We start from the raw sequence: 101,287 nt of genomic DNA on the forward strand, positions 1-101,287 counted from the left end.
CCCTCGATTCTCTTCTTTTCCGCTCATTGTTCCGCTCCGATACTCAAAGATATCGAGGACGACGCCTCCTTACCGTTCGTTTCGCGACTTACTCGTCACGGCGCGCCTCCGTTTTCTCATTTTTGCATTTCCCCGGAATAACGACCTCCCAGTGGCAGGAAAATAAATTGGCTATCGGGAGGCCTACGCTCGGGACGATCGATTAACTTTTGTCCCATTTCTCTCGCTCTGCCCTTCAGGAGGTATCCACCGTCTTAACCCCGCGATCGACGTACACTTTTCGAGGTGAAACGAGTTCACGGCGCCACTCACCCTCCTCCGTTCTGTCGGCTATTTCTCGCGGCTGTTCATTTCGTTCGTTTCTTCAATGGAATCAGAATTGTGCGTAGCGAGTAACATTCTAAAAAATGAAAATTACAATTTCGATCGACCTCTTCACACATCAAGTTCATAACGATACAGAAATTGTTAGACGACTTTACGCGAGTCGTTCACTCTAATCGTTTAACCCGAAAAACAGTTTACCAAACGCTTCTTGTCCCACGCTCTACATCGTTAGGAAGTTCGATGAATCGCTAGTTATCTTTATCTTCGTGCACAGTGTCGGATTAGCGAAGTTGAGACCTCTCGAAACCGAAGCACCCTCGCAAGCAACAGCCAAGTTTCCCTCGGCCCGCTTCAGCTGGAAACTTCACGGAAGACAGGGCACGTCTGGCCTCGCGCGATACGCTTCTGTTGAAATTTCAGCTTCGCGTCGACTCTCGCCGTGCTGCCAGCTCGAAATGACCGTAGCCTGATCGCGAATGCCTGGACACTTCGCGTCCCCGCGTTAATCCGCGCTCTCCACGAATTTCTGCACGAAAAGCACGGCTTATTTACGTATTCCTGGACACGCGGAGGGAACGGACGAGCGGCATTCGTGGAAAATCCTCTGCCCCGGAAACGACAACCCTTGCGCATGGAATATTCAAATGTTTTCAAGCCGGGGGAATTTCAATTATTAAAACTTATGTCTCACTGTTTGGATTGGCATGCTACTACCGCGCGTCTATTATTTAAAAAATCATTTTTCATTTACCAGGAATTCGTAACTAAAATATGCTATTGTAAAATGAATGAAGATAACAAAATCAACTTTGCGCTAGTTTTAAGATATGAATAAATCTTCACACTTATTTCATTATAAAAAAGATCTAACCCAAACAAGCTGGCTACAAATATTTTATCAATTGTTCAACGCTGTAACTGCATCGCGATAAAACATTCTTACACTGTTGAAGTAGTTTCGCCTGACCATCGCCAATACAGCCACTACGAATCGTTCTTTTTTACCTCGTCATCGAGATTTGCGGTATCAACAATCTCGAACAGAACCGCGAGTTTCCCAGATTCCCCTCACTGTTGGCAAGCGTCCACACGCACACAGCCGTGAACCACCTGGTAATATGCAAATGATCCCTAAAAGGTTGGAACGGAAGGGATGGAACTTTTTTTTCCACGACCAGCACTCGTGCACCCTCGTCGTCTCGATAACTGCGAGTGCTAGACAGCGTTCTTAACCTGGCTGTGGTCAGCAGTGAATATTTCAGGAATTGAAATTTCGCGAACTAAATAACAAACATAATTTCGTTTTATTAGATCTATAAAAAGTTGCCAAGTTCTTTGCCGTATCGCTGCTTTCAATTTCGTAGGCACAATTCTGATTTCCATGTATATGAAATTTTGTGAACAGCTTTCGATATTTCGTTGAAATTCGTGGTGAGTATAAAAAAGTTTCCACGAGGGATGAAAGTTCGCCGGGAAAAATGGTACTTCAAGTTAGATCGTCCACGATTCTCTAACAGCCTCTTACAACCTAATAAAAAATAAATCTTACGATTATATTCAATCGACTCCTCGATCGTTCATCTTTCGTCCGACTACCCGGGCAGTTATGCATTTTAACTATCGCCATTTTACGTTATCTGACCTAACGTCTAACTTAATAGTTTCAGGACAATTTTCTCCTGTCAATTTTATTTTACTTGTATTCCTTACAAGGAAACGATCCGTCGATTGTTCTGATACGCATTTTTCCATGGCCCACATCTGTTACGAAAAATTACGAGTTTTCTCTCGAAACGATCATCGTTACCGTCGACAACGGGAAATTAAATTAAAGTCATTGTCGTCGCGTTCATTCAATAAATAATCCAATAATCGTACATCATATGTGCCGTCAGATTTCATCTGGTGATTAACGAAGCATTTCATTTCGTACCATTTAGCCTATGAAATAATCACGACCTGATTATTGCTTAACGATCAGTAAACTAATAACAAATTAACACGATTAACAATAATCACGTTATTCTTTTTAACGCGAGCAAATATTTACAAAAATTTAATGATATTAGATTCTAGTATTCAGCAAAGAAATTAACTCTCATTTTCTTCTTTAAAAGAAAAGAAAAGGACCAAGGTACGTCTATTAATAAAAAAAAATTGACTATAGGAAACCAGATCGAACTTGGTCTTAACTTTCGAAGAAGATGCGTTTCGCCAACCGATACAATTCGTCGTGAATAAAAAAAAAAAAAAAACAGCTACTCAAATCGAGCTACGGAACGACGTACCTCGACGAAGTTCAGCCGTTACCATTGTCGTTTACATTTTCCTCGCGAAATACCCTGGCCTCGTAATGTCGCGAAAGAACGGCACTCAATTACCGCGGGACATCCGCGGTCCATTTTGAGACATCAAACGTAATTGCTGCCTGGATCGTTTCGTCCCAGCATTGATCCGTGCAGCAACAACGCGTCCACGGCGTCTCCGCGACAAAGGCCACGCATCGGGGCGGTTGTAAAATGCCACTCGAGACTACTCGTCCGTGAGAAACTTCCGATATTTATGGAAAATTTGCTCCCGTTCCGGGCAACGATATATTTTGAAACTTTTCCATAAGAGGTGGTGGTCAGCGGGTGGGTACAGTGACGTGCAGAAATTTCTGTGCGTTTCTTTATTGTCTTTTTAGCTCTACTTTCAAAGAGGAAGGACGAGGGAAACGCTCGGATATTTGAGGTATCGGAAAGTTTCGGAACGACAGTAGTACAACTGCGGATAAACACTTTCAGAGAGAAACTTTCTCAAAAATTCTTTCAACAGTTACACTTGTAATCGAATAATGAAACATTACGTTGGAAATGAGGCAATCGTTAGGATATATTCGGTCACAGGGATTATCGTGATTGCGTCGTTGCGAGTGTTATGCACCTGTATCACTGTCCATTCGAGGCAGCGAGAGAAAATTATGTAAAAAGGGGGAAACAGCGTGGGATTTATAGGATGAAGGGATTATGCTCGAACCATGGAATTTCCAATTGAATTGAATTTAAATCTACCTGAATTTTACAACACGTGACATAATCCTTCCATCCACTCCGCATTTGTTCATTAAATGGTACTTTATGAAAGGACATCTCATACCAACTTCGTTAATTATAACAATTTTATCGAAGAGAAGTATACTGATTAAATACTTTTGTCACTTGATGAAAGTCGATATGGATTTTTGATGTTTCGTCTGTAAAGTAGAGCTGAGATAGTGAAACGAAAAACTTCTGCAGATCGGTTTACGAAAATATTACGAGGTATAATTCTAATCGTCCTCTCGCTCAAACTCAAATTGCAAAGTACTTCCATCATCGCCTTAATCGTAGGATAATCTAGAGGATTAGAAATGTGTAGTAAAAATATGAGTTGGAGTGGAGTAATCTGTACAAACTCGAATGGGAAGCTGTACAACTATTAAATTAATTTCAGTGGTATCGAAAAATTCAGATCTATATAATCCTCTTTCGCTCTGCTTGAACTTTCCATGATCCCCCCCCCCCCCCCCCATGAGTTCAAATCTAAAGGAAAGGAGGAACACTCCCCGACGGTAAAAGTTACGTAAGACACTTTAGGGCTAGTTTAGAGTTACCTGTTTATTGTTCCTGAGATGCAACCGATGAACTCTATCCTGCCACTCTATCTTAACCACCCCTCAACAAAATTGCTCTTATTCGCGCTATGAATTTTCTATTAATCTACATCTTAAAACCTCCCCTCGAAACTACGAGTAAAATCCTCTCATTACTCACAAAAGTATACCAACAAAGAGTGTCGTGCGACAATACGAACGAAAAAAACAATTCCGTTTTTAATCGAGGGCACGTTTTTGTCAGCGCGTCTTCCCTAAACCTAGCTCGTATCCAATTTCCGCGAGAGCCACGCGGTTGACAGTGTCTTTCGTTCGACAGGGAAACGGTACGGGGGTGAGATCGTAAAAGAAATGCTTTCGTCGCTCGAAGGATCGTTTCCTTTCTCTATACCTGTCGAGTTCCTCCGCTCCTTGCACGGTGCTGCACGTGTCGGTTTGTACATGTGCGTTATTACGTGTGTAGGTGGTGTGTGCACGTGAGCCAGTTTAGTGCCAGGCGGAAGAGAACGGTCTGGTGTGCGAACGTACAAGGTGCGATGAGTTGGATGGATGAGAAGAGGAGTTTGGTAGGGGTTGGTTAAAACGGCCGAGGACGGGGCGCGTAGGGGTGAGTGGACGCTAGGCCTAAAAGTCGGACTGCGACGTGGCCAGGGCACTCTCGGCCGTTTCCTCGCGTCGTCATAAGGGCCTGGTCACTTCGCCGCACTCGCAGTGCGTCGGGTGACCTCGTCGATCCACGCGATTGCTTATCGAGTGATCACTGAAACAGAGAAAAAGTGCCTTGGATTAATTCTGACGATCCGGTGAAGGCAAATTGAGAAATTGTGTAACATATCGATCATTCTCTAGTGGATCCGCGTATCGCTCGAAATTCCCTACGGCGGAAATTTTACAAATTCCCGATGCGATACCGCGTACTCGACCCCCTCCACGCGAAACTTTATTAATTTATAAAGTTATTTTCGGCTGGTAACTAGGTTATTCTGTTGGTAACGGAATGCTGATAATTTGAAGCAACGCGTAATGGACGATGCGGGAAATTAATATTGTTCGCATCGCGACTCTGGTAGAGACTGCAGTGAGCTAAGATTTTTTCTTATCGACGAGGAGAAATATTTTAAAGTAAAAGTGCAGGCTGCGTCCAAGGAACAGACACGACTTTCCGACATCCACGTTCCGATTTGGAGAACGTTAATATCCCAGAACAATGCTCGTACGAAACGCGAACAATCCTCGACACCGCGGACAGACGTGTCTCATAAAAGACCCGGACGAACAATACGTTAGACTCTCGGCACATACTTCAAAGGGATCAATCCCTGCGAACAATGGGTCCACGGGACGCGAATAATTTTCTGCGCCCCGATCTCGCCGATGATCCAACCGACTTACAATGCCAACGAAGACGAGGCTCGTGGACGGAATTAACTCCCGTCTATTTCCTCAAGTCGCCAGCCCATTCAGCGGCATCGTCGATTCTCAATTCGTGAGCTGAAAAATCCGCCAGCCCGAATTTTGCGGGTCGGTTCAGCCGCTTCCGCGCCGAGCGAAAAATAGGGTTGAGTAGGCTGTTGCGACGAGGACCCCTTCGAATCGATGTTCTAGGATATAGTCGTGTGCCGCATAACGACGTTTCGAACGACTTTTAGTTGGCTATGGAATATAGCGAGACATTTTCAAATCGATCGAGTATCGACCAAAGAATCGTTGGATCAAAGTTTTTCATTTCGCCAGATCTTCATTCCAAAGGGTTTACTGTAATACACGAACAGTAATATGGATGCAAGTACGTGTCAATTAAAAAATATTTAAAAAGAGAAAAGAATTGTTTGAAAACCAAGAAGAGACCAAGAGAAAGATGATGAGACTGAGACAAAAGAATGTGACGGAGATCAGAAACCAGTGAAATACGGAATGACAAAAAGGGGTAGCGTAGGAAGCATTGAAACAGCCGAAGACACGATCCAAAGGTCAAAGTAGGAAGAGTAACAAACGGAGGAGAACAAAAGGTAAAAATAGAGAGTGCGGGAGCAAAGAAAAATAAATGTAAAAGTGATACCGAGGAGTGAATGGAGTATAGCGTATAACAGAATGCCAAGAAATGGAAATATGATATACAGGATAAAGGAAAACGACGAAAATGTGAAATAAAAGAGAAATAAGAATAGAGATAGAGATGAAGAGGAAATTTCGAATACAGGAACGTGCCAGGGAAGAGGATATGGTATAAAAGAATCAGAATGAATGTAGAAAGGACAGAGGAACGTAATAGGAGGGCTGGAAAAAACTAAGGAGTAAAAGATGAAGAAATAGAATGTTTCGAGAGGCAGAAAGGGTGTGCGCGGGAAGGAAAGCTGCGATAAGACTGGAAGCCTGGTAGCAATTCACTGATGGCGCTGTAAAAAAAATCCTGAATATGATGTTACCATGACCTACATCGATGCGGCTGTGAAAAGAACAGCGAATGCAGGCCGGGCCATTGTCAACGGCAGCGGACCGATCGTATCAGACGAAGCAACGAAGCTCGCGCAGTAGTTACGGCCTGATAATGGTCAGACAACGCTGCGAGTTGCGTGCCAGTCCTCGTTGCAGTCTACGTAGGAATTTTTAAGTTATTTATTCGTCGCTGTTCCTACGGTTCAGAGTGCCTTCATTGAATTTGTCGATTTATCTAGCGACAACTGCTGTGTCAATTCAATTTAACGAGTACTTAGTAACTTTGGGACAATAAGAGATAGCGAATCATTGTAAATTATGAATTGCTACGAATATTGTGACTGGACGCTGCAATTAATTATTATTATATTGTACAAACGTTGGATCGTTTTAATCGTGAATTTTCTATTTTTTAAAAATGGGAACACCAAGCGTTGTCTACTGCTGTGTACTACTATGTACAAAGCTGCATGTTTAAATGCAGCTGGCGCAGCAATCGTGTAATCGAGATATAATGTACCAGCCATGCTGGTAACATTTATGTGGTCCGATAATTTAGAAGAAATCGCTTGAAACAAGTAGTATTAGGTCACTCGTGGATGACCAGTAGTCACGGCACTTTATGATCAGACTGTGCTTACAGCATTGAATCGATAAGCAGGACCATAATTTCGTCGATTCCCTCGACATTTTTTATTAAATCATGCAAATACTCGTTAGCAAGGACTTCCCTGCGATTTTCATAAATTTCAATGCTACAGAGGAACACGAATCCTTCCGATTTCAGTCAATGTTTCGCGATACGCGCGTAAATGGTTTTTCCAACCACCGTGCAATTAATTTGTCCGTGTTATTAAAATTATTAAGCGGGAAGGGTACAATGACGAGCGAAGACACAAGAAGATGAACATTCCGCTACTCGATTGCACCTCTGGTAATTCAGCACGACCTATTAATGGTTAATAATCGATCCGGTTGAGCAGAAATTCCATTAGCGACGGAGTGCGGAAGCAATTTCGGCGAGGCATTGAAACAGTCGTCCTGTTAATTTCAATTTTTTTCCGAAATATTAAATTAAATGAAACGTGTCGGAATCCAAATTATAATTTCAACGCGAGCCTCTGCTGTGGATTCTAAAAATCATAGTAACGCTCAACACTGAGTATTATATGTACCATAGAAATACAAAGTTCTCGAGAAATTTATGCTACTGATTATCAAGGTACTTAAAAGAATATAAATGAGTATATTAAGAATAATTTGTTCATACACTTCTGTATAGAATAAGATTGAACCAAAAATACCTTTTCCCTCAAGGTAAGGCCATTTCACCCCCAACCCCATAACAAGATCAGCTAAATACTCGCGGTTGGAATAACATACTCGAATTAACGATAACGTTGGGAACAATGTTATAGATATTAAACGCGATTAGATCGCGATTACGACTGATTCGCTTCAATTTGCAGCAGCGCCTATTAAATATCGATTTCTGCGCCGGCAGAGAATTTCCATTTGCCGCGGAATATGGAGACGGTCGGCGGTTGGTGCTTTATCGCGGCTACCAGCTATCGATTGCTTCTGCCACTTGCTACTTTTTTCCTTCCTCTCGCTATTCTTTTTTTTTCCTTCCTGCCTCCTCTCCCTTTTTTTTTCGACAATATCGTGCGATGAAAACGTTGCTGCGCATGCAACAAGACACCAGCGAGAGTAATTAAAGCGGCGGTTTCGATTTGCCCACCGCGGCCGGAACGAATCGTTCCCGTGGCCCGCAGTGATCGATCGCGAAAACGTTCCCGCGCGCTTCTGTTCACGTTCCGGTTATGTGTCAACATTATTCCATCGACAAGCCTGACGGTGGTGTCACCGCGATATTGATCCAAAGTAATGCACACTGACCGACTGCTTACGATAGTTCTCGAAAGGAACTCCATTCTAGAAACACTCCGCGCCGAGTAATGGCTAATGAGAGGGTGTTCCTCGATTCTGGGACGCCACGAACGTCGCTTCTCAATTATTGCGACAATTTCAAATTAGCCAGCCCCTGGTGTCTTACGTACAGAAGTGTACACGTTAGCTGATTGTTTCTACATTGATTTCTACGAAGACGAAATATTATCGTTCTTATCCAACGCGTTCGTCTAGTCGCGAGAAATATCCGAATCCTTGAATCTCGCCCTCGGCTCGTCCGCTGGAGGCCTTATTAAATGCGTGCTTCGTCGCAGATCCAATGTGTGCCACGAGAATCGACTTTAAAATTTATATCCTTTGGCAGCTAGGCGCTCGTAATCATAACTTCAATCCCATCGAGGATACAAGGCGCGACGCGAGGCGAAAGAGGATCGTGCATTTGTCCTCTCCGACTCATTCTCCCTCTGTTCCTCACCACGACCACCCTTCGTCCTGTTAACTGTCTAGAACCCTCGCCGCTATCCTGAAAAGGTCGCAGTAGCGTTTAACGGCCACGCCTGAACGCCAGGATTCATCCGCGAAATGAAACCCTCGTCGAGTCAACGAACTTCTGTTCGTCGAAGGATCGAACGCTTTCGTTTCGACAAATAGCCGTGATCGGTTAATTAGAAATCAAGATAAAATGAGATATTTTTGTACCACTTGTGAAAGCGGGATTACGTTGGAATTAGAAGCGAATTTAATTGAACGAATCGGTCACTCGATTGAAGTTAAGCTCGACAGTGATATCGAAGTGTGTTTAGATTCGATTTTACGCTCCAGTCGTTAGGGACGTGTAACGTGGGTCCTACAGGAGACGATTGAGACCGAGGATCACTAAAGATCATGGTCGAGAGGTTAACAGCCCTCGAGACATGAGGCTAGGGTATCTCGGGATTGCCACACCCGTACCGCGACCTTAAACAAGGTCGCAGCCCCTGAGAAAGATGCCCAGCCACCTTGAATGCTTAGTGAAAACCTATGAATTTTCAAGTGCAACGAATAACGATAATGCACGGGGATAGAGCTATAAATTCTCCGTTCAATTTCACACGAAAACCATGAAACAAGCGAGTGGCCTGGTACATTAGCCCCAGGCTCTCGCCTTCCATCTATCCGGCTTATCTTAATCTATTGGATTTTCAACGGAACTCCAAGAACTACGGTCGCTTAATTTAATAGAATCTCGTGAGAATACATACATGTGTATAGTATTCATAAAAGGACGCATGCATCAGAAACACTGGTATTATTGGAATTTTTTTGAAGAATGAAAGAATATCAATTAACTATGATAACACCTCCGCTTGTGCCAACAGATTTGTCAGAGCTGTTGATAAATAATTAACAGGATAATTAAACGATTATGAACATCACACGATATCGTGGTTTTCCCTTCATTAGCGCCCTCATAGTGCTTCTTGTATAGAAGCGATGTAACAACGCCCACCCTACGTTCGATACTGAACTGTGTTTGATAACAACATAGTTTCCTCCGCGTCCTACATTCTCTGTTGATGAACCCATGAAAACGCCTGTGAATTTAGAAAAAAAAAGCGAGCGACAGCAACCGACACGTATCATCCGAAACAGCGAACCGTACTAAAACCGAGTGGCCCTCGGTCGTAATCCCAAAAACCCTCTCCAGTACGATATCCAACCCCCCCAAAAAAAGGGAAACACAAAGCCTCCATCCCTACGGGCTCTCGCTAATAGGTTCCCAAACGGCATGGGGTTCAGCGGACACGTACTCAGAAACGACGGAAACTCGATCCAAGTGGCTGAAGGTGATTGTCCTTGCCCTTGGTCGTGCTCGCACGCACGGCCATCGAGGGCATGAAAGCTCGCGTGACGGGGGCGAATTTAAGAAAAGCTCGCCACGGTGTGCCCCTGCAACCCAGATCCACATCGCTGTGCGATTTCAGGCATTTCAGGCTATGCAGAAGAGAGGCGCTTGCGTTCACGCATTTATTCCTTACTATTTATAAACATCGTGGACGTGTTCTGCAAGTAAAACAACAGTAAAAAGTAAAGTTAAGCAACAGGAAGCTGCCCCGTGAAACTATTATCGGTACGATAACTGCTTGCTTAGAATTTGCTCGTACGTGCTTGTTAGCGTTGACGCTTTCGCTTGGTCGAGCAATGCCCACGGTTAACGTGATCGCAATAAATTTAGCCGACTAAAAGCTTCGCGTTGGACGCGCGACGCTTGGCCCAGGCGTTATTAATTTCGCCAGTGCTCCCCTCCACGCTTCTGGGATTTAATGCGATGCCGAATATTCGGCAAATTATCTACCCCGGGTGCTGTTAGCTCCCGTACGGATTATTATGCCCGCGTTTGCCCACCTTGGGAGCTGCGAACGAAAACGGGGGCGTCCTCCCCATTACCAGGACCATTTCCCGCGCCCGTTCGAAACGATACCAATGGCGGATTAAAGTTTCGAGAGCGGCCTGGGTATCGATTCGTGTTTCAACGGCGAGAAGTTTTACGCGGCGAGTATTGATCTCCGTTTCGGAATGGAAATGTTTAACTTGGAGGTTGCTCTAGAGCGAGCACGCAGAAGGGATTCTTGCATGCGGAGAGCGTTAATGGATATTTGGGGATCCTCGATTTCGAGTTGGTTTATGGGCAAACAAGATCGTTTACGTAGCGGATGGGGATGATCAAGATCTCGCAATACAGGATTTACATTTCATGAATAAAGTGTACCGTGTATAAAATATTTCGACCGACTCTTAATGGTTGTAACGCCAGGGGAATGGATAAAGCCTGATTTTTTTAATTAGCGTCAATTGTTCCCGGAACCGGTGTGTTAGCAGGATACAAGTTGATTTGCAATCCGACGTGGAGAGGTGCATTAAAGCAAATTGTACCCTAATTACTGTTAATTGTAATGACCACGCAGGCACCGCGAACGACGATACTCCCCGTCGAATTGAAACTTCCTTACCGCTACCTAAAACCCTGCTACCCTCGTTACGACAGAATCAATTAGCCGGGGCATTCGCTCCAATTCAATTTATCATATATATATATATATATGCGGGAACCTAATTAACCCGTTCTGTTCGTAACGCGTTAGAAAATGCATACGAACGACGACGGGCCATCGATTTCCATCGTAGCCGAATACACGAGCGAAATATATATCCGCGTGGCAATAGAAGCATCGTTCAATCCGCGAACGATCGTAATCGCTCGGCTAAAGGGATTAAAACGCGCGTAATATGCTCTCGCAGATCGATCGCGAGTGCCTCGGTATCTGCTTTAACAAAATCCAAACAGACGGATCTCGAGCGACGAATCTCTCTCTCTCTCTCTCTCTCTCTCTCTCTCTCTCTCTCTCTCTTCGAAACATCTCTCGCGAATAAGTAATTCAGTTCCTCGTTTTTCCTGCTCGCCCCGGATGATACTCCGCGAAGCAAAGACCCTTTCCGCCCTCTAACGCCATTTTCCGTTCCCACTCGAGCGACTTTCAATATTTAATCGCGTATCGGTGAAAGTGCGGATCGGCAATTTCGTCGAAAACGCCCGTGGCGTTCGCTAAAAATAAACTTAGCTGCGCGTCCCGTTTTAATTCCACGTTCCCGTATTCCGTGTCTCTCACTTCCGCTACCGGCGGGAATTACCGGGGCAGGTACCGACGCGTCGAGACTCGGATCGAGACGTTGCCGCCTGTTTTATTCAACCCGCGTACGAATCGCTTCCGAAAGGAATCGCGGGTCGTACTCAGAATAGAGAAAAACGTGGGTGGTGTGAAATATTGTTTTCCAGTCCCCGAAAGATATTAAGGATGGGACTCTGTGACCTTTTAATTTTGCGAAAAGCAAGCGGAGGAATCAACTCGTACAAGTTTGAACGACGCTCTTCGAGCGGAGTGTCAGTGGTCGAATCGAATTAGGACAACCACGACTTATCAGTTGTTGGAGGCGAAGCCAGGTGACACAGATGTGTCCCCGGGTGTTCTCGAAGGAAATTCAGAATATAGGATATAATAGAGGATATATGTATATGGAAATCACGGTGATACAGTTGGACGACTAGGAGATAAGATGTTCCGCTAGGATTGACTTGTTTCAAAGGGAAAACGGTTAAGCATAAAAGTTAAGAATTTTTGTAATAAAATAAAATAATGTAAAATACGCGTATCAAAAGAATACATATATAATTTGTAAGTCGAGGGATGTTAACGGAGGGATAAAAGGATAAGAGGGTGGTAAGAGAACATGGAAATTAGGGATAATAGAAGCTTCAGGGACCGTAATTTGTTTTTGATCATATTACATTGCCGTTGGGTAATCTTGGGAAAAATTGGATGGCTGTTGGAATCTGTTTCATAATTATTCTCACTCTCTATTATAGTGAGTGATATTGAAGTAACTTGGGCTGTCCTTTCGAAGCATCGAGCGTGATTGATGAGGACGATAGTCTGTGTGAAAGTTCGTATACTCTGTCCTGAGCTTATTGATGAATTGGATGACGTGTCAAAGGTGGCGCTATCTAGAAAGAAAAAAATTATCCGAGTAGCAGTGGCGATATAGAAATTTCTGAAAATTATATGCAGTAGTCCTTCATACGTAAGGTAATTATTTATTAGAAAAATTACTCTAAAAAATCCTTCATTTCCGTTCGAATTAATCCACAACCGAATACGCATACACATCTATGATTGTTACTACGACTTATACGTGGACGTGAGTGAGTGCATTTACTTTCAGGAAAACGACCTTTACTCCCAGCGACTTATTTTTCGTGCAATATCCCGTTGAATATGTTAAATCGGTTGAGCGCAATTATTATACGCGTAATGGGCTGGCAGGTATTAAATCGATATCGATAAGGGCGTAAATGGCCCCGCCTCTTCCCGTTTCCGGGAGACAATAAGGGGCAATTCGCGGGACAAAAGGTTCGCGAAATCTCGCGGACAAAAGACGGAACAATGGACGTCTCCCTTTTCTGTCATATCAGCTCGGGCAGAACGCGTACACACCCCTATCGGTGTGGAAACAGCCGATTTTTACTTCCAACTCGAAGAATCGACGGCAACGTCCGTCCTCGATCGATATACCCGGTGGACGCATTAGAAAATTACCACATCGAATATCTTCGCTACGATAAAAATGAAAAAGGAAAGTTCGTCGAATAAAAGTCGTTAGATTTTATTTAATAATTCATGCAACTTAGTAATAATAACACCATTGACTATTCTTTAGCATTTGCATGCTGATTAATCAAAATCGAATACTGTGGCTACAAATAATATTAGCACGTCGTTGTATTTGTTTCTGCGGAGACTAACGAAGCCCAAATATATTAAATTTGCTGTGATAAAAATGAAATATAATACCCAGACAGAAACGCCTCATTGGGAAATGTGGGCTACGTACGAATACCCTTTGTAGCCTCTGCACGTTGCAGTCGGATTCACGAATACTCTAGTTTTCAAAATAAAACACCAGAGAGAAGAGATAGAAAAGTTTCCTTGAAACTTTGAACGAGTGCAGTAGAAAGAGTAAACAGCTGTACAAAGTAGTGCAGTTATAGTAATATCCATAAGTGTCGTCGAGATTACAGCGAACTTGTTCAACTCCTGTAATCGTAAATAATACACACATACGTATGCAATAATTAAAAGTTTTACCTACCCTTACCTAACAGATACTTACTACACCTCTGGACGCCTATACAATCTCTGCCATTTAAAGTAACATTAAACGATTAACCCCCAATCAAAGAATACTTTGGCGAAATCACCCTTAAAAATAATTTACTCCTCGTAGCCAATGCGAAAGAATCAATTCGTCACCTTGCAACATTATTCGATACTAGACGCTGGACCACAGGAAAATAAATAAAATCGAGCCAACTACGTGGCAACAAAGTAAACAACAGATTGATCGGTACAAACTGACGGTCACACACGTGTGTCTCTGTACAATTCCTTTATTACATGCATTGATACATCAGAGTTACATACAGCCATTCGAGTATAATTCACGCCGCTCGTTGGTACGAGCCCGTTTCGGCGCAGCTCCGTACAATTCCTACCCCTCCGTGAAAAACGGCGTTCCGCTCCAGCGCGGGTACCAGGAATTTGCACGGCGAACATCCGCGAGAACTTTCAGCGGAGCTCGAACGTTCGCGTGACCGCGTGCACTCGAGCTGCAGCCGTGCATCGCGGCCGTGCCATCCGCGACACGCGTTCGCCAACGCGTTCACGTTCTACGTGGCGACGACCACCGCTGACGGAAGTCGCGATCGACGATCGTTCGTCCACGATCGCGGCGCAGGCGTCGTGTTCCTAGCGTCGATCGCCTCTCCTACCTCGACAGCGCGATCTGAGGAAAAATACGGAGATTGCAGACCTCTTGGCCGATCCTTCCGACCACCGACACGAAACTGGTATCATTTGGCTCAGCTGTTTTTGCGCGTGCAGCGATGCAAAGCACAGCAGCGATCACACAAGCACCGAAAATCGGAAGGTCGACGACGATCGGGATGAATTCTTATTGTACAACGATTAGAGGTGCGATTGGAATCGAGATCGATCTTTGAGTTCGTTCGTATCGGTTTAATTGAACGTTTGATTTATCGCTATTAATATATTTCTTTTTTTTTCGCTTTTTCTTTTGATACAAAAATGGAAATGGATGTGCCTTTTAATAGCTTCGATTGTTAAACGGTTACAATTATCGAAAAGCTTTTTGTATATATATATGTGTGTATATATATGCATATGTATGTATATATGTGTATACGCTGTAAATTGTCGAAAAATGAAAAGTAGCATCGAAATAGGTCGCGCTTAGAGAGTATGAGAGTTGTTAGCGTTAACGTCTACTTTTTGGCCCCGCGTTAATGAACGAACTCTACGTTTCCTGCGAAACTGTTGCGCGTGTATTGCGGACAATGCTTGAAACTTGTGTCGAGCTATTTTCTTTCCTTCGGGTGGTACGGTAAAAATTTCATTTTTTTTAAATCGTGACCTTTAATAAGAGTTTCGTCAGCAAATTTCTTATGTCTCAGCGAAGTGTACGATATCGAATTATTTTTTATCTTTTACACATTAAAAAAAATTTCGAGCTTGATGCTTCGTCCTCGTATGCTCGCGTGCGATACTTAGAGGCGAGAAATTTACAAAAAAACGCTCGAAAGTCTAATAAACGCATTGTAATTGGAAAAAAAAAGGAAAGTTTCAGCGCGTACACGCGTTTCAACGACTCCACTCGAACGAAACAAGCAACGTGGAACTGAAACACTCGATTGCTTACCGACAACACGTGGTCGCAAGCGGAGCGATTTTTTGGCAATGTCGATGGAAGTAGCTGAAAAAGAAATCGCATCAGTAACTCGAAAAGCTCTTGGCACGTTACACGCATACTTAAAACAAACGGCTTGTCCATTCGCTTGGTGCTTTAAAACGGAAAACGTACAGACGAGCTTTGCACGAGTTTCGGATCGAATCGATCGTAGTTTAGCCTGTTAAGCTCTCGTCTTCCTCGATCGATTTAAATGGACGATACCTTCGATGTGCATAATACAACGTACTCTGTTATCATACGTGTACTTTTAGATTCAAGTTCTCTTACAAAGACGCACACACGTGAGAAACATTCTTGCGAGTTGAGTGACAGTAATGAGCAATGAACACATAGATTAGAAGCAGTAGATATCAGATCGTTAAAGAAAAGGTGCTAAAGAAATTTGTGAGCTCTAAATGTTCGCCAAATTTGAGAGAAAAATTCATTATCCATAATAATTCGAACAATAGTTTGTTCCTGAGTAATCGATAAATAGTCGATTAAATAAAAATGTTTAAAGTCGCGTAAAAGCTGGTGGTTGTTTTCGAAAACGGTCTACGAGCGGTAGAAACAAATCGATTTCACTTACGATTAGCTCACTGAACGCTCGAAGCTTGCAAATTTCTGAATCACCCCTTTTTTCAGCGGCCCGCAGAATATCCCGGACGTGGAAATTTGTCGAGTGCCCAGCGAACGTTTCGCGCGTCCTCGCCGCTGGAAACGTTCCATCGACGATATTTAAAGTCTTTCCGGGGGCATTAATATCCGCATGAATAAAACGGCGGGACTCTGTGGACGAGAACGGTGTATTTTCGCGTTACGTCGACGTGCATTTCCGTAGCCGATATCTCGACAATCAGCGGCACAGCGCACAAGCACCCGTAAACGATAAGCAACAATTTCTGTGAAGCGTTTCCGCGGGAATCCCGTGTGCATGTTCCGCGATTGATTCGGATGAAAATGTTTCCAGATGGAACGTAACGATAGACGGAAGAGCTTGTTGACAGAATAAGCGAGAGACGACGACGAGGAAATAGAAAAGCGAGACGTTTTACGTATCTTATCGTTACTCTCCCGACTAAGTTATTTTTGGTGACAGTGCACAGGGAATTCGGATGTATCAAAAAAGGTATTCTCTGTTAAATTATATTATAATACTGGTTATTCAAAAAATTCTTTCGTGCCACGATAAGGATAACTTAACGTTAAACAATACGTGTGTAATGTACATAAGCTCTTACGTAGTTCCTTTCAAACGTGTATAGATAGATATAAAATAGGCACTTTCTTTGTAGATATCGATATTAGTTTGTAAAGCTGTACAAAAGCAGATTCGAGAAGGAGGTAATCAGAGGATAGCACCTAGTGTTGTTGAATACTTCAGTTCGATACTCTCGGATAGTACGATAAAATCTATTTACAATACTCAATTTCTGTCCTTAACACGTTCAGCCTCGGTTCTACTTTGCAACGTGTGTGATGCGATTCAACTTTTACGATTCAAGAACGCAAACGGTTAATAACAAACCGAGAACGATGTGAAACACTAAACGTGTTAAGAACACGTACAGAATGTCTTTAGGATAATCGATCGAGTTCGGAAAACGCATTCTACTTGTTTCGAGAATGAAACGCGTTCTACTTCGTTTCTGCACGAGAAATGGCCAATGGGAACCACCGCTACCGCGTTAAGATCCAAGACAGCATTACTTCCGCGCACGTGACTGTAAAAAGTGGTCACTGTAGAAATGAAATGAGAAACTTGATCAAAGACCGTTTTATCGGAGAGATGCTCGCGTGTCGGTACACTTTTCTGCAGCCCTTGTGTGCCATCGAACGTAATCTAAAGGCCCTTTCCATTGATTCCCGCGGACTGAGAGAAGGAAAGGAAAAGAAAGTTCCAACCCCGGATCGATTCGCTCTCGCAACGAGTAGAATGCAACCGAGATAACGAACGACAGTGTTGAGAAGCACCCTGTTGAAGCCTCGGAAGATCGTCAGCTTGAACATCGATCGTGAAAAGCGTTCTCGAAGCGCAAGAACTTGTCATACGCACGTGGTCGTCGTTACATACATACGCACGTATTCACTTGTGTGTGCGAGACAAGAAGAAGAAGAAGAAGAGAAAGAGAGAGAGAGAGAGAGAGAGAGAGAGAAAGAGAGAGAAAGAGAAAAAGAAACAAAATAAAATGAAATCACAAAACGGTGATACTCACACCAAGCTGGTGTATACTCACACCGAGTATATTAACAGTGACGTTTTAACGGCCGATATGTATGTTGCAGAATTTACATAACTCGATTCTGAAAAGAAACATTAGCAACATGTAATTGTGGTTCCGACACATGTATACATTTTGCCGCGAGAGGCGAGATTTATAGAAGAGGCGAAGAATTGTGACAGAGACATAGAGAGATACGGACGAGAAACGTGACACAGATAGAGAGAAGACAGTGGTGTTAAGAGTGATACTGGCGGACAGATACAAAGGGCAAGTGAGAGAGTGGAGGATAAAAAAGGGCGAGAAAGGGGGTTGGAATAGTTCTTGGGAAAAGGGTGGAGGACGGCTCGAGACGCAACCCCCGTGGAATGGAATTTCGTGAATTTATTTACATAATTTCGTACGGCTCTGTGAATTTATGCCGGGACGTAACCGAATCGGGGTGTCGCGTTATGCAAATCAATTCACGTGCCCGGTAACGATTTTTAATCGCGTGTTAAACCGACGACAGGGAAGACCATCCATCGATGCATGCGCCAGGCCGGATCTAATCGATCGGAAAGCCGGCCAAATAATGGGCGACGCTTTTTTTTCGGCAGACTGCTCGCGAGTTCGCTTCCGATTCAACGATGAATGAAAGAGAGTATTATTGGAATGCGATATAGGGGGATGATTCTATTCTATTTCGACTTCTTGCGTTTTAATAATGAACGGTAGGTGAAAACGGTATTGGTGCACGACTGTACTTCATTTGATGTTCGTACATTATTATATATTTAATTAGAGTCGCGTGTATTAAAGTTTATATTATCTAGCACTGGATATACCATTCTGTATATTATATGATACTATGCTTCTCAGTTAGATTGATATTTATTTAACCGTGTCGTACTTTTGATATCTCTACAAAATGTAGCATTATTCCATTGAAGCACAGAGCCCGATGAAAAAGCGCCTCCTCAGAAAATGTAGGCGTACGTCGATACTTTTCGTTGCCATTGATGTTAACACAATTACTCTTTCGTTTGTTGATTTAATGAATAAAGAGTAAGCGAATCGAGATGGAATACCTTGTGCGAGAGTCATGCGAGAATAAAGTAATACTGTGAAACTGCATGGAAATCGTGAGAGAAGTTCAATGGAAAATACGTAGCATAAATCAGAGACAGAGAAATGGTTCAGTGGCGATTTCGAAATTTTATTTAGAGTAATATAATTATCGACTAAAGTTTTCTTAATACTAATCGATACGCGATGATTACGTTACGCGATCTATACGATCGCAGTGACAGATACGCAGGCAACAATAATATGAGAACGCATATGGTTTCCTCGTGCATGGTTTCTCACGTTTTAGTGAAATCGTAAATGTCGCCTGCCAACCGTACAACTTACAAGCTGTAACTTAGTGCCGCTGGTTTCTTATTATCCCAGACGTGTTTCAGTAATAAACACGATGGAATTCACGGAATGAACCCCTCGAATTGCGGAGCACGCGACGATTACGCTGAATTCTTTCACGCAGAAACGATGCTGTGTGTCTTGAGAAACGCGAAGGCCGGCGTTATGTAAATTAATTCACTTATCGATAAATATAACCTTCGCCATTCTTCGACGATAGAAATAGAAGGACCGTTGAATCGATACGCGAGAGGGGCGAGAACGGTGGCGAACGCTTTCCGCGTATCAAAAAATGCAAGGACACGGGAAACTTCCGATTCAGTCAAGAGAGAAGGATTCAAATTTAATCAGGCTTCTCCGCGCTATTTTTCACACGCCAATTTATTTTTACTTCACTGTTTCACTTTAATCTGCCATCTTAGATTTAACACGTGGCTTGCGCCAGTATAATGATATACTAATAAAGTAAAAAACTAAGATACGATAGCGTATAATAAAGATAGAGTCAAAGGTGCAACAAGAAAGTACAATAAAATACAACAATGTTTCAAGGGTATAGATATGTATGCGGATAAGTGACTTCCGAGTCACATAGTATCAAAGAAGGGATAAATATTCTCGAAACGAAGTGCCTCTAAAATTGAATTGTAAATATATAACTATTACTGGTACTGCACAAACGATGGAATATTTGAGAGAATATACGATCACCATTGTTCATTAAAACAATTTTAAAATAACAGCCATGTTCATTGAAGTGATTGTAAAATAACAATCGAATAACCTACCAAAAATGAGGCTGTCAGAAACAAAAGAAAACACGGAATTGAAAATTCTATAAAACCGAAAACGTGTAGTGGCGGTGGATAAAAGATTCCCCGGTTAGTACTTCATCGTCCTGTGTCTTACTTTCTACTACACTCGTCACATCCTAAAACAGTTCAATCCGTCTTCTGGTTCGAATGCGACGCGAAACTTCGCGACTCATAATCCGTCCCGTTTCAAAGAGTGGATTCGCGACTCAGCCGGGAAATAAGCTGCTCGTTTATAGCAGGATTTCCATGGTCGACAAAAGACCAGCGACTTGGTAGAAATTTAGGTTAACTTCCGATATAGAACAACCATCTCGAAACCTTCGCATGGAGGATCCGGACGAATCCCTGACCCATATCCCTTAAAACATCATATCGCCATTAGGTGGGCCTCGCGCGCGGAAAAGTGCACGTGTGAACGTGTACACGGGCCGTTTCATAAAATTTCAACGCTAAACAATGCGTCAGATGACGCTTCTTTGCAAGTTATTGTCGTTTCTTTAACTTTTCCCAGCTGTCGACATTATCGTTCGCGATTCATAGCCGATTCTTGAATAAATCGATCGATCATAGAGCTGTCAGTCGACTAACAACCTCGAACAGTCAACAGATCCTCGCATCAGCTATGAAATTTTACCGCAAACAAATTATTTCAAAGTTTCAACTACTGTAAGTGTTAACTAACACTTTGTACACGTCTACGGACACGCGTATACGATTTCTCCGGCGATAAGATCGTCGAAATCGTGGCGCATACCGCGCCCCGTAAAGAAGTCTCGTTTCCTTTGCGGATAAGGGAACTTCCGCCACGGAAGACCGGCCATGGCACCCGGTGAAATTCGATAAAAGTCCAGCTGGAAAATTTCGTGGCTGGCATGCGACAAAAGCGTGGGATGAGTCCACTTTGATCTAGCGGTCTCCGGGAAATCCGATTTCCAGTTTCGAAGACATTTTTTGCCCACCCCTTTGACGCGACGTCCGCCATCCGCTAACGAGTTTAAGTATTGAAAGAGATTCTTTCGATCGGTCGTTTCTGCCCTTTGAACCGGCTCCTCCAAAATCATTACGGACAGCGAATATATCATTCGCCTGTTTGGTCGTTCTCAGAACCTCGAACGTGCGATTGGACCTTGCTCGACGTTTCAAAAGAACTTTGCAGGGAACTTTGAAACTTTTTAATGGTAAAATGGAGAATGATAAGTTGAAAGTTACACGGCGTTACAGAGAAGTAAGTGGTAACATTATGCCCCGCTTCGAAAATGTATTCAGCCCCAACTTTGACTTAAATCAAAAGCGCTCCGAACGATCCACAGCTGTGCAAATGTTAACACTCCTCCCTCGCATTCCGACGTTCCTTATCTCTTTCGCTGGCGCCGTAAAACGTAAAGCTGAGAGTGGATCCCAGCTAGATTCGCGTTCACACGGGAACACCCTCGTCCGCGGTCCGATGAGAGGAATCAGAATCATCCAGGGGGAGACGTATCGTACGTACGTGCTCCTTTCTCTTTCCTCGCTGTTGCCGGTCACGAACAGTTCGTTGAACGCCGCTCTTAAGGAGCTCCAGTTTAAGTCGCGTTCCACTCGCGGAACCTTAATCCTCGCTTAACAACGGCAATTTGCCGCACTTATGATCGTTCCCGATGCTCCCACGACGATGCTAACTGGAGAGTTCACGTTTAATTTCACCCTCGCGTTACTATGCTACACGGAACGCGATAAATGGGATCCCTTTGGCTCCTCCTGAGCATTCGCGAACATTTCGTCGATCCGACCCAATTCGAAGATTCCATTCAACGAAAAAATTCGCTGAGTGTGTTTTCATTTCTATTGTATAATATAAATTGTTTTTATTTAAAATCCTCGTCTTACTCCTAAAATTTGACTATGAACTCCTGCATAAACCTACAGCAAACAAATCAGCAACTGTACTAGAACTAGAGAGTAAGGAAAAGAGGATACTAAGAACGGACTAAAGGATAAGATGAAAATATGAAAACACGAGATAACGCGAACGCGGAAGACATTTTTCAAGGTAATGAGCCGGCTCTTCCTGTCCTCTCGCGAGAGGGCAGGGTAAAAGGTATCCCGGTAAATATATCGGTCTTGTTAAATTCTTCCACGCAATATCACTCCGTCGACAATTCCGGTTCCCTCGGATTTTCCGTAATAATGCGATGCACGTAGAGGCCGGCGTGTTGAATGGAAGAGGAGAGGAGAGGGGTGGTCGGCTCGGAGGGAAGTTGAGATAATTACGTGTTGAGAAGTGGCTCGCGTCCCGATGGCGGGCCGCGAATGAAACAAGAAGTCGGGGCCAGCAAACGAAGCTGATCCCGAGTTGGAAGTTGTCCAGGAACGTTCGGCTAATAACAACTACCGGCGAGACGTTTGCTCGCCCGTCGCAGCTTATCCCATCGGTGAAAGTAATTTTCTTTTGGCGGCAGTTTAAGATCGACTCAATTTTTCCCTTCTTTTTTTTTTTTGTCCTCCAGCTCGTTCATCGAGATCGTTAATGGAATTTCATTTGCAGAGATTGCTTCGAATGATTGCAGGGGTCAAGGAAGTGTCCCGTTTTCCAGAGAGTAAAAGAAAATCCAGCTGCTCGCGTGTAGATGTTTCGTTGCCTCGCGATTGATAATACCAAGCAGAAATTGCCTCTGTCACGAGGAATTTTCGAGTCAACGTGGAACCACGAAAAACACTCTGTGAGGAATGCAGAAACTTGGAACGAGCTAGTCCGACGTTACATAAATGTCCCGATGAGACTTACGACGCTGGGGACCTGGACGCCCAGAGGAAATTAACGGCGCCGTAATGCGAAACAAACGACGAGAATCGGGAAGTATTGTCGCGCGTACCGTTGTTCGCACTATCGAAAACGTATTTCGACGGCTGTAAATCTCGCTGGCCCCCACCAGATCGATCAACGCGAAACACACCCCGTATCTGATTATCGCTGACCCATTATCGCGTCGAATTATTGAATTATACGGAACATTTCATTATCGTTCGATATTACTCGGCAATTGGGAGTTTAATACATTTTACACGGCAGAAGAAAGAGCGAAAGGACATTCGGGGATATTTAATCGACGTATCGATGGCATCGGATGTAAATTTGTAATTAAAACGGCCAAAGTGGATCAAGACGAAGATTCCAAATCGAATTCCGACTAAACTGAGATATTCGCGTGTACGGTAACATAACAATCTCCGATCTCCAGACACAAGGGACGCATAATCAGGGATTCAGAGTTGAACCGCGAGAAATTTAATTAATTCGAGTGGCATGAAACGTTGGCAGTGGCGGCAAACAGATACCTTCCCCCTGTCCTAAACTCGCCCAGGGAACTTAATATCGTCCCGAACAGCGGTTTGGTAAATAAGCGATTCGTAATCGAATGATTCGAGTTGTACTTTCCGCGTACAGGACCAGCCGAGCGTTCTCTTCATTTCGACTGATGTTCACGCTCGAAACAAAACAGATGGGACGATTAATCCGGCTGACAAACCGCAGAATTTCATTTAGCGACTGAGTTTCGCGCGGAGCAGCCACGTTCCGGTTCGCAACCGAGTTCCAGATATTTCTGCCGTTCGTCTGGTATTGTGTACCGCCGTGAAACTTTCAGAGTTAAACCAGAACCATTCACGGCGGCCGATGGGGAATTAATCATCTCGTTGGATCGCAAACAGAGTGATTACGGAGCGAACGGTAGCGGCAATTGTTATATTACAGATTAGAAGCTCCATTTCGAATGGTTTCCAATGTTCGCCACGCGTTAACGCAACCAACCGTTTGCTATGAAAGTCACCGCCACTCGAATGTTCCTCGTTTCGTCGAGACGGTAAATAATACGCGTTTTAATCCGCGCGGAAATATTGATGATCGTTTACATTGGCGCCACGTGTTTTGCTGCGACAATACGAAATGTCGCGGATACTATCGAGCCATGGGTAGTTGTAAAGTAGCTCTGCAGATATGTTTAGAATCGCATAGCGTAATAGTTCGATTACAAAGTTCAGCAACTCCTTGAATAAATGAGGAGCGCAAGCAAAACGGAATATGCGTGCAAGCATGTAGTAATCGGCCACACGTTGTTCCCGGAAGACCGCCACAGCGGTGAATCATTCTTAATCGAAGGTTAAGAGAAGCTATACACCCTTTAACCCTGTGTTATTACCACTATACAGAACAATCGTTCTTTTCCTCTTCCTTGTTTACTCGCAAACGTGTCTCCCTTCTATTAAAGAAATATTCCATGATATTACACAGACTCCAAATTTAAGGAGAAAAAAATATCACTCCCTCTGGCTGCAATAAGAAAATAGCGTCAGTAATAGCGAATCGATGGCAACTTCTGTTCCTCCGTCGTCCACAATCCCAACCAAGGGAATCAACAAACAGCGCGAGCGGGCAATTAAAATCCTTGGATCGATCCGCGTTACTCCACAAACACAGCCGGTCGCGTGTAACACGAAGATCATTAAAATTCGTGTCGACCCGCGGGGTAACTCGACTCGGCAGCGTCGCTCAGAGGAACCACCGGATCCCTAACAAACAACCGATGTATCATCCCCTGAAGCGTTGCGTGAGACACTTGATCGAACCGTCCGTCGTCCGAAAGGACGCGACGCGGAACCGGACCTTCCGCGGCGAGTTTGTCATTCCAGCGCGGGAAATTTGGCGGACGCGTCCGGATGATCGAGCGATCGACGCGGTATGCGCACGATTCAGCAACTTCGGCTGTCCCGACGATAGGCCACGTTGTTTGGCGACGCGGCTCGTAGATCGAGCCCCCGTCAGTGACGAATCCGCTTATTGGCGACTAACAGTCGGTGAAATTGGGACATCGGGTGGAGATTATGTCGTGGCGATGCAGCGCACGGGTGGTTCGCGATGATGCAAACAGGGGTGTCGAGTTGTGAATTCGGGGGCGGGGGTGAAACGGGAGGAACAATCCGTGTTACGATTATTGCGCAGCGATCTTCCCGAGTGACGTGTACGAATGAGTTATGGAATGAAAATGGAGGTCATTGTCAGGAAGAACCGCTTGTGCATCGGATGGATTTCCATTCGAGTACGACTGGCAAGGTTGAACCGGAGGAACTATTTTTTTATTAAATTCTCTGATCTGTTTTGGCTGAAATATTCATCGGTGAAGCTGCGTCCACGTGTTCAGGAATGTGTTACGTGTGCATGTAGGTCTGAGGAATCAAAGAAGTCAATAATTTCGATGTTGCTAACTCTGGTCTGTCGTTTAATTCTTTATTCGCCTCGGGTGTATTCACACCGGTGCTGGTATCAATATTTCCTCCCGACTTCCGTCTGATAACCAGTCGAACACGAGCACGGTGAAAGAAACAACGGTTTCAACAAGTTTTCCGTGAATAATGAATGGCCGCTCGGTCGATTGCGTCTAGCCGATCTTTGCAACGTCATTAACGTCTCGCTTGTTCTGGCAAAACTAGCGGTAATCAGGATAAATCGTTTAAGCCGCGAGCTTTCATCGACGAGATGGATCAAATATTCCGCGTTCGTTCGAGAGTATGAAAAATGCAATTCCTATTTACGATATTGCATTGAACAGAAAATATCTTTCGACTGAAAAATAATTTCAAAATGAATCCAAGGGATTGGAAGATTCAATGATCCGTTGAAAATAAATAATACAGAGAGGTACGTTTAACGAGCGGAAGCTTCAATGGCCTTTATTTGATCCACGAACGAATGAAAATCAGAAAGCAACGTTAGATGCAGCAGGAACGTGCGTCGCTGGAGGCAAAATGAAAAATTCACGTAGGAGCTGAACTCTCAGTATCGTCGAAATCATTGATGCCCCACAAGAGGCCAAGTTCTGAATTTCCTTGGGGTGATCTTTAATATTACAGTCTAATGGACCACGCTGTCTTTGTGTCTGTCGATCCGACTCCACGTCTGTTCCTTCGAATTTTAATGGTCTCGAACCGAGCTTTCCGATCATTCCTATGCATTTTACAACAATTAGAGATCGCGATACCCCTTTGAGCGTTGGCAGAAAAATATTCTCCCTCGATTTCTATCTCAGCCGCGATACAGACGTCGTCGTTCCATCAATCGTATCGACGAGACGAAAATAGAGCGTACCAACTATGCAAATTGGCGAGTGGCGCAGCAAATATTGCCAGGAGATGCATATCCGTAGCCGTTCAACAATTTGACGAACGCGCAACAAGCCGTCTGTTCGACTCGAATTCTCGACCGCGCGAAATCACGGCGCGGCCGACAGAAACGATTTTCAATCTGTCGTGGGCGGGCACTGAATGCGACAGTTTCGGGCGTCGTTACGCGGCTGCATGCAGGCTGCATGAATGATATCGCGATTTCATCGAGCAAGAACAATCTAGGACATCCCGGGGCCGTCGCGAAGATTTAATGAAGCCTAAGGCGGACGCGCTGCAGCCATTCCATAAGGACGTCGTCGATAAATCGCGATCGATCTCTTCCCATTTTTTTTTCCTGTCTCCTCGAGCTTTCTTTCTCTTCCGGCAAGGCGCAGTCGTTTCGCGGAAAATTTGTTTCTCCTCGACGTGTCCGTGTCTATACATTATTCATCGAGGCGAAAAAGTTGATCCGTCGAAACGCTTCTTCTGTTTTTCGACGAATAAAAATTTCCACTGTGGATGCGTTGGTAGAGCATCGAAAGGAACAGGTGAAACCTTGGTGGATCACCAAGGAGTATATCAGAGTGTATCTTATTTTACGATGATCATTGAAATCACACTGAAAAATGAATGCCAGTACGCTTTTTTCTGTTTTTAAAATAGAGTGAAATTGAAACATGTTTTTCTTTGGCTTACCTGAAAATTGCATTGCTACAAATTAAACGCGGAATAATATTGATTCGTGCTAAGTATTCGAGTTGTTGATGGTTACAAGCACGTTTGTGCACTTGTTCCACGAGACGCATGGACCCCTCACGTCGTAGCAATTTACGAGAGGTACCATTACAGAGCTTTCAATTTAGCTTATGCGCCTCTTTTCGACTGATTACATAATATCGCCCCTCTATCCGAGCTAATAGATTACGTATACCGGGAAGAAGGAGACTTCTGGGATGGAAGGAGAGCTTTTGAAAATGAACACAATGCCGGGCACTGAATAACGGTAGCCCGTATGCAAGCTCGATATGGATTTTAGGTCATACTTGAGGAAATTTCGTGAACAATTATTGACATTCTTTTCAGTTCTATTGCATGGGACTTGGCCACGGTGAATGGTACATTCTGCCTTTAGAAACGGCCGTGTTTCACAACTTTAGCAGCCTCCTTTAGAACTCTGACATAACTCAGTAAATTGAAAAGGATAGATCTTTACATTCACAAAAATATTCGGGATTATGCTTTTGATAAAATCGAACTTTACGTGAAAACTACGGGATAAGTCACCCTTAATTTCCGATGATCTGAACTCTGCATAAGGTGAATTCTACATCACCGCTCTGGATAGCTATGAAGTCGTAACTGTGCGGACCTTTAAGTAAGATCCTTCCGGTGCATAAGTCCTAGCAGAATGAAATTTCTAGCTTTCTTTTTACGGGTGGTGTAACAGAGATATTCCAGCAAGGGACATCCACGGAGATAAGACAGGGTTTATCGTATACTAAAATAATTCCACTCCAATTGGGAAGGTAACGTCTGCTACCGTCCAGATTTGGGAGTCATAAAACTTAATTAAAATCATTTCATTCCACGGAACTCTTCAGTGAATAAAATCAAACAAAAAATAATTAAACGTACACACTCGTGATACTACAGCAGTAGCTGTTAAACAAGAGTAACATGAATTTGTACAATTAAACTCTATCACGCGAGCAACGTTGGAAAATGAAACATAAATTTCCTAGAAGAGCCAGGAACGTGCGAGTTCCTCGAATTTTTAATATCACAAAATTACCGCATAAAATCATCCAGCAAATTCTGCCTTGAATTAAGACCTTGAATTTATGTCTGGTCTACTCTGAATTTAGATCTTTGAATTCTCCTTGATCCTCCCTTGAATTCTAATATATGTTACTCAATTATGTATTCGCGACCTAACTTCATCCGAATGATATTTATCAGAAAGCAACCGCATCCAGCTCCGTTCTTGCTATCTTCTAATGAACCTTTAGCTCGTATCTGAACGGGATAGTGGAATTCCTTGGGAGGGATTGCTTGAAATTCTTTTCACGTCGTCCTGATTCCCGCACGAAAACATATTCCACGTAGAACAATGGCCAGAATGCCTCCGAACGTTTCGTGAATGGGAAGGGAGTAACCCGGTTTAAATGCAGTAATGGAACCGTGGAAAATATGAATATTCGCGGGAAGAACGTAAGGGATCCAGAAAATGTGGGCTCGCGGAAAAAGTACGGAGAGACAATGCCGCATAAATTCGTGGGCAGATAGAAAGGAATCGGAGAAATAGCAGCTTTGTTTCATTCTGAAAATGCAACAAATAAAGTCCGATAAATGGACGATCGAAAATACTTGACGCGCGTAGGAAGGAGGAAATAAAAAAAAAAAACTAGAAATAACAGAGTTTCTAATAACAGGATATTTGAGAGACAGACGAAGGACGGTGAGAATTTTGTAACATTTCATTTCCTGCTCTCGTTGAAAATATCACAGATCGATTAAACCGATTGACTAAACTCAAACGCTCGCCTGACTGCTAATAATCGTCGCAATGCCTCGAGCACCAGATTGCGCAAGCAACGCCTCGTCGGCAGACTGTTGTTGCTGGTATCGAGCAACCCCCGAACGTGTCCAGGAGCTTTATTGCGCTGGTATCAAATCTCAAACACCTACAGTGAAACACAATAGATCTGACGCGACGACTTTGCGATATATTAAATATCACGAAGCTCTATTTATTGCAGAGTTAATTACGACGATGAAGCTGCCCGTGACAAACGCGTATTTACGTAAATAAATTTTATTAAAATAGATATTATCATATAGAAGTTAGTTTCCTAGAAAATTGATATTTTCCACTCTAGAGAGAAGAACGAGAAAAAATCTGGAAAAATAAGAAGTTGCATGCACGGCGAACGCAGCAGTAAAAGGGGATGAAAAACAGTCTGGATGTTCAGATGCGAGCAGATTTCTTACAAAATGCTAAGTGAAGGAGCAACGGTGAATGAGGCAAGATGCAAATGTATGTAAAGCGCTGTTCCACGATTCCAGCGTTGATCAGAATAAATGCGTTCGCGTGTATTTAATGGACGCGCGTCCAAGAAGGGACTAAAGGGCGTACGGTTTTCATACATTTCTCAGGAGGAAGATCCCTCGCCACTTCCATTCCGTGCACGTTTAAATACCAAACGGAGAAGAATGGCCAAAGAAATCGTCGCGAACGAAGGAAGACACGATTTCCACGTCGACTCGCGAACTTCGTCAAAGGGTTGCTCTTTAAAGTGCACCCGTGGAAGGTAATTTTTATCGACTGCGACAAAAGGGTGGGCCGGTTCAAAGAGCAAGGGTGCAAGGAAGTGCTCCTTTTCGCGTCAAAGAGTTGAAATGTTAAATGGGTGCAGCTTTTGAATATCGACGGAAAGTTTCCAGCCACCTTTGTCTTGCGAGACTGGGGCCGTATCGATCCCCGAAAAGTTGCCACGGAAAAGTTTCGCGGGCACGGAGAAACGCCGGCCAATTAAAAATACGGCGACCCCGCTCCACAGTTCGCCCCCATCGGCGCCAGATTAATAAGTTTCGTTCGAAAACACTCGCTGACGAGATTAAACGATACTCGAACCCTTTCGCGTTTATCCCGCGGAATTGCACAGTAACGAAAATTTCTAGGCCGCGCTCGCAATTTACTCGTTCCCTTTGTGCGTTCGTTAAAACGGTTATTGCATGCGGGCCGAGCGGTCGAACCGTGACCGAACTTTAATCGTGCGTTATCGTTTCATTCGATGGAAAATTGGATGAGAAAGTGGAACGCTGAAACTGACGGGATGCTAAAAATCGTGGGGTTTATTCCTTTTATTAATGTCCGCGAGTGCTTGTTGCGTTTCATTTCATCCCCTAAATTATGATTGATCTTGAACAAATAATTTTACGCGTCGCTCTGTCCTCATTTGAATTGGTTACGAATTTATTTACTTAATTATACAGCACTCCGCTTCGTTCGTTCTTTACAAGAGGAAAGGAACAGGTTTTAATATTTCTCTGTGAGACGTCAACAAAGGCGAGCTTCTTGCATTTTGCTATGACATAATACTGCTCTTTGCTCCCATTCGACTTTCCTTCTGCGTCTCTCCGTTTCTTCCAGCCAGTCCTTTTTCCTCCACTCTCCTTACGTAGCCCTATTTTTCAGTCTGACAGTCCAAGTCTCTTTTGGCTTCTTTTGTATGACACTACGTACTCTTACATAGCTATTTCTTTTTTTTTTTTTACTAAATCTCAAGATTCCCTCTCGACTTCTTCATAAAAATTACTTATTATTTTCAGTAGAAACATTACAATGGATCTCCTTTAAGTTACAATCGTAAAACACAAGATGTCCCAATTTTCCAATACACTCAAATTCGACTTACGCTGAATGAACGATGCGACCCAGAAAACCATTACACGTCCTATTTCCACGATACGATTCGATTTGATATTTCTATCGAAACGAAGTTTATGCGCGGGCATTTCCCTCTTTCTTTCACAGAAGAAGTTCCTTCGAACATCGCGACCCCATTAGAAATTCTTGAGTCACATCAGACGTTGCGAAACTGTCGTTTTCCAACGATAAAGAATTCTAAGCTGGATTAACCTATGTACGGTTAGCATAAGAATTTGATAAAATGAGAAGAAGAAAGTATTTCTATACGTTTTTTCATGGCCAGCATCCAGCAGGACTTTCGAAGGAGAGTATAAGTGACTTGGACGTTGCAGAGGCGCATTCGTTGCCGAGGACGCAACAGATTTCCTTCGAACTTGTTGAGAGAGGACGCAAGGGGGATGAACGAGTTTCCGAGGGCGTTTCGACTCGCTCGCGAAGAACGCTCGTGACCCCGGTCTGGCCGTGGTCGAATTAAAACCCGGACATCTTTTCCTCGGCCCTTGGTAGCTTTCAATGAGCTGGGCAAGATGATGTGAACAAGTAGAACGTAAATGAGGGAAACAACATTGGCAGGAACAAGGACGAACGACATACGCGTCCACGATAATATGATTTCTTATGTGAATTTTTATTCCTGCACCATCAGAAATATATTGTTTCCTAGAAGAAGAATGGAATTAATCCATCGCCAATTTACGAAATAGTTTAATAGAATTACGTAGAACTTCGTGAGCCAGCTAAAACTATTCGAAGAATTAAAACCGGAGGAACTTGGCAGCCCAAGATCTTTCCACGCGGTTTCAACGAAATTCCTCCACTTTGAAAGGGGAAATTTTCAAAGGGAGAATCCCTTTAGGGGATACCACTTTAAAAATTACGAGATCTTCGAGCAACTTCGTTACCATTTCTACAGCCAGGAAAAGATTGAAATTACAGAAAGCGGTTAGCGAAGTTTTTATTTTTTTGTACGAACGAAATGAGAGAAATAAATTGTGGCCACGGAAAATTGGGAAAGAAGTCGCGACGGGGGTAAAAACATCGATGCAGCTTGTTTTACAGCCTCTTAGTTCGATTAGAGTGGATCCTACGGTACTCCAGTTCCGTCTCCGCTTTCCATGAAATTAAAATGGAGGCGAATGCAATTATAGGCGAATAAAAATGTAAGCCGCCGGCGTATGGATCCGCGTCCGATGGAAATTGCACTGGCCAGGACGATCAGGTTTGCAGGGAACGGAGAAGATTTGCATTAGAGACCGCGTACAAAGAGGCGAAACTAATTAATTAGCGAGGCACCGGCTCCCGAAGTCTGCCTCGTCGAGATTATTTCACACTCTCATCGCGACAATGGAAAAAAAAGATCCTTTATGAGCCGTTTGGTATACTTGCTTTTGATTGTCTCGCGGATTAATCTTTATTTCATTTCTGTCCTCCTTTCAACTATTTTAGTACACCTCTCGGTTATTATTCAAGATCAAATTTACGACGTTACACGATGGACTGAAGTGCAACTTAACACCTTCAAGAATATAATTAGAATTAAAGAATATTGAAAGCAACGTACAAAATGTAGCTAACTCGTAATATGAATTGTAAACTCATTTTCCATATTGCTGAACGTTATATGAGAAGAGGTTCCAGGATTGCATTGTATCCTTTGTGCCAGGAATTCCTACATCCAACTTCCGGATTGCTATAATAATTCCAAGCGGTTTCTATCTAACGAGAGGAACAAAAGGAACGATTTCTTTAACGACCTTTTGATAGTCGACATCAACGAGGAATCCTCTCTTCTTCTCGGTACTAAATTAGCCGACGAAGAAAAATGAATATGCATGTGGTGATGAGTATCTCCAATTATTGAATAAAACAGGAGGTGACTTCTGTGGGAGAGTGGACAAAAAATTGTATTTGTACTAACATAGTAACAGTATACTTTTAACGCTTCTTATTTTACAGCCGCATTATTCACTTTACTTCTCTTTACTTCCGTTATTAATATTCGATAACGGTTAATTAATTCATGCGCGAAAGAAAGTGCTGTTACGAACTCGATTACACGCTTCATTAGTGTTTTGAAATTCAATGAAATATTTAACATTTCATTAAGCTGTAATATCGTTGTTTAAAATTGAACGTAAGTACATGATTGTATAACGTTCGCCAATTGCCTGGCAATTAGTTTGTCGACGAGAGTTAGTCGTTCCGGTTGCTTTGAGAAATGCGATACAAAAATTTCGCACGGAAAATGTTTTAGCCACGGCGAGATAAAGGAAAATAGATTCGTACAAGCGTAAATGAAAAAAGACCCGACGATCTCGAACACGATTTTCCTTTTGGCTGGTAAAAGTAAAGAAGTAACCGTTCTCCCGACGACTTTCTGATAGCCGAGTTAGAACGGATGCTCTCGACCTCAGCGCTTTTTTTTCTGCTTCGTGCCAAAGTACCCGAAGAATAAAAACGAAGTGTACACGGTGGTGGATGTTTAAGTGTGCTGAAACACCGAGTGGCTAGTGCAAAGCGCATTTCTAACGCCCACAGCACGATGTTCAAACGACTCAGATGAATCGTTCTGTCAGTGGGGGTGAAAGTTTTGGCAATCAGGCAAGATCGATCGCTGTCCACATTACTCGGTTCGTAATTCCGCGACTATTAGCGATAAATAAGAAATTTTCATAATCTATTATTACAACTAGAATATAATTGCCAAAAGATATTTCATTTTATTTGCATTTTATTTGCTGACATTTCTAATCATTTCTTCTATTTTCTATCGTATCGTATATAACCAGGTAAAAAGGAAATAAACCAACAGACTTAAGAACCGTCTTCCACATCCGATTCCTCTTCGTTTCTTGCGCCACGTTTCGACTTTATCTTCCTCCTTCTTACTACTACCTCGCCCCTACCTCAGTTCCCTTTCTTACCACTTTCAACCTACCTTACCCAGCATCCAACGCGATCGATATCATTTTCCTAAGTGATCTCGTGATACGCCAAGATTATTCAACTGTGAATCGCATTTCTGGCTTTCCTTTGAAACGGCGTTGCTCGCTTTTTAGAAGCCCCCTTCGCTCGAACGTCTCTAAGTGTTCCCATACATTTTTAACCCTCCGCGTATCTAAGCGGAAGAACGAAATTTATACGCCCTTTCAACATTTAATACGCGATGCAGTTCGCGTTATTTTTCTATATACAGTTTCCTAGGCGAACATCCTTGCAACGATTTCACCTCCCTCAAGTTCGACGAGGATCATTCGTATATTCTTCTCTCATCGCGCGGATCACGCGGCTCGCTGTTCACGGACGCCTGGTAAGACGACAAGCGGGACGATCGATGAGTCCCGTTTCGCCATCTGTTCTCTTGAACTACTTCGAAACTCGATTCACCGTTCTGTGCTCCCCGCATAACTTACCCGGCCGCGAACTGCATTAGGGGGGCGTTTTTGCACCAGGCCGCCTACGCGAGATTTACGGGGGCGCGATGCAAAGAACGGGGCTCGACTTGTTAACTCGCGAACCGATACCACCCTCTGATTCGATGGTACCGTGGTAGAACGCGAAATTCGAGACGTTTGTTCGACAGTCGTTCAATTGTCGTCCCTGCTGGCAAAGAAATTATAAATTTCGACGCTTATCGATGCTGCGTCGCGCGTCGAAGTGCTCGACACTCGCGTGGCTGAGATACGGGGATGATTTATGTTCAGTGGAATCGGGAGATGTCGATGAAGGCTGCCGAAAAACACGGAGACAGCGCGGAAGCTCGATTCGAATCAATCTCCGCGAAGGAATTGTTTTTCCTCGCATCTGAACCAGATGCGAAAGTCTTAATAAAATCTCGAAGGATATGTTTTCCCGTCGACGCGATCGAAGGAAATCGAGCGATAAGTCAAGCCGTGAGAAGAAATTTCATTTATCCGATTACGCCGCGCCTCGCTGATCGATGGCGCGGAATATCATTATGCTAAAACATCGCTGGAGACGACATGAATGCATCACTGTCGAATAATTAGCGAAGTTTAATGGATCATCTTCGTTTAGATGCAAAGTGAGGACAATCTAACAGTCTAACTTGTCTTTAGAGAGTAAATTATTAATTTTGCAATCACTGTTGAAAGCTCTTGAGTTATCGACGAAAAATTCTTCCAAGCTTCTTCCTTGTCTACGGTTCTGATTAATCGAAAAAATTCGGAAGCTTGATAACAAAGACGAAACGGGGGTCTTCAGGCATCGACGAACTAATGGGAAGACGTTAATTAGTCCGTACATCGCTGCATCGGTGGACTGATATATTAGGCGAAGATTAATAGCTTCAAACTGATACGCTGTTCCGAAACCTGTTTGTCTGATATCTTAGTGTATTATACTAATGACAGCGCTTTCGTTGGTCCTTTGGATTACGTCCAACACACTTCACCAGCACACTTTTGCAGCTGTTGGACTCCATAACGAAGAATGATAGAAGTCCCAGATTCCCCTTGGGCGAATAACAACGACGGCGGTTGCGAAACGTTTATTAGCAAATTAAATCGAATTGCGAAGAGGAGATGGCGGCCAGTGATGCTGTTGAAACTTGAAAATGCCAGATTAAATTGATTTCTATGTTGATTCGGTTTTCATTTCGTTGATTGTAAACATTTCATATAAAACGAATAATGGAAAAATGAAAAAATTGTCTCGAAGAACGTACAATTTGGAGAGAAACTGAGACCGTACCACGCGTCAATGACTGCGCAAAAATGAAGCACGTGCCACGAGGTATGATTAAAGGCGGCCGATATGTTACAGTTTGTAATTATTAAAAGCGCTTGACTGTTTAACCAAAGCAAAGATGAATCCACTTTATGTCGTCCACTTGAAGTTTGACCTTATTTCTACAGAGATTAAAGTTTCATTTATCGAATGAAAGCACTAGCTTCTCGCGACCTTGTATGCAGTGGCTCGAGTGTAAGCAAAGCTGCATTTTCATCTCTTCCCCGAGCCGCCCGCTGAACGAATGTCTCATACTTTTATTCGAATTATTTACACCTGTAAGCGCAGCTTAATGACGATAACTAATTAACCATTTACTCTCCGGGAACACTATTCCCACATTCAATCTTACAACTTGTTACGTCGAAATACTAATTAACTCCATTAACTCCGCTAGCATAAAATAACAAGTGGTACAATAAATTCTCCAGAAGGATCTCGCGATTACCCAATCACATTGGTACAAGTCGCAAGTCGCGGCCACCGATTAATCTTCAAGAGAGAACCCCGATTCCGGTAAATCCACGAGAAACTTATCTGCTCGCGAGGAAGAAAAAAAAGGGAAGCACGGAATTCTCATCTTTGCTCGCGCCCCGCTCCCCAACCGAGGGCAATAAATTCATCCCCCCATAGATTTCGCCGGGAGTTCCAAGCTCGAACGGGTTGGAAACAATCGCGCGACGTAACCAAGCGCGAAACACAGCCTTGCCAGGCGAGAGGCGGTGGTAATTTCAAAGCGCGAAGAAACGAACACCGCCGAGAAGAAACCGCGCTCTCAAGAAGGACGGAGCCGTGACCCGCATTTCGAGCCTCGCATTGTTTCCACCGGCAACAGCCCTACTTCGTTACAGGCCGATCGACAACGTGCATACTCGCGGTCCTCGCGTCGCAATATCGCGGAAACGTTCGCCACGGTGGCGAGAAGAAGAGGGCTGGTATCGAGCGACCGGAACAAAGACGGTGTCGCGGTAATTTCAATGGGGACTCGTTAACCCATATAATTCATCCCCTTGCACAAGGCGATGTCGGCGTCCCCGCTATTTAACGGAAACGTCCAATTCTTGCCGTTTGTTAAAACGCGCGAGAAATGAAGGCGTGGCTTTTCATCTGTTCCTGGTATCGTTTTTACGTTTTATTGCACAGCAATAATTATATACGAGAAAGCAATACGTGATTATAAAATCCGCGCCATGTTGCGCGATAATATCGTAAGATAAATTTAGCAGCGGTGCGAATACCAATCGAACTCACCGTATTTCAACATCGCACAGGCACTGTTTAGCGCTGATTTACACAGTGAACCTCGCAAATTCGTTAGGAATAAAGCTCTTTAAACCGCAACAGCGCAATCGAACAAATCTCCGGCCTTCGCGTTCGCAGTAGCCGAACTATCAATCGAGTCAATCGATTAGAGTTATCTCTGAAAAGCTGTTACAGGTGAAGCCCCTGTAATAGCCTCGACTACCATCCAATTCCCTGATGTTCCACCGCGAAAAATAAGATCAACGCGCTCCGGCGTACCGGCTGGTAGCCGCTCGAGATTCGAATAAATCTGCTGGCTCCCGTCAGAAGTAATTAAACTACAATCATACCTAACGGGCGGCCTAGATAACTACTTCCATAACGTTTCGTACCACCAGCCGAGCCGTCTGCAACTGCGTCCCGACTTCGTGTGCGTCGCCTCGTACAAGCGGCGGACGCGTGTGTACGTCTGACTACGGACGAACGGGTATCCTGTGCAACCGCGTTCGCCAAGTGTGCACGCGCGCGTGCAAATGTGCGCGCGGCCTCGAAGCTAAGTCGTCGTACTGATTCAGTTTGATCGAAACCGTAATTTCGCGGGCTGGGCACAAGCTGGGATGTATATAAGGGAATATCGAGTGGCTGGTATTGTAAAGTGTAATATGGATACGGGTTGAAGAAATGGAACGGTCGGATCAGGGGTGGCGAACGCATTCCTTCGAAGAGGATCCGCGCTTTCTTTACGAGAGATTTCTGCCAAAGGATAGAGCTTCAACCGCGTCCTCCAGGCCCGCCCCACCTTTTTCTTTGGGAAAAGGGATGTTCCATGCGACGAGTTCCGATGCTTGAACCTTCAAATTCGTCGAGGCTGCCAAGGAATCTCAAATATTTGGAATGTAATAGATATGTAGAGAAACATTGGAGAGAGTTTATCTCTGTTAAGTGTAAGACGACTTTAATGGGTTTTAAAATGGTGGATACTACGGTTAGTTGCATTTTTCATGGCGTGCCAACTTTCGAGCAAACTGTTTATTGCCTGGATAATGGTAATCAAAAAACAAAGACCACCGAGGAGTGGACCGCGGAAAGAGTGGATCCAGTTACAAAGTTAAACTTGTAACAACTTTTCAACTGTCTGCCAGCCAGCATTCCCTTTGTATTTCAGAGTTATTACATCTTTATTGCAAGCGTTTCGGAGTTTGGGAACAGTGGAGCTCCATAGCCCAGAGGAGGAGGCAAGTTTGTTTTAAAACAATTGAGTATGCAAGTCTCCCTTCGTTTTACTCTAATCCTCAATTAACCACGTTGTAATGCCATTATAACGAATATACAAATTGTAACTTGTAGTTACTGTAGACCGTGGTAACTGGAGGAAGTGCTCGTAACACCAGCGAATTCTTGATCACTGTTGCAAATGGCTTTCTGGAGGTAACCAGGTCACGTTGTTAAAACCTGTTTGCGCTAGATAACTTCTAACAAACTATCTCTACTTCTTCGATGTTTAATATATTTCGTATAATTATCGAACAAACTAAAAAATCTCGACAGTAGATTACCTCATCGTTTAAACACACAACTACTAATAAAACAAGTACGAAAAGATTGCGACACCACGAGCGAAACTCCAAAATGACCCGACTGAACATCGAGACACGCTGTCCTCGCGTTCTCGAGGAAATCCGACACACTTTGAATTTCCCCGTTCAACCGCGGCCGCAATTTTGCGGATGACAAAGTCAAACGTACAATGTTCCGGCGGTCGAAATGAATTCCTCAGCACTTTTCCCCCGCAGGTGTCGAGGGAACGTTTCGCGACCCTTTCGGAACGGCATTCCAATTAAAAGTTCAAGAGCGTTTCACGCCCCCTCCGACGTCGGACCCCGCGTTCTCAAACGTTCGCGAGCGGTCGTGCGAAAGCGACTCGCAAGACCTTGATTACTTGACCAGCGAAATATCGCACGCTAGCAGAGAGCAGCCCCTGTTCCGAGCTAATAAAAGTTCCCTCCCTGCTACTTATTTCGCGTTCGACCGCCACGACCATCCGTGGTTAGCGATCGAGAGTGTATCAGAATTGCTTCTCTTTAGCATTCAAGTATATCGTACGAGATAAAATAATAGTTGCAGCGAAAATTGTGGTACAATTGTAATGAAATTTTAAATCCGTTGGCTATTAGGAAAACTACTTAGCAGCGTGAATGTCCTGAAGGAATTCGTTCGTGAAACATTGTACAAAAGCAGTAAAGTGGTAGAGTCGTAAGTTCATGAGCCAAAGGATCTGGCGTACACGAAAAGGGGAGACACTGAAGAGCTGGGTGAACGGCGATGGTCTGCTCGATTAATCCAGCCCTGATATATCGTGGTCCAGGTTAGCAGTGCTCGTCGTGGCCATCCTTGCCGTGAGAGCCATCCAGCCTGTTCCTCTTAATGCCAGGGCGCGATACAGTGCCAACGGGGGCTATAAAGATGACAAACGTGCCGCGACGGAAAAATAACAAGCCGCCAGGCAGTGATGAGCCCGTGGTGCGCCCGACGAAATGATCAGGACGTTTAAAATGGACACGTCTCGACTTTCGGCCGGGAAATCACCAGTTTTTTCACCGCAACGATACATACACCCTGGCATCATGGCTGAATCATGTAACTCCGGGTGGCTCTTTTACGAGCACCACTATTCGCTTCTATGCTTGTCTGCTTCTCTTTGTATTCGACTAGTCTAGCGTAAATCAAAAAGTGTGCCAGACTCTTTTCCCGTTATTTTGTTTTTCCTTTTCCCCGCGGATCTATTTTTTTGCAGTTTCAGAGGGTGGCAATTGGGAAAGAGTCGTGCTGTGTAGAAAATGGCAAAGTTGCAAGTCATTTTGTTCGAGAATCGTTTGCTTGCCACGTTTTTCTGAGTTTCCTGAGACAAAGGTGTAGTTGCTATCATCTATCTTAATGCCTGCGGTAAAGATGAGTGTCGTGTTAGCTGAATAATTTCGTACATGACTGATATCCATCAAAAAGCACGTAAAAAGTCAAAAGATAGCAGAAAGTGGCATGTCGCTGACGCACTGGCCTGTAATGGAATATGCTCGAGCTTTAAAGCGAGTACTTTTTTCCCGTCGTACTGAATAATAACGCGAGCAGTAAAATGAAAAATGGACTGGTATCTCTGTTGTTAAATATATAATTAAGCTCGAACGAAAAGTACGTACCAAAAATTGAGTAAAGTTGATTTCTGACATTCATATGCTGTTTGATGAAGCAGTTGCTTTCTCAAATTCTCTCTTTTTTTTTATATCTCTTCGTAAAAATGACTGATAATAATAAAATAAATGTTCAATCGACTTCAATTTATAAAGATGCATCGAAAAATTCGCGGCGTAAGCGCATACTTTCACGGCTTGCCTGTTCTTTCCGCTCAGCTTAATCTACTGATACTTCTATCACACATTGCACTGCGAAAATTACAAGCAACCAGCGATAATCCTTCACACTTAGACCGCCAGCTCTTCGATCCATCCTCGTAAATACCAATCGACATCCCTTTTCATTTATCGACAAAGGAAAATTGCTCTGAAAATCCCTTGATCAATCTTCTTCTAATGATCGTCAGTGCGATCACGAGTTCTCATTGCGGCGAAGCCAGTAGGCCGGCGAAATTCCAGATCGAGTATTCAATCAGAAACGGCGATTCGATCGGCGCACTCCAAAAGGGAATTCTTTTTTTTTCTAGGCTTAACCGATCGGAACAGTTCGACGGTTACGCGTCCAGCATTTACCGATTCAGGGATTAAATAAAACGCATTCCTGTCACGTTTTTTGTAGCTGTTAGAAATTGGACGGTCGCACGAAACGGAGGGCAGACACGAAACGAATACATCAGAGCAGTTTGTATTTGTTATTTCGTGATAACAGAATATTACACGATATTCAATTGTATCAAGGAGTTCGCCTTGTAAATAATTTAAAACTGCTTTAACTCAAAGTTCTATCTATATTCTCCCACAATTCTCGAGCGACTTCTATCTCTCTCATAAATATCACAACTACCCTAATCGTCGTATCCTACATTTACCTCTAACTTCCTTTCAATCGCAAAAATATCGCTCAACAATCTCCGAAGATCCTCTCGTGGAAGCACAACACATCACTCAACCGGAAAGATCCCCGTAAATTCACTGATAGAAACTTCCTCGAAGAGCGATCCAATGAATAATAAAACACTCGCCAGTCACGACATTTCAGTCGTTCCCATGTCTCCAAACTTGCTTAAACCTTTAATCACAGGTAGATACTAAGAGTTCCGAATCTCAAGTCAGAGTTTCGCAGTTGCCTAACTTCTTTTTAGTTTATATTAAAATGTACAAAAATTCCCATTTCCATTACTAATTCCACTACTGAAGTAGCCTCTAAAAGGGCTACCTCAACCCTTGGCATGGACAAACCTAACCTGTGCTCTGGCGAATTTCTCTAATTCGCGTAGAGGTCTCAGGGCGGAGCAATCTGTGAGGAACAAACAGGAGAGATTCCCGTGAAAGTAGCAAGTACCTTATAGAAATCTGAACGTAATGGATCCGCAAATAGAAACGATTTGACTTGCTCCGCATAAAACCCGTACTCTAGCGAGCAGATATAGTAGGGAGCTTTGCGCTGATATCTGAGATACCCAGGTACACCTGGGTGCCCGTGAGATAACCGGATAAAGAAAAATCTCGCGAGATAATCGAGAATCTCATAAGATCTTGTGAGAATCTCATAGAAACAGGAAGACCGTCTAGAAACCTGCTGCAATAGGATTCCATACATAAATTCTGTACATGCATAGCGAATACTTGGTCCCACGAATATCTTAAATTAGCCAGGCACGGTGTACGGTGTCACTGTAGAGCGTTCTCACCAACTTTGCTCGTACGACCAGCAATCGCACAAAATCTGATTCCAACGATGAAACTTGGTCTCACGGCTAGCTTAAGCTATCAAAGCAGGGAATATGGGCTCGCGACACGTGATACCACGCGTTTCCACCGTCGTTGGAAACTCTGCCTGTGCACAGCCGAGGATCGTCCATGCCTTCCAGTGAAGCTCTAGTTAGACGGTAGATTTGGCATTTGCCAGCAACGTGTTGTCAACCGGATGCTCGTCCGGGACACGCGACAAGATAAATGCTAGCAGGGACCTTGCTCTAGTTTATAGAGGGAAGTCTGAATGCACGTTACCTGAGATCGTTGCCCCTGCCCCGTCTGATGCCTCGCGAGGAATGCCGTGGCGGTGGGCTGCATCTGCAGTCACAGTACATCACACACAGAGCGACGCTGGTCGCGAGTGTCACTACGAAAGGCGCCGCGAAGTAGTGTAAGATGGTGGTGACCTGCGCCTCGCGGTTATAGTTCGCCATCACTATGCTGCCGTTCACGCGGCTGTAATGGCAGGGGAACGTCGCGCCTTTGTAGCCTAGGTCGCGGATGAAGTTCTTGCAGTCGACGTCCGGCGGATAGCCGCACCCTTTGATGTTCACCAGGAGGACCGCTTCCACGTCGCCCGGCGTTGGCACTGGCGTGAAACAAAAGTTTCGATTATGTTAGAAAGAGTTCATCCCCTGCTTTTAGCGTCGATAATTATTATTTGACAAGCGCCAGTTACTGTTTAGAACGTGTTGAAATAAAGGTTAAGAAGAAATAGTACATCTTTAATTGTTAAGAAAGAAGTATGATGTTCTGGCGATGGAAATTTCAACAAATCAATCTACATTGTAGTACCTTACGATAAGTCTACGAAATAGTGACGGAGAGCCGCTGGTTTACCGTATAAAATATTGAACGCTTGAACTTTGACTACCATTATGCCTCGACACAAGTCAATGAATTATAATGCGGTAGAATTGAAGAAAAACGGTCGACCTCTTGGACAATTTTCAGCGAATAATAGCACGTTTTTTGTTAACTCGATGAAAGAGTATCGATAATATTGATTTTATAACATAGGTAAGTTAAAGAGGTGCAAACTGCAAGATGGACGATAAGCACGAGCTCCAAACCGAGGACAATGGATTTTCATGATGCAAATTTCATGAATGACGTATAAGCTGCAATTTTTTCTCTTATGTCCTCGAACTGACAATTCTACCGAGTGATAAATAACAGTAAATTTCAGCAGCGTCTACGAAAATAGCTACCCAAACGATAAGAAGAAACTAGAACGCTTAGTTAATTAGATTCATTTAAATGCTAAGTATTTTTAATCTTTAAATTACAGCGTCTGTATAAACTTCACGAGATGCAAGCTGCCCTGTTTAGCATGGAAATTTGCTCTGAGAAAAAACCAATCATTTCACGAACTTTGCAGAATTTTTATTTATCCTAACATATCTCGTCAACCGTAGGAACAGATATAAGAAAAGTTTTTACACGAGGGTAGCAACGTTCCGAGATATTTGCTCGAACACGAGAAGGAAAATTTAATAAGATATAAAAGCCACAAGGACAAGAAGAGAGGGATACGCCGACAGATAGAAATAAACTTTCGTATTTCGAGGGACACTCTATATTCCATCAACTTCATCAAAATCAAGTTTCTAATTCGCTCATATATAAAATTAGAAACACGTAGGAAAAGTGGTTATTTTGTCGTTATTTTCCTATTGCAATATAGCCAAATTAGTATTAAATAATGAGGAGAGAAGAAGTTTTTTACGTGACGACGCAGTCACAAAATACGTTAATCTACCGAAACTCTTACAATATAAGATATAATAACACGTAGATTTCACCTGCGCCAAGCTTTCTATTTCAACTTTCGCCATTTCCCAACGAGTGATAAACCTTCTCCACTTATTTCAACAATATCTGAACTTCGCTCGTGATACACACTACGCGCCACGGAATAACAAAAATCTCCTATCGCACACCACATGTCTCGCACATTACACGATAATCCACGAACGAAGACCCCTCGTTCGAAATCAGAAGAATTAAAACTACACGAATTCACTAAATAATTGGAAATGTAAAAAAAACATTCAAATTTTCAATCGTAGGACTAAAAACAAGTAGAACTAGTAAACTAAAATCTCTATTAAAATTCCCCCGAAACTTGATGGAACGTTCCACGTAGCATCCAAAAATCTCGCAAGATAAAACGAATATGTCCACCTGTGAAACGCGACGAAAAGCCGTAGCCCTCGAGAACCCGCAAACGCGACAACCCAAGGCGAAGAGTAAACCCTAGTAGTAGAGATCAAGGAAGAACGACTCTCACCGGGAGTGGTAGAGATGTGAGCGTGGCCGGCGGTGTTGCTCGTGTTCTCTCTACCTCCTGTGTCGTTCATGCTCGCGTTGCTCCATGGCGTGTAGGTGACGTATATATGCGTGCACCTGTAAACGTCGCTGGTGCAGCCCTCCCGGCAGGAGCTCCAAGTGCAGTTGAACAATCCGGCCACTTCCTCGCGCCTGGACGTGGTGCAGATGACGGGGTCCGGCGAGAAGTCAGCCGCCAGGGTGCTGATGGCCGGATCGACGTAGAGCGGCACCAGGAATAGGAGGGCCGCGCCGCCGGTCGTCGCGACGATCCCTAACGCCCAGGTGGCGTAGAAGTTGAACCGCTGACGGCAGGTACGCCGTGGCGGTCGGCGCCGCGAAGCGCCGAACCCGAACTCCAACAGCTTGCGACGACGTAGCTCTCGCTCCTTGAAGTCGTGCTTCTCGTTCAGCTGACGCTGCTGCTGGTAGTAGTGCTCGCTAGGGTGCTGGCCTGGTTGATGATCGCTCTGACACTGGACGCAGCTCGCCTCCAACAGGAGCTCGGAGCTGCTCCCGCGCATCACCCGACCGCTCTCAGATAGGTGCCAACCGGAGCTTCTTCAGGCGTTCCAGGCAAACGGATCGAGGATGCTCGAGGATCCTTATCTCCACTAGGATTCATCGAGTGCCGGCCGGGCCGCTTTTGTCCGCTGGTTACGACGGGGTCAGGGGCTGGCGAGCTCGCGAGGTCGTCCGTCGAGCCTTCTTCTCGAGCATAGGTAGCAACCGGAGGCTCCCTGGATCGTACGATCGATCTTACGCCTCGTTGATCTCATTTAGCGAGCCGCGTCATTTGGTGAACACTGCTAATTCGAGATTGTCGCACTGACTTCCGTTAATTACTCCGATTCACTCAAGCTTTTAGGCCGCGCACCATTGAGGCCTTGCGTGGACACGAGCTGTACGCTTTGCTCTATGGTTTCGTTAATTCGATTAGTCCGATACGTTGACCCCTGCTTCCAGAGGGTATTAGAAGATCCGGCGTACGTAGTGATCTACGAGGAACCTGGACCGCGACAGAGAGCGATCCTCCGTTATCGTCGCTTCGCCAAGAGCGACGGTGCCTGTGAAGTCTCATGGAAATTTTGCGAGAACCTAAGCGAGATCCTGCGCTCAGCGTGGCGCATTTCGCGAATGCCAGTACGTTCCTGATGATTCGAGTATCCTTGACACGGCATTCTGTGGATCAACGGATATATGCGATTGTGGTCTCATATCATGAGATGCTCTTTTTGCTGAGACTTTACCCTGTTCTTGAACCGAGACAGTAGAGTAGGTTCAGCTAGGGCTCTCTTCGAACGTAAAAGCCAGCCCAGTCGGTTCCAGCAGTGGAACGAACCGATCGACTCGTCTGCACTTTACAGCGTCCCCGTTTTATCGCTATGCATAATGACCTTGCACGTTTAAAGTTCTTTTAGGCCATCGAAGTAAGTCGATCGATCACGACCTTTTAGCTGTAGTCACGCTGTAGTTAGTCGTAGAGCATCTCGCTAGCACGTTCGACTCGGTCTTCCGATCCGCGTGGAAAAGTTTCAAGGCCGTTATCTTTTGCGCTAAGCACACCTACGAACCGTTTCCCCAGATAACCATCACTTGAACTCTATCGCGTAATCGACGGCACTCGAGGAATCATTATTAACCGAATACCCGATAAATTAGGCCTGACGTTATTCCTTTGCTCACTGTTGAAAAATACACTTTCTTGCAACGAACGGACATCGATAGGAATTTTTCAAATACACGCTCGTGATTCGATCAATTAATTACGATCCCTTTAGTAATCCAATTGGCTCGAGTTTTCTCGCTAACGATTTCCCTCGCTCCTTCTCCGTTTCGTCCCTCTCTTCCCCGTCGAATGGTTCAACAAATCGAGCGGACAACCATAATCGTCCGCGAAGGATCTGCTTAGCTAACGAGGTCGATGATCGATCGACCGCCGTTGCTATTAGAGCTTCTAATCAACAGGAGGAGCGTCCTGGACGAAAGGCGTAAGGATAACACAGCTCGTGACGCTTGTCCAAGATTGATTCACAATTTTTCTTCCTTTTCTCCTTCCTTGAAAAAGACAGCCTTCCCTTGCGTCGATACTGTAACCGTAATCAAGGAAATCCGATCGCGAGCGACGCGACCTTAACGAACGACAGACCGTCCTCTCTCCTATACAGTTTGCTCGTCTACTTTTCCACCGACTCCTTTCAAATAAATCCTCCCACTCAGGCTCTCGAACTATTAGTCTGGTTAGATTATCGTAAACCGATCCTCTCTTTCCTCCTCCAATGTCAACGAACAAAAGACACCGTGCCGTGTCCCGCTGGCTTCCGTTACAGGAACGATTAACACCCGCAACTGGTTGCCACCGACCACTGCGTGTTGACCTAGAAATCTCGCTCGATCGGTGCCACCGGTGTTTACCTTAAGCATTCGAACACCTGGAGACCCGTATCCAAGGCGGCGTTATCCCTCTTCCCGGTCGATCGATCGGATCCTCGATCCTCCGACACTTTCCGCCTCTAACCAACGCGTTCAAACACCATCTATCACCGTATCCTCTCGTTTTCCCTATCCTCCCGCTACTTCGATCCACAAGTGTCGTTCGAAGCTACGAGCGCTACTTCGAGCACCGTCGTCGCGTATCGACCGCGAGATACCCAGGATCCTGCCCGCATCGAACACCCAACCAACACCTAAGACACCTGACACCTGAACACCTACACCTGACTCCCGGCCACCGCCGAGACTTGCCACGTCTGTCGCGCGCAGCGTCACGCGAAACGGACCTCTCCGTCCGTGCACTGGGCGCAGGAGCTAGGGATCGACCAGGCCTCTAACGCTTTTTGTTACATCTGGCACCACCTGCACCTGCGGCTCGCGTTCCGGGTAGCATCCGCCTCGCGGATCGCGAGTTAAAGCGTGACTACTCGTCGAAACTCGAGCGAGAGTCCTCGACGGGACAAGCTTTCGTCCGACAGCGACAGGGCGGGGTTCCAGGCGCGCATGAGCGTGTGTTGGCCACCCCGTGCACCCCCGCGACAACCACCCCCACGTTCAGCTCCCCCTTGTTTACGCTCCTGCCTTGCTCCCTTTTTGCTCGTCTTCGCGCTCGTGCTCGACCTACCACCCCCTCCGCTCACCCCGTCTTACCCCCCCGCTACGAACGTTATCATCCTTTAATTGCGACCCATAATTAAGCCAATTTTTTGGGTCTCGTCTTTTCACCGTGAGTCCTCGCTCTTTGACGAAATTCAGGGGGATTAAGCGCGCGAAGGGTGGAAAAGGGTAGTTTTCGACGAGCTCGTCGCGATCTTTGCTCGGAAAAGGGTACGTGCTTTTGTGGAAATCTTCCTTTGAGCGAAGGGGGTACTTTCTGTCGACTCTACTGCAGGTCATCGATCATTCTTTGCCCAACATGGAACGTGTTAATTGTGATACAGCATGAGGAGCTAAAGGAACAGCTACTTTTTGGTTGAATAAACTATTCTTCTTTCGATGGAGGCGTCTGTTTCTTTGATAGTCGAGAGAAATTTACTGTGAAATGAGAGAAGATACCGATTGTTTTACTGGAGACAATTTTTAGTCTCTCGTGGACGGAACAAACACAGTTGGGACTTGTATAAATTGACTTAGCGAAGGGGGGGAACCTAAGTTTTTCTCATCTGCTGTTTTTTGGACACGGAGAACTCGAAAGTCGACGGGCAAATCGGATTAAGGGATTTCGACGAGACTGTTGCAGTCCTTAATTCAATGATCGTTGGCAAAAATTCCAGGAAACTGAATACCATTTCCTCTTTTTACTGAGAAGCCTTTTTCGTTACTTAAAAGTAAAAATATACGGTTCAAAAACATTATATTAACGTAGATAGTAAAAAGGAAACATCATCTCAGGTTGGAACTTCTTTCAATGCAATCGATAATGTTGCTTCACACCATTTCAAATAACAATGACGATGCTTCTAAAAAACATCTTGAGAGTGAATTTCTTCGCACAGTATATCACTTCCCAAACCCTCAAAAACGACGTTCCAACGACATCATTTATTTCACGCATAAATCAACCCCCAGCAGGGACCTTTCGCTTCAACCCCCATCTTTTTGCCACGAATCAAACGATTCGAATTCGCGAGCCCCGGTTTGAACGCAAAACCGTGGCCGCGGCGCAACAAAAGCAACAGTTTGCTCGTAAATCCCGTGGTCGTTAAGTCGCCGCAAAAAGGAGTGCGCCGCATTGCTCATGTTCCCGCTAAAATATTAATTACAAGCATTGTGACTGTCCCGAGGGGCAATACGAATCGCGAGGAGGTGTTGTCACAACGATCGTAATTTCTTTCATGCGACAACGATCCCTTAGCTGCCACTTCGTTCATAGAATCCACGTTAACGAGTCTTTCCAAACTCATCTCATAAATTTTTGTATTAATACATTAAAAAGTAAGGTAATCGAGATTCTGTTGTTTTATCATCACATCATCTGTTGTTTTACATAATCTCCAACCGTTGGAAGCTACTTCACCATCATCAAGGTTTCATTGGGGTATATAGAAGGTAGCAAAAAATATACCGCCTCGAATGTACATCATGATTAATATTACATCGTCAAACGTCAGACTAGATGCACTCGATGCATCTCATTTCCATTCTAATTTTCCTGGCATACGAGGGAATTTCAACAAATTACTATGCCAAAAAAGTGGGCACAAAGGCTTTATATCGTACACCGTGCGAAGGACGAAGTAGCAATCGAATCTTTGTAGCTGAAAATCTCCCAAATATTAATCTCCGTGCTCCTTTCAGCGGCTGCCTCGCGTCCTTTTGTACAAATGTACCGTCGTGTATGCATTCGAGAAAGTCGGCACAATGCCGGTCGTCTTATCGAGATTCAAGTGCCTCGTCCTCTTAAAATATCACTTAACCGATACGCAGGGCTCTCCCTCGGCCAGACCGATGTTTCATCGGCTTTGAAAAGCTTATCAAGCTCTAGATGGATGCTAGAACGCGACGACGTATAATTTACTCACGATACATGGAGGCAATTTGCGCGCAGCGATGTGTTCGAGACAAGTGCTGACGTGCCTGATTGCTAATTGCCGAAGAGAAATTAGAAACGTTCTTGAAATTGATACGGTTCTCCGCGTTTTCTTTTGTCTAAAGATTTTAGACGATGGAATAGGATCTTCCTATATTTCCCCTCTTTGATCCTTCCAAGTTCTACTCGAGTAACGATTTTAATTCGATGAGTGACATATTCAGATTAGATATTCTACAATTTAAATATGCATCGTACACTTAGATTTATGTTGTAAAAATGATTAATTACTTTTGCGATATGTATTATAATGAATTTGTGATTAGACGTATCTCTGAGAAGACTCGAATGCTTGTCTTATAAAACTATTATACAAAGGTTTTCATGAAACTGTCGAATAGATAAAACGAACACTAAAATATTACGAACTTCATATTACTCACTGGTTGCATTGCCCCTGCTGCATATAACGGAAATCATAGCCATCGCGAATAACCCGTCTAATCGTAAACCGCGTGAGCACCCTCGACGCGTTACCCCGACTTATCGTCCGGCCACTGAAATTTCCCCTGAACCGTGGAAAACGTAAAATGAAACATTGCCTCGTTTCCTTTGTGTATACTTATCGCATAATTCCTCGTTTTGTCAAGGGCCGACGGTGAGATCTGGGCGTGCAATCGCTGCGATAAGAGGGCAATAATGTTCGCCAACGACCCCGTCGACGAGAACTTTCGCCGTGGCTGAATCAAAGTCCTGGATGGGGTTCGCTGGTTCGATCTAGATCTTCAAGGAAAGTCGAAGGGGTGCGCGTTAATAAACTCCCCGGCGGGCGCCTTTCTATCGCGCGTTCACATCGTGACTTAAATGGCGAATTAAGACCAACGCGAACGGTGATCTAGGACGATCGCCGATGCCCGTGCTCGTTAAAATCGGATTAAATCGCAGGGAAATTGCATACGCGACTTCTCTGCCACACACGTGCCGTTTAGAATCGTTCTTCGAAGAATCTGTCCTGATTTCGAGAAGCAAGAAGTTATTTTAAGGGAAGAATAGCGTTGATGTAACATTTTATTTAAAAGCATAGCCTTTTCTCTGCAAAAGTAATATTTCTTCAGTTATAGACAAAATTAGTTTTATTTTTTCCAAATGTAGAAGTTTAAAGAATTAAAAAATTCGCGTCCTGTATGCTTTTACGATCAAACAGCCATATTTATGAATTAAAATTGATAATGATTAATTATCGCATAAGTTTAAGTTTCTCTGTTCATACCTTGTGAATAGCAACGATATCCAACTGTGGTCTGACAAAGTCTGTCATTATTTCACTTAGCTCACAGTCGATAAAGTAGCTACAGACGGCTAAGGGTGCACAGCTGCAGTAGATAAGGAATGATACTACACAGACACGATGGAGTAAAGTCAGAAATGATAACGTATAGGATAGATAATTCATCCAATGCATTTTTGTGAACTAGAAATCGGAGAGTTACGAAACGAACTTACATTTTACAATTCACTTGAAAGTTTCAAAGTCCTGAAAAGGACTTGGAAAGTTTCGACTGAATTGCAAATGACTTAAATCTAGGCACGTAGTCCTTAGCTTGATACCGTTTTCGAGAGACCGGTCTCTCGAAAACGTTACCAAGGGCCCAGGTCCACCCCGTGGAGGTGACTACGCAGGGACCCATCCCTAATTTCCCTAATCCCATCCACCCTCCATTACATCTGTGTGTTCTCGGTACAAAAGGTACCGAGGACTGACTCTACTTTAATAATTCAAACGCGGAATCCATAATACATTTTCGAAAATCTACAAATGATTTTCAGAAATTGCAGTATGGAGTTTGAAAGACGGACAACAAGAAATGCCACTATCTTATCAGAAGTGAAATTTTTAAAGTGATTCTACTAACACTTTAGAAAAATTCAAGTGTTCTGTAAAAGGGAACACGATACGATATTCTATATTCTATTATAAGAATCTTAATGAACATGGAAACAAAGTTAAGTCAAACTAAAATTAAGAAGAGAATCTAAGTTGAACCAAAGATAGATAAAATTCGCGACGCGACCAAAACGAACAAGTACCAATAAACCTGCGTTAGATTCTCGCGAGAGGATTCTAACCCGATGGTTCAATACTAGTCACTAGATGAACCATACCCGACGCGAATCGCGAGCAAATTATATTTATTCCACGTCTTACAACGAAACAGCTGATACCACGCTCTCCCCAATGGTGAATGCGGCTACCATCAAGAATTCAGCGAGACTTAGCAGTAGGACGCATTGCCCAACGACAAGAACGAACTTCGCAGACCGCCCCAAGTCGTCTTACAGCAGGTCCGAAGACCCCAGCGACACGGGGTAGGAGCTACTCGGAACGAACCTGCGTGAGCGCGTCCAATGTACTAAGCCTATACCCAAGTCGAGTACCCAACGGGCGTACCAATCGACAAGGGCTGCGAAATCTCAATGGGCTCCGAAAACCACATCAGTTTGATTGAGTATCGACTATTTCGCTGCGTGGAAATGGAAGACTAAATCTCGAACAAATAAAAAAGAAAAGAAAAGAAAAGGAAAGCTACGTGAAGCGATTTCACGCAGTAGAAATCTAGAATACTCAAGGGAGAATGTAACGCATGTTTATCGGTACTGACTACACGCGATTGTAAAATGGATATTTCTCACTTCGGATAAGAAAATGGATTACTTTACAATTATAATACAATTCAGTTACAATTAAATTACTTAAATCTAAGTGCTTATAACTAACGACGCAGGCATCCCACGGCGATCCAGCCGTGATCCAGTGTCGAACGTAGATATTGAAATGAAAAAAGAATGAAATGGATTTTCAACCATCATAGAAAGAATTTTTGGAAAGAATTTCATTGGAAAGAATCTTGGAAAAGGTGGAATGCTAATGCTGTATTCACAGCAAATACCATATTCTCATTTCCAAATGTAAAGGGAATAATGATACTGCTTTACGATTACAAAATACAAAATCATTAATCAACGCCCCGATGATTGCAAGCGAGTTCTTGCCCATGTAGAAACTTAGAAACGCAGAAATTAGAATAAAGTAAAGACTAACTCGATTTCGAATCATCAAACTATCCTCCGTCAAGAACAAACACCACAGAGAGATAGAAATTAATACAGACTATGCAGGATTGTTTTAAATGTCCCTAGTTCCGATCAATGGTATTTATGAGAAAAGAATAAGAATAATACCCAATGAAGTGATTAACGTCAACCATAATTATGCTCGATTGAGATAAATTAGGGAAGTCAGGATAGAAGGGATTCAGGTTACACAGTTATAAAATTATATTATATAAATGTACAGATATGTTCACTAAAATTAACTTAAACTATTTGCAATCCAACTCAAACTTTCAAAGTCCTGAAAAGGACTTGAGAGATTTAAATTGTACTGCAAAAGACTCGATACTAAAGGTACCAATTATTAAATTATTCTAATCTATTGCAAAATTAATGAAATAATAGTTGGATAATGAAATAAACAAATGAAATAATGAAAGTAATTATATGAAATCTTTATAGAAGACAGAAGTTATAAATCGTAATCTTTTAACTGATTCAGGTACTTTTAGTATCGAGTTTACAACTATACTTATATCTACGTGCGTAGTCCTTAGCTTGGTACCATTTTCGAGAGACCGGTCTCTGGAAAATGGTACCAAGGGGCCAGGTCCACCAACGAGGAGGTGACTACGCAGGGACCCATCCCTAATTTCCCTAATCCCATCCACCCTCCATTACATCTGTGTGTTCTCGGTACAAAAGGTACCGAGGACTGACTCTACTTGTCCATTTAAACGCGGAATCCATAATACATTCTCTAAAATCTAACATAGATTTTAAAGATTGCAGTATGGACTTAACGAAAGGGATGATAAGAAATGTCATTCTCTTACCCAAAGTGAAATTTCTAAGATGACTCTACTCACACTTTAGAAAAATTAAAGTGTTCTACGGTACGATATTTGAGGTGATGACACTTAGTAAAAATGGAACAAAACTAAGTTAAATTAAAGTTAAGAAAAGAAACTAATTTCAACTAAGAATTGAGATAAAATTCGCGACGCGATCAAAACGAACAAGTACCGATAGACCTGCGTTAGATTCTCGCGAGAGCATTCTAACCCGATGGTTCAATACTAGTCACTAGATGAACCATACCCGACGCGAATCGCGAGCAAATTATATTTATTCCACGTCTTACAACGAAACAGCTGATACCACGCTCTCCCCAATGGTGAATGCGGCTACCATCAAGAATTCAGCGAGACTTAGCAGTAGGACGCATTGCCCAACGACAAGAACGAACTCCGTAGACCGCCCCAAGTCGTCTTACAGCAGGTCCGAAGACCCCAGCGACACGGGGTAGGAGCTACTCGGAACGAACCTGCGTGAGCGCGTCCAATGTACTAAGCCTATACCCAAGTCGAGTACCCAACGGGCGTACCAATCGACAAGGGCTGCGAAATCTCAATGGGCTCCGAAAACCACATCAGTTTGATTGAGTATCGACTATTTCGCTGCGTGGAAATGAAAAACTAAATCTCGAACGACTAAAAAAGAAAGGAAAAGAAAAATACGTGAAGCGATTTCACGTAACAGAAACTTAGAATACTCAAGGGAGAATGTAACGCATGTTTATCGGTACTGACTACACGCGATTATAGAAATGGCTATTTCTCACTTCGGATGAGAGAATGAATTTCTTTACAATTTTGTTACAATTGAGTTACAATCAAATTACTTAAATCTAAGTGCTTATAAGTAAAGACGCACGCATCCCACGGCGATCCAACGGTGATCCAGCTTTGATCCAGTGTAGAACGTAGAAATTGAAATGAGGAAGGAACGGAATGGATATCAATCACCAATGACGAGAAAAACATAACATTCACGTGAAACAGTTGGAAAGAATCTTGGAAAGGATGGAACTCCAACGCTGTATTCACCGGAAATATCATTTTCTCATTTCCAAATGAAAAAAAGAATAGTGAAACTGTTTTACAGAACAACCCTCTGTCGAGAACAAACACCACAGAAAGAAAAATAATGAAAATGATACCCAATGAACTGATTAACGACGACCATAATTATACTCGATTGAGATAAATTAGGAAAGACAGGATAGGAAGGATTCAGGTTACACAGTTATAATATTATATTATGTGAATGTACAAATATGTTCGTTAAAATTAACTTATACTATTTGCAATCCAACTTAAAGTTTCAAAGTCCTGAAAAGGACTTGAAAGATTTAAGTTGTACTGCAAAAGACTCGATACTAAAAGTACCAGTGATTAAATTATTCTAATCTACTGCAAAATTAATGAAATAATAGTTGGATAATAAAATAAATCACTGAAATAATGAGAATAAATCTATGAACTCTTTACACAAAACAGAAGTTAGAAATCGTAATCTTTTAACTGATTCTGGTACTTTTAGTATCGAGTTTACAATTATACTTATGTCTACGTGCGTAGTCCTTAGCTTGGTACCGTTTTCGAGAGACCGGTCTCTGGAAAACGGTACCAAGGGGCCAGGTCCACCAACGAGGAGGTGACTACGCAGGGACCCATCCCTAGAACCCTAATCCCATCCACCCTCCATTACATTTATGTGTTCTCGGCACAGAAGGTACCGAGGACTGACTCTACTTTAATAATTTAAACGCGGAATCCATAATACATTTTCTAAAATCTACAAATGATTTTCAGAAATTGCAGTATGGATTTTGAAAGACGGATAACAAGAAATGCCATTATCTTACCAGAAGTGAAATTTTTAAAGTGAATCTACTGACACTTTAACAAAATTAAAGTGTTCTACGGTACGATATTTAAGGCAATGATACTTAGTTAAAATGGAAACAAAATTAAGTTAAGTTAAAGTTAAAAATCGAAACTAATTTCAACTAAGAATTGAGATAATGTTCGCGACGCGAACAAAACGAACAAGTACCAAATAAACCTGCGTTAGATTCTCGCGAGAGCATTCTAACCCGATGGTTCAATACTAGTCACTAGATGAACCATACCCGACGCGAATCGCGAGCAAATTATATTTATGCCACGTCTTACAACGAAACAGCTGATACCACGCTCTCCCCAATGGTGAATGCGGCTACCATCAAGAATTCAGCGAGACTTAGCAGTAGGACGCATTGCCCAACGACAAGAACGAACTTCGCAGACCGCCCCAAGTCGTCTTACAGCAGGTCCGAAGACCCCAGCGACACGGGGTAGGAGCTACTCGGAACGAACCTGCGTGAGCGCGTCCAATGTACTAAGCCTATACCCAAGTCGAGTACCCAACGGGCGTACCAATCGACAAGGGCTGCGAAATCTCAATGGGCTCCGAAAACCACATCAGTTTGATTGAGTATCGACTATTTCGCTGCGTGGAAATGAAAAACTAAATCTCGAACGACTAAAAAAGAAAGGAAAAGAAAAATACGTGAAGCGATTTCACGTAACAGAAACTTAGAATACTCAAGGGAGAATGTAACGCATGTTTATCGGTACTGACTACACGCGATTGTAGAATGGCTATTTCTCACTTCGGATAAGAAAATGGATTACTTTACAATTTTAATACAATTCAGTTACAATTAAATTACTTAAATCTAAGTGCTTATAACTAAGGGCGCACGCATCCCACGGCGATCCAACGATGATCCAGCGTCGAACGTAGAAATTAAAGTGAAGAAGGAACAAAATGAATTTTCAACCATCAAATAACAAGAACAACATAAATTTTAAGATTCCCTTAATAGCTATCCTTGATTACAATTCGAGACAATCTGTTCACGTAAAATAATTGGAAAGAATTTTGGAAAAGGTGGAACTTCAACGCTGTATTCACCAGAAATACCATTTTATCATTTCCAAATACAAAGAGAATAGTGAAACTACTTTACGATGACAGAATTGATGAATATAAAATCATTGATCAAGCCCCACGAATAATACCCAATGAACTGATTAACACCGACCATAATTATACTCGATTGAGAGAAATTAGGGAAGTTAGGACAGAAGGGATTCAGGTTACGCAGTTATAAAATTATATTATATAAATGTACAGATATGTTCACTAAAATTAACTTAAACTATTTGCAATCCAACTCAAACTTTCAAAGTCCTGAAAAGGACTTGAGAAATTTAAATTGTACTGCAAAAGACTCGATACTAAAAGTACCAGTTATTGAATTATTCTAATCTACTGATGAAAAGTTAATGAAATAATAATGTAAATTAATGAAATAATAGTTGGATAATGAAATGAATAAATGAAATAATGGAATTAAATCCATGAAATCAATATGCAAGACAGAAGTTATAAATCGTAATCTTTTAACTGATTCTGGTACTTTTGGTATCGAGTTCACAACTATACTTATATCTACGTGCGTAGTCCTTAGCTTGATACCGTTTTCGAAAGACCGGTCTTTCGAAAACGTTACCAAGGGCCCAGGCCCACCCCGTGGAGGTGACTACGCAGGGACCCAATATTAAACTACAATTCCAGTACAGTTTATCACTGAATTAATTTTGTAAAATTGAATAAACTATTTTAATGTAACTATTTAGAACTTGATTTACTTGAAATTAATAATGTCAAAGTTCTAAGTGTTGAAATTGGAATATTTAAAATTTAAAATAATTAAAATTTATTTCATGTATGTATGTATAATAGCGCCTACGTCATACATCCCTTGGAATTGTAGTTACACCCACCACAAATTAGTTAAATCTTAAAATTGGTCACTCACCAGCCACTAGTCGTACTATCCCAGGCGCCTCCACCTCTGGTTCGTCCATCAGAAACGCCTTCACCCTTGACTTGTCCACCAGAAGCGCTTCCACCCTTGACTTGTCAACCAGAAGCGCCTCCACCCTTGGCTGGTCCACCAGAAGCGCCTCCACCCTTGGCTTGTCCACCAGAAGTGCCTCCACCCTTGGCTTGTCCATCAGAAGCGCCTCCACTCTTGGCTTGTCCATCAGAAGCGCCTCCACCCTTGGCTTGTCCACCAGAAGTGCCTCCACCCTTGGCTTGTCCATCAGAAGCGCCTCCACCCTTGACTTGTCAACCAGAAGCGCCTCCACCCTTGGCTGGTCCACCAGAAGTGCGTCCACCCTTGACTTGTCAACCAGTAGCGCCTCCACACCCTTGACTTGTCAACCAGAAGCGCCTCCACCCTTGACTTGTCAACCAGAAGCGCCTCCACCCTTGACTTGTCCACCAGAAGCGCCTTTACCCTTGGCTTGTTCACCAGAAGCGCCTCCACCCTTGACTTGTCAACCAGAAGCGCCTCCACCCTTGGCTGGTCCACCAGAAGCGCCTCCACCCTTGGCTTGTCCACCAGAAACGCCTCCACCCTTGACTTGTCCACCAGATGCACCTCCACCCTTGACTTGTCCACCAGATGCGCCTCCACCCTTGGCTTGTCCACCAGAAGCGCCTCCACCCTTGACTTGTCCACCAAAAGCGCCTCCACCCTTGGCTTGTCCACCAGATGCGCCTCCACCATTGACTTGTCAATCAGAAGCGCCTCCACCCTTGGCTTGTCCACCAGAAGCGCCTCCACCCTTGACTTGTCAACCAGAAGCGCCTCCACCCTTGGCTTGTCCACCAGAAGCATCTCCACCAGAAGCAACTCCACCATTAACTCCTTTATGTCTAGACCCACCCCACTCAACCATAGACCCTTCCGCCTCGACGTTCAGGCACACAAAAAGCTTCTTCGGCGGCCTACCCGACCTTTTATACCCTCTCGCAGTCTGTACTCCCCACCCCTCATCCCGTTAACGCGGTTACATTATTATACTATAATAGTTCACAACCGATTAATTTTCATATATTTTTTTTAAGTTTATGCTCTTAGCAATTTACTGTAATAGTATATGTATTATATACTACTACTCATATATTTTACATATATTGCAGTTACATATATACTAGCCTAGATAATATTCTAATTAAGACACATCTCTAGTGTGTTAACCTCATCCACCTTTTATTACATCTATGTATTCTCTATGTGTTCTCATAAGCTATCGTTAAGATACTTTGAATGGTCCTCCACCATCAGTAGAGGTCCTCCACCAACCGGATGATCAGCAATCGCAAAATGGAAGATCATTAATTACAATATGGTCTTGTTCCTTGTAAATTAAATGTACCTATATACTTTTATAACATCATAATTCGTCGCAAATGATCGAATTAATAGTAATTATCGAGTTTTTTTAAACGAAAAATTGCTGCTCGACTTAATTATTGTACAAAATTAGGTAAATATCTTTTATAAATTGTATTAAATTGTGTTTCAAATGTCGTAAATGTTAATATGGGAAAGAATACTGTAATATTCGCAATTAACATCATATAAATACTACTTCTTTCTTCCGATAGTTGAATTTCGCTTTGAAAGTGATTTATTGCAATAATTTCGTTCTTACGAAAAGAATTCGAGTATCTCAGTGCATAATGTATTGCAATATTCGTAATTAATATCTTATAAATAATACTCCTTCCTCCCGATAGTTGAATTTTGCTTCGAAAAAGATTTATTGCAATAATTTCATTCTTACGACAAGAATTCGAGTATTTAAGTACACAATGTAGCGCAATATTCACAATTAACATTGAATAAATAATAAAGTAATATGTAGGATGAAATATTATATATGTTGTACGTATTCTACACGTAGATATATACTTATTGGACAGCACAAATTTTTCTGTGCAAATTATCTAGAGCAATGTATACCATAACACAGCAGTGCGTACTTTCCTCAGAAAAATACGCACGAGAATTTTCCTGGAACTCGTATTTCCGAGACGTGTCTTCTGTAGTAGATTTTCAATTAGCTGATTTGTTTACAGTTGAAGCAGATAGCGAAATACCAAGACCACAGAATGAAACGCAGAAACGTAGTTGAGAAACGACATTCGAGCGCCTTCGACCTCGTTCGAACGTCTTCGCGCTCGTTCGGTCGCTTCCGGTGCACGCGGCGAACGACACCGGCAGTCAGTTCGCGTCGTCCTCTACTGGCGGTAAGACGTATGTCGTTCGCTGCTGTCGTTATAACTTTTCGACTTGCTACCTTTCCCGCTTTAGAGGTGAAGAGAGAGTGAAGAGAGAGAAAGATATATAAGAAAGCTATCAGAAAGAGTGAGACAGATGTTACCTACCCTCTTCAAGAACCCCTGGCGTCATCTCTATAAAAAGTGCTCAAACTGGTCGAACACAATTATCAACAGCGAAGTAAACTACTGAAGAACTAGCGTCATCGCTCGAAGAAACGCTGAAACTAGTCAGGAATTAGTTTCAGTAGTTTCCGTGAAGATGGCAATAGTAGTCTTCACTAGTTTACTTCGCTGTCGATAATTGTGTGCGACCAGTTTCAGCGCTTTTTACAGAGATGGCACCAGGGGTTCTTGAAGAGGGTAGGTAACATCTGTCTCACTCTTTCTTAGAGCTTTCTTATATATCTTTCTCTCTCTTACCTCTACAGCGGGAAATACAGAAGAAATTGCAATGAAACTACTGAGATATACAAGAAAATACAATAGAATTACTCAAATATATAACAAATTATAATAAAACTGCTGAAATGTACAAGAAATGGAGTGAAACCAATTTTTTTTACTTATCAACGAAAATAATCGTATTTCTACCGTGGAACACAAATTAAGCTAGGGAAAGCTCGAAATTTCCTGACTTTACATCGTCACGAGTTTCCGTGTTGTGGCATAGTAATTCGGGCGTAAGAATTCATCGTTTCGAGTAAGCCGCGAAGCGTTTCGAAATGACCAACATCTGGAAGCAATTTTCATGCCGTAAAATTTTACTGCCTACCTGCTGACCGTGCACAATTCTCCGTGCATCATTAAAAACACCAGCGTGGCGAGAATCTTCGAGCCAGCCAACTTCGTTCCCGATGCAGCCAAAATTGACTGCCGTAACAAACGACAAAAAAAAGAAGAATAATTGGAAGATCGACGGATCTCTCTGTCTCCCGATAAGATTTCCAGACGCGCCATCGATGGCATTCCTCTCGAGGTCGTTTAAAAAATATTTGGCCAAGAACAATAGAGGGAAACCGGAAGAATTCACGGTGGCGAACAGCAGAAACTTACCCTTGGGTTTTACTAGTAGCCAAAAAAGAAAGAAAAGAAGTGCAAATAAATGCACACCTTGACGCGATCCAGCGTGCACGATCGCGGATACGGACGCGAGGCGTACGTAGAACCCAGCCAGTTGCTGCGACGCGCAGGAGTAGTAAAAAGAGAAACAGCCGTGGAGAAGGCCGTGGACAGAGAGAGGCGGCCACGGAAGCAACAGGGAAGAGACATCGCACGCGACGAGCAGAACGAGAAGGAGAGACGGGGTACACGGTTTTGTATCCGTGTTGGTAGAACGTTGGAGAGGGGACGGTTACATAGAGAGTCGCTACTAGGCGTGGCATGTGGGACCACCCAGCCGACCAATCAGAACGGGAGGCGTTATCTGGACGTATAACAATGCTTCCTGTAATACATAGTACAGTGGTTCTCATCTGTGGACGGGTTCAGCTTCTCGCACGTAAAAAATGCGAGAATCTGTAACCAACTCTTGCAGCCTATCCACGAACGGCGAACGTACGATCGACGAAACAGGAACCCACGGGAATATTATTTCCAAGTGGCATCGAGTAGGTTCGAAGGAAGAACTCGCGGAGAACGGGTAGACTGCGCTACCCTTCTTGAATTATCCCCGTGAAAGCCTTTATCATACCACGGCGGGATGAAAGGGGGTTTAAGTACCGCCTACGTTAGAAATCATTGACACAGGCGCAACTCGTGAGGTTATGCGGCTGCGTTGGTACGACGGAAGCTTTTCCAGAATCGGGACCGTGGTAGAGAGTGAGAGGAAGAGAGCAAGAGAGCAAGAGAGAGAGAGAGAGAGGTGGAGAACGCGAGAGAGAAGCTGTTGGAGAGGGACAGGGAGAGGCGCAAAGAGGGATAGAGAAAGGGAGGCGCGGACAGGGTGAGAGAAAGATGGAAGAAAGGGTAGCAAGTTGGAGGAACGTTGGTCCACGCTCGGTGGGGAGTCCAGCGTGCACCGTGCATCCAGTTGTATACCTAAATGCGTACGGTACTGTTTTAATAGTACACACGCGTAGTCACGGCCCAATGAATTGATCCCGCGAGGTGCATCCCTCCCCCCGCCCCGGATAAAAAAGATGTCGCGCCATCTTTGAGGGCACTCCTGCTTTCAGAGGGCTAGCGCGCGCATTTTCGATCGCGGACCGTCACCCACCGCACACAGCCTTTTCCTAGGCTAAACCGGACGCGCGTGTTCGAGGAATCGCGTTTAGATCGACGGTGACGGAGGAGGCCTGAATCGTCGTCTCGTAAAACCACCACGAAGTTAAACTTAAACACCACGAAGAGCTACGATTAAACTATGAATTTAAAAAACCAACACTGAACTATAGTGGAACGTTAGGCTACCGGATTGTTTCGCGGTTCGCCTTATTTTATGGGCTATTCGATGCGGCAGTGTTACACGGGGGGTAATCGCCCCGCGAGACTGATGGTATTCGCTGCGAAAGTGTCGTTTTAATCGCGTCCCTGGTATACACTGTCAAGTCGGAAACGAGCGTTTCCGGTTGCGTACGTTCAAGCTCCGTCGGACGGGAAGGGATGTGCGTGAAAGAAAGTGAGGAATAGTTCTTATCGAGACACTCGAGATCGCATGCTAAGAATTTTTTAGTGCAAGAATGTTGTGAGACATCTCCTCTTCGTCGTAGAAGAACTTTCAGGCACGTTGTAGAAGAACATTGCGCCTGCGAAACATTGGCAATCATTGTAATACGGAATGATTGACGATAGTGTAGCACGATGATTGGAAATGACTATATTGTCGATCTAGTTGTTAGTTAATGCAAGAAGAAAGAACAGCGATATTCGATGGAATTCCGTGAGAAACTGAAGTGCTTCAAGTACCGACGGCTTGATCAAAGTGTTCGCTGCTTGGGACGTTTTTGCTGCCAAAATCGCTTTCGCACCGAGGGTGACTAATTGCTTCTTTCCCGGTGGAACACCGGTGAGAGTATGGGTTTGTTTGAAGGTAAGTAAAATAACATCGATCAGATCATTGCTGTTAACGTTTAATCGATGTAACTTCTCGAGGTAAGTACAGAGAAGAGAGACTGTGGGGTTTCAATAATTCGATATGCATCTGCCAAAGGAATCGCGTGCGAAAATGAAGTGGTAAACCGTACGAAAGGGGTGGAAAATCGAGCCGCGGATGCACCCTTCTATTAGACCCATCGATCGTTTCCAATCCTCCGACTTTATCCTACCATCGTAACAACGTGATCGAAGCGTAACAATTTGTATGCGCAGGTGTAACACGAGCCGATAGTTTGGATGCTGGCGAATTGTTCCTCTATATCCGTCGAATGTATCTCAATATGACATTACTGTACCCGCATCGTGGTCTCATGGGAGACTCGAGAATCGCGTTCCCACCCCTTTTTCCGATCGCTTCATTCAGAAACAGCGTACCCAAAAATCTGACTCCCTGACTCTTCCGGAATTTCTCTAAGACACCGTTTCCTGTTGTCGACTCTACAAATTCCATGGATCGTGTCTACCACTTCGTGTCTACCCCCTTCGTTTTCTGTGCGTACAGTATCGATGAATCGAGAACACGACGCGCAGTCGATAAATTAACAGGCAGCAGACGCGCGTGTCGGTTTTCACGCTTGTCAGACGTTTGTTCTAATCGCTTAATTAAGTGTCCCGCCCCGTCGTTTCGAAAACATTCCTCCGCTGGCTTAAGGGAAAGGGGTAGAACAATCGACTGGTCGATCCATCGAGACGGGACGACTGGCAGTATTTCAAGAGAGCGTGGGGTGCAACGAGATCTATCCCGTTTTCGGCGCGTTTCAGTGCCGCTTAAAGTAAATAGGAACGCGTGTTACGTGACCAGGGGCGTGTCGTTTCCTAAAGTCATTTGTAGGGAAAATGTCCGGCTCTCGAACGTGATCCTTTTCCGCGTCCTGCACGGCGTACCCTTCCATCGCCCACGGAACAGAGAAGACTTATGTCTCCGCGCAGCTGTCGCGACAGCATAAATCCCGCTGGTACCCGTGGCTGCTCCTTTTTTCCCTCCTTCCTCCCTTCTTTTGCCCCCGTCTAAACTACCACTGCGTGTTTTGGAAATCTCCTTCTTTTTTTTTTGGGCAGGGGAACCCTGTCTCATTCATAATACGTATATAGATTTGTATACTCGAAGCTGGGACATTTTTAGGCGTCTCTTTGTCTCGCCTAATCACACGGTTGTTTTGAACCGGATTATGAACTCGTGTGAGTGAAACGGGGTAATTGGTTCGAGAGATTTCACTCGCTCGTTTCTTTTCGATGCTTCTCGTTGAACACTCTCGAACGGCGACGAAAGCGTTACTCTTACGGATTTCTACGAAATTTCTGCTCCACCGACGTGTAAGTTATCGTGGAATAATAAGGGGGACCAGGAATCAGTTACACCCACGACAGATTAAGGTTGTTTATTTGTTCGTGGCGAAGCAACACTCGACCCGCCCTAATCGAGCGACTTCTTAAAATGTAGAACAATGCGCCGTGATTACCGCGGCTGTTTCAAAAATGAAACATTTTCGAGTGACTAATAATAGCGAGATGGTGAAGCCTGCGCTAGGGTGCAACGTGCAACATCCTGGCACGTGCGTAAACAATTCTCTTAGGTAATTCCTACCCCTCGACTCGCGCTGCACAATGGTCTAAAAATATTCGCGTTTTGCGAACGAGAAATTCGTGGAAATTCATGGAAAACCGATGTGAACCCCGATAACGATTGGATCCGATTAATTCTTAATAAGGGAACCAGGAATTTACGCCTGCCACCTTTTCCGATGCGAAACACGCGCCAAAAATTTATTTAGTCTGTCGCGTAACCGCGCCGCTATCAGAAACAAATCAAATTTGTCGACGTCGTTAAATCACGCCTCTGGCCGTTCAACGTCCGAGACCGGGAGAGCAAATACGGGGGCCCATAAAATTGCGCTCCTACACGAATCACCCCTGCACCCAGATTACTCGACGTCACCGCGTCATCGACGGTGCTTTTACGGTTCCAATTTTTCCCTTACCTCCTCACGCTGCGTTCCCATTTCGAGAAGAAAACCTCAACAACGACCGCGCTACGTCTCGCCTCGTTCGCGGCTAAATTTTCATGCCTCGAGACACAATGGTATCCTCTGTCCCGTGTTCGAAAGGGTTTAATCGACCTACTTTACGACCCCTAAAACCGAGACGTAAATTTTCACCGTTCACAGCGGTTCCTGTAATTAAATCTCCTACTGCTTTTGCTTTTCTATCATTTTCTGGATGCAAGTTCGTTCCCTCGCGGTTTTCCCGATGTCCACGCTGTCTGGAGAGGAAACGAAGGCGTGAACTTGGGAAAAGCGATCGCGATCGTCTCGCAAAGGGACCCGGGCCAGGATCAGAGAAGCCGCAAACTGTCCAGCTGTTACTCCGGCCTCTTTAGCAGGCGGATAGGTGAAAACGACTTAAGCGTATCGACATGTGTAGAAACAAGATATCCGATACTTCCTTAGCGAGACCTCCTACCGTGGACGGTGCTCGTCCGATTCAGATTTACGACGTTGCATCCTCTGGAACGGCGTGAGACCGCCGGTACACGCGCGTTATTGCGATCGTTTCAGCGCAACAAGTAAATAAATTCCGCGCGATGGTTGCAGACCACGATGACTCTCTGTATCATCGACGCTTTCGTTCCAGCAATTATTCATCCTGTAATCGCGCCTTTTAACTAATTTTATTCTGACGTTCTCGAGCCTCTCGCATAGTCCTCGCAAGAACAGTGGAACAACGATCAATCGCGATCGAAACGAGAAAAAGTTCGTCTCGACGAGAGACAATTACGAACGATAGAATTCGCAGCGTTTGCCGCGAAGAGAAGTGACGCACTCTGGGCGATTTCAGACTTTGTTTCACCGCTTCGAACGCTGTGAGGCACAAAGACAAAATGGAGGTGGGAGGCGAGGAGAGTGGTGGATTCCTTTACATGAAATCGGTAACCATTCTCGTGCATGTAATTCCCACATGACTAAAACGGGCCACCCGTGGTGGGGATATATGTAACACCGGGATCCCAAGCGTCAAGCTCCGAAGTTTAGTTTTGCTTACGACGACCCTAAGTCCCGCCGACCAGGTCTCTTGTCCCCTGACCTGACTAGCCGCGAGTCGAGGAACATGACACTGATTCGTTACTTCCGCGAAAGTTCCGGGTCCCTTGCGAATTGATTAAATCGATCACTGCTTCTCAGCCACGTGGACATTTCGGATACCATCGTTCACCATGAAGAGTGAGTACGATTTATACGTTCGATACCAAAGTTATACTTCGTTTCGTAAAATAGTAGCCTGTTTCGTTCGATTTCGATTTCCTTTATCGTCGAGAAAAACGTATCCCACGGAAAGGAAACGAGTCCTCCACATCCTCGTGGTCAGCGATCGCGTTCCTACGTTTCTCGCGCTACGACTTCCAATAATCCAGCTAAATTGCCAGGCCAACAGGGCCCAAGCTCGACCGTGTATCGGGTTGGCTTAGTGAAACGGGAGAGAAATCGTTAAATAAAAGCGGCCACGGTGCCGAGGGCCGAGAGAACGCGGCGAATGGTAAAAAAAAGAGCAACGCGTGTCGCGGGTCGTCACGGCAGGCAACCCCCATCGTGGCTTATGGCGTACGGCCACGTGAGATTCGTGGGTTTCGTCAGGGCCTGCGTTGCCTTTTGTCATCGGCCCTGGTCCCAGTTCTTAATTCGCAACGGCGACAACGTCGAGTTACGGCCGAGTAAATTGACTTTACGTTTGTTCCATTACCCTTTTCCAGCGGTTGCGTACGAGGACATTGATCAATTTAAACCCTTCTTCGCGTTCGTTCGCTGGTTCTATATTTCATCGTTCTACAAATTATTGTATCCCTGATTCTTCGCCTCGTGCTATTCTCTATTAGCGACGAACGTTGAACGACAAACCTCGGTGAACAGAGCCCCTACGAGCCGTAACTCTCTCGCTGGTGTCGCGCCAATGTGCACATTTTTATTGCGCGTGTAGTTGACGCTCGCCTTGTATGCAAGCCTTGATTATGGTAGAAGATGCCTCGTCAGCATAACAGACATCCTTGTTATCGTGGCGGCGTCCAAGGTTACGCCGTTGGTGCCTAATCGGAGGCCCGATTTGTCTCCGCTCCCACTTTCCTTTCTTTTTTCCACGTGGACATGTTTTAATCGCCACGGTTCTCGTTCGTGAACGGCCGCTCGTATCCCAGCTTCGCCGACTAATCCCCTCGCGGACTTAATCCGTAACGCCGGATCAAGTACTTTTTTCGAATCACGCGCGTTCGACGGCCGATCCACATTATTTCGTTCGACCATCGATCCGCGCGTTACGCCAACCGAATAAAAATCCGGAACCGGACGAATATGAAATTAATCGTCGGATTAAACAATCTTTCGTTTCGTTGCGAATCGACAGTTTCGCACGTCTGTCGCCTGTCGATTTTCATTGATTCTTTATCGACGAAATATTATTCAGAGATGGGATACAAGCGCATTTTAGCAGTCTGCTAGAACGCGGCTGGCTTTCTTCGAGTGCTTCTTTTCTGCGCGGCGAAATCGTCACGACCGTGAGACGAGTCGTGGCGTTTACTGCCGAATCGAATGGCAAAAGCAACGAGACACAGACCAGAGAAACTCCTGCTCCGCCGGTACCGATCGCATCTGTTCGATCTTTTATTTCGTTTTAAAACCGCAACACCCTCGTTCTCGTGCGATGCGTAAGAGAATATTAAAAATATCGTAACGAGCAGGTTTATTAGTCGATTGTTATACTTTCTTCGAAGGTGGCCTCGTCGATTCGTAGAAACGCAACGAATATACGACCACCCTTGGTTTCTCCGCGTCCATTTGACGCGCGCCTCATCCGAGCGCTGATGTATACCTCGGGGTGAGAGGGCAAAAGCGTGGAGGTGATAATAAGCCGTAAAGACTGTGAAACGCATCAGAAATGCGTGAAGCGTTCGTTCCCTTCGGCTTTACAAACGGCTCGATGTCGAGCAATCGTCGAACTGGCAATATTTTGGCAAAATTATGGCGTTGCGCGGTGTCATTGATGTCTCGAGTATACTCTTCTTTCATCTCGACCGAGGGTGAGAATGTATCTCGCTGGGACGCTAACACTTTTTAAATAAAGAACATTTTCAAGCTTCGAGTCCGATCGTCAGTTCATCCGTGACTAATGGAACGATACGTAACCACGGTGAATCGACTGCGCGTATTCCTCGATGTCCACGTTCGTTTTTCTACGCGAGGGTAGCGAGAGGCGAAGAATAACGTAACACCCGTGATTTATGTGAGACGGTCTAGACGCTGCTTTACAAATATTTGTAGTAAACACTTCCGTTCTGATATCCTCGACTTCTTCTCCTTTGATTTATGTACTCAATTTATATCGGTCTCTATATCATAATTCTTGCGCGAATCAGGGTGGAAACCAAGGATAATGGATCACGGAATCCTTCGTATTTTGTCTCTTATTCGATTTATTCGGTGGCGATACCCACGATGGCGATTCGTTCGCGAACCCTGGAAACACCAGTTCGCGAATCGACTAATAAAAAGAAATCGTTGATTCGTGAAGGGCGAGGGAAGAGCGTTGCAAATAAATGAACCATGAGAGACGAGAAAAACGAGAGTGACTAATAAAAAGCGTGACGTCAATGAATCAGCAAACAAGAGGGATTAGTTGGCCGAAAGCCAAAGTGTAAAATAATGGTACGATAATCTCGGCGGTGGGCGACGGATCGTCTTGAATTATACCCTATTTAACAAAGCTACTCGCGATCTCGAGGGACGTTATAATTATTCGTTAATTAAGGTCGTCTTGATTGCTACGAGACCGTGTATCGCTTTCGCTATTTTCGGCATCGCCACAAAGAGAAGCGCATCGATAGGGTCTCAATAGACACGTAAGACGGATTCGCAACGGAGAACATTGGTGCGATTTCTGCAAACTTCCTCGATGGCGAACGGTCGTACGTAATTGGAGAGTATTTTTCCTTTGCGCACGCTGGTTGCAAACGATGCGTCTATGCAGCCGGTGTATGTAGGATGTTATACTTTGTAGAGTGTGGCGTCATTCAACGCAGTGTACGTGTCCAAGTGGAAAACACAGGCGACACCAATTATCCATTTTTGCACGGAATTATCGCCGTCGACCGAGATAACGGTGACCATGCTCGCGCCGCGTACAAATCGTTTACAAAGAGAAGACACTCGAAAAATACCATCGGACTTGGAATTCCACGACGGCCTTGCTCATTATCAATCCGCGGAACATCTCTCATCCGCGGATCAAAATAACGCGCGACCACTTTTCGAGCATCGTTGCGCGAGTAGAAATCTCCATTTGAAAAGCATCTCTCTCTCTCTCTCTCTTTCGAGAAATCGTTTCATTCGAAGAAGAAAAATGCGTGGCGAAGAGAAACGAAAGAATCTGGAATATCCCCGTGGTACACGGTCGACTCTCTGGGGTGCGTTTATTTGCCCTCGTGATTGCCATCGGCCCCGGGGATGACGTCGCGTACGTTGGGTGGCCATTTTAGAGGCGCGCCTGGACGATCAGTCACACTTAACGTCAGGACTGAAGTGACTTAGTTTAGGGCTGTTTAAAGGGCGGGCTGTTCGCGGATGAAAAGCTGGGGGCCTCGCCCATTCGAGGCCGTCGGGGGTGCGAGTTTCTCTCTGCCGTGTAGTTCGACCGTTTCTACCCTCTCCATCTTCCCGACGAGAGGTACCAACTAACAACGTGAATGAGAGGGTTGACTTTTCTGCTAGCCAGCCTCTCCCCTCCGCTCATCTCTCCCTCTCTGTCCCGTCTTTTCCTCCGAAGGTACTCACCACGGAGAACTGTATCGTCCTAGCTGCAGAGCGGCGAGCGAGCGCGCACAACCTCGTGGAAACGTTTCGCTTATGTGCACGCACATGTCGACCCTCGGTGGTTTACGCGAACCAAGGGCGGCTTTCTCACGCGCGACGTTCCCTCTTCGAGCCGAAGGGTTGTTAGACTCTGTTTTTTCTTCCCCCCGATCACGGGAGGGGGCAGATTGTCGTTACACTAATTGTTACTCGTACGCTTTAGCCAGACAAAACACCCCCGTTTTGCATCGCTCCGCAATTAGGGCTCCGTCGAGACGATACCCGAAACTTCGTTTCGTTTCGACTTGGCGGGGCTAGGCGTACGTACGTGTTCCAAGGAACGCTCGGTATCGCTGGTTCCAAGGAAGCAGAAACACAAATTCGGCTGTCATCCACAGCTTCCAGCTATCGTGCACGCTTAACGATTATTCGGTTGTTGCCTGGCACGGGTTTACAAACCTACATCTCGCGTTTCACCATCGCGACTCTGGCGTCTAAACAAGGCGTCGAATTTTTTGATCGATAGCTGACTCAGCTGATCCGTCGATCCTTTTAACACCACGAACCTCTACTCGCGAAGTAGCTGAAAATTCCATTAGAAATTCCATCCACGATCGAGAGAAGCGACAGGGGAACCGAAATTCTGGAATTTTAAAGAATCCACGAAACGAAATCCGAAACGATACGGCTGGTACGCGACGAAGAATCGCTGCCCCGTCGTTGGCAGCCCCTTTGGGTACACACGATTCGTGGAGAAAAACGGGGTTACCATGTTTCTTTTTAAATAAACGCGCGGGCAACGCAATGAGATCAGCGAGGTTGTCGCGGGTGTGTATCCAACGTTGGCTGGAAGACGCAGAGAAATCCGAGGTGCGGTGCTCGACAGGCGAGGGGTAGCTGCACGGGGGCGGAAAGCGTGTAGGATTACAGATTATATACGTTGCTCGCGGTTGGCTCGCGGCTGTTGTTTGTTGGGTCCACGAACAACATTGTAAGTAAGTGGAGTAAGTAGCCGTGGCGACCGTGGGGGCCATGCTGCACCGGGGCCACGTGTTGTACCGTCTACGTGTCGACCGAGGACCACGTAAGAGCGCAGATATGTCGGCCAGCGGAACGTAGAACGACACCCTGCGATCTTACGCGGTCAGCACGATGGAAGAGAAACACGGGTCGTGGCGCAATTAAAACGCGCCGCGATTCCGAGTATCGGCGGCTCCACGTGGAACCGCGAACGTGCGACACAAGCAAAAGATCAACGTACCGATCGTTAGAACACGGGATCCTTTCAGAGAGAAGAGGAGAGGACGTTTACGAAGAAGTTGGCTCGCGATAGCGTCGATCAACGGCGAAACGAGAGACAGTAGATACGAAGCTTTGAGAAATATCGAAAAATTCCATCGCCCAGGGTATTTAAAGGGCGAGATACGTTCGTAGAAATTCTACTAGTTTAGAAATTTAATCAAGAAAGAAGAAGGAAAGAGATGGGGTGTCGATGTGAATAACAGAAAGGGTACAGGGTTGTAGCGATGCGAGAGAGGGAACGCAGCGCAAGCGTCAATCGGGGATTAATATCGAGTGTACCCTACAGTTTTTGAGCAAATATGCAAGATCCGTATGCGCGGGGGAATAGTGACAAAGACAATATTTGTTGAAATTTACACGCATGCCGTGCCGGCGCTGTTTTCGTATCGGTAATATCGGCGAGTCTTCCGTGATCGAGTACACACGGTCGCGTGAGCGGGAAATGTCACGGTTCTTCACCCCGTGGCTGTGTGCACGCGTATGAAAACGTTGGTACGCGCGACCGACGACGAAAATGAATCGACGATTGTTCTGTCAATTCTTGCGGACCAATTTGCATCGATGATCGCGACGTAAATGTAAACCTGATGTCCTCCATGCAAATTTTACGGGTTTTTCGCAGATATTTTTCGAGCTGCTTCGACAAGTATAATTTTCTATAAAGAGAGGTAAATAAAATTCCACGCGCGTAATTCTACAAAACAATGCCAATGAAAGGCGGGATAAAAAAATTTGGAGCCCCAATGCTTTCATCGTACATTCACCCCCTGGAAGACGACACAAAATTGTAGGGACGTACGACAAACAACAAATTGGATATTTCGTCGTACAATCGATGGCGCCGACAATGGTCACGGGGGATGATATCTGGCCAATTTCACCGTTCGTTCTTTTAGCAGAATAAATTCATGCTTCCCACCGCTCGTATCACATCTTCGACGCAAACATCGTAGTTTATGCTAGAACACGCTGTATGTTAATAATTTAGCCTGCAATCGTGTTACATCGCTCGAAGAGTGTTTCGATGTGCACAGAAAAAGATATTCTCCACAGAACCGAAAATCTACTCTCAAACGATCACAGCGTTCGAGATTAAAATTCCAACACCTTCCAACCATCGAGTTCTCCTAAAACGCTCCGAAATATCACGTACTCTCGTTCCAGCTCGATCCGCCAACAAATCAAGCCGTGTCTACGACCTAGAGCAACGACGTGGACCAGTCAACCTTCGGTTTGTTAAAATGCGCGAGCACACTCCCGGTCATTGTGTCCCAGGATCGGTGAATGGATTTTCGGCTCTGCCCGAAAGGGGATGATGAATCGCGCGTGTACCAGCCCCCTTGTCTTTTCGGCGAACACGAGGGCGTTCTTGGGACAAGGGCAGGGGGTGTGCGGACGAAGAAAAAGCGCGCTGGGGATGGTTGCGCGTTTCCATCCGACAACGGAAATGTAGGTGAGCCCGATGTTAAGCCGTGGCGGAGTTGCAGGCTCGCGCGCCCTCGGAAATGCATTGAGACGGTCACGAACGACAAGGGCGAAGCTGCCATCGCGTGTACACGCATCTTCAGCGTTCGTATGCCACCGTGATCGTTTCACGATGGTAATTCACGGGCTGACCCAAATAGTATCGCGCCGTTTGGATACGCTCGAACGGAATCGAATCGATTCAGGTGGGTTCGCTCGTTCAAAGGACGCTGGGTTTCATTAATTCACGGCGTGGACGTTAGGTCGACGGTCGCATTCAGATGTCACGATCCACGGATTCCTGGTTTCTCAGATCTTCGTTCGCGATAGTTCTCTGATAATTCAACGCCGTGATTCTCGGATGTTCGCTCGTAAAATCGTCGCTGGGTGTATAATAGACGTGTCATTGGGGAAACGAGGAATTTCAGATTTGATAAATTCGAAGGAGGAAATGTATGACGTCAAAGCGTCGATTGTAGAAAGATACGTTGTTATTGCTGATACGCATAGGATGTTTAGAAATACCGCAGAAGTGTTTTCGCGATTATTTTTATACGAACTTGCTTCTGGAAATATTTACGGTTCTTTGGAATATTCCGTTGCTGTTTCGTTCGAACAAATGAACGAGTGTTTTAAAGTCCGTTTAAAGATAACACTGTTGCGAAACGCGGAAGGGGATACGTGTGTTTCTTTTTATAACAATACCGCCTCTACAGAAGCGTGTTGCAAACTGCTCGAGCAAGTACGAGCGATTTTAATCACCGTCTCTGTTCCCTTCCTCATTGCCGCGCAGTCGTGCCGAACGAACAAGAGCAATTCGAACGAATTTTCCAGGCGTTCCACGTGAATCGATGAGATTAGGAGGTAGATCCGTTAATTGAACAGCCGGATTCGAGCAGCGTCGGGGCACAAATTGAATCACCTCCCTCTGTTTCCTCGCCGATTACTTATCGTGGATATCGATTATATTCGTAATGGTATATAATAGTGTGTTCCGTACGATTGAAGTCAAGGGAAAAAATGCAATAAAAAATTATATTAATCACTGGGTAACTACGAAACGAACGAACGGTCGAGGAGGAACATCTCTCTTCGCGAGATGGACGCGTCGAGGTCCTCTCATCGTCTTAGCGTAAAAGTTTATAACACGATGACCCTGAATGACGCGTTTCCAGTTTTTCCGAAGCTCCTTCCGGACATCTGCACGATCCTGAGGAAGTTCGAGGAGCAACCACGGCCGCACGTGTATCCGCAGCCAAACCACCCCTCCCTCTCTCTCTGTCTTCCTCTGTTTCGTACCGTTATATCGCGTCTTAGCCTCGAAAAGGTACGAGGATGGCGAGAGACGGAGGGAAGGAAGAAACACATGTTTCGTATTAGATATTTTCTACCTGTCGACCCGGGCCAGGGCGCATAGAAAGTGTTTAACGAAGAGAATACCGCCGCTTCGTGGCGAAGGTAACGCCAGGAGACGAGGAACACGTGTACCCTCGACCAAAATCGTGGACATTGTGTCTACGGGGGAGGCGTCTAGGCCAGCGGCAGGTTCTTCCTTCCTTCCTTCCGCAACATGTTGCCAGCACATGTTTCCTATTCCGGGATGCACTTTGCACCCGGGCAAAAAGGTGCATAGCAAGGTGGTTATACAGCCCGGTCGTAAACGGCAGGTTACAACCTGTCATTCACGAGAATTTCGCCCTGGACGAATTTGCACACGTGACCGTACCGCACCGCGATGAATTTCGAAACGTGACCAAATCGCACCGGCTGACGCTACGACGACGTCTCCGGAGGATTCCTCTGTAAACTGTTCCAGATGACTCGATTTTCACTGTCGCCCATCTTAAACGCCGATAAACGATTCATCTTCGACGTTCCCTTCGGGTCAAGTGATTCGACTGTAACCTGGATGGGAATCTGTAATTTTCTCGTCGCGTATATTTCGTCTTCTGAGAGAAGATCTACGCGAGAGCAACGTGTCCGGGGAAATAGAATCGGAGCAGTTTTCTTAACGATTACTGGAAGATTTATCGAGGAAGGTGTTCGAGAAAGTTTCGAAACTGCCAAGATCCGCAAGCATTTCCATCGTTAGTTCGATGTTGAACTGCGTAGAGAAGCGAGCGGCGCGATCGGGAAGGGCAATAAGCATTCTATGGTGGCTCGTCAAGGGAACAGTACGGCCACCAGCAATCCGGCTTTGCTTTCGATTTTGCCACCCGTAGTCTCGCTGTATACGGACCGTCCAGCACCGTCGTCATTTCGAATCACTTGGGCTTTCCCCGGCAACTTTTGCGACTACGGCAACCAACCTCCGTCTCTTCCCCTCTAAACCCAGTCTGCGCTCGTCCTGTTTCCCTCGAACCGTTCCCTCTTCTCACTCCCTCTCTCTCTCTTTCTCTCTGTCTCTCCCTCTCTCGTTGGGAACACAGAGAACCCAGACAGAGAAGTTTTCACGCGCGTGTACAGAGGGGTCTTTCGACTGACCCTGCTCCAAGGGTGGAGCTTAAAATAAGGGTGGTACCTCACGGCTTACCTACCCCATCGAGAAACAGCATTGGGGATGAGATGGAAGCGAAGGAACAGCAGTAGGAGGAGAGACACGCCGACGGAGCGAAAGAGAGAAGGACCAAACGCGACACGAGGTCTCCACGAGCCGAACAACTCCGTACGCTCGGTGCACTAGTCGTAATTTAAGTGCAAGGAGCATCGGTCGTGGCCCGTGCGCTCGTCTCGTTCAAGGTTCGCCTCGGTGTTTTCAAGGTCGTGACTGGAATCGAAATTTCCGGATAAGCGGATCCCTCGCTCTGTCTCTGCCAGCGGAAGTTGCACGGGGCTTTTGTTTAGTGTCGTTACAGAAAAGAGGCTGTGGGTTTGTCTGTTTGTTTGTATGTACACGCGAGAGAAAGTGTTCGAAAGGATTCGACGGGGACGTTTTCGAAGCCTCGCGAGAAGTTTCAACGTTGTCCGCAACACGTGGTCAACGCGATGTTGTGAGGAACACGAGGTGTCTTCGACGTGTCCAAGTGTCACGAGCGTATTTCTATATGATAGCAACCGCACGCAGCTGCGATCGAATTGTGCGCGTCCAGCGTACAGATAGAAGATGGCGCCCACCGTCGAGAGCCACGGTCGTCGAATTATTTCAGACGGCGATCCCTATGTCGGTAGTTGGAGACGGAAACAGGCAGAGAAAGGTATCGAAGTCTGTTTCTGTTCATTTGACAAACGTTCATCCTTAGCTGTAAAAATGTTCGAATTGACAATAACAATTTTTCCCTTGAAACGATTAAACGCGAGCTTGGATCATTTGGAGTCTCTGCACTCGCACTTTCCTCTAAGTCTATTTCGTTGAACAATCGAGGGGAAAAAGAGACTTCCACCGTGCATTTTGTTCCGACCGCTGAAAGCAAACGGATTTTTACTACAAATTCTTAGAATACAGAAATAGGCACAACCGAGCTGTTGTTACGGTGTTATGCATGTTAACTCCTCTGTGGCACTTCTAGGTACTACGTCAATACACCGCGAGTCTCCTGAAGTCTCCGCCTTCTTTATTTTCCTTTCCCTCTCGCCGTTTTACGAGTGAGACTAATTAAAACCGAGAATTCCACCATCCTTTACACCTATCGCCACGTTGCAACTTTATCGAAACATTAATTTGCGAGATCTTCGAATGTTCCCGTGGAAAACGAAGAAAAGAAACAGCTCCTTCGCTTTTGGACGAAAAACAAATTCCAGGACTGTCCACGGTTAAGTTTTCGAAACTCGTGGTACATTGTTATACCCTTTACGGTGAAGATGTTGCGACCGAGTCGGTGGAATTGGTGACTGAAACGACGGAGCAGGAAAAAAATGCATTATTCAAGCGAATTTCCATCCGTGAGAAGTCTCGGTAGATGGGTAGCTACGTCGTTAGATTGCTCTCTTGCCGGCGTTTTAATGACGGTTTGCTCCCTTTGCTTTCGGTTCTCATAACGAGCAGCTTCGGCGTCGTTATGGCTTTCGCGCTGTATCATCCTCCTCTGACGACGATCGCGACATTACCATCGTTGCCATCACTGAAAATGCATTCCTTTGTCGTCCCTCCTGCTTTCGTTTTACAAATCTAAAAATCGTTACACTCTTTGTGATGCCTGTTCCAGACAACAGTTCTTCGTCTGACACCTTGGATCTAAGCGCGCACAATCACTACCCACTGAACGGTAATTCCATCGCTAGCACGTCCGGGCCCCACGAAGTCGTAATGAAGGAGAAGAGCAAGAAAGCAGCGCGTATCCGCCGCGACCGGGAGAATCAAGAGTTCCTGGAGCTTGCGAAGCTGTTGCCTGTACCAGCCGCCCTCACGGCGCAAATGGACAAGGCCAGCGTCATACGGTTGACCACCAGTTACTTGAAGATGCGAGCGTTGTTCCCCAATGGTAATATTATGATTATAAATCCTCGCGTCGATAATCGACGGAGCCAGCATCCGATGAATGTAATCAGCGGTCGGTGGATACGAAGGAATAGCCACGAATGCCTATGGATCGTAGGAGAAATGGCCATCGAGGCCGTTTAACACGGTAACCCTTGGCAACCCCTCCTGGAGCGGTCGAAGAAACAGATCGATTAGTAGTATTCCAATTGAATGGTTACGCGGAACGATACCACGTGCCGGGTAATAAACTTCACTTAGCGGTAAACGGATTGAAACGGTATTCTTTGTTAATTCAGCCACCGGACACTTACGCGCAAAGGGCAAATAGTATCGGATGAGATGGATGTGATTGCGCACTTAATGCATTGTTAGCCCCCGGTGCTTTGTAAGCAAAGCATGGGGGCTGTTATAGTGTTACAATGGCAACCCCCGTCTCGCCCCCGTCCCCTCTCGCGTTCTTGCGACATCGGTGAATTGAATTTCAAGTGGCTGCATCCCTCTAGAATACGGCCGCGTCTTTATTCTTTGGGAATAAAAAAAAAAAAAAAGAATGACAGAGACGGGAGGGCGGGAAAAAAGAGACACGTCGCCCACTCTACGGACACTTCAGGGGTGTTCCTTTTCGTTCGCGTGGAAAATTAGCCGGTGAACAGGTAAACGAGCGTGAAATCCTTTTCGATGAATCGCTCGCTCTGTTTTCGTCGCTTCTGCCAAGGGGTGGAAGATAAATGGCTCCTTCGATGGCCACTCGCGGTTTATTTAATTGCACCGTTAAACGATCGTCTCGCACGCTACGATTCCGTTCGCTGTTACTACTTAATAGTTATCTATCGAGTTATGCGGAAGGGGGACGATCAACGAGTGAGATATCTGATAAAATTTAACGAAACGCCCGGGCGCTGGCGGGATGTCAACGATCAAGCCATTTTCCACGGAATTTCACGCGGCTGCAGAAAACGCCCCAGCAGCTGCAACTGTGGCACCGCGCGAATGTATTGTAATTAATGCGCGGACACGAAATACTTGGCTACAGGCTTACTTACACATCGAACACGATGCGTCGCTGGAAACGTGTACATCGGATCGTTACGATATGTAACGTGTCCTTAGAAGCGACGTCCTTCCTCGGGTTGTTAAGCCGTCGCGTTTAAAAGTAACATCACCCCCTTTTTCCGTGCGCGAAACGTGCCAGACGACATCGAAAACGGTTGCAACGAATATCGAGGAACAAGATTTTCTCCGAAATTACACGACAGAGTTGAATTCGCGATTTCGTGGATGCTCCTTCGTCCCCGAGCGAGAGAAAAATTCAAAACAGCAGACGCTCTTTCGTTTTTGCTGGTCGCACTTGGGAAGATTGGCCCAGCCGAATGTCTGACGGTCGTGAAATCATTTTTCAGGGCTCGGAGAAGAATGGGGCGCTTCCCAGCCAGGCAATACCTCCCTGCAACTTGCCCTCAAGGAGGTGACTAGTTATATTTTGCAAGTAAGCACTCATCGTTCACTGTGTCGCGCCTTATAAATCGATCTAACGTCTTGTATAGGTTGTCCGACGAGCCACGTCGAGTTTAGCCTCAATATTTCCACGAGCAGACACGTTATTACCTTGACAGCCTTTATACATTCCCGTTTTCATCCTGAACTGAACGAGATAAAGGCGCGACCAGTTGTCGAAAACCGTTCTGTTCTAAACGAAATAGATCAGGCCGTAACGAGGCGTGAAAAATCCCTCGGAACTCTAACAATCCTCCCTCGCGTGCTCTTAGACAAGATTTTCACAGAGAGAACTCTCTCTCTTGTTCGTTTCAGGCTTTGGACGGTTTCGTGTTCGTTCTGGCGCCCGATGGAAAAATTATGTACATAAGCGAAACTGCCAGCGTCCATCTGGGAATGGCACAGGTTCGACGCATTATTATTCTTCCATGTTCACCACGGAAGGTCCCCTTTAATGGAAAATATTAATCGGTCCAGGTGGAATTAACGGGGAACAGCATCTTCGAGTACATCTATCAGAACGACCACGCTGAGATGATGTCGGTTCTAGACCTACCGCAGAGCCCAGCGGATCTGCCGGGTTTCACTTTCCCGCCGGCAAACTCGAGGGGTGAAATCGAACTGGAGCGGATCTTTATCCTGAGGATGAAGTGCAATTTGGCGAAGAGATGCGCTGGCCTAGTCACAGAGGGATACAAGGTAACGCGATGCAAATCCTATCGCGCTGTCACGTAAAGGAAATTAATTAGAGACGAGTAGCATCGAGTTCGGTTCGCTTTCGAAGAGATCTTTTTAAACAGTGCGCGGCGATTATGGGTTTATTGGCTTCTGTAAATCGCGCGATATTCGGCGGCAAACAAGTGGTAAGGGAAGACCCATTCGAGACGATCGACGATTAGCATAACGCCTCGGTTGCTTGCACAGGAAATCGTAAAACGAATAAAAATTCAAATGCTAAATAAGAGATAAGAAGTGGCGAGCTAAGTAGGGACGGCATTGTCCTGGTCACGTGCGAGTCGAAAAGAAAACGGCCACCAGGTAGAATGCGCGCTGGTTAAATTCGCTCGGCTGCATCCGTTCCTTCCGTGCAATAAAAACACCGGCCCACGGCGAGCGTGTTTCATATCCGGAATAATCGAGATTTACGAAAATCTATCCGCCGCCCGGGGTTTTCCTTTGTGTGGCAATTTTCTATTTCGCGTCGATTTCGTTCGGTTCCCGATTCAATTCAAACTTCCCCGATAATTTTTCTGTATTTCGAACTGTACCCGCTCGTTCGTTTGCTTTCGATACCATATTTTCGCGCGATACTGCGATTCCGCGATCCTCTTCTCTCCCGTATAGGTGGTATGTTTCCTAACACGATTTTCGAAGATCAATCCAGCTATCAATTACGCTAAATTGAGTGTCTTGTATCCACTTTCCAAGACTACGGATCGATGCTCCGTACACCAGTCGCATCGTTATTCAAGGATTATCCAAATTACCCTCACGGATCCGATTAAACCAGTCACCCTGGTACAGACCAGATTTCCTCGACAATTGCCCGCCACGATTCACGATCGTTAATAGCGCGAACGAATTACGGAAATCAGGAAATCCACCCCAATATCATCGCAGCCAACCAGCCTGTATACGATTTCGCCAAATGTCCCACATATGTTCCGGGCAATAGCGATCGCTCGGCTCATCCTCGCAAAGGGTAACGGCTGGGATGGAACCGAAAACGGGACCTGCGACACTTTGCACTTGCCGTAGGAAAGGAGGCAGCCCTCGAGAAGGAAAATGTTTGGCAAATAGCTCGTTCAAGCCCGCAACGCTATGATGACCGTGGCTCTCGACGAAATCGCACACAGAAAAGACCCCAATAGGCGTCGAGCAAAGTCATGAATGCAACCCCTGTAAGCTGTTAGGCGAGGCGAGTCCCCCCTGGCCGCGGGGGGTGTTTCCGGGGGACGAAGGCGGCTCTTTGTATGGCACTTAGACGCACAAAGACCAAACCGTAGTTGGCTTGACTTTGCGGAGGTGCGAGCACGCGTTTTGCCGGATTTACACGGATCCGTGCGGGTACAGCGGATCGAATCGGCAATTGTGCGAAAGGGTCATCAAGAGAGGATGCGAGTTTCGAGAACCGTGAAAAGAAGGGAATTATGTACTCTTTTGTTTTTTAGTTGTATATCGTTCTATACAGAATTGCAAGAAGTTATGCGTCTGTTTAATTGGATTCAGGTTCCAAATGAAAAACTTTTACAATCGCTAAGGGTGTCTCTGAATTCTTAAGAGATTTAGTTGTAGCATTGATATATATATGAATTCCTCGTTGCACCCATCTCTCGAGCCCGTATTCAGAGACGAAACGGAACCACGCGCCCCCGTTACGAATTATGTATTGCCTTTCCTCACCGGTGTCACGCCACCCTCGTGTTCCCGTACTCGCACGGCCGGGACCCGCGCGGATGCATCACGGAATTGCATACGAGAGAACCGAGTATGCAACGCGGGCATATGAAACAAGCCTATTTGCTTTACAAATTCGCGGTGCACTCGAGACGCAGGCGACGTTGAACGAGGCTTTTTTTCCATTTCATCGGCCATTTAATTAAGCAGGAATTGTTAATTTGTCCCCGAGTGCAGCGTCGCACCACGCGAAAATCCGCACTTCAACCCTCGGAGAACTCGCTCGAGTATCGCACTTACACCCTGTCGGGAACCGGTGTATGGCATTAAGAATAATCACGTGCACATATGTAACTAACGATAAGTCCCTCCCGCCTCGAGTGCACCGCGCTTAATTACGACCTTTCGTTCGTATTCCCACCTTTAAACTGTCCTGCGGCCTTTGATCAACGTTGCTTTCGCAATGTTCATTGGAAACAATTGTTTTCTCCGCGAACAGATGATTCCTATAATTCTCTCTAAACTCGAGCACGCTCATTACAGGTGATACATTGTTCCGGTTACCTGAGGTGTATCGTGGAGGGTGAATACGAGGACGGAGCCGGTCGACATTGCATCCGGAAAGTAGGCCTGCTAGCAGTGGGCCATTCGCTGCCAGGACGGTGTCTAACGGAAGTGAAACTGTACCAGAACATGTTCATGTTCCGGGCGTCGTTGGACCTGAAGCTGATCTTCGTCGACGCGAAGTAAGAGAAAAGACGAATCGATCGATAACCAACTACCGTCCCTCGTGGACCTGCTCTTTCGGTGAATCACGTTTATTTGTCCGGTGTCTCTAATTCGAGGAGTAGGGAGGGGAAAAAAAAAGGAAAGGAGAGGGAAAAAAAATGGACGAAACAACGAGCCGGATTATTTCTGTCGTTGCAATTACGGCGCGGTGTTAAGTTGCGTCGTCGATATTTCGACGCCAGCGAAGAGAAGGGTCCTGGTCGGCGACGGCCATTAAAATCAGTTTCGTGTTACCACGGACCCGCTAGACATTTTTCTCTTCGCTCGCTTTTTTTTGTTTTATTCCCCCTCCACCCCCACCTTTTTTTTCTCTCCGTTTTATTGATGTCAAATAAATATCCCGCGTGGACAGGGCTGTATCATGTACGTACATGCACCACACGCGTGTACACGCTGGGAAACGAACACGTGGCGGCGTATAAATACGGGGCAGGGCGATGGAACGCGGGATGAAATTTTATATCGCGCTCGGAAAATCGATTTCCATGGATGTCGACGGGTATGCAAACTTGGTATTCGACGGAACTTCCGTGAAGTCCGGGCGAAAATAAATACACCCGATTCAGAAATATTTTTAATGGAAAAAAAGACACAGATGAACGATGCTTGTAGCGTTTCCCATTTTTTTCTTTCCCGTGCTGTTGCAGCGTTTCGCAATTGACTGGATATGATCCGCCGGATTTGATCGAGAAGACGCTGTACCATTACGTGCACGGATGCGACGCGGTGTACTTGAAGCACGCTCATGGAACATGTAAGTAATCGCGGTTTTGGTCTTTCCGTAGATATTAATACTCACTAACTGCTTCGTCAGAGTCCAGAATACCCTTGTAGTATCTCTAATATCGGGTGCTAAGTATTCCATATTTTGTGAAAATGCATCTTCATCGAAGCAAAGGTTGATTGCGAAAAATGCGAGCAAAGAAAGTCGTGGCTGCCGGTGGAAATAGGCCTTATTTCCCTTATTGTTAGCGTATGTAGCCTGGAAAGCGGCCTCAGAGGCGTCGACGTGGTATCGGAGTGCTCGAAGAAGAGGCTCTCGCAAGGCCAAAAGCAGCTGACGCTGCTTAACTCGGCGACGCCCTCGCTGACGAAATATCCTTTGATCTTTCCTTTCTCCCATCCTCCGCGAGCCGACTTTTGAGGCGAAGCAGCGAGTATAACAGCATTTCCCTTTTTTCTCCTCTTTTTCTTCGTTCTCGTCCCTCCTTCGCCGCGCGCCAGCACGTTAAAGCCTAAGTATATGCACACGTAGTACATACAGGGTGTACATTATTGATTGAACAATGCTGCTGTGGCGCTATGAGCAGAGTAGAAAAGAGAGGCTTCGCCCGTGTGTACGTGGCCTCTGTCTAGCTGTCTACGTGTGTATTCCTGCGCGTGTGAACGTCAGCACGAGGGTGGACGAGAAGGAAGAGAGACGGAGGGTGCAAGGGGCGGTAGAAGAGGGCAAGAGAGGAGGAGGCTGTTACTGCTATCACTGTTTGAACAGACTCGCAGTTTCACGAGCGCAACTCGAAGGGAGCCTGACATAATGCCACTAATGTCTGCGCCTGCGGATTGATCGACGTTATGCTCGACATTGCGCTTGAAAATTTTCCTTCAAACACCATTGTTACGCTACGATTTTACGTAGAGAATAACTTTTCACGTCGAATTGCTGGACTAAAGATGAATTCCTTAGGCAATGAGACGTTTTTTTGGTACGTCCCCTTTCTTTCTGTCCACAGTGCTGTACAAGGGCCAGGTGATCACCAAGTACTACAGGTTTCTAGTAAAATCAGGTGGATGGGTTTGGATGCAATCGTACGTCACGATTGTCCACAATTCCCGAAGCTCCCGGCCGCACTGCATCGTGTCGGTTAACTACGTGCTGAGTAAACCAGAGTACACGGATTTGCAATTGAACTGCGAGCAAAAGTCCTACTGCACGAATCCGAGCAATCCACCCAGCACCCCTTTGCCGACACCTACCACCAGCGCGAGCGCCAACGAGTTGGACAATCACAGTCCCAGTTCGCCAGCGTATCGAAACAGATCGAAGGATTCGCCTGACAACGATTACGCGAACGGTGCTGCTTATCCCAGACCGGAATTCGTTGATCTGACGACACACAGCCACTATTTATCGCCGTCGTATCAACCGCAGAATGTGACCGGTGGCTCTCACGAGGACAATCTCAAGTACAATTCCGACTGGTTCTACCAATACGGAGGTAAGAGCCAACGCGTTGAATATAACGTTTAACTTCGTGGTACTCTTAAATACGCATAACGTTAAAGAATGATTGAACAAATTTCAGCTTAAAAAGGAAACATTTCTTTCAGATATGCACCAAGATCCCCTCGCGACTGTCTCGCAGCAACAGGAAGCGCAGCATCCGCACCCCCTGCACCACGCTAACTCTCCATCGAATCTCCAGCAACACAGCCCCCAAAACGCTCAACAGAAACACCAGCACTCCCCTCATCTACTGGACCATCCAACACCACCAGCGAGCCTACCGCAACCGCAGCAACAACCCCAGCAACAACCGCAACAACCGCCGCCGCAGCAACAGCATAGCCCTCAAAGTAGCCAACAGAACAGACCTTACTCCACGTCGTCGAGTTCCTGTTGCAGCACAGACGCTATGGACAATCATTTACCCGGTGCCCTAAGCGTCTACTCTTTGCCGCACGGTTACCACCCCTATTACCACCACTACGCGTCCGACTCGACGGCCTCGAATCTGAACGAAGTCGGTGGCGTGATCATGTACCCTAATTGCGGACTGAACAACGAGAACCACAACGCCACAGCGAGCACCAGTGTTTCCAGTAACGCTCAGCACTTCGAGTCCCCGTATCAACCCCACCTGAGCCACTATAACACGAACAACAACCCCGCGAAACACTCCTACCATCAAGAGCCAACCTCAGCCGGTTACACCAGCGTGATCGTCGACTCGCAACAGTACAGCCCCAGCTCGGTGCAAGACCTGATCCACTATCAGCATCATTACGAAGCGCATCAGCAGTTCGTTCACTGACACCAGCTAGACGTGCCTTGCGCATAGCCCGTCGACACCAATTGCAACCACGAGTCGTGCTATTGCACCGACACGTCCGTCGAGCCCGATCATCGTCGGGCTGCTACCAGCTTCGAGCAAGGGAAATCGAACGCGATCGATCACGCTGGCGCGAAGCTCCCACGGCAACGAGATGATGACTCGAAAGTCACGGTGGACAGTGGACAGGAACAGGTCTATCAGGTGCGTGCTAGGTTTCAGAACTTGCAACTTTGAGATGATTCAGCTCCCTGTACGATTTTCAGAAGTTATCGGGAGACGACCACTGCAAGGGACAAGGGGTGCAGTGAGTTGTCGTGAGTTTTCAGAGTCGGAGTACGTCGAGTGAGTCTGGTGAAAGTCGGTGGGAAATGAAATGCTAGGGAGGACGGACGTGCGTTGCGAAAATGGCGAATCGATCGGGAATGTACGATCTCGAGCGATTCATCGTGTCGCGTTTACGAGATCGACGTTCGTCGATCCGTTGTCATTGGGTCTGTTACTCGTATACTTTATTCACATATCAAGATACTTAACTTTCTCGTTCGGAGAACGTAGGCCTCACGGTAATTGCGTTAATTGCTTCAAGGTTAATCTAAGTTATGCCTCGAACGTTCTTGCGATCGATCGAGACGACGAAAATGCGATTTTCGTTTACTGTAAGAACGCCTCTTCTTAACATATCCCCGAGCGTCTCTTTATTTATATTCGGATCCGTTTAATTGTTTGATCGCTAATGATATTCATTAGACACGCCGCGGTGAAATAATTAACGTTAGTCGCGTCACGTAGCGTGACCGTTTCGATCGTGTATTTTAAGCAGCATTTTAATTCGAACAATAGCGGGCTTGTTAATTTAACGAAATCACGATGATTAACGTAAACGAGCCAGCTGACCTCGACCAAGCAATTCGAGCGAATCATCGAATCGAATCAAATTCAGACTAATAAAAGAGATAAAAAAGAAAAAAACGAGAAAAGAGAATTTCTGCGGACTGCACGCTGGACGTGAGCAGCTAAAATTTTTCTTAAACACAAAATCGAGAAAATAAAAAAAAAAAAAGAGAGAGAAGGGATTCTACGATTACGTACAATTTTTTACGATTGCACAAAATGCTCCATAGAAGCACGAGCTTGCCAACGGGACGAAAGTTACAGGCGTGGTTTCTGTACATAAGAGGAAGGGAAAGGCGAGTCGGATTATTTTGAAGGAATCCGAATAGGTAGCGCGAGGTACTTAATTTGTAGACATGTAAATTAACGATAGTCGTTCATAGATTTTAAGACTTATATATATAAATACACTTGATATTTCTTAGGTAGACCCGAAGACTGACCGGTGCTTGTACCAACCGACCAAAGAAACACTCGCCCTTCTTACGAGGAGACAGAAAAAGGGGACAAATATCACCGTTGTTACATCTTAATCCGCGTTTTATTTAAACACCACGCGTCTAGCCAGAAAGCCGGTACTTTTAATAAAAGAGAATCAACCATAGAGTATCCCGGCGATCCCAGTTACGCATTAACCATCGAAGTATTTTATTATCGAACTTCTAGTAACGTTAACGGATAGTTCCTCGGGGGGTGGGCGCCACGAGGTAAATCGCATGTATAAACACGTGTACACATTGCGCAAATAAGGAAACACCATTATTTATAATCGATGTAAATTAACGTGAACGGCACGACCGGCAGCTGTGTGCGATGAACACCGCGTTGTACGATACGAGATTATTCTAAGCGTTGTAAATATTGTAAAACTGATGACGCGCGCGCTGTGCATACCTATTTGCGAGAAAAATATAATCGATATTTTCCTCTGACGATCTACTCATCTTATTGCAGTTCTCTTTCACTCCGTTTCAAACGTGGACCCTCCGCTTTCAACGACGGGGACCGTATGATCGCGCCACGTTTGGAATTGTACTTGGAAATAACGAGAAACACGAAATAAACCAGTTGAACCGAACCGTCTTTTCGAAAATCGAATTTTCTTATTAAAATTGCGAAACGAAATATTGGTCGCGGTAGGGATTCTCTACGGGCACTGCGACGCTCGCAGCTGGAATACCTGCGCCTAAACGATTTACCACTTTGCAGGTGACGAGGTTTTCTTTTCGCTGCGGGAATTTCCCATTACCTCCAATCTGTTTTGCCGCAGGTACCCGTGAAAGCCAGATAACGTTACCGAGAGTGCGGCATATTTCCCCACCCCGTTAAATTTATGGAGATTAAGCCGAAACATATGGGCTCCAAGGAGGTACCTGCTCCCCAATATCCCACGGGATTGCTTAGATAAATGATTTGCATTTACCTCAAACCATTCAGTTTGCGGATGAACAAGTATTCATAACGTCTATTTCGCGTTTACCATTGCACAACTCTTATCTCGAAGTTGCGATATCGATGAACACAATGTAGAATTATAACAAACATTCTTGTAATAGAAATCGATGCATTGATATAAAAAATTCTACGGAGAGATCGACGTGTTCGTATTTCGAAAATGCTTATCATCAAAGAAAAGACTTACCATTTTGGAGAGGTGGTTGGTTATCCCACGACAAACGCGTAGCGGAGGATCAGCTAGCAGCATCCGTTCCCGGAACCCCTTCAACGAAATAGAAGAAAACAACGATCCTGTTTTTCTCCGTTGTTCCCCCCGATTGTCACTGGGCCCGGACGAACAATAAATTAATTGTGCCTTGTACGATTCTTGGGTTAGCTTTCGGTGGTCGCGTGCTTGCCTGCATGGGGTCGCTCGTGAAGAGAGGCACGTGCCTCTTTATAATCGCCGTCAGCCTCTGCTTCTCGCACCGCCATTAGGGACGTCTAAAAAGACAGGTTCCACGGGACGAGTCACTAATTTTTCCTGCTCGTCAACGAAATCGCATTGCGATCGTGCGTGGTTCGAAAGTCGGCTCCGAACTGTGAGAACCGGAGAAATTAGGGTAGAACAAAGACCATTCTATACAAGATTGTTCTTAAATCATAATCACCCTTATTTTTAGCTACGATATCTAAATATCAGCAATTAACAATGTCCAAATAGAAGTACCAAAATTCTAATAATCGTACGAATGCAATTTACATCTGCTCCCTTCAACCCCTAATACCTGAGCCTACTTATATACCAAGATCCACGTTAACCTACGATCTACGGCGCCATGGTACACGACCTCGTGTACCATTAAATCCACCCCTCTCACGGGAACACCGCGGAAACAACAGTTGAACCAATCGTCCGAATGGGCACGACGAACGATCGGTGGCGTTTACACGATTCTGGTTCGGCGTTCATGGACAGGTCCATGAATATACATCAACCATGAGGTCGATGTAACGAGGACACAGTGGCTAAGGGTGTTCGCGTTCACGAGGGCCGCTATTATCGAGCGTGTGTGACTGGTACGGCGATCGTCACCGAAGGAGGGCGAAAGCCGCGTGCGCCTCGTTAAATTCTTCGGCCAACGGATGTGACGGGGCCACGATTCTGTGAAATTGTGCGATCACCCGTCGCGGGATGCGTCCGTTGACGATGGCGGCGTCCCCGGCGTCTCCGATTAAACCGATCGGCGAAAGAAAGCCCCCAAGGCGCGTTGATTTTAACGAGGCTCGGGGCTCGCGATGGATTTCCGACTGAGATGCTCGTGGAAATTGGAATTCGCTGGACAAATTGCCTCTCCTCGAACGTACGCGTCGTCGAAATGATATCGAGAGTGTGAAAGGTTCGAGGTTTAATACACCCTTGACCCACATTCCCCGTACAAAAGGTATTGAGCAAGAATTAAGCTGACGAAAGAATGGAACTCGACGCGATGAGAAAGGTTGTTTAAGCGAATGTGAAATCAAAGTTGTATTTCCTGAACGGAAACGTAAAAGAGAAATAAAGATCGTAGAGCTACTCGTGCGAATTTGTGTCGCCCACGAAATGGACTATATTTTTTGCGACACGTGCGATGCATCTTTTATTCTACTCCAGAGGAAAACGAAAGAACAACAGCGAGCGTTGCGATTGGATGCTCGAAGAATAACATATGTCTCGTGGCACGGTTTACGAGAGACAGGGCGAAACTGACCGTAATCCGGCGTGATTAGGAGCATAAACGCGGATTCACGGGGTGCGGTTAAACTAAACACTCGACAAGTTGCGTGTGCCAGTGGAAGCACTTATATAGGTATATCCAAACAGAGAGGGTGTGATATTCGCTTATTATTAAGGGGGTCAGCTTAGCAACATATCTATCCTGCGCGATGTAATTTATTCCCATCTATTTTCCAAACAACAACGGGAACTTTTTTATACTCGAAATTATTTCATCCCTTGCAAACCTTCCGATTGAATTACCTCGTTAAAAAGTACGTTTCTTGGACTTAACGGATCGTACAATTTCTACCTCTCGCGAAGGCTTGCCAGAATCTCGACTACAACTCAGATCCACCCTGTGACCGTGGTAGAACTGGAAAAATGCTGGATAAAATCTTACAGCAAACCCGTAGAGCTCGAGATATTTTCCAAAGTATACACGGTAACCGATGTCGCGTGTAATGGTACCCCCCGACGATTACGGATAGTTCCGTGCACGTACACGCAGACTCGACTCGGTAGGCGCGTAACATTTGTACAGAGAAAAAAGCGGAGGGTGTGCGCATGTTGTAAATCCGGGATGTAGACGAGGCCAGGTGGCGTTTTCGCGGATGTATAGTCGCGAGCAATGCGCGGGCGACACGTACACACACCCGCGAATCGCGGAGCGTACGTATACAGGTGCGGATGGGCCTCTGCGCAATCAAGGCGAAGGGGTGCTTTAACAGAGTCGCCCCACGGTTACCAAGGCGACGGCACGTAACGCCGCCCACAACCCTCGGGCTGTCTTGTCCGATGTGTTTGCTCGATGATTTTATACCAATTACGGCCTATCTCCATGCTATTGCCTACTCCCCGTAGCATCGTCTCTATCCCTACCTACGTCCTCATCGCCACCCACTTCGACGTTGTTGCGTATATCGGTCGGAAGGTGCTCCACTTCCGTCCTAAAAGAGATCCACGAGTACCCACCTGGTTGGAAGTGCTCGTACGGCTAGCCGTTGATCTCCCTGATCGTGGTACACCTGCGAGTGTCCCTTCCACGCATCTCGTGTAATTCGTGCATGCATCCGGGTCGTAGAAATGTAATTTACTTGCTTCCTTTTTTTTGACTTTCCTCGGTTCTCGCGTCGGTTTCCGTTCGAGTGGCCACTGGAGCTGGCTAAACTGGCGCCCTCTGGTAATCGATATAGATTTCGTTTATCGATCTTCCATGCGATTCGAGTGCGCGATATTGGAGAACCATTTAAAAGATCGGAATACCCGGGTAGTGTTCGATTTCTGAATGACACCGGATCGGGAGGGAGTAATTACCGGGACACACACGTTGCGCGCCAGTTTAACGGTTATTAATGGGAATGCACGGCATAAGGATTACGAACGATTGGAGAATATAAATACAACGTATAATTTATTGATAAAATCCGATCCCAGATTGGCGGTACGTAATGCCTTTTGCATAAAATCGATTTTAATGGGATCGCCCGCGATAGTTGTACGTCAGTATTGAATTGAAACGAGAGTTTGGATATCTTCGATTAAAAATTATAATTACAGAAAGCTTATAGTATAATTAATAGTTGATAGACTAATTGGTACAATAATGTTTATTATAAATAATACACGTTACAAACAAAATAGATGCTATTTTATACAGATGATCTTTGGGATGTTAATCATTGTCAATTAGAGATGATATATAAATAAGTAAAAAGCATAACGAAAGTATGATGAGCCTAAGTAATTGCTTTTAATGACTTAAATTAAGTGGTGCAAATAAACCGTAGATTGCAATCAGTAATCATTCCATTTTTTTGAATAAGTATTGCGCGAGCTGTTTCCCTGAGTGACTAATGCGCGTAGCGTAACCTATTGGCAACCCAACGTACTGTTTCTAAATAATCGGTTATCATTTACGAGACATTACCATCGTTAGATAAAGTATACATAAATATTAATTATTTTTCAATAACTATTATAATATACTTCTCTACTTCTAGTTTGATCGTTCTGGAAGAAAAATTATAACAAAATTACATATAAATACTTATATACGTAAATAAATTCTATGGCAAATGGATAGATTTATGCGAGTCTTATATTTTACAGGCTGATTTACAGTATAATTCATTAATTACACCAAATCGATCGATCTTTTAATTGGTTGTATGGCCGATTTTACGTGAGTTATTCATAGAATGAACTGCTGTCCAAACTTATGTATCTTAGTCAGAATTTTGATCGTGCCTCGTGATAAGTACCATAATGGTAATCTTTCTTCGTCCCGTAATCGTCGTTAAAGTTATCAGAACCGCTGTACATCGAAAATCCCCGACGTGATAGCAATTCCCCTGGCACAATCGTTGGATTCGTATAACAAAAGTCTGCCATCATACTGGTTTGCCTGTTCAATTGATTGGACCTGAACAAGTTTCACTCGTTTAATATATTACTTATTAAAAGTTAAGATACTTAAACTAGAAGCCATCTTAAAGCAAGACATTATCTTTAAAACATTTGCAATTAAATGACGCACCTTTAAAAATGTATCATTGGTATCATAAAGGAGAAAGAAGGAGATAGGGAGAGAGAGAGAGAGAGACAGAGAATAATTAAAAGAGTAACTATAATAAATGATCTGACTGCGTGTAAACTGTTTTCAAATTCCAATATCCATCACGCGTTCTTATTACCAAGATAAGCGAAACAATCACGTTGCGCATTGCAAAGATACGGTATCAATACTACACTGAGTCATGAATTAATAATGTTGTTCGATTGCACGTCTCCGTGAAACAGTGAAACGATAATTGTATTTGCTCTTTAGAATCTAAATCTTACGTGACTCTCTGAATCCTACGTCGAGAACGTGGCTCGTCCCAAAAAAAAGAAACGCCTGCTATACCACTGACACCATTGATTTTATCAGAAAACTCGTCGTACATTAGAATTGATATACATTCTCTAATCATATTAATGGAAAAGCAAAGCTTTCTTTTTTTCCTTCGTTCAGTGCGAAGCTCGAGAAAACGTTCGTGTTGGACGCAAAATTGAAAGCGGGAGCCGAGAACGGATTTTCGCATGCACCAACGAAAAAGAAGAAAGTTCTGCCTTTCGAATGAAAGTACTTACCCGTCTGTGGATAATCGATTCACTTTGACAAAGAGTATGCAGACCAAAATGAAAAGCAGCAACAGAACACCGCCAACAATTCCGGCTGTTATAGCGAAGTACAGCAACAATTCATCGACTTCCTAGAAAGTTGAACATTGTGCTTAAAACCTTCGTTGATAAGGAATTTCATAGTTTCGACACCAGCGGCTATCTTTAGACATTCCCAGGTAGACGTCATTAAGGATTTACTTAACGATATAATTGTTTGATTTAAGAAAGGGATTCTCTCGAAACAGTAGCTGGCCGGATGAACTATTAACCGAATGAAACGGCGCATTCCTACGTACGGGAAAGGCTCTGGGGAAACGAAATGTGCCAAAAGAGTGAGGGCGTTCGCAAAGATGGACGTCGATGGTACGCCGACGTAACAAAAATGAGAATGCAAGAATGTGAAAGAATCTTTGCCACGCACGGTTGCTTTGCACTTCCTCGAAGCGGTATTTCGCAAACAACGTTTAACGCGTCGGATGTCAACATTCCTTGAGAGTTAATAAACATAAAAAATGAAACCAGGAAGTTTGCGGATAGCAAGGTCGCTTCATCATACGAAACGTTCGAGAATGATAAAAGGGCACGGCTGAAGAGATGGCACGCATAGATGCGTGACGAAGAATTTTGTCTTTCCGTGCATCGATTGCATTAGAATCATTTATGCATCCCGTGAATCGTTTTCATTGCATAATTCCAGTGATTCTTCTTGCGCCAATCCAACCTTGAGGGTACATAGTTGCATCTCTAATAGGTAACGCTCGTGTGGTCGTAATTAGTGTTACAAAACAAGCTTTATTGCGGCTCTGTGATTAGCCCCGATCCTTGTGAAAGCACTGATACACGTATTATACGTAACAATGATCGTACAGTTTAATTAACGATCTGTAAACGCGAAGTCATATCGAAACAACGGTACGACTTGAAACAATTACACGGGATGAGTCGGTAAACGAGTACAGCCATTCACCTGATCATCATAATCGTAAGACCAGCGACAACCTTGCTATAACTATATGTATATTAAAGCGAAATTATGTCACGCGATTTGTACACATTAGCCGGAGCGATTTGCGGTCAGAGGCTGCGTCCTCAGGATTGGTTCGGCTAGAAGTCGTAGAGAAAAGAGCAAGATAACGTGTACTCACCATGATAAATATACTATAACGAAGTTAAAGTGACACGGGACCACCCTGTAGACAATATTGGACTGACGTAGACAATCAAGATATCGTTATCAGCGCGTTATCGTGGCCGATGTGATATCCGCGAAAATCTGGTGGCATCGTACAGCTCCTGCACGCCAAAGTCTTCTGCTATTCGTATACGTCTTTCTAAAGTATCGTATGCAATAAGGGTAAAACACAGGTGGAGAACGTGGGATCGTCGGTGTCACACGTAACTCTCTCTCGTGGACACAGAACGGATAAGCGATAATTGTTCACCAAAAGCGTGGAATGTTCGCGGCTGAGAACGAATCTCTCGTGATAAAGAAAATCGAACGGCGTCACGGTGAAAACACGGAAGAGACAGCGGGATAATAACACACCACGGACTTCCGATCACGGGATCGATCGTTACGCTAAGTCACGGATTTCTTTGAACCGCGTCGCGAGGTACTCCATCGTTCTTCGATAGGACAGGTGGCCAGGTAAACGAGAACACCGACGTAAAGTCCGAGAGTCGAGAGCGAAGTAAAGTATGTAACAGTGCCAGCAAAGCAAAGCTGAATGCTGATAAACCCCTCCAGTCTGCGGAAGGTGTACGTGCAACACACGTGTGCGCGCAGTTAACTTCTTGCAAGGGCACCCGCGTCCTCCGCGTTCGGCACATGTACTACTCGTTACACGGGCACGTACGCGGGTATCGTTAAATTTTTGCGTCGGAATCGAACGCCGTGGACACACTACCCGCAGGGGCATGCAACACAAAACACTGGTGTACGCGTGAGCGATGCTCGTCTACTGAACACACCTGTCTCTGGAAACAACTATGTAAACATTGCCGACGAACCCCTTCTAAACATACCCAACGTTTCTCTGCTCCAATATATTTATCGTTTCTCTGCCGCTTTTCTACATAGATAACATTATTTTTAACAATTCTTCATCTATCATCTATCATCTATCTATATATATATCAATTCTATCATCTATCAAAATATCACATTAACATGTTATATTTATTTGGAATAAATTTAATTAAAAAGCCTATAAATTATATAAAATATATATATATATATATATATATATATATATATATATATATATATATATATATATATATATATATATATGAATATATTAATATAAAACTAGCCATTTATATACATATATACATACGTACAATTGATTAGTTCACAGTATTTACACCATACCAATTAATGTTGCATTATTTAAAGATTTAGACTCGTGCAAAGATGGAATCATCAACCACTGTAAAACATGAGGAAGCATCATACTCATACTTAAGTATAAGTAATAGGGAATAGGTTGTGTAGAACCAAATGGACAGAACCATAAACCTCTTCTTGTACCATCTCTTATATGATGGCTCAAAAAACTTGCTAGTATTATCCATGAATAATAGCTAAACTTTGGATCATTAAATAAACTTGAGTAAAAATTTAACATAAGCCACAATATTAGAGGAAGTGTAGTGCAATGTAAAAAGGGTCGTTTTTCCAAATGAGTCGCATCCTGTAAAAAGAAACATCAATATGTTATATTTCAATGTATTCATTAAAAGTCACAATTGTTTTTCTTCTACTGTGTGCAGAAATCAATGATTAAGAAATTATTATTATTATAGTCCCAATCAATTTATCCCGTATATACTATTGCGGCGATGTATATAAACTTTCAGAGAAAATAATTTCTTTATCATTTCTACGAGCAAGATATGCGCATTGTTCAAGTAGATAAAAGGTTATGACATCACTTACACTTAACTTCCAACTACACGCCATGATAAAATGATCCACATCGATAAAAGACGAAAGGCAAAACGAAGAAAAGATGCTCGAGAAGTTTTGGACCAGAGGTTTCTTCGATAAGTTTAAAATAACTACCCAAGTAAGTCCACCAACAATTGCGTGAGTGACATTGTCAAATATCGCGCGTGCTGCAGCAGTCTTCCCATGTTTCAAACCTTGATCACCAATGAACGAACAAATGCCTATAGCGCCAGTCAGTACCATTCGTACAAAAGCTTCTTTTTTCCCGAGGAACATCACAGCAAGTATTTTTTAAATATGTCACAGGATTCTTCTTCGTTAAATCTTTTATCTGCGAGTTCCAGGAAATTACGCGATATACAGTAGCCCGCCATTTTGAATCATCAATATTTCCGATATGGTGCGTATGCGTACACAATCTCGTATACTATATTATGTTTCGGCTAAGTGCGTGTATGCCTACGACAAGTTTCACATATTTTAAAATGAATTTTGTCTTCAATTAAAACTTGTATCGATTTTCTATCTAATAGTTCGAACGAAAATCGGAGAGAGAGCAATTTCTCTCGTAATTATTTAAATGTTATTGCAACACGTGAGATTTTAGTATGGCATCGGATATGTGCCAAGGCGGGATGCTTTTTTGACTGCGCGGATATCAATCGAAATAAACAATCGTGACATTCGAAGTTTACTATTGAATAGTGTACAAGCTTTGCGGATCGTGTTTCAGTGAAACAAAGTGAAAGAGAGAAAACGGTTTTCCCTACCGCTTTACACTACCTTCACTTCTCGCCATGGTAAATAGTATTGTCTTTCAGTTAGAAAAATTGTATTGAACGTGCCTTGTTTTGAAAATCGCGTATATCGAACGGCATTTGTTCAGCACGAGCATCGTAACGGTTTACGTTTTCGCTGTTGTGTAATTTTCGAAACATGTGTTGTGTGCTAGCGTTTCTTTGAGCTATTTCGTAAAGTAGTGCTTTCAAAGTATCGTTGCCAGATAATTCTATACGCAAATACAAGTTGATAATAAAAATGTCCAATTTTAAGGTAACACGATCTAATTTAATACAATTCTTTTATATCGATGGCGCCTCGTGATGTTTTTTTGGCATATTACACGTATCTATTCCTGAATTAACATATGCATCATACACTTAAATTTACAGATGTAGTGTGATCTTTGTTACTCACAATTTATTCAATATTTCTTGGTTTCAGCCACCTGATTCCAAGAGAGAAGAATTTAGAAAGTATTTGGAAAGAGCAGGGGTTATGGATGCTCTTACAAAGGTACTGGTATCTTTGTACGAAGAGCCAGAGAAACCAGATGATGCTTTAGAGTATCCTTTTAAAAACATATGTGCTGATCTCATAGCGGGAAGACATCGATACTAGTCTATATTTTTGTTGTACAAGATATTTCCTGAATTATATTTTAGATATATTCGCCAAAATCTAGGGGGTATCACAGAAGTCGATGTTGAGGTTGAAACGCTTAAGAAAGAATTGGAAGAAGCTAAAGCTAAAATAACAGAATTAAAGGCAAAGTTGGTGAAATATGAAGCGGATGAAGATAATTAAAGATGAACAGACTAACTGCATTACAAAGTTTTAAATTATAACGGAATACTAGTCCCTGCTGGACACTGACGCTCCTAAAGAGTCAGACCAATTATGTGCCTTAAAATAGTTATAGCAAAACACTTCTTAAGACAGTTTAGGACATAAGATAAATTAAGTTTCATTTTTCAAATTCCATTAGTCGTAAGTCTATCTTTCAATCATATTCACAAAAGTATGGGTGATACTTTTCATGTTCTTTTTCTGTTTTTTTTTTTCGTTTGAACAAAATTAAACATGTCTACAAACATAAGAATAGTTTGTAATCAAAGTATAAAAGCAGGATGATGATAAATTAGAAAGCAAAGCGAAAATCAAATTTTTGGTTAATGTGATATTTCTATAGCAAATGTAACGTATTATTTTTCTATGCGAATCATGTATTTCTTTTCTTTTTGCAAAAATTATCAAAATGTAAGGTTAAGCATAATGTAATAAATGTGGTAAGAGAATTTATTATTAGCGTATGAAATAACAGATTAAGTTAGAATTCAGATGTATTTGTGTGACAATATACATAAATATTGGTGTATCTAGCTTATAACCTAAATGGTATTCGAATTCTTTGTTCCATTAGTAATTTCTGATAGTACTTTTTATTCACAGGCTCTTTTTATGATAATGTGGTAACCTAGAAAAGAATATAGTATTACAAAATTATAAAACGCATAATGATGACATGTGTTATTTATATAAATTTATTTTCATAGTTACCCGTTGGGCTTTAGGCATTCATTGCGTGCAAATTGAATTTGTTAAAAAAAAACAGCCTTCATGTTGGTTTGGCAGCTTGTCTGCGCTTTACTTCCCAATTATAAATACGTGCCATATTAACTTCCGTTGTTGTAAACTGGTCTCTTACAAAATCCAAATCGTGTTCTACAAAGTCTAGTTTTTTCTTGGCGGCTTCAATATTTTCTGTTAACATCTCTTGTGCATCGTGCAAAGTATATTCTAACATAACATTAGCCCCTAACCACAAGCACACTTTATCGGTAGGTGGAATAATAGCTTTTGCATAGACTTGTTCTGACAAAAGAAATTGAGTTTCTAGCTCCTTGCTGTTGTCTTTTTGTAATTTTTTAACCATTTCTAACGCCCTTTCGAGATCTGGAATTTGTTCCTTTAGACGTCTCCGTTTGTTAAACAAGCTATATTCCATAAATTTATATTTGCTATGGTTTTCATCCAACATTTGGAGTACTTTGTCCGCCGATTCATTTTCAGGCCTTGCCATAAAAGCGTCGACATCTTCCTGTATTTAGAAAATCTCATATGAAACGTGAACACGTTAATTTCGTTCGTAACAGATTTAAATGTCATGATTCTTTTGTGACCATATAAGGTTCGCTTTACAAGAAAGTATATCTCATGCAATTTACTAAAATATACCAATAAGAGAGGATTTATTCTAAAAAACTATCAATATATTAGAAAAGAACATTTTACCGTTCTTTTTACAACAATTTTTATTGATAGCCATGAGGATTACTTATCCGTAAAAAAATTCATGGTGACAGAACTTAATCTGAATACATTCGAATTACATACCGGTAGTAACTTCATAATAATATATTATAAATATTTTCGGGTACAATAATGTACTTACTACAAATTCAGCCTCCGGTATTCCGGCGTACGACTTTTTCTCTTTATCCAGCCCAACGTCCGCTTTATTTTCACCGTCTTCCATCTTGAATTACTATATAAATTCTCATGATACAAGGCCGGTTTGCATGGCTATTCCCAAGCAGTATCAATTTCTAATTTGGTTATGAATTGGGCGAAAACGTGGTTTCATACTATTGCACATGCAAATTCAAAATTAATGTTTCTATAGAAACAAAAGTTAAATATAGTTTTATAAAATATATGTATAAATATCAATTGTAAATTTAGATTTAAGTCCGGCAGGTAGTGCTGCAACAGCGTGCGGTGCTGTTCTAGTGCTGATACCGCCTGCAAATATATATTATTTACAAATAATAGCGCAAGTCATATCACAGCACTCTTGCTGTGATAAAGTTGTACTGTCGGGATGTATATCAATAGTTTTATTGTAACTTGTTCTATATTTTAGTAGTTCCATTATAATTTATTTTATATTTCCCGCTTTAGAGGTGAGAGGGGCACTGAAATTGGTCTGGCAATAGTTCCAGTACTTTCCGTACAAATGGCGCTAGTAGTTCTTAAGTAGTTCACTTCGCTGTCGATAATTGTGTGCGACCAGTTTGAGCACTTTTTACAGGGATGGCGCCAGGGGTTCCAGAGTAGTGTCACCATAATCTGTCTCACTCTTTCTCATAGATTTCTTATATATCTTTCTCTCTCTTACCTCAAAGCGGGAGGTATACAATAAATTAAAATAAAACTACTAAAATATACAAGAAATTGCAATAAAATTATTGAAATATACAAGAAATTATAATAAAAGTATAGAAATATACAAGAAATTACAATAAAACTATTGAAGTATACAAGGAATTACAATAGAACTATTGAAATATACAAAAACTTACAATAAGGCTATCGAGATAGACAAGAACTTACAATAAAACTATTGAAATATGCAAGAACTTACTAGACTAGAAAGGGAAATACAATAAGGAAGACATCAGGAGGGACGCTGTGGCTACGAGGACAGGATCTTGGCCTACCGATCGGAAGGGTTCGCGTTCGATTCTCCTCGGGTTTTGATCCATACTTCATCTGAAGACATCTATTAATTGAAAGTAATTGTTGAAGATCATCGTGTAACATGTTTGTTTGTTCGTGATTAATTATAATGGAAGAAAAAAGATGACAACACTTGAAGGTTTTCAAAACTCCTCCCCATCATCCATCAATCATCATCATCATCGGTGTGTTTCTTCTTAAAGACAGAGAAATGAAGCAAAGAAGAGAAAATTGGCCTTTTGTGACGCAACAGGAGAAGAGAAAAATGTAGTACAAATTAACAAGAAATCTTATATATATGTGTGTGATTAAGGAGGGTAGGGGTTGGGTAAAGAGTGTGTGCATATATATATAACCGGAATTTTGGTTTACCAAGGTCGGTAGGTCCTGGATTCGGTTCCCGATGTTGGTGTTCCCTCTTTTTTTTCATTATAAAAGATATTTCAGATCTATTTCTTGTCAGTCCAGAACATTTGTGCTTATTCTACAACCGTCCTCCAGTTCTGCTTCTGTTCCTCTTCTCTTTGGTCCAAGTCTCTCGACTTACACTAGTATTCAATCTAAATTAACTGCTCACCCGCACCCCGTATATCAAAGCACCGTGCACGGACAGACAAACCGACACTACACTTACGATTGACGCGGGGCGCATTCCTCCTCTTTGATACACTTTATTGGCCTAATAGAGCCGAATTGTTGCTGTATCGTGTAAAGCAGGCTAAGCTCTGGTCTAGACGTCTTATAAAAAGTCCTCCCTTTGTGCGGCAATCACGTTGTATGCAAAACAAACGGCTGAGCACGAGCACGTGTGAATTGGGTCGCATTTGATACACATTAGGAAACCAGATTTTTCTGATCACTTTCATAATAAATCTTGTCGTGAGCGCAACAGAACGATCGCCTCTTCAACGTTGATTATGCTGTTTTTTATTCGTTACGTACAGCGAGATTTAAATGAAAAAAAGAACAGATAACACAGAAGAGGTTGTAATTTATTGCTCTCGTGAAGTCACAATAAAATAATAACAACAATTTTTAATTTCATCATTTTAATTACTTAATTCTTAATGCGATAAAACAATGATATCAGTCGGCACTTACAAGGCTAATCGGTAGCTCCGAAAATCTCGTCCAGGGCGATGTTCGCTCCTCGTCGTGGTAAACTCGGTGTAATCTCGCCGCGAAATTGCCCGGACCGTCTGCAGTTGGAGAATAACGTCAACTTTCTCGTTCAGCACGAGCGTAGGATTAGCAGGCTAGGACAGATTAAGGATGTAACGTTTGTTGTAGGCGCATAGATCACGATGATGACCCGTAACGAGTACGTGTCGAGCGACAGGGCGATCATATGGGTACGGGGTACACCAAACAGGAGTGATCCGAGTGAGCGAGTGACTGAGTGAGTTGGAGGTCGGAGGAGTATATTGGCCATTTCCGCAGGAAGCCCTAGGTAACCTGTAACCGCCATTGAGGTTGGAACTAACGTGTCACAGATCGCCGTCGTTTCATAACAACCTGTTCTGAATTCGTCTGCGCGTAATCTCGTCCCGTTAATCGATTGGTCTTCGCTTTTCAACGTCGAACACGAATCTTCTCCCCTATAACAATGTATCGCAGGCATACGACCAACAATGGATATCAAAAAAACGAGGAAAAGGATGGGACCGCATACGACCACGATACCCTAACTCTTATTTTGTGGCGAAGAAAATTACGTATTCACTCATGAACTGAAAGGGTCTCTCGTACTTATTGTATCTTCAATACGTAAACGTTTACCAGTATAAACGCGAACGAGACGAAGATAGATCGAAATCCCTCGCGATCGAATAGATATGCGTACGCGTCGAAGAATAGATTCCTTTAGGGTCGTCGAAAAGAAAGAGCCGATGCGTTTGCTCCACGACTGACAATGGTCACACAAATAATACAAACCGACGCATGTCGTCCGCAGATTTAATCTACCGAAATGACTCACGACTCGTTTTGACTTGGCCACGTTAACAAAGGCTGGAAAACAACGTTAAACAAACAGCGGTACGATTCGACCGGCAGGAAAAATAATATTGTCGCGAGAAGAAAATTGAGCGGAAAATTCGAACGTTTCCAGTTGAAAATTTCGAGGGAACACCAACGTTCACCGCGCGATCCACCCCTTTCAAAGGGTGGACTGTCAATAGAGTGCGTCTTGAAGGTGTCGGGACAACAGTGCACGTGTACAGAAATGTTTCGAGGGGTCGCATTCTTTCTCGAAACGTCAATATAGGTGGTATTTGCTCGTAGCTCGGCCTCGAATTTGCTTTGTACCATCCAACCTTAATACGCGGCTCGACCTAACGCGCGAGAAGAGGGTGGTTGACTTAACGAAGTGTTCTCCAGCCAATCTGTGATACAGATTCAATTCGACGTTTCTACGTTTAACACTCGGTTAATAAACTGATCCTCCTTTTATTATGCGTGGATACAAACAGAGAAAAACAATTAGTCAACAACTTACATTTCCATTTTCCCTGGTCTTGAATGGCGTCGGTGGTACGTGTCGAACACCCGGCTACAAAAGCGGCACGTGCGAATGTATGAATGAAAGTTTACGAGGATAGTAAGAACAGGTCAATCTGCCAATTGACCATTCGGTCAGTCGGACCTGCATGAACGAAGGTTCGGATCGTTCCTCCCTTCTGTTCGTCCTCGGAGGTTCTGCAGGCACAGCCTGGACGGGGCTCGCGTGTACGTACGAGCTCGGCTGGAGTATGCCTCTACCACCACCGTGGAGAATTGGTCAACCAGAGTGCAACAGATAAGGGTGGCCGTGGTGGGGGATAGTTGACTCTCTAGTGGCCATTCGGAGTCAGT

General features: G+C 44.3%; 6 protein-coding genes across 12 annotated transcripts; 2 read left to right on the top strand and 4 right to left on the bottom strand.

Annotated features, from left to right (window-relative positions):
* Nucleotides 1-4,333: 4,333 nt before the first annotated feature.
* Teh1 (tipE homolog 1 phospholipid transfer protein) lies at nt 4,334-44,739 on the bottom strand. Of its 3 annotated transcripts, none has more exons than XM_076895084.1 (4): nt 43,882-44,739; nt 41,844-42,177; nt 17,866-17,953; nt 4,665-4,721 (listed from the first exon to the last, which is right to left on the bottom strand). In XM_076895084.1, the coding sequence occupies exons 1-3, from the start codon at nt 44,441-44,443 to the stop codon at nt 17,911-17,913; spliced, it is 939 nt and encodes a 312-aa protein (XP_076751199.1). In that variant the 5' UTR covers nt 44,444-44,739; the 3' UTR covers nt 4,665-4,721; nt 17,866-17,910. The 3 variants fall into 3 exon arrangements, with proteins under 3 accessions (XP_076751197.1, XP_076751199.1, XP_076751198.1); XM_076895083.1 differs by lacking the exon at nt 4,665-4,721 and adding an exon at nt 15,554-15,673; XM_076895082.1 differs by lacking the exon at nt 17,866-17,953 and having other exon boundaries at nt 4,334-4,721.
* Nucleotides 44,740-61,879: 17,140 nt separating this feature from the next.
* On the top strand, nt 61,880-85,886 carry Sim (bHLH transcription factor single-minded). 4 transcript variants are annotated; one of them, XR_013101851.1, is made up of 10 exons: nt 61,880-62,116; nt 75,920-76,195; nt 77,595-77,680; nt 78,004-78,093; nt 78,166-78,387; nt 80,629-80,831; nt 81,522-81,628; nt 82,605-83,090; nt 83,203-84,128; nt 85,244-85,886. XR_013101851.1 is itself a non-coding variant. In XM_076895237.1 (9 exons), exons 1-9 carry the CDS (start codon nt 62,101-62,103, stop codon nt 83,904-83,906), a joined length of 2,190 nt encoding a protein of 729 aa, XP_076751352.1. In that variant the 5' UTR covers nt 61,880-62,100; the 3' UTR covers nt 83,907-85,886. The 4 variants fall into 4 exon arrangements, 3 of the variants coding, with proteins under 3 accessions (XP_076751352.1, XP_076751353.1, XP_076751354.1); XM_076895237.1 differs by having other exon boundaries at nt 83,203-85,886; XM_076895238.1 differs by lacking the exon at nt 61,880-62,116 and adding an exon at nt 65,393-65,399 and having other exon boundaries at nt 83,203-85,886.
* Nucleotides 85,887-89,606: 3,720 nt separating this feature from the next.
* Nucleotides 89,607-93,144, bottom strand: LOC143423727 (uncharacterized). Its single transcript, XM_076895246.1, has 3 exons — nt 92,325-93,144; nt 91,147-91,268; nt 89,607-90,436 (listed from the first exon to the last, which is right to left on the bottom strand). Exons 1-3 carry the CDS (start codon nt 92,325-92,327, stop codon nt 90,244-90,246), a joined length of 318 nt encoding a protein of 105 aa, XP_076751361.1. The 5' UTR covers nt 92,328-93,144; the 3' UTR covers nt 89,607-90,243.
* Nucleotides 93,145-93,468: 324 nt separating this feature from the next.
* Nucleotides 93,469-94,544, bottom strand: LOC143423723 (transmembrane protein 267). Its single transcript, XM_076895244.1, has 2 exons — nt 94,121-94,544; nt 93,469-93,875 (listed from the first exon to the last, which is right to left on the bottom strand). Exons 1-2 carry the CDS (start codon nt 94,406-94,408, stop codon nt 93,543-93,545), a joined length of 621 nt encoding a protein of 206 aa, XP_076751359.1. The 5' UTR covers nt 94,409-94,544; the 3' UTR covers nt 93,469-93,542.
* A 206-nt stretch (nt 94,545-94,750) lies between these two features.
* LOC143423728 (c-Myc-binding protein) lies at nt 94,751-95,973 on the top strand. Of its 2 annotated transcripts, none has more exons than XM_076895248.1 (3): nt 94,751-94,932; nt 95,357-95,478; nt 95,578-95,973. In XM_076895248.1, exons 1-3 carry the CDS (start codon nt 94,930-94,932, stop codon nt 95,717-95,719), a joined length of 267 nt encoding a protein of 88 aa, XP_076751363.1. In that variant the 5' UTR covers nt 94,751-94,929; the 3' UTR covers nt 95,720-95,973. The 2 variants fall into 2 exon arrangements, with proteins under 2 accessions (XP_076751363.1, XP_076751362.1); XM_076895247.1 differs by lacking the exon at nt 94,751-94,932 and adding an exon at nt 94,970-95,185.
* Nucleotides 95,974-96,237: 264 nt separating this feature from the next.
* On the bottom strand, nt 96,238-97,580 carry Mgr (prefoldin subunit mgr). Its single transcript, XM_076895245.1, has 3 exons — nt 97,368-97,580; nt 96,473-97,013; nt 96,238-96,389 (listed from the first exon to the last, which is right to left on the bottom strand). The coding sequence occupies exons 1-2, from the start codon at nt 97,449-97,451 to the stop codon at nt 96,531-96,533; spliced, it is 567 nt and encodes a 188-aa protein (XP_076751360.1). The 5' UTR covers nt 97,452-97,580; the 3' UTR covers nt 96,238-96,389; nt 96,473-96,530.
* Nucleotides 97,581-101,287: the final 3,707 nt, after the last annotated feature.

The sequence above is a fragment of the Xylocopa sonorina genome, chromosome 5 (assembly GCF_050948175.1).
Source record: "Xylocopa sonorina isolate GNS202 chromosome 5, iyXylSono1_principal, whole genome shotgun sequence".
Taxonomy (NCBI): domain Eukaryota; kingdom Metazoa; phylum Arthropoda; class Insecta; order Hymenoptera; family Apidae; genus Xylocopa; species Xylocopa sonorina.

What these genes read in the sequence shown, in the direction of transcription:
- Teh1 (XM_076895082.1), bottom strand. Translation starts at nt 44,443, where the DNA reads ATGCGCGGGAGCAGCTCCGAGCTCCTGTTGGAGGCGAGCTGCGTCCAG. An exon ending in TCACATCTCTACCACTCCCG is followed by an intron (nt 42,178 to 43,881) that starts GTGAGAGTCGTT and finishes GTTTCACGCCAG; the next exon opens with TGCCAACGCCGGGCGACGTG. An exon ending in GGCAGGGGCAACGATCTCAG is followed by an intron (nt 4,722 to 41,843) that starts GTAACGTGCATT and finishes TCTCTGTTTCAG; the next exon opens with TGATCACTCGATAAGCAATC.
- Sim (XM_076895237.1), top strand. An exon ending in TCCATCTGGGAATGGCACAG is followed by an intron (nt 78,094 to 78,165) that starts GTTCGACGCATT and finishes TAATCGGTCCAG; the next exon opens with GTGGAATTAACGGGGAACAG. An exon ending in TAGTCACAGAGGGATACAAG is followed by an intron (nt 78,388 to 80,628) that starts GTAACGCGATGC and finishes CGCTCATTACAG; the next exon opens with GTGATACATTGTTCCGGTTA.
- LOC143423727 (XM_076895246.1), bottom strand. An exon ending in AATCGATTATCCACAGACGG is followed by an intron (nt 90,437 to 91,146) that starts GTAAGTACTTTC and finishes AAACTTGTTCAG; the next exon opens with GTCCAATCAATTGAACAGGC.
- LOC143423723 (XM_076895244.1), bottom strand. Translation starts at nt 94,408, where the DNA reads ATGTTCCTCGGGAAAAAAGAAGCTTTTGTACGAATGGTACTGACTGGC. An exon ending in CGTGTAGTTGGAAGTTAAGT is followed by an intron (nt 93,876 to 94,120) that starts GTAAGTGATGTC and finishes TTCTTTTTACAG; the next exon opens with GATGCGACTCATTTGGAAAA.
- LOC143423728 (XM_076895247.1), top strand. An exon ending in AAACCAGATGATGCTTTAGA is followed by an intron (nt 95,479 to 95,577) that starts GTATCCTTTTAA and finishes ATTATATTTTAG; the next exon opens with ATATATTCGCCAAAATCTAG.
- Mgr (XM_076895245.1), bottom strand. Translation starts at nt 97,451, where the DNA reads ATGGAAGACGGTGAAAATAAAGCGGACGTTGGGCTGGATAAAGAGAAA. An exon ending in TACCGGAGGCTGAATTTGTA is followed by an intron (nt 97,014 to 97,367) that starts GTAAGTACATTA and finishes TTCTAAATACAG; the next exon opens with GAAGATGTCGACGCTTTTAT.